At 46.1% G+C, this 120,656-nt stretch overlaps 1 protein-coding gene and 2 non-coding genes across 4 annotated transcripts; 2 read left to right on the top strand and 1 right to left on the bottom strand.

Moving 5' to 3' along the window:
• The first annotated feature begins 13,894 nt into the window (after positions 1-13,894).
• On the top strand, positions 13,895-13,965 carry TRNAG-GCC (transfer RNA glycine (anticodon GCC)). The gene has a single exon. It is a non-coding gene; the product is annotated as a tRNA-Gly (tRNA).
• A 12,811-nt stretch (positions 13,966-26,776) lies between these two features.
• LOC142579931 (syntaxin-7-like) lies at positions 26,777-71,498 on the bottom strand. Of its 2 annotated transcripts, XM_075690608.1 has the most exons (10): positions 71,275-71,495; positions 70,696-70,944; positions 69,588-69,656; positions 61,457-61,526; positions 60,959-61,049; positions 56,004-56,078; positions 54,239-54,460; positions 52,193-52,307; positions 40,438-40,520; positions 26,777-29,179 (listed from the first exon to the last, which is right to left on the bottom strand). In XM_075690608.1, the coding sequence occupies exons 2-10, from the start codon at positions 70,796-70,798 to the stop codon at positions 29,087-29,089; spliced, it is 921 nt and encodes a 306-aa protein (XP_075546723.1). In that variant the 5' UTR covers positions 70,799-70,944; positions 71,275-71,495; the 3' UTR covers positions 26,777-29,086. The 2 variants fall into 2 exon arrangements, with proteins under 2 accessions (XP_075546723.1, XP_075546724.1); XM_075690609.1 differs by lacking the exon at positions 26,777-29,179 and adding an exon at positions 35,919-35,960 and having other exon boundaries at positions 70,696-71,498.
• A 677-nt stretch (positions 71,499-72,175) lies between these two features.
• TRNAG-GCC (transfer RNA glycine (anticodon GCC)) lies at positions 72,176-72,246 on the top strand. The gene has a single exon. It is a non-coding gene; the product is annotated as a tRNA-Gly (tRNA).
• Positions 72,247-120,656: the final 48,410 nt, after the last annotated feature.

The raw sequence follows: 120,656 nt of genomic DNA, 5'->3' as shown, positions 1-120,656 counted from the left end.
CTGGTTCGGCAGAACCAGAATGTTGCGCACGCTGCTTGGCGCACTCGTTTCGTCGTAGTTGAAACCGCTGCTGGGCTCAGACACGAAAGTTGCGCTTCATATGTTAGTTCGACCCGCCGTTCAGTGACGCATATTGCATACTGAAGTGACGCGCATTGCTAGACGTATGTATATTCCTTTCTTCTTTAGTTGGAATCTGATCCCCGAGACTAAAACGGCGGTTGTCATCGTTCGAGCCCCCGCTATTCATGCTACTCGCGGTGCAGGTCTAGCTTATATGTAGCTCGCATTGGTGCAAATATTTGTATTTGTGGGGTTGTTACCAAAATCGGCAGCCACTGTGCCTAGGCACAGTAACGGCAGCGATATCTTGAGTATGCCATATCTGCGGCAAAATAAATCGCAATGCATACATCTCCTAGACACAGCCGAAATTATACTAGGTTCAAAGATGTGCAAATCTAAGCTGGTTGAAACATTTCTTCTTTTTTTTAACACGGATAGGTCGGGTAAAAGAAAGCTCTGACGACGGGGCGCGCAATGACCCAGACCATTTTGAACGTTCGACGTCGATAAAATTGTTATGGCCACGCACACGGTGGGCGGACATATCAACAGTTATTTTCAGAATTATTTGTGAAATACCGCGGTGGTATTCCGTGCCTAGTATCATTCTTCAAAAACTTATCTCATACCAGATCTTAGTTGTTGCTTTTTTTCATCTTGTTGTGAATATCTGCTCCGGTATGTTTTTGTCCTTAGGCAACCAGCTCGAGCCTCAAATCCCAGGCTATCTTTACCATGTTCATTTATCGTGATTTGTTTTATAGTCGTTCGTAGACCGTCCCTGAGACACTGCCTGTGTCAGCACTGCATATTTCCGCATTGCCGCGTTACCTGTCGATGGCGCTGATTGTCCCTGTTAATTACTATAAGGTTATGTTATCGCACAGATCCAGCACTAGAGAATCGTTGTGATCAGTATATCCGTCTAAATCCTCTATGCGCACATTCACATCGCCTCATATCTCATGATGATGATGATGATGATTTATTGGCATCCCCTGGGAAATGGGCGGTGACGTATAGTCAACTGCTCATCAAGTTAATTACGACGGCTTTACATGCATTTCATTCTAGCATTTTTGTATACATCTCCTTAATCTTTATTATTTTCCTCAAAACTGCTCTATCTACAGACTTGACACACCATAAACTAAAGTGAAAAAAAAAATATCGGACGAAAGCGAGAAGCATACAGGACAGAACGCTTCTTGCTGTCGTCCGATGTCTTTTTCGCGCTAGGTAATGATATCTCAAGTGTGTAATAAGCAACAACTAGCCCAACTGTCTTCTCTAATTGTGCTATTCTCTATCTACCTCGTACCGCTACCTATGCCTGTAACGGATCCAGTCATGTCAATCTCCTTCCTGTTTTTTTCCCCCAACAATGATATAAACTTATCATGCTTATCTAGACTGCTTACCGATTGATACTTCCGTCCGCTTTAAATCCAAGCGCTTCTCGAAGGAAGGAAGGAAGGAAGGAAGGAAGGAAGGAAGGAAGGAAGGAAGGAAGGAAAAAGTGGAGAAGGAAAGGCAGGGAGGTTAACCAGTTTAGCTTAACCGGTTTGCTACCCTGCACATGGGAGCCGGATGGAGGGATGAAAGATGGGGAGAAGAGATAGAGAGAGCACATAACACGAAGGTGAACTCTACACCTGTACGTCTCGCTGGGGGAATTCGCATTTCATTAGTATGTGCTAAGTGATCGTCGGATTTTCTGCTGTGGCATAGACATGCCTCATCTTGTTGCGAGTATTTGCTCCAGTACGTTTTTAAGAAGTCATTGACAAGTCAAGGGTGTTTTTTTGCCGAGCCATCTTGAGTTCTCTAAAGTGAAAGGACGCTTTTACATACTGAACACGTGACACGCATTCCAGCGTCTTGCCGGAGCCACGCGTTTTTGCGACGCCTGGTTCTTCAACTTCGACCGGCGTTACTATTGGGTAGCGTGGCGTTGTCAACGGGCTGCAGGCGTCCGGTAGACCATGGCAACCAGGCAAGGACGAGACGATTTCTAGTGCGAAACTTGCACTGTTTATTCAATGGTTCGTGAAGGATAATAAGAAGAGAATGAATGATGATCAAAAGTACATTGCGGGGTACCTTAAATAGGCCTACTAAAATCGTAGGCGGGATCTTGTTCACGTCAACGTTACGTGACATGCACTGAGTCTCCCTCGTTGCTGTTCGGATGCTCCCACTTTCCTGGGCTATGTTTACCAGAGCTTGCCTCCGCTGGAACCAACCCGCGGGTCTGGTCGGGGATGGGTGGCTGATCCATTCTCCCAGGTGATGTTTTCACGAGCGTGCTTCCACTGGCGGCAACCCGGGGGTCCTGTCTGGTTCGCGGAAAGCGTTATCCCCTAGAGTTGGACAGTTCGCGTAAAGTTCTCCCCTTAGTCGCACACACACAAGGGGGCCTGACATCACTACGGGGCGCCTGCCAGACCGGCAACCACTCGAGACAACCATAGCAAATTAGGAATCCGTCCTCCGTTTCGGCTAGGCATGGTCTCTTTGAACATCCTTTTTGCCAGGGGTGTTACACGCCAACCGTAACAGCATCTCTGGCGGCGCAGGAAGATACCGACTCGTAGGGGCCAGCAGAATCTGGGCGAGGGATCGGCGTTTCAGCAACAGAATTTCCCTCTGGGGTACCGAACCCTTGGTTCGTAGCTGGTTGATTCCTGGGAGTCGTTCGTCAGTCCTCGTGGCGCTCTTGTGCGCCTTTAGTCTACTGGTGCGGTCCGGTGAAACAGGACTTGCAAACCGGTCTCGCAAGTTTTCGTCTCCTGTTTGCCCAAGCAATCTCTCCAGGACAGTGCCGGACCCACAACCACAGAGTAAGCGAGCACGAGGTCACCATCCCCCAAGACACGCCAGGCTTTACAAAAACAAAAAAGAAAAAGAATACCCGCTACTGCCTTCTCATCTCTTTCGCGCGTCCTCCCCCCCAAGACTAAAAGCAGCCATTTCTTGAAAGCGTTAAGACGTGGTTTCTAAAATCAGCTAACAATCAACAACTTCGCGATAAAAAAAACGTATGAAAAAAATACAAACGTAAAAATGCCAGGGAAACCAGAGTGAGCATGAGGCTTTCGCTACTCTAGGGTGTTGCGTACTCCAGGGTAGCGTACCGTACTGCTGCCGAGAAGTAGCGGCGCCTGCCTATAGAAGCTCGACCGACATTACTTATTGGGTAGCTTGGCGTTGTCGGCGGGCTGCAGGCATCCGGTAGACCATGGCGACCGAGCAAGGGCGAGACGATTTGCTAGTGCAAAACTTGCACGGTTTATTCAAAGGTACTTGAAAGAAAATTAGAAAAGCATGAAGTATCTCAAAGTACATTTCGGAGCCCCTTATATAGGCGCTCTACAAGTGTGGGCGTGATCTTGCTTCCGTCGATGTCACGTGACAGGCACAGAGAGAGGGCCCCTCCGCCTGCATTACCGAGCACGGGAGGAGAAGTCAACCCTCATTTCGACGAATCCTGGTAGAAGGCCCTTTGTGCGCAAGCTGACTGACGTTGAAGGTCGGGTGAACGACCTGTCGCCCGTGGTGTCCGGCCTAGTGGAAGGTAGGGGGACGACCTGTCGCCCGTGGTGTCCGGCCTGGTAGAAGGTAGGGGGAACGACCTGTCGCCCGTGGTGTCCGACGCCAAACCTAACAAGGGGCAACGACTCAAACCGTCGGCATTGCCGTTAAGTTTACCCTTCTTGTAGCGAATATCGAAGGTGTACTGTTGAAGAGCCAAGCTACAGCGCAAAAGCCGGCCGTTTTTCGTAGACATGGACTGCAGCCATGTGAGGGGACAGTGGCCAGTCTCTACGGTGAACCTTGAACCAGCGATATAGCAAGCTAGCTTCTGCACTGCCCATACTACGCAGGCGCATTCATTTTCTGATGCACTGTATGCTTCCTCACGAACTGAAAGCTTTCTACTGGCGTACAGTATGGGGTGTTCGTTTTCGTCATCTCTCTTTTGACAAAGCACCACCCTCATACCCTTGTCGCTGGCATCACTGTGAAGAATGAATGGCTTAGAGTAGTCGGGCGCGTTCAACACTGGCTGATTCGTTAGTACTTTCTTCAGCATACTAAAAGCCTTTTCTTTCTCGTCATCCCACTTTACCATTTGCAGTTTTGTTTTTCGGAGAGCATCGGTTAAAGAACTTGCAATCTCGGAATAACGCGGGATATATCTTTGGTAATAACCTGCTAAACCAAGGAATGACCTGATGTCCCGCTTGGTGCGTGGAAGCGGGAAGTTGTCTATTGCGGCCAGTTTAACCTCTGAAGGCCCACGATGGCCTTGCCCTATTACATGACCTAGATAAGCTACCTCCGCGCCCCCCAATTGGCATTTGGGAGCCTTGACACTTAAGTTGGCCTCTCGTGCACGACAAAACACAGTTCGCAAGTGTTGCATATGGTCCGTCCATGATGAAGAAAAGATTGTCATGTCATCGGTATACGAAAGTGCAAAGCCCTCCATTCACCGTAGTACTTGGTCCATAAGGCTAGAGAAACAATAGGGATCATTCTTGAATCCAAAGCCCAGGACTTTCGGTCGAAAAGTTCTCATCGGGGAAATAAACGCCGCAAGCCTGTTTGCCCTCTCGGTCAACGGAACCTGCCAGTACACTCTGACTAAATCGAGCGTAGACATGAAGTTAGCACTTATCACTCTCTCAAGCCTTTCCTCGATATGCGGTATTGGGTAGGTCTGGTCCTTCGTGATTAAGTTGAGCCGGCGGTAGTCGATACATGGTCGCAGCTCCTTTCCTGGGACCTCAAGCAAGATAAGAGGCGAGGTATAATCACTCCCTCCTGGCTCGATTACACATAGTTCTAACATCTTGTTTACTTCACGGCGGCCGCATTTCGATGGGGGCGAAATGCGAAAACACCCGTGTACTTAGATTTAGGTGCACGGTAAAGAACCCCAGGTGGTCAAAATTTACGGAGTCCTCCACTACGGCGTGCCTCATAATCAGAAAGTGGTTTTGGCACGTAAAACCCCATAATTTAATTTTAAATCTTGTTTACTTCAGCGGCCATAACTTGGCGTTGACGAGGTGATAGGCGATAAGCTTGCGAACGAACTGGGTCCGATGAGGTTAACTCGATATCGTGAACGATCGCAGTGGTCCTGCCAGGTGTATCCGAAAATATGTCTTTAAATTCAAACACGAGTTCCCTCAGTTCGGCCCTTTGATTGGGATTCAATTCCGCCTGCTCTACTAGCTTGTCAATGGTCTCGTGAGTGACTTTTGCCCCCATTACTGACGTTAACTCCGGAAAGTTGACCGGCATCTCGTCAGGTTGGTTAAGGGACATACAATGGCCTCACTCTGGCGGTAGGGTTTAAGTATATTGCTGTAGTACACTTGTGGTGTCCGTTTTCCCGGTAGCGTGATTACGTAGTTTGCTTCAGATAATTTCTGAATTATGTCAACCTGTCCTTCCCATTGAATCTGTAGTTTTCTTTTTCAATTAGGGTTTCAGGATCATTGCCTTTTCCCCAACTTCAAAGCGTCGCGTTCGAGCCGTCCTGTCCTAGTAATGCTAAGCATTGGCTTATGCCTTGCGCATTGCCTGCCCTGCTAATTCTTGAGACCTGGGCAGTCGGTCTAACAGCTCTAGCACGTATGCCACAACCGAAGGGTCGTCCGCCGGCCTTCCCAGGCTTCTCGAACAATGCGAAGAGAGGACCGAAGGCAGCGACCGTAAACGAGCTCTGAAGGTGAAAAACCTGTTGACTCGTGCGGTGCAGTTCGAAGCGCGAACATTGCTGCAGGCAAGCAAACCTCCCAATCGATCGGCTTTGTGCTCATAACAAAGGGCTCGGAAAACCCGTTTCATGACTGAGTGGACTTTCTCTACCTATGAATCATTTCGATACCGCAAGTTTCCAGAAGCGTCGAGTTCAGTGCGCTCGTAAAGACTAATCCTTGATCTGACTGAATTTCTGCGGGAAACCCTACTCGTGCGAAGATAGACAAAAACGCGTTGACGATCTCCACCGAGCTTAGTTCTTTGAGGGCACCGCCTCTGGGAATTTTGTTGCGGGGCATAGTACAGTGAGCACATGCCGATAGCCATACTGCGTTGCAGGAAGTGGTACCACTGTCTTTTATGAGCCTGAGAAACGCCTCCGTGATGATGGGAAGAAGTTTTATTGGCGCTTTAGGCTTACCTCCTGGCTTGCCTATGTGTTGACATGTGTCGCACCTTCCCACGAATGCTTCCACTTCCCGAATGCAGCCGGCCCAGTAAAATTCCTGCAATAAGCAGTCCTTTGTTTTCCGAATGCCCAGATGTCCTGTCCAAAAGCCCCCGTGGACTAGGTACAGGAGCTGCTCACGATAGGGATGTGGCACCACGAGTTTGTCGCATTGCACTCCCTCTCGACTGGCGTACTTTCTATAGGTGACGCCTGCCCTCTTCAGGAACTTTACGTTCTGTTTTGCCACACCTTCTTTCGCGTCTGGCCTTAGGTTACGCAGGGTGGAATCTTTTTCCTGTTCGGTGGCAGGGCTTACGTCCAATAACTTTTTCCTGCATTCTGCCTCTCGAGACATTTCAGGCTCCGGCGCTTGACTGGCCTCTTCCTTAGCTAGTGTACTTTCCGCAATATCCCCTATAGGGCTGTCCTGTTTGGTGCTGGTTGACCAATCCTCCGTCAAACCTGTTTCCTCCACCACTAGACATTCGCACACTGCCTTGGCCGCGAGCTCCCCTGCCTTGGAACGAGGTAAGGCTTTTACTATTCCCTCATTTAACCAGGTTCCCCTGCGTCACAGCAAATCCTCGGATTTGTTAGAAAACAAATGTGCATACTGCGGCGGGAGATGTTCCGAGACGGCGGCTTCAGTGTTCAGTACTCCAAAAGGGCCTTCGATACGAATCTTTGCCACAGGGAGACAAACACTGGAGGTCTCTACGGTTTGCCTTACCCAAGCACATTCTCCCATGAACTGCCCTTCCTCTACGCATGACGGATGCACCACATCAATTGCGGCTGCCGAGTCGCGAAGCACCCGACACGGTTTGCCGTTCACCACGAGGTCTCGCATATACGGTTCTAGCAATTTCAGATTTTCCTCGTTACTAGATAGTGACATCAACACTAGTTTGGGATTTTTGCACGCCGTGGAGATATGCCCTGTTTGCTGACAGTTGTAGCAAACTACTGGTTTCTTTGACTCGAAAGCTTTTTTTTTTCTTTTGCTTTTCTGCCCTCTGTTCGGGTGACTCCTCATTTCCCTTGCTATTCTCGTCACTATTTTTCACCGAATCTGACCTTTCCTTTGATTTATACTGACTCTACTTTCACCGTCGCTCTGGCTTGTCGGGTCCTGTATTTATTCATCTCCTTCTTGCCTTCGAACCCACGGCGTGTTACGTACTCCTCAGCGAGATCGGCCGCTCTCGTGATAGTGTCCACGCCTGGCCTATATCCTGAACCCAATACTTGATGTTTTCGGGCAGTCGGCGGTAGAAATGTTCTAATATAACGCACTGCATTGTCTTTTCGGCGTCGCCGAGTGCACCCTCTTCTCTGAGCCATTCTTTCAGGTTTACCTCCAAGGTGTATGCGAAATCTGAGTATGGCGGCCTTTGGTCTTCACGACCTCCCTGAATTTTCGCCTGAATGCTTCCGCTAATAATCTGTACTTTTTAATCAGATTCGCCTTGACTTTATCGAAGTCCTCTGCTTCTTCTTTCCCCATGCGGGGAATGATATCAGCTGCCTCACGTGGCAGCAACGTAAGCAAGCGTTGCGGCTACGTGTTAAAGGTGCCAGATTTGAACCGGCGAAGGTGCGTGCTTCAGAACGCGCTCCATTCGTGGCGCTAATTGCGCTATAAAGGGTTTCATATGCCCTATCAAAGCAACTATACCTATCAACATCACTATCCCCTCACTTTGTTCCGTAGCATGCTGGCAACTTCCGCGCTCGCAACATTGACCGTGTTGCCCCCCTCCCCCTAATTCGTTGAGGCTTCCCTGGATCATCTGTGGCAATGCCTTCGAAATTCGACACTTTTTCTAAGTAACTGTCTTCACAATGGCTAGAAGTGTATGGCTTGGAGACATCAAGTGAGAAAAATTAGCCAAATTCACTTCTCACTTGTACATTCCTTAATGAACAAAGGACAATTTTCTTTTCGTAGAATCGCAGACAAGGGCTTGCTTCTTGATTATTGAAATTTCAGAGTTACAGTTTGAATAGTTTTGCAGATCCTTCGGTAATGCGTGACCAAGTACAGCCATAAATTGCCAATTTTAAATAATAAGAACTCATGAACTGTTCATCAGAGCACAAAACAACTTCACAAAGATGATAAGTGCATTGTAGCCTAGAAAACCACTAAATATTATTGTTCTGCGTTGAAAAGGGGGAAAAGATACGAATTCATGAACTTTTATTGTTTTGCCCATCTTCATGAGCGCCTACATAAATTTATAATTGCTTTACACGCAATATTTTTTCATAGAAACACTGTATAAGAGTTGATTTAAAGATACAGCAAACATCATTTTGTTATGTTCAACAGTTTTGCCGGAAACGCAGTACAAGGGAGGCTCGCACAGAAAAAATGTCGTTTTTTGTTCACGCTGTTTTCATTGCCGTCAGGTAACACTTCAGGCTAGGCGATAATACTAGGTGATCTTGCAAAGCGCAAACAGCAGGCTTTCTAATGCAGTGTAATTTATATCCGTCAAATGAGCGTAGAAATCACAGTGCGTCCGCACACAATGACTAAAATGCAAAGCGTGTGGCGCTGGAATGGGAACGCCACCTTTAAAGAGACCCTGAAACGATTTTGATGATTTTATACAAACGTACTGAGTCGTTAGAGTAGGGCCTTCTGATCATTAATTGACGCATCTAAGTACACCGCATAAAGCGTGTAATTTATTATTAGGTTTTAAAACTGTACATCGCTGCCAATCGCAGCATACTGCTAGGCGGAATTTTCAGCCGCCCCTGCCCATATGACGTAAATCACGCAATTGAGGTCAGTAGGGCGAGCTATCCGATTGGCTACACAGGGCGCGTCATTGATAATTTTTCTGCCTTTATGGTGAACAAATGATGTTCGTAATAGTTGAAATGTTAGTTAATTTGTTTCTATAAAAAGAAAGTAACAGAAATATAATTCACAAGAACAATTTCTCACTACACTTAAGCACTTCCGGCACACAGCAAGCGTCGTCTGCTTGTGTTACAACGTGCTCCATTTTGATGAGAGCTCCGCAGTAAGAGTCGGTCTCAGTCTTTTCGTGAGCACTATGATTCGACTTTGTTGCGTTTTGGACTGCAAACGTAGCGACTGGCAATATGTCAAGCTGCGACATCGTGTCCCTCTGCAAGGCAGCCGACGAAAGGACTCGCTGCAGCGCATCGGACTGCCGCTATGCGATAGGCGCAAGGATTTGCGCGTCTGCGGCCGTCACTTTACGCCGGAAGATTACTAACGCTGTAAGGATTGGGGTCAGGCATGAAATAGGTGGTAGCTGGCCCATGCCGTCGTCCAACTCATCCACGCTGAGGACGCTGTTGAAAGGAGGGACTTGTTCTCATCGAGAACGAGGAATATGGGATTTATTTACAATATCTACATGAAGGGTGAAGAACGTTACAGTTCATCAGTCTAGCATGACTGAAAGAGGATGCACACCCAGCAGCCGCGTAACGGCTCCTTAAAAACCCTGTGTCCTCCCCAGATCCCTAGGTGAGGGAAAACGGCCGTTCTACCTTCGACCAATGGGAGCGTCCAAAGTAATCGTAGCCGACCCGCCTTTGAGGGGGAGGGTTTGCACACTCACTTCCGCACAGGTTTCACTGAACACACCGAGGTGAGAGGGTTCTTGCAGACAGGGGTCTTGCCCCGAGCAGGCGCCTCTTGATCTCAGAGTTGACCACGCAGTCAGTGGCCGTCGCGTCTGTCCAATGACTGTGACGACTTCTGGAGCCTGTGAGACCACACCGCAAAACATCCCCTTCCAGGAATTCCCCCGTTCCAATCAAACCCTGAAGGCGACGGCGTATACACTAACAATACTTGGTCCGCCGACCACGTCTGGACATGCCGGCGCCGACGGGCTATTGACGAGGCGCATTGTCTTCCTTACAAAGCGAGTCGCCGCAGCGGGCTGGTATGGTTTCCAAGGTCGCTTTTCCGACTATCGCCAAACCCGCAGCTGCGGCGAGTTGGGAAAATTTTGTAGGTCGGTACCCCTGCAGGCCGATCGTAACAACGCAATAACGTTTCGCGAGTCCAGTATTAGGGTAAACGCAAGCGCAAGGGAACAGGGCCTGGCCATTTGATCGTGTCCTTTCACGGGATGGGCAGAAGCGCAAATGTGAATGGGCTGCACGGTGCAGCCACCTGGTGGCACAGAGCTCAACTACATACAGTAGCAGAAATGAAATCTATTCTTCTTTGCTACTGGTGTAAAATTTTTGCAGGAGTGTAATCGTTAACACGTTGTTTTTATAAATGTTTAAAATGTTTTACACTCGGTTAGAGCAGTATTAGCTCTTTGTTTGGCTGGTTAAGCTCTGTGCCAACGGGTGGCTGCACCGTGCAGACCGATCAGGCAGCTCACGTGCGTCTACGCTAATGTTCCTTCATCAGCTTGAGTTTAAGCCTCCACTATTCTGTCGAAACGTCCAGCTAGTCTGTGGTTATCGGAATACCCCACACGTTCGGCGCTGCGACAGAATGCTCGCAACGCACGCTGCTTCGATAGCTCTCGCTTGGGGTCGACTACAAAGTGGCTGGCGGAGAGTTTAGAGAGGCTTCGCATGCTCGCTCCTAGAGAACCAGAAGTCTACGACACGACGTGCCATCATGACGCAGAGCCAGTGAAGGCGAAGCTTAGCCCCGATCACTCGGCGAACGAGTTGAGGAGAAAATGCATGACAATAGAGGAGGGTAACTTGTAATCGTCCGTAGCTCTCTTAATATGAGACGTTTCACACGAATTGTGGTGCGATTAACTTTAGCTGTACCCTACGCGCCTACAAAATTTGTCCGAACCGTTTCAGGGGCCCTTTAAAGGGCCCCTCATCAGGTTCCATAGCAAATTTTGGTTATACGCTGGAAGTTACGTGTCCCCTAGGGACACATAACGTGTCCCTGCCGCAAAAATTTTTTTTCACATCGGCTCATTAATAGCTGAGATAGAAATATTTCAGTACCACGAACTCATGCTTTCAGCAGGTGGGCTCCACTGCCAAGCAGGACGCTCTCTCCACTCGGCCTTCGCAAGCGAAATTCCTTCCCTGCGTTCTCCCATACCAAACCTCCAGGATCGCGTGACGACACATTGACGCATTTCTTTTCCTTCTCGCCTTTTTTTTCCTCGGTGCTACGCACTTCCGCTGATGGCGCCACGCGCGAGCTGTTGTCTCGTTCGCGCAGCGCACGATTTTGCGCTCTGTGCACAAGGAAACATGACTAGCAGTATAATTCAGTGCTACATGAATACTGAGGCAGAACAAGCGGATCGCAGAGCATGATCATGCGCTGGAGCACGTTAGAAAATAGCATAGCTTCGGTACCTATGCTCGTGACCGCACGACCGTGGGAACAAGCAGACGAAGCGGAAGTACTCTCTCTTGCTTCGCTGCGAAGTAAAGCACAAAACACACAGACATTCCGTTTGTATGTAGCTTTATTATTTCTCTAAACTTCAATTCGTTAATTCAAGCAATATATCGCACAGATAACAGATGTTGTCTTGAATAATTCTCGAAGTTACGTGTCACCACGAGCGACGTCACCCTGCGGACTCGAGTACCTAGGCGCAAGGACTCGACTACGTTATCCTCTGGCTTGGAGCGAGGCGGCCGCGAGGAGAAGGAAAAACGACGTTCGGTATGAAATTTTAGATCGTTCCGCGGCGCGTAGCGGTGTAATACTTTGCAGATGTGATCGTTATCGCTCAATGTATGCTCTGCGCTTGTCAGCTCAAAATGGCCAAACCTGGTGAGGGGCCCTTTAAGAGGCAGCATTAGCTCGGGCCCAACTCCGACGCGGCCTATTCAAATACGTGTAAAACGCAAAAACACTTTTCTGGGATAATCCCTGGACCGACTTTAACGAAATTTGTTGCATTTGAGAGAGAAAGTGAAATTCTAGTGACTGTTGGAAGCGGAGTTTCTATTTAGGGCCTGAATTCTGTGGTAGAAAATTCGAAAATTCGAAGAAATAGACGCACGAAGTTTATAAATTAATAGCTCTGCATGAAGAACAGATATTGCGGTTCTGTAAATGCCATCCATTAAATCATTCAAAGCGGAAAAATTCAATATGGCAATTTATATCTCACGTGAATTTGTTACGTTGTGTATAAGGGTTCTGCAAAAGCTGTATTTACACATTAGTAATTTTTTTTAGATTCATGTGTAACATATCAATTGTGTCCGATTTAGATGTACTATGAGATGTAATTCAGAGAATTGTGATATTTCTTTCTTGCTCAGTTAGGGAGTTGTACTTGTTTTCTGAAAATTTTAAAGTTTTGCCATATTTTAATAAAGAATTGACGACATAAATAAAAAAATTCGAAACTTAGAGTCACTAGATTTTGAGTGTTTCTTTTAAATGCAGCAAATCTCGTCAAAATTGATGCAGTGGTAGCCGTGAAAATCGAATCCCTCTTTTACATATATTGATAGGTCAACTGCACCTCCGCCGCAGGTCTGCCCGGCATTGCACTATCTTCGGGATCGGCTCACGTATGGGGAGTCTTGTGTTGCACACAAAAGCCCTTGTCAGCTTCGCTGTAAGAAATATAGGATGTTTGGTAGCGCATACAATAGCTCTAGATGCCGACTGTTGCAGCGTATGTTGCAGCGCCACCACCGCTCTCGAGCTCTCTCGATGCTCGTCGTGACCGCGCGCGCCGAATGTAGAATGATCTGAAGATATTTGAAATACTAGGTCCCTCGACCCAAAGTACAAAAGCTCTGGTCGATCGACTTGATCGCCCTTATGACGGCCGTCGGCAGGCTGTCAGCTACCAGCTAAGGCCCCTTCCTCGTCGTTCCCGCTCGCGCCTCTCTGGACGCGTTGCGTTCGAACAAAGGTAAGGCCAGTGCCTACTTGGGGACTTGGTAAAGCACTTTACCCAGTCGCACACTTTCCCCTGGAGGCTTTTACCGTCTCATTTGCGACCAATGCGCAAATCGACACGGCAATTAAGCGTTTCTTTATTTCGATGTCGATCACAGCCACAGTGTCGATGTAATCGACATTGCCATAGTGCAGGTGTTCTCTTATAGTATTTCACAGAGAAGGCAGCGACTACCCGGACTGCTGGAAGTTCCGCGTCAGAATGAAACAGATATGGCTTTGATGTACTTACGTATTCAAAATAGTGCCCCCGCAACAGTGCATCCTCCGAAATGTGGTTCGCCAATCGCTGTTTATGCTGATTTCCGATAACTCCGCATTACATTACCACTGTTGATCATGCCACATGAACCAATTAGTCTGCCAACAAGATATCATGAAGTTCACCAAACCACGTCGTTTGCTACAATAAGCGCCCGTTCCATTTAAAAGCATTTTTTAAAGCACTTCGCGGACACGCCATTGTATCTCTGAGGCCATGCAAACAGACATCAAGTAGTGACACCGGTTGTCGAGTTTCAGGAGCACAGTAGAAGTAGCACGCTCGCTACAATGTCAACTTAAGGACTTTCCGAAGAAATGCAACCAGATCAAAAATACATTTCAAAATGTAAGCAAGCTTGGAGGCAATATATTACTTAGGCATAAACTATTCGGCTGAGCGGGTATCGGCGTCGGTGGTTCAGTGGTAGAATACTCGCCTGCCACGCGGGTGGCCCGGGTTCGATTCCCGGCCGACGCATTATTTTTTCTTTTTAGTAATATTTTTTTTTTTCAGTTTGCGTATTTTTGACAATGCTCCTAGCACAGCATACATATATACACGTAAAAGCCACTCAGTTGTCTTCAAAACAATACACTTGTCCAACTTTTTCTCCCACTGTTCGAAACAACACTGAAGCTCGATCCTCAAGCTTAATCCTGTTGACTGCCTCCTGGGAAGTTGAGTGCCCCCTGGGAAATTGCCTTCACCTTGTGTGCAGTGATAAATACCCTTCATTTATTAAACATTAAATTGTCAATGTCAAAAAATTAAATGTCAATGCATCTTTCGCATCAAAAGTTAATGAGAACTTTATACCCATAAAGTTTCCGAATTCAAATCCATGCGCTCCCTAGCTTCCGCGGCTTCCGCGAGATGTCGCGACGAGCCCGCTAGCCATCAAAACGCCCTTGAAACTTAGAGCTCGAATAGGGCTCCTTGTGTTATGTGACTCCTGCTGCGTGGGCGCTGTCGCGAAATTCAGCCCGAGTTCGCAATGTTCGCGCTAAAACGTCTTTTCGAGCGTGAAAAGGACATTCTAGACAAAATCCAGAATGATTTCCGGCGCCGGGGGCTGTTTTGGTCGGCGGCGCATGACAGCGCGCAAAAGTTTGGGGGGGGGGGGCGCTGAAGCTCCATAAGCCCTCCCCCGCCCTGGCTACGCCCCTGGTCACTTATAGACTTAACTGAGAACCGCAAGAGACGTAACAATTATTTTTGATTGGGAGGGGGGTGGGCGGTTAAGGGTTTTCCTTGGGTGTGAGAAAGCGGGCTCTTTCCTTTGGTGTTTCTTTGTGTAAGTAAGCGTATGTGAGTGTGTTTTCTTGCGCTATGAAGCTGTTACCGAGATTTGCTGTTCATGTTCATTCAAACTACGCTTTTACTTATACTCGACACTATACTTTCTTTCTCCCATTAGTCTTCCCCAATGCTTAGTAGCCGGTCAGCACGTCGACCGACCAGCTAGTCTCCGCTTTTTTATCGATTATTATAAGCGTCTTTCTCTGCGTCTCAGCTCTCAATGGTTCTCTTACAAAAATATTAATTGGTGCAACGACCTTCCGTGTTGTAATAAATACAATCGCTAGCAGCTAAATTCAATAACCGTCGGAATACAGAAACTGTAATTTATTTGAGCACGAACACACAAGCGATAGGCAGCGTCATTGAAAGTTTCCGCTCTTCCTGCTTCGTTGGACGTTGCATGCCGTTTGAGTTACTAGGGCTATTTTTTTTTTACCTACACTCGCTACATGAGTATAGTTAGTGTAGCAAGTCGCCATTTGTTTTTACTTGGTGTAGAAAAGTGCAGCTCCGCCCACCTACAGGAAACCATTTTTATAGCTGTAGTTTAGCATGAAAACTACACTTTCTACGCTGTGGTTTCGATGAGTGTAGGCAACGGACGACAAACAAGCAGGCTGGCGTTGCAAACGCGTGGCGCCATTTTGTGTGTGCCTGTCGGCGCTGATATAGCGAAATTAGTGAATATTCACTGCAAAGACGGTAGCGAAGTGCTGGCGTTATCATGTGTCACAGAGGAAGGTGAGCTAATCTTCCAAGAAGATAAAATTATTTTACTCACAGATGGTGCGAGCTGTTTCAGACTCCGCGCTTTATAACCCAAGAAGCACGCAGCTAGCTAGTAGACGTCTACCTTCCAGCTTGATCTGGCTAAAGCCACAGCTAGTAGTCATCTTTCGTAAGCTGTACTCTAGACCTAGACCTCCACAAGCCAGCTGGTAGCTCAGCTATGGCTCCCTCCACTAACGGCTAGTAGCCACCTTGGGAAGCACTACTGTAGCTGCGGTGTAGACATTCAATATCCAGGCCTGTTTCAACTTCGCAGGTGCTATAATTGGCTCTACTTACCATGTTTACGATCCTGGAATGTTGAATTCTTATTTTACATGTCACTACAAAAGCGCAAGAAAGGCAACGACCACAGTAAAATTTTCACTTTGATTGTGGTCACTGTCTTTCCTGTGTTAGGGTAATTCCCAACCAGATGAGTTGTTGTCAAGCCCTTGGTTTCATGCCACTGTAACATTGCACAAATATCAAACTGATAATCGTTTTTTTAATGCGAGGGTTAATGCCTCAATGCATACAGGGGTATGTGATGCGGGTGAATAATGATGATTAAATGAATGAATGAAGTGGCCACACTTTCGCCAGTTATAGCCCCGCCCTGGGTGTCCAGTCGGCGAGTTACGCAATGCGGAAGCCGACATCCACCACCTGCTGGAGGTTCGCCCTGGGTTGAAACCGACGAGGCTCCGGCACCTCGCAGCAGCGGGACTTTCGCCGCATAATCCGAGCCATTATACTGCTTGGACGCAGGGACCAAATTTTCGATCCCTCCTGGACTTTATTAGGTCTGCAAATCTTTTATTGCGAAGCAATACTGCTCGCACTTTCGGCCCATCGGTGGTCGTGGCGCCTCCTTACACAGCTGCGCGTCACGTGACCATGTGACGTCACGCCAGACCGAGAGACGAGGCCCCAGCTCGCGGCATCGATGGTGGAGGCGAAGCCTTGCGCGCCGCTGCTGCGGCGCTACCGAGAGAGGGCGCTCGCTGGTGTGACGTCATGCTAGGAGGATAAATGGGGCTACAGCTCGGCTCCTCGCAGTGGTCGGCGCGCTGCCTTGCGTTATGTCGCATGATGTATAGCCATAAGTTTAACAAAAGGCAACCATGTCCACACCATCAGCCGAACCAAGGCGCAGCCAAGGGTATTGCTTTCGCAATCTGCCAGGCTTAACCAAGCTAAGCCTTCAGCCAATTTTTTGTGCTCTTTGAGAAGCTGGGGAACAAACATCGCAGCGACACATCTCATGCCTAATTCAACTCTCAAAATCCACTCACCATGAGCTCCAATTTGCGCCAGCAGCTTCTGAAATCTTGACAATCGTGTGGCGACAACTGTCGTCATTTTTTTGTTGAACTTCCTCAACAATCTCGTAGGTATGACAGGTTGATAGAATGACCAGACAGAATGAGGACAGACTATCACGCTAATTTCTCCTCATGGAACCACCCAAGCCACTGAAAAACTTGTGTATGCCTCAGTGCCTCCTCCACAAACATCGTTTGATACATTTCAAGTGTTTCTATGGTTTTTCTAAGCCAGAATCAGAGTCTCGAGGAGATTCACTCTTGGTTACAAACAGACATCACGATTTCGCAAGAGTAGCGGTAGAATAGTTGGGGCAATTCTCACTACAAAGCCATACCACATCCTAAGGTGATGTCAGCTTGGCTATACTAACTTGTGAAGTGCCCACCTACACCCACACAGCAGGAGAACACAGCAATAGAATTACAAGGTTTTCTATGGAGCCAGTCTCGCCTTGTATGTGTTCTCATATCTTTGCATTATATAATCCAAAGTTATGTTTATGGCTCACATGTGAATTGCACTTTCCATATTATCTATGCAATTTACTTTGAAAACATCATTTAGTTAAATACGCCACTTGTGCCTTGTGGAAGGCCTGGAATAAAAAGTACAGTGCACTACTGCGCACGCACGTGTACAGGCACATATACCCGTCCTTGCTGTGGGGGTGTACTGCGCCTTGCATCCATCACATAGCGTGTGCTTGTGAATGTACTACTCTAGTAAAGGGTAATACTAAAGGTAATACTCTAGTATTGATGAAGCAGATGCTCTGCTAAAGGCGGTTACATCTTTTGTGTTCGAATGAACACTAATACCCTGGAACAAGCGTGCTAGATAGGTGACGGGAAGGTTGGCGAAGACGAAGCTAAGAGCCTATAATGAATGGAACAATAATGTTCATAACTATGAGAATTTGAAGCCATGTTCTCAAATATTCTGCATGCTCGGTACTGGAACCTCTTTCAACTTGCACTAAAATCAATGTACCCAGGTGCCTTTTACCTCTCCTCCTCGGAATGCTGCTGCGACGACAAGGCATAAAACAGTTGAACCACGATAACGATCCCAGATATACTAATGAATTATCATACATATAGTGAAGTGAATATAAAATGTTACACTGATAGTGTGACATGTAACATATGTTGGATATTACGAGGATATTTCCGTGCCAGATGCAACTTCGTTATAAGGAGATTCAGCAAATAAGTATTCAGCAGCACATCACAAGATTCAGGCCAGGAACGTCTCTTGCATCTTATTCAGATCAATGTATTCACATCCATATTCTTTCATACTTTCATGATATAGTTTCACGGCCACCAGGAGTACATGCAATACCGCAAATATATATCAGGATAGCTTGCACCATGCTCCTTGCACATAATCATCAGACACCTGCATACTCATTTGCTAACTACATTTATACAGGGGCTCAGTTTGGAGGTTTGGGCATAAGAAAATATTTAGGGCAACTTTATTTGCTTAATGTTAATAGTCTGGTGTGTATACCCATGTCAAATCCTACACACAGGATGTCCATCAATGTACAAAATCTAAGGTAGTCAGAAGTTCTGAACAGATGGAAACCAGCCAGCTGCTGTAGTCAGATGAGAAAAGTTGGTCTTGTTTTAATATGTATTAAGAAACTAAGCTCAGGCAAGACACTGTAATTATCGCTGTTCTCTTACACGTACGACACCACTAATATGTAGTGCATAAACACCACATTTTAAACAAGCACTGTTTTTTGTCATCGCCACTGTTTAGATTAGGACAATGTAATTTTGTTTTCAATGTTAAGAGCTTAATTCAAACGCAAGACGGCATCACGGAGGGACGACTTTCTATAGACCACAGCATTTACTCGCATCTTATGTTTACTTAGTTCATATGTTTGCCCTTCCATGCTTAATGTGCAAGCTTCATTGTGAATACAAGGTAGACTGCTGGCTACGTCGTCCACAAGTCTATAAGTGGGTAGCATAATGTGATGTGTTTTGTTTAGTACCACATTTAGAAGCAGAGCTTGCCCTTACTGTTTCTCTCAAAACAATGTAATGGTGGCGCCATCTGTCGCAAAACATTTATGCAATGTGCTTCATCCTAACAATAGCAGATGTTGCCACCATTCCTTTAATTAAGCTGCATTGATTGTCAATTCTGCATAACCATGCATGGCACCTACTTGTTAATTTTTGAAGAAACATGGAAGGTAGTGAAACGAAGCATGGTGTTAAACAAAATAATACACTGTAAAATGCTACCCCGGCCTACATGAAGTAATTACTGTGGATGAGCTATAGTAATGTAGGCAGAAGAGCCTTACTTGAAATACACTCAGTATTTCACAAACAAACATCATAGACAATATTCTAACTCCATGCAGAAAAATTGCATTACAGTCGAATCTCGTTAACCTGTTCATGCTTACTTCAAACTTTCGGTTTATTCGAACTGACTTTGTGGTCCCGTCAAAGTTATGTGTATTCCAATGGACGAAAACGCCCAGCAAGTCAAACGCGCGCGCATTTCCGACGGTTAATTCGAACATACTGCGCTCCGACAATGCTCTCAGCAGTGCGCCAAATCACGCGGCAGCGCCTCCGACCAGCATTCCTCTGACCCCGCCATAGAGGAAGAGCTTAAGACTTCTCAATGCTGCGCGCGATGAAAAAAAAAAAAAAAAAAACACGGGGGAAATTTGTGCGTAGGCGTATGCAGGCCCACGTCAGCGATTGCATCTGTTAATGACGGGTGTCCCATGCAGTCAACGAGCGATTTTCCGGACTCCCAATTTTTCGGGTATGCCCGGTAATTCGGACGCCTTCACGGCCCCGTCTTATTTGTACCTCATAAAATTAGTGTAAAGAACGTCTGAAATTTAGGACGCAGCGAACCTACGCCGCCCGATTTTCCGGACTTTTTTCCTGAACGCAGGTTCGAAACGGCATTAATCGAAACTACCACCACCGCCATTTCGATTATCTCGCCGCCTCGAGCCGGAGCTCTCGCACGTATAGATCCGCCGGTAGCTGCAGTACAGTATAGCCACACTGCGGCAACGCTAGGCCTAGCTACTTCGACGTTTGCTGCCAAGCTTCTTGCTGTTCACTGCCGTGTTTTTATCTGAAATAATTCGCCGCTGTTAGCAATGGCACTGACTCCACCTTTGTAATGCTCGCCAATGGCTTTGAAGCGCGTAAAGCATGGCGCGTTGCACAACGCCGGTTTCCGAAATTCAGCTTCGCCCCAATACGGCAGTGTGAGATAGTGAAGCATAACAAACGTTAGAAAGGGCAATTGTCACGAGACGTGGCATTTTTCCTTTAATTATACACGCGTGCACCCGCCGTCTTCGATCACAGTACCAGCACGATACGCCTAATAAGGGTATTGACAGGTCTTTTGAGCTATTTCGTACGTGCCTGTGGCGATTTGAGCCCTCGGGGACACAGCGCTGGATTAGGGGGGGAGGGGGGGAGCTGCATCCCAGGGCCTCACCTCGGACAGTAGGAGAAAGGAGCCCATTTATTCTAACCTGCTTAGTATATGGAACCATGGGTAACGGAACTTCGAGCGACATGTATGAAGCGAGAAAACCAGAACGAGCATACGGGGCCCCCCGCCTAACGTAACAGCATGCGTTCAGCCTGATCAAAATTTGGGGAGAGCTTGTCGGGCTGCAAAAATATGAATCCCCCGCCACCCCGGCGGGGCCCTCTTTCTTACAAAGCGAGGTGCGTTTGCTTGGAAGAGTTTTCGTGGTTTCCTGTCAGTCCGTCTGTCCAACGCTGTCTGGAGAGGATCGGCGTAAGGGGGAAACACCTAAATCATGTAATGTGGGATGAGGACCTAAATCTCCCTTGCTCCTCGCCACCACCACGCCACCCCTCCACCTCACAAATAGTTCCGCCGCTGTCCTCATCGAAAGGATGTGCTGCAGTACCCAACAGTGCCTCCCATTCGACTTTTCTTTACTGTGACGGTAATTTGGGCGGGGAGGATGAGTCCGATAGCAGATGATGAGACTGGTGCCAGAGTCTATAGGCAGGGAAGCAAAGAAGACGTCACACGTGCTTTTGTCCGCGTGCCGTGGGGCATGGAATGTTCACTGTTCGGGCTACGGTTGTGGAAGAGTGAAGGGGGAAGTTGGAGAGCTGGACACAAAGGCCTGTCTCCAGGGCCCATTCCTGCCTAGTGGCTGCGCACCCTCGCGCGCGCTCGGCGGAAAAAGTAGGTCAGACTGGCCGCCGAACTTTCCAGAAATAAGTAGAAAAAAATGATTCAGAGGCGAAGGAGGGCCCGTAACTTCGCCCGGGCTAGGAGTCGCCCTCTACCCTTCGTTCTCGCGCTCGGGATCGACGGGGCGAAAGAAAAATCAAGAACCTCCCAGAACATATAATTGCTCCTAGCCAATAGGAAGACGATACCGGAACGGGAGAAGGAGTGAGTGTGTACGGAGAAGGAGGGTATTTGTACAAGGATTTCTATGCGTAAGTGAACACCCGCTTTGACGCTAGTGACAGACGCGGTGCGCGTCTATAAAAGGAAGTTGATCGCGGGCTGCGATTCAGCCCCGAACCGCTGGTTAAGCTTGCATGAGCGCGCCCGCTGGGGAGCTCCCGGGGGACGCACCACTCTTGGCCAGCCACGGACCATCCGGGCAGCGGGCGCTAGTCATCGGGACGGCCACCTTTGGACACCTGCAGTCGCGTCGGACTGACGAAGTGCCCGGTGAACAATTAGCACCCATTCATGCGAAAATGCTCGGTCAGAGGCATCAAAGTAGTGCGTCGAAACGAAAGGCGAAGTTAGAAAGAGAAGAGTGTGAAAAGAAGCTACCAAAGATGACAAAGTACCTACCGAATGCAGCTTCCGCGGAGCAGTAGCTACCCAGAGTCCGTGTCAAACTCCCAATAGTACCGACTGTGCTTCTGTGGAGGACTTGCCAACTCCATCACCACGGTTTCCTGGCAAGAAGCAAAGTTTGACTCATCTTGGTTGACTGGATCCTGTGAAAACGGTGCTAACCTCGGTCGTCCATATTTCTGAGCAACCGACACTAACCGAGCCCTGTCCTGTTCCTGAGTCAGCAATGTCTATGCTACTCGGCCGAGCCCCTGCCACGGAGCTCTATGTGTCCGGTTCGCCACGCCTGATTTCTACTACTGCTGATCAACAGGTGCCAAACCTCCCTGATGAGTCTCCTTCTACTGACGAGCGCCGGGAAACAACACTCCAAGAACCGACTCACTTGTTTCCTGTTAGTTTGGCTTCAAATAATCATGTTCCCACCCACAAAGTGTGCCTCGAAAGGACGAATGAGATGGCTTCTCGTTGTGGCAACAGAGAAGTACAGACACCCCCGCAGCAAGAGGTATGTTGCGCGATTCTCCGAAGTGACCCTGCTAAGTGGCAGGACATTATTACTGACAGCTCTCGGAGTGTATGCTTTGAGAAAGGGCCATTGTATTTTCAAAATCGGGCAGAAAATTTTCCGTCTTCTAAAAGGCAATATAAAACTCAGAAACGCTATATGTCACCTCTTCTTTTCGTGCGAAAGGCTGTAAATGGGGAGGCGTACGAGCGACACTGGTTAATGTACTCAGAGTCCAAAGGTTCCGTTGACTGTTTCATGTGCAAACTATTTTCGATTTCAAGCAAGCCCAGTGCTTTCACCGCACGCGGCTTTTCTGATTGGAAAAGAGAAGAAGAAAGGGTTTACGCGCATGAAAATAGCGTCGAGCACCCGAACTACGTGGCAGCATGGCTTGCCCGCTCTAACTCGAGCAGTACAAGTGACAAGGAGCTGGTTAAGTATCTTGTCACTGAGACTGCTTACTGGACAGAGTTGTTGAAGCATGTAGTCATTGTAGTTAAGCTTCTAGTTGAGCGCAACCTAGCATTTAGGCGCAGTGAGGAGATTTTTGCTTCACTGAGAAATGGCAATTATATGGGAGTGCTTGAGGCCACTGCCAAGTTTGATCCCTTTCTAGAGGAGCGCATCAAACGCTACGGGAACAAAGGAAAAGGTCACCCATCGTATCTGTCAAAAACCATTTGTGATGAATTTATCGAGCATATGGCAAAGGCTGTCAAGGAACGTCTCGTTGACGAAGTGAAACATACAAAATACTTCTCTTTAATTGCTGATTCGACTCCAGACCTTACTCACGTTGATCAGCTGTCAGTTGTTTTACGATACTACTTAAATGGGAAAGTGCACAAACAATTTCTTTTATTTGTTCCAATTGAATTGCATACCGGCTTGTATCTTTTCGATACCGTGATGTCCCTCTTGACGACCAATGGCATCTCAATTGATGATTGTAGGGGCCAAGCTTATGATAATGCGAGTAATATGTCAGGAAAATACACGGGACTGCAAGCTCAAATCAAACACCTGAACGAATTGGCAGTCTTTGTCCCGTGTGCTGGTCATTCACTGAACTTAGTTGGCGCGTGTAGTGTGTGTAGGCAGTTGCTTTGAGGCAGTCAAATTTTTCACTGTAATTCAGAGACTGCACATGTTCTTTGCTGCCTCACCCAAGCGATGGAGGTATCTTTTGGACAGCATGGGCGGAACTGGCCAGCAGCTTGTTTTTAAAGGTCTCTCTCAGACCAGGTGGTGAAGACATGCGGAATCATGTAAGGCCATTCTGAAAAATTGCAATGCAGTCTTGCGTTGCCTTGAAGCTATATCAAAGAACAAGGGGGAAAACGGTGACACTAGGAATGAAGCGCACTCTCTCTTCAAGAAAATGACAAAACCATAGACTGCATTCAAGGCGATTTTCTGGAGTGAAATCTTGGAGCGCTTTGACAAAACGAGCGTAGCACTTCAGAAACCAGGCCTAGAAATTTCAACTGCTGCAGACCTGCTGAGCTCTCTAGAAGGCTTTGTTAATTCTTTGCGACCTCTCTTTGGTGCCTTCGAAGAGAGAGCCCGCACGCTAAGTACCAATCAATGTTATCAGGATGAGGGCAAACGCATCGTTTTGAGTAAGCACCCGGATGGAAAAAGCGATAGTGCGCTACAAGGTAGAAAAAAGTTTATCGTAGAGACCTACAATGTTGTACTTGACAGTCCAGGCTCTGCTTTGCGAGTGCGAAAGGCTTGCCTACACTAAACTCTGCGAAAGGCTCGGATTCTTAAAATTGCTGACAGAAGTTGGTGAAAACCTAGAAAAATGATTTGGAGCCAGCATTTTTTGCTGAAATCGTCCAGTTTGCAAACTTTCTGCACAACTCTGTGTGCCAGAACATGAGTCCCCTGGGAATAATGAAGTTGCTGCACGAAAGAAAGCTTATTGATGTGCTTCCGAACCTTTCTATTGCTTTGCGAATGTACTTGGCAAACCGTGGCAAACTGCGAGACCGAATCATCGCTTTCCAGGTTGTCGCTGATAAAAAATCGCCTTTGGTCAAGCCTCCTTGACGACAAGGCGAACTCGCTTGCTGTCATGTCCATTGAAAGTGACCTCCTCCGCGATCTATCCTTTCAACAGACTATATCAGACTTCGCCAAAGCGAAGGCGCAAAAGATGCCATTTTAAAAGAGGACTGTTTGCACTATACATGAAGAGTTCCAATAAGTTCGTTGTGTTGCCTTCCAGCCTCCACGTTGTCAATGAAACTCTGAGCAGTGTAATTCAAGATATGCTAATCTTCGTTGTTCGTCTCTTGTTTGTTCTTCTTGTGATATTTAGCATGCTTATAAAGAACTGTATTTTTGTTGTTTTTGATAGTGCCACGTTTATTTGGTGTCGTCCCTGCTTGGTCTTACCTTTAACGAAAATAATAAAACACTTTTTTTAATTACATTTGGTAATTTTCATCTGTATTCTAGTGCATTTTTGCGGTGTTTGTATTGCCTTAACTATCGTATATATCTATTGCATATTTATAGAGTAACGTGTGTAACAATTACTGCAGTCTGATGCTTGAATTTTAATAATATTTTGGACACAATCATGCGTCTCCTCATGCGATTAAACTTAGTGATGCAAACAAAGCCAAGCTTCAGAAGGATCGACATCTGGGCTGTGCTGTCTTTTCTACGTTCTTGTTTGTCTTGAGTGCACTAAACTTTTCCTTAAAGCCTAGCTTTTGCTGAGAACAGAATGCAGATTAATCACGAAGTCAACATATGTGTTAGTGTTTACAACAGCACGTGTTTCAAGCAAGTTTCCTTTTCCTTATAATAATAACAATAATAATAATCCCGTTGATCGCACTTCGTTTTTTAATTTGGTGGAATTAAAATGAAACAGGGCATATTTCCAGTAGCATAGCAGGTGACGGGGGGGAGGAGGTCAGTATAGGGAAAGGGGGCCTACATGCGCATTAACCCAGGGCCCCCAGTTTTCTTAATCCTGCCCTGCGGGGACAGCAAAGGCATGCATTAATATTTTCGGACGTTTTCGCGGCCCCTTAGGAAGTCTGAAAAGCCGAACATTGACTGTGATTTGTGAACATGTGCAGCTAAATCTTCTGGAGCTTCCACCTCATGCTTTAGCTCAGTCCACGTGCACCACTGCAGCTAAGTCCTCCATTCAATAAGCTTTCTTTAATTCGAACAAATTTTCGGGCCCCTTCGAGTTAGGATTATCGAGATTCGACTGTACAATCAAATCTCTCTACTTGAAGTTTTATGAGCTTCTCACTGCTGTGCACGCACTTTAATACGGAACTATCCCAAGCAGAGTGGCATTAGACTACACTCGGTGTGAAATGTGAAGCAGGAAAACCACACTTGACAGCCCTGCACAGCGTACACAGCGACACTTTGCTTTTCTTTGTGTGAACCCGTACAGGCAAAGATCACTGGAAAGGCCAGTCGACAAGGTGGCGGAATATCCTCGGGACTGTGGTTGCATCACATGACCGTAACAGAAAGATGAGGCAGTAGCCAACAGGCATCATCAGAAACTTACCGTTATCGTGTCGTCCCTATAGAGTCCAGCTTGGTTTCAGTGCACTGTTTTACAAGCTTCCAAAGTGTTGAAGTACACATCCCACGTTACTATGGCCCTTTTCAGCGGAGCACGGGCTGTGGGATTTAAGGGTTGCAATGACACCTCTCCCACTCCTATCCTTCCCTGGAGGGTCCTCCTCTTAAAGGTCGCAACGATTTCCATGCCAGAATTCCCCCTTCCTATAGAAATTCTGGGAGTGCTAATGGCTCTTTCAGAGCATTATTGCTTTTAACAAAATACCACTTAATTATGAAACATTTCGTTTTCTGTGGTGAATCTTTTTCTGCCCCATTTTAGCTTTGCTCAACTGGGACTTTGCGAAGTGCACCCATAGCACAAGCGTTTTTGCACGCCACCCCGATCAGAATTCAGTTGCTGCAGCGAGGAACCAAACCCTCAACCTCTTGCGTGGCAGCAACACACCGCAGCCACTCAACTGCTACAGCGGGTCTTTGCTGACTTTGGGCAACAACGCGAGTCGCTGCTGGCAAAGCTGACAAACAGCAGGAAACAAGACTAGTCAGCATTTAGTAGCAAACACAACATACAAGCAATCCTTTATTATACAGCATGCAACGCATACAAAACAACAGGTTCAAGTAATATACATGTACTATATTTAAAAAAAAAAGAAAAAGAAGGTGGACGGTAAATCCACATGCCCATTTTTGTGAAACGATTTTAAGGCATGTGTAACAAAGGCCTGGCCAGCGGTTAGATGAGGGAAAGGAAAAAAAAAAGTAGGGAGGCAAAATTTAGCTATACCAAAGACTCGACAAGCTTCTTGGAGGAGGCCATAGAAAAGTAGCGCACGTTGAATGCAGTTTTGTTCAGCATCAGAGAAAGCAAGTCTACCCAGTCCAATGAGTGAACGGCCGCATATCACTGATCAGTTTTTTAAAAAAAATAACAGCTGGTAGAGGAACTGGAACTAATACTGAGCATTTTTACCTTCATGTTGTACACATTACAGTCAGAAGAAAAACAGCAGGAAACCCAGTTTCACATTTCTGCTTCAAAGACCACTCAGCATGGTGTCCACTCTGCTCCGTACAGAAAAAAAACTTTACAGGAGTGTTTGCTACTAACAAATCGGATACCACACTGCTTGCTTTCTTTCTTGAAGCTGCTTTGGTTCTCTTGCGATAGTGACTGCACAGAGCTTCATGCTGTTTCACTAGAGACGCAGTTGTTTGAACAATGTGGAAGTTATGGGTAGCCCAAACTTTTTCAATGATCTGGCTCAGTCAAGAAAAGAAAGCGCTTTGCAGGTTCTATTACTGCTCTTTGTGGTTCCATTAAGTGGTTTCCTAAAAATTTCCTTAGAGCATAGCCGAGCCTCACTACAACAAACACAAGTGACAAATTATTGGGTATAACAAACCAAATTCAAAATATGCTTGGTCATGCCTTATTTCAGTGAGTCCTGGTTTATGGAACCCAAACATGCGGAATCCAACACAGTATCAGTATACTGAAGCAAAACATTGTTTCCATGTGGCTTAAAATATGTATTCTTGTGGCAAAAATGTCAAATATCTCAGCAAGAGTAACTTGAAATGGCCCATTGTAAACTTGTGAGCACTTATTGGCTACTTAAGGGGTAAGCTCAGCTTGGGTACTGATGTCCGACTATACTATACAAATGGTTTTGTTTTCCAAATGTACGACTGTTTTAAAAGAGTCGTACGATCGAAGTTAACAGCTAAGTGAGGCAAATCATTGCTATACCAAGAATGTGTAACGACAAATTAACTTCAACATGGTCAATGAAAGCCAGAAGGACGATGTTTAAACAAATACACATACCAACCATTTTTCCAGTGCTGCCTTAGCAGATCTCCCTCTAGTAGTATTAGTATTAAACTCTATGCTTCAAATGTCAGTTTAAATGCCTTGCAGTTCTCTTTATTTGATCTCTCTTTATGAGCCCGTTGCCGCACTTGGAGCAAAGAAGATATCGTGTTTGCCTGTCATTTGTTTGACCTGCGTTGATGCATCGTCCAGGTTTTCCCTCTCACTTGCGCAATTTGCAACCATGCATGGAGAACAACCAAGAAGGAGAGAACATGCAAGACTTTACCTCCCTTTGCTGCCATCTTTTATCATATATCATATAAGCTGTTTGTCGTGACCTAAAACCTTCCGAGTCGTGACAACCAGTTTTGAGCCCGAATGCTTTGCTCAATATGGCACTTGCATCCTGCATCCTGCACATCTTCCCTTTAAGCATCCAGGAAACAGTGCAATCATTGAAAGTAGTGGTCAGTCACATCCAAACACTAAGTAGACCTATAAAGAAAAGTTGATTGATTGGTTAAAATGACTCGGCTCCTGATTGGCTGCAAGTTTGAGTGACGCTTGAGTGGGAAAATGTGCAGCTCTGCACAACGAAAACGATCACTCCAATAACATGAAGAAGCGTCACTGAACTGCGTAACAAAACCTTGGTCCCGCAAGTCTGAACAGGTAAGGAGGAAGCCTGTCCTCGATAGCCTCAAGGCATAAAGGACCAATATGTCAGGGTATCAAGCACAGTACTGTTGTCATGGCAATTAAATAAGTACTACACCTACAGTAGCACAGTGCTCAAAGAACCTGTTTATCAAGGCTTATTAAAAGGTGGATGCCGCATGTGTGCCTTCAGCATCGGGCTAACATGTGCTGGCGAGTCCAGCAAAGGACCTTCCATATCTTAAGGCCTCCAGAAGTCAGAAGTGCCAATGGCGTGAATTTCAGCTCCAGCCCAGCCCAATGCTAGAAGTAGGCTTTCCACAGACTGTGTGAACATCATTTGCAGTCACTGAAATGATCTGCGAGCCAAAGTGTGTAGGATCCCAAATGGCATGTCAGTGGCTCTTGTTAATAGTAGTACTCAGCGATGTCAACAAACAGCGAGAAACTTTTCCCTGGCTATAGTCTTTGGGTTTTGCTGTAAAAGGTGAACATTTAACTGCTACATCACCCTCTGGTTAACAGAACTCGAGATGCCCGCGACGACTTGAGCCGCGTATAGGGGGCACATGACAAAGGTTTTCTGTCTGTCTTTCTTAAACAAATGCACACATGAAACATAGACCTCGCGATTTTCATCGAGAAGGCATCCATAGCGTATGTTTCGCTCCGATTACCACCGGTAACATTTGAAAAACGTCATGTGCGTGCACAGTGCAGGCAATAGTGGAGGCTGGCCATAGTTGGTGCTGGTGGGACTACTTGATGGAGAAGTAGATGACCAGGGCCACTACAGCAGCCACCACCACCACGAGAACGAGCAGACAGCAGGTCTTTCGCCGGTACTTCCTCTGTCGGAAGAAGAAAAGCGAACTGTCACTTTGGCACTGTCGACAGATAGCACCTATGGATAGGGCTTCCCAACACTCCCATCACTTTGAATCACAGAAATAGTTTAGTTGCCTCCTGCATTCTTAACTGCGCTAAACTATTAAAATATGGGGTTAACATCCTGAAGCTGCGCATTGGGCTATGAGGGACATTATAGTGGAGCGCTCCAAATGAATTTGGACTACCATGGGTTACTGAATGTGCATGTAAGTCTAGTAGATAAATGTTTTGCATTTCACCACGATCAAAATGTGGCCACGGCAGCCGAGATTAAAACTTGTGACCTCAGGTCCTCCTGCATTCTTAAAGGACCCCTCACCAGGTTTGGGCATTGCAAGCTGACACGTTATGTAGATCACCAGGTGGCAATCACATTTTCAAAATATAAAACCGCTGCACCTCATGAAAACAGCTGAAATTTCAAATAGAGGTCCTCATGCCCTTCCTCTCGAGGGAGCCCCACTTCCAGCCATAGAGCTAAGGTCGCATGGACAAATGAGTCTATGAAAAACGGACCACCTGCAATGTCACCAACTGGGGCATGTGACTGTGGTATATCAACCGATGCAGAAACTGCAATATGTACTTTGACCGGGAGTGCATCACGCAACAAAAAAGAGGGAAAGAAAAGGAGGCAAGGCTGGCAACATAACGTGATGTGATCCCTTGGCTGCGGTGCTGGAGGAGGCAGGGAGCGAATGCCGGTTGTGGTTGTTGTACCCGTGCCACACGGGCACAGAAGATGACATTAACTGGCTAATGCCTTAAACTTTAATGTCATTCGTGGGGTGCCACATGGACATGCTTGATGGCATTAACGCTTAATGCCATTCACGATGCAGTGCGTTCTCGTAACTCACTTTGCCGTCAAATGCGTACTCTCGTTCCCAATGTCTCCAAATTCTGGCGTGACTAAACAAATTATTAGTGAAGAACAATTAATATATTTTTCACTTATTTAAAAGGAGCTCTTTATTTTCGTACAGATCAGCAGGCAATCTTGCTGCTACTCATGGCTAGAGCACTAATCATGGGTGCATTAGCCAGGAGAAGCTGTTGTTGGCCTCATACTGATTTCTCGACGATGCTTGACTCGAAGAAGCACATACGCCAGAACAAACTGGAGCACACGGTCAAATTCTTCAGGATCGCTGCTTGAGAGCTTTGAAGCTGTGAGCACTATTTTTCCAATTTCAATGCTTTGGCTACGCTATGGATTCGCCGTCGAGCTAGCTTTGGCTTCAAACAGTTTACGGCTGGGTGCAACAATGACATTCCTGAATTAAACTACATACAATACGTCGATTAATGTTTCTCGTGCCATTTCTCAAACATCTGCTCTCTAGATAACTGTTCTTTATTGTATTACGGTTGGCAAGCAAACTTAGCCGCTTCACTGCTGCTATCACCATCGCAACGCTTAATGTCATTAAGTATGCACATGTAGCAGCGATTGAAATATAATGGCATTAAGAAACTTAAGGTCTTAAACTTTTAGTGACATTAACCTCGCCCGTGTGGCACAGGTATTAGTTGAGACGAAGGAAAGAGTGTCTATACTGGTAGCGAAGCTCACCTCCTGGCAGCATGGCAATGTCCCAATTCAATTTCTACTATCTCCTCTAACAATGAACTAAATTGAAAAATTCTTGTAGTAAGACAATCTCTAGATGGCACTCTAAAGCTTCCAGTGTATTGTCACCAAAATTTACAATTTGGACTAACAAGGAGCCTTTTGAAATGCCATCCAACTTTATGCAGCGATGGTGAGGGGGCGGACAGTTTATTCGTCATGGACTGTACAAAGAACCTATTCCCTTTACATATTGCATCTAAATTTCTACATAAAGCCAGGATAATGCTTCAGAATCACAAGCACTTACGAAGATATTAAACTTTGCATTGAATGGCATACCACCTCAAAGCACAAATGATTAGACCTGCTCTGAAAAATCAACTGCCACACGCGAAATGCGTAAGAGTATTGACTACAAACCACTAAAGAATAATCGCTAAAATAAAGCACTAGCATTTCAATACATCTGCTGAGATATGCTGCTGGGATACTTATTGGTTAGCTCAATTGTTTAATGCCATGAGGTTTTAGAGTGCTGTAACATACGGGCATGCTAGAGTGTGCTTGGTAGGTAGTCTTCAGCCTCACCGTGAGACAAGACGACAGACAGGCTGATGTAATCGTTTTCACTGCACCTATGGTTACATCATAAGATATTCTGTGGCCAGCATCTTGTGAAGCGTTATCCATGCTGTGAAGCGCATCTTTTAAAAATCCTGCGTTAATGTGCCGGTGCTCCAGCATAGCACGTCATGTTCAAGAGAGGAAGGCTGTGAGCATTATATGTGGAACGCCTGTTCTGCATTCTCTTTCATTGCCCAATGCATGCAGCAGGTGGCCATAACATGATGCTGACACCACATGTGTGGCCAAAGTGTCTGAATAATTGCTATCGTAATCAAACTGGCATGTCTAGGTTCCAAGCTTTCTGCTCAGTGTTCTGGCTTGTCGCCTTCCTTGGCTCCTTGTTCTGGACCGACATGGTGGGCGGTTGTCACGTGGACAACCCTATCTCATGGTTATCCTGGCTCCTATGAAAAATACACGATTGTCTTGAAGCTGCGGATCCCTAACAAGTCATCGCAGAGCCCTTCCATGGCCGTCCAATTATTGACCGCGAACTGCACGAGTTGGCATGCACTTGCTTCATACTTCCTAGTCCTTCATACTTCCCCAAAGAATCTGCTCGCTGTACCACGTCTCAGTGGTTCGTGAGGCCATCCATTAAATGAGGACCCTACACCGTCCCAGGGGGAGCAAGTGTGGGGCACCCCTAGACAAGCACTGTGTGAAGAAAAAAAAAAAAAATTCACCGACGACTTCAATACTCCCTAATGCGAAACTTGATTGCAGCTCTATAAGTGTTTTTATCTCGCGATATATTGGCTGGCGCGGACAACCTGTCTCATGCGGCATGTTGCAAACAGAGCGAAGTATGGCGCAACTGCCTCGCTAATTGGGAGATCACAAGAGGCAGCGCATGGCTGACACATGGGCGCGATCCACAGCAGCCACCGCAGACAGACCCCTGCTCATGCAGCGCTTTGTTTCCATACAAACAACACATGCTGTTCTGGTGCCATCTCATAGCCATCGATGCCGCAAAGGCCGTCCTGCATGGCACTATGCTTTTCTTCTCATGCTTTCGCTATACCCCCCCACCCTCCTTCACTTTCGCCTCATGGTGCTGCTGCACCCTCCTGCTCCGCTTTCCCCCTTTGCGCTCTATTCGCTATCGTCGTCTTTCATCTCCCGCTGTGCTCCGCGTTCGCTTTCATCTTTCGCTATGCTCGTTCGCTTGGTTACGCCAAGGGACAACGCCAACGCTTGCTGCAGGAGTGGGCATCTAAGAGCTCTAAAAGACTGTGTGGCGCAAGTGAGCTTACTTAATCTCTTGCAGTAAGCAGAGGACACACACTGAGAAAACCGGCATTGTCGAGAACGGTAGAGGCATATTCAACACCAGCAACAAGTCTACCACCTCACTGCTGCAAGACGAGCACACCACGTGACAATGACATGATGCCTTTGTCAGGTGGTGCAGCGCCGTGAATCTCCCTGCGGGGACGGGGAACGTTTCTTACTATGCTACAAACATTTACAGACAGCCGGAGAAGGAGAACTGCTCAGCCTTCGTGTGCGCGTCTGCTCGGTGGCAGCGATCGACTTGCACCTCATGGGGGAGAGGGAAGAGGCTTGCCAGAAACGACACCATGGGCGACTCCTCCCCTTATCCCTTGGAGAAGTCCCCCATGTGAACAGCCCTTAAAGTATATGTTTCTTCTCCTGGTCTTGATGTTTTTCTTGGTGGTGGAGTTCGGGAACCCAAGTCCCCACAATGTCGATGCTGAGCAACGCAACGCCACATGATGCCAGTAGAAAGTAGAAATGCTTAATGTGGGTTGCCCTTTAACAATGATTTCACGGGTTTGCAGCTACAATCGGATACAATAACGTTTCTCCTTGCTCTTTCCTTATCTGCATGATGCTGTCATACGCACCGTCCAATCGTGCACTTTCCTCTCTCCTCCTCTATACATTGTCACCCTCTCCATTTATTAGGGGTGTGCGAATAGTAATTTTTGAGAATGAATCGACTACAATTTGACTAGTGCCAAAAGCAAAGTGAATGGAATATCACACACTTTTCTAAAAGTTTCTACTAACGAAAAGCTATTCTCACCATCGATGCTCACATCTTGGCATATTCAAGCAAGATTAAAAGCACGAAGGCAGCATTAGGCATAAACGAGCAGTCCATTCACATACTCAGAACTTATTGGCAAGTGAAAAATAGAGGTTTAGCTGGAAAAATGTGACTCCCTGAGGGACATATAGTATGCTCCACCACGTAACTTACTGTGTTATGTGCGCTATAGCTGCCAGAATGAACTTTATCATGCTGTTGGGGATTTTAAGTATACGAAAGGTATTTCGTACATACAAACAGTGAGACATTCGATTTGAAGACTGAATCAAATAGGGCCATATTCAGTCCATTATTCAAAAATCTCAAATATTCACACACACCTATCGTCTACAGAGCCAGGGCCATCAGCCATCCAAAATGGGTGAAGAAGCGTTGAGAGTCACATGTCTGGCTGAGGGGCACCAAGTATATATTGTATTGTGTATCAAGCTCCATATTGTTTTTCTGCCTTAAGCTGCATGAGACCCTGAAAACCTTACCCACCAATGTACAAACTAAGTTCGGCTTTGATGGCACCAAATCAACTCTGAACGATGTGAAAAAACTACTAATCTGAGTAAAGTAAGCTAAGCAAAATAAATGTGATAATCACACGACACCTCTTTTTATTTACGGCGCAACAGTGACAGTGAAATGCATTGTAGCACCCGAGCAGTTGTTATACTATATATAACATTGGTTAAGTGCTTGAATGTATTTCACTATCGCTGTTTCAAGGAGTCCGCATACACACACACACATATCACCAAATTGTTGTACATTTTAACGCTGTGTAACCATACTAGTAGAGAGCATTAGTTCTATGGCGTTGACAGTGGCACCGGGAGAAATTCAAATAATCGAGCAGGTCTGACAATTTAGTCAGCGACTTATTTTCCTCTATGTTGAATTTTTTTTTTTACAGTTTTACTTTGCCTGCTCTATGCAAAAACTATGGGTCCTCACACATTAACCTTTCAATGTTTGTAAATTTAAACGGATGCAAACTACTCAGTCTCATGCTTCGATCATCAGATACGTGCAGTATTTTGGTCATGTTTCGCATAATGTGGAGCCTTTGAAAAATGTTCTTTTGGTTATAGTATGGTAATGCCTACAGTGGGGTGGATATCTGTGGCTCCGGCGACTTACACTATAAGCAGTCTATGCTGTGTATGAATTTGTTAGAAAAAAAAAAAGAGGAAAGGAAGCATCTACCAAAGTGGTTTAGAAGGGTTATATGTCAAATGTTTTTTTTTTGTTTTGATTTATTATTTGGCGAGTATCACAATGTTTGCATCTTTTCAAACCAATGTGCAGCCACAGCAATAACATGCTCCTTTACTTCAACGAACACAGCACTACAGGTGCACCTGCTGATGAGCAGTTCCCTTGTTTCACTACTTGCATTGTTGTGATGCTACAGATAATTGAAAGCAGTTGTTATTTATTTACAAGTTCCTCAATTGTCTGGATGTCCAACAGTGAAACATACACGAGCCTCACTTGTATCACCAAACAAGCTCTGTGCAAAACTTCATATTTCACTTTGTTCAAAAGTAAGAAAACATTCTATTCGATCTATACTTGGAGGTTGTTTTTCTCAAATTATACATATTCAATTAAATTTGGGAATTTCGCTATTCAAATGCCCATAGTAATGACTCATATATGTGAAAATTGTCTAATTGTGTTATAAGCGCATTTTTGGTTGCTGTTATTTTGATGTTTCGTAAGAGTTTTTGTTCTCAGTTGCTGTACTTGTATTTCTTTTCAATCGTTTTATTTTTTTTTTCACACACGCAGGTGATTGTGTATTTTGCATACTTGTTTTTATACTAATGCTTTGTTTGACTTTGTATTTGTGCTTCGTGACAGAGGTGCCGTCGCATGCCACTGCTTACCTGCTGTACGGGGGGTGGGAACTTAGTCAAGCGTCAATCACTTTTATTCCCATCCCCTCCATCAATGTAATGGTGATGGAAATAAATCATTATATTATTATATTATTATTATATTGAGCGTTAGTCTGTCAGCGTGTCAAGATGTTTCTTGAAGAAGGTTTTGCCACATCTTGTTGCTGTTGGATGGCACATGTAGTGAAACCCTGTGAATAGTATGAAGATAGTGATTTTCAAAATAAAGTGTCCGAAGTTGGCACCAGGTATGCCCAGTTCATTTCTTGCTTACTCGTGTCCAGTAATGTGCCACATTTACTGCTGCTGTTATTGTCTCTGCAATTTGTATCATCTACTTCCTGCACCGCGTTCTGCTCCATTCCCTTTCTTTTCTGCCTCCTCTATACTGCGCACATGCTGCCTAGACACTGGAACTGCCCAAACATTAGGCAAAAAAAAAACAAAAGGCACAAAATGCTGCTTTTCACCTAAAAGCATCGGCAAGGTTATTGTAGTTGAACACTCACAACGAGAAGGTCTTCAGTGAGCACTTATTGGATGCTGCATCCGCTTGTCCACTAGCGACGATGAACAGCGTTGAAGCAGCATTGTTTTTAAAGAAAACATTAACACAGCGGTGAGAGGGCTCTTTTTACAATCAATAAAGTGCAACACAAATTGCCTGGGCCAGACTCGCAAAACGACCCTTTTATATACCGTGTCTGTACAACATCAGCACAGCTTATATTCACTGCAGGATGATGACTCCTTCAAGTGATCTTCATAAACCCCTATCTTGTGCCAGCTAATTTCACCTTATTCCTGTTATTTTTCTTATTTAATCACATGGCCCCTGCATCCTTTACTGCACTTCCTTCCTTTCCCTTGGCACCCATTCTGCAAGTCTAATAGACCACCGGTTATCTGCCCGTGCATTACATGGCATACCCAATTCTATTTCTTCTTCTTACTGCCAACTAAAATATCAGCCAACCACAATTGCTCTTTAATCCACACTGCTGTCTTCCTGTCTCTCAATGTTATCATTACCATTTTTTTCATTCTGTGGCTTACTGCACGGTCCTTAGCTACTCATATACTGCACAGATATCATCATCATCATCATCATCATAATCATTAGCCTGGTTACGCCCACTGCAGAGCAAAGGCCTCTCCCATACTTCTCCAACTACCCCGGTCATGTACTAATTGTGGCCATGTTGTCCCTGCAAACTTTTTAATCTCATCCCCCACCTAACTTTCTGCCGCCCTCTGCTACGCTTCCCGTCCTGTGGAATCCAGTCCGTAACCCTTAATGACCATCGGTTATCTTCCCTACTCACTACATGTCCTGCCCATGCCCATTTATTTTTCTTGATTTCAACTAAGATATCATTAACTCGTGTTTGTTCCCTCACCCAATCAGATTTTTTTTTATCTCTTAACGTTACACCATCATTCTTCTTTCCATAGCTCGTTGCGTCGTCCTCAATTTGAGTAGAACCCTTTTTATAAGCCTCCAGGTTTCTGCCCCGTACATGAGTACTGGTAAGACACAGCTGTTACACACTTTTCTCTTCAGGGATAATGGCAACCTGCAGTTCATGATCTGAGAATGCCTGCCAAACGCACCCCAGCCCGTTCTTATTCTTCTGATTATTTCAGTCTCATGATCCGGATCCGCAGTCACTACCTGTCCTAAGTAGATGTATTCCCTTACGAGTTACAGTGCCTCGATACCTATCGTAAACTGCTGTTCTCTTCCGAGACTGTTAAACATTACTTTAGTTTTGTGTAGATTCATTTTTGGACCCACTCTTCTGCTTTGCCTGTCCAGGTCAGTGAGCATGCATTGCAATTGGTCCCCTGAGTTACTAAGCAAGGCAATATCATCAGCGAATCGCAATTTACTAAGGTATTCTCCATTAACACTTATCCCCAATTCTTCCCAATCGAGGTCTCCGAATACCTCCTGTAAACACGCTGTGAATAGCATTGGAGAGATCGTATCTCCCTGCCTGACGCCTTTCTTTATTGGGATTTTGTTGCTTTCGTTATGGAGGACTACAGTGGCTGTAGAGCCGCTATAGATATCTTTCAGTATTTTTACATACGGCTCGTCTACACCCTGATTCCGTAATGCCTCCATGACTGCCGAGGTTTCGACTGAATCAAACGCTTTCTCGTAATCAATGAAAGCTATATATAAGGGTTGGTTATATTCCACACATTTCTCTATCACACAAAGATATCACACAGATATCACACACTGCACAGATATAAATACAGTTATTTCTAAGCCTCAAATATGAAATTCAAAAATGCACCTCACACTATAATCACTATCATGCGAATAAAATACAACATTTTTTTTCTCAATGCACTGGGGTTGACCACTGTCTGGCTCAACTGTAAAGAAAAAATATATAGTGAAACTTAAGCACTTGCCGAGAGTTTCCATGCACCAGTTGGCTGAATATAGGCAAGACGCTTCTGAAGAGCTGCCATGACTCAACATGTTTGCACATTCTGAAACTAAACATCCGCTGGCACTGATGATGCAGTGTTCCAAGAAACAAGCTCATTCCTTAATATGCTCGCTGTGGCCACATTTTTCGGAGTCTTCATTCCTGTGCATCGTCACCTGCCGGTGGATCACACGTCATATCTCTCAGGTACATCGCGATTGTGGCAGCGGGGGTCATGGACCTTTCAAACTTTCTCACGCTCCAGTGTGATGGCGTATCCAATCAGAAGTGACAATAATTTTAACCCACCATTGATCTTTAGCAGTGATGTCACTTGTGCACAACAGGAAAGCTCAGTGCATAGCTGCACAGAAAGAATAGCTATCTTTCTGCTCTCTCCTTTTCCTTTCTCTAGCAGCTGTTAATAGCACTAAATGCACGTTCCACTGTACCGGCAGCAAAGCAAGAATAACTTACGCACGAGCAGCAACGGTGCCTGTCGACCAGTTAGACTGTGCCTACAATAGAAAACCCGATGGCCATACCGTGAAAGGCATGTAATCGCAGTGCATCATCTCATTACGCGTGGCTGGGGAATAATGCAATGAGCCTAGTGTGGCACTGAGAGCTTGTAGCATTGTCAGCGTTGCAAGGGGGACATCTGTGCAGTGCTCCGTGGCTGTTGCTGTGGGTAACACTAAATTACAGTGCCGCCTATGTGTTGCTCCTTGAGGCTTGAGTGAGCAGGACAGCAGTTGGAGTACCTGATATAGTTGCTGACCATCCCGAATTTAGCAGGACAGTCCAGACTTTCCAGTAAATTTCCAGAGTCCCAAGTTGACCCAATCGGCAGGGCCAAATGTCTCAGCTTTTGCTTTTTTTAAAGCGAAGCTTGCTTTGTGAACCACCCCGAATTTTCCCAACTGTGGCTGCTGGGGGGGTGCTGCTTTGTTGTAGAATATCACAGTTAAAAAAAAAGAAATAAAAATAATTTGAAAAAATGAAATGCGTGCTCGACAGTGGAATGGAACCTTGGTCCTCAGCACAGCAGCCTGATGCCCTAACTATTAAGCCACACGCACGTACATAGTACTACTACCATACCAATGCTACCTAAATCTTTGTGTTGAGATGATTGCTGCGTGGCAGTTTCCTGTATGCCAAAGGTGCAGGAATGAAACGGGCAAATTTATAGCATTTCACTAATCGCTTCACGAAAGCTCCGTATCACATAGGTTCCAAGATGTGCGTTGGATCTGCATAACTTTTTGTTTTTCTACTGGATAACAATAAATAGACAAGATTTCCCTTTTGTAACACTTGACTGGTTGTTTGAACATTTTTCTCTTTTTCTTTCTGGTGCATTGGCATAAACAGGAAGGTGGTCTGATTTTTGTCTTGGTTCTAGCTATGTTGTGTGTTCTAACCATTCAGAACGCCTCTATCTGAATCGGTAGCTGTGTTAGCCAAGTAACTATTACTGCACCTGTCTTGTTGTAAATCACAACACAACAGGACTAAATGCTTGCTAAACTTTGTTACACATACAAATTGGTGGTTCGTGGAACCGACAGGGTCGGACGTCGCCAGCCGCCCTCTTCTCGAACCACCCCCTCATCCACTCAAAGAGTTGCAAACCTACTGGCTTATCAGGGGAGAGTTGACCCTCCTGTCTATCGTATCTCATGGTCTGCATGTGGACAAAGAGATACAAATGACCTGTCTTTCTGGAGACTACGATGTTCAAAACGTACGGTACAGTCTACTGGTAAAAGAGGAACACAACATAAATATTTTGGGAGCAATTAAGTCTCAGTTTTGATGCGAAGACCTTGGAAATACTGTACACACTCTGGACGAGATGCAACCCTTACACGAGGGTGGGCCACATCCGTCAAATTTTTTTCCATTGTAAGCAATCCTGGCGATCTCTTTGCACAAAACGAGCAAACGCAAATGTTTCCATAATGCATTTATTAGCTCACACAGGCACATTGTGCGCTTGGTGCCTGTCTAATCCTCGCAACTGTCACTTTCGCCGCTGCTCAGGCTCGGTTTGGCAGCACACTCGTGGATGCAATCGGTCCCCCGTGCCCTCCATGGTGTTAGATATGTGTCTGCTGCTTCAAAGCGTATCACAACGTCTAAAGAGATTGCGCACCATGCACCCAGAATCAAAGAGCAGACAAGCTGCAGCAATGGTCTCTATTTTTGTTGTTTCAAACATTGTAATTTTTTTTCTTGTTTATGTTTTTTGAGGGACGGGGTGTAGCCAAGTTAGGGGTGTGAATTTCACATGTGAAGTGCAGGCCCAACTCAAGTGTATACAGTCATATTGTATCAGTATAAGTATACATAAAGCGTCACATCAAGCACATTTGTCCCATAAGGTTGTTGACATGTTGAAATTATGTCGGTTTGAATACCAACAGTGTCAGCCTGTGCTGTTTAAGAGTGTACTGTGCTGTACCGTACAAGTAACGCAATATCAGAAGTGAAAAGTGCATTACGGGAAAAATCTGACAGCAGCAGCCATACAAAGCAGAGAAGTGCGGGGCAACATGCTTAATGTTTGGCAGGAGATTACCTGATAGTTGGCCGCACTACGTAGTTGATCCACGGCTTGTGCAGTGTTTTGCTGGGTGTTCTCAATGTTGCCCTCGATGGTGTCTGCAAGAGTGACCATTGTCTAGCATTAGTTATAGCTGTTACGACAACCAGAACTGAGCCATCGGTGAAGGAACTTGAAGATTAATGTTCACATCCAATATGTCAGTGTCCCTGACAAAGTTCTGCCTGCAACAAAACATGTCTCTCTTGGACGTACATATCCTTTTGATGCATGTCTTTCTTGAATGTACATATCCTTTTTCTGCATTAGACTTTGTACAGTAGAACCACATTCATACTTTTTGGAAAGAAATGCAATAAAAACATATTATCTGAGGTAACGTACAATCCGAACTAACTGGTACAATTCGACACCCTCAACTGTAGTTGGCATATACATAAAGTGAAGCATTGCGAAAATCGTTGTGCACGAACCAGAACGCATGTACTTTTTGTTATCTTCCAATTGCATACTGTTTTGATACGGCGATAAGAAACCGAAATGAAATCAAGCTGGTGGGCGACGCTGGATGCGCTGAAGCAAAACGGGATGCTCACATTGCAACCGCTTGCAGCAATGCGTTTGGATTATCGCCTACTAAAAGGGTGCAGTACGCTACCAATGACCCTGCACCCCACGCACTGTAAAACAGATAGACAAAGATGCTTATCGCAATAGGTTTGGTAGGCGATAGCTGTGAATGGGGCGTGCCACAAGATTTGCTGGTAGCGGAATAAGCCACTGCGTGCATGCCGGCATTTTTATGTGAGATGGGCGGGTGACTATTACGGGGAAGCTGATGTGGCGGGTGGCTACTGTACTCAATTACAAGCGCTTCGCGCCCTTTCTTGTTTACATGGGATTTAGAACCGCAAAACGTATACGATTGTAGTGTGCAGCATGGAACAGTGACGTATTTGAGCTACCGCCTATTAACAGCGTGCAGTAAGCTTCCAAGAGTGCCACATGCTGTGAAGCAGATATGCAAAGATGCTTATCGGAATAGGTTTGATGGCGACAGCAATAAATGCGGCGTGGGACGACCCCAGAGATGATTTGCTGGTACCAGAATAAGAAACTGAGTGCACGCCGGTGTTTTTACACCAAGTAAAGCAATGAAGGGGGCTAGTTGGTGAACGTTCATGGTTATACTGCGCTCAGTTTTACAAACACGATACTAAGGAAGGACAGGACGTGGACGGACGAAGCGCTTCGTCCGTCCACGTCCTGTCCTTCCTTAGTATCGTGTTTGTAAAACTGAGCGCAGTATAACCATGATTTTTACACCAAGCGGGTGGGCGAGTATCGGGGCGAAGCTGCCATGGCAGGTGGCTATATACTGTTCCCGATCATGCGCGCCTCGTGCATTTTCTTTTTCACATGGAATCTAGCATCCGGAAAACATATCATACGATTGCACTTTGGCAATGTACTGAACGTTGGTGTCGAACAATCGTGCTTTCCAAGAACATATGAGCTCGTAAAAAACAAGCGTAACTCTATTGAGTCATTTTTTGCATTCACAATCCCGAACGTTGGCACTGGGAAATCGTATGTAATGCGATCGTATCAACGAGGTTCTACTGTACATGCATTTTTAAAATCTAGATGTATAGCCCATGTGCATATATATTATTTTGCTTTCTCTAGTAAGTTTCGAAGCAAAGCTTTCGTTGCTTCTTACCTCCCACTTGGTCCCTAGGTGGGTTTCAATGGGCATGTTTCATGAGTAGACAACTGGGGTCACTGGTCTCGTGCCAATGTGAGACAAGAAGTATACAAGCGGTGTGCAAATATTCGAAGTTTTGAATAGAAATTGAATAGTTCTCTATATTAGATTTAATTCGAGAGTTCACTATTAGAACTTGTCGAACATTCGTTTTGTTCAAATACTAAGGGGCAGAAAGACTGCTGACCGTGGTTGTTGCGCAGACACACAAGTTTGTGAGCGAACGCGTGGAGGAAATTGTTTGTGCACACCAATTTCCAGTTAACACAAATTGGCTTGCCTTAAGCTGCCTATGAATTTTCTCTCTAGATTTAAGCAAATCTACCTATTATTTGCCATGTCACCATGTTTGGATCCACTTAAAATGGCATGTGGTACTGTATCGTAATGCGCTTTGACCTTTCAATGAGCACTACAGTTCTATGTGCACTTTTCGATGCACCTTTCCTTTTCTTTGATTATTGTCTCGTATGTCTTCTATATTTTTCGATTTCTTTCCTCTTTTGCTCCTCCTTCTTTGTGTAATGGCAGCTTCTGTTTGCTTTAGTTTCCCACTACTGCTATTACGATACCCAATATTAACAACAGACATGTTGTTCTTTGTTGCACTCACTTCGTATTTCTTTGTTTGAAAAATGGCTGCCATGCTGTGGGTTACTGCATTTGCTTCATGACATGTCCTTTTTGTTATTCTTGTCCTGCCTTTATGTAATGCCATGTAAACGGCCCTTAAGGGTCATATAAATTATGATGATGAATTACTGTCATTGTCATAATATGCCCAAAACTAGTCAGTCTAACACAGTACATTCCCCACAAGCCCATACCGTGACTTTTCGACAATCATTTTTTTTCTGCGCGCAACACAAGACTGGAATGGCCTGTCCACCGAAGTTGCCGCTATCATCGACCCACTTGCATTCAAGCGGCTCATTGAAAATATCCCATTGCAACTTGTAGCATTTTTGTTTGCCATTACCCACCCATTCCCTCATGCAATGTCTCAACAAGAGACTTTCGAAAAAATAAATAAATAAATAAATAAATTGCCTATGTTCTAATTTAAATGTTTTTCAAATGAGCTAATGTCCAGTTTGTAAGGGCACTAAATGTATCAAGTAAAGTAAATAATCCTTTCTGTTGCCAGACAGACTGCATTTTGCTTTCATTAGAAGTGATAAAATATTTTGTATTCAATTCGAATGACCATTTATTTTTATTATTCGCGTTCGATCTGATTTTAAAATTTCTCTGTTTGCACACCCCTAGTATTTAGACAAACATCATACTTTTAGGAGGCATGCACCGGCTTACAAGATAACTCCTTACTCTTCACGACACAGACAGCCAACAGTGAGAGGCAGTGAGCCCGTGAGCATTTCACCAGCTTCTCCTGCTACTTTGCTAGTGTAAACAAGCTTCATGTTGTTTAGATTTTAACATTGTGTTGAATTTGCATGCTTACTTTTCTGTTTATAGAAATTTTCTCTGCTGTGATTTCACTGCGTCTACCTTTGTGTTGTACGACGTCTGTCCCAAAAGCTCACGCAGCGAGTCAGCAAAAAAGTAAGAGAGGGTGTAGAGGCACCCCGCTCTCTCTGTTCACTCACCCACTTGACCTCTAGTACAAGATTGATTGCTTTATGACACGGCAGAATGTCATGCCTACACTTCTTGTGCTTCATTTTTAGCCTGTCAGAATGGAAATTGACAAACGGGCGAGAAAAAGAAAAAGGCTGGATATCAAAGTTCTTGTGAAATTCGGCAAGAATGGTACAGCAATTTATCAAATGTCACAAAAGGCCTATGGAAAGGATGCCCTAAAGGAAAGAAGTGTTTTGCAAAAGGTCCAGCCTTTCTGAGAAGGCCGTGAACACCCCGAAGACAATGCAACAACAGGGAGCCCATCAACGTCGTGCAAAAACGAAAACATCGATTGCATGTGTTCTCTTGCGTTCAGTGGCCACCGAATGAGTGTTGGAATGACAGCAGAAGGGCTTGGTTTAGGAAAATCGTACGTTCGCCGGATTCCGACACAAAATTAGGAAATTAAGAAGTTTGCATCAGTGCTGAAACTGCCAACTCCCGAGCAAAAGCTACGACGAAAACAATGTTGTACTGATTAGAAAACTTCAGATGACAGCGATGAATTCTTCTAAAAGGTTGTCTTGGTTGATGAAACTGCGATTTATTAATACCAAATTGAACTGAAGTTGCAGACCAAGGAGTGGTAAAGAAAAAGAAAGAAAGAAAGTGTGGAAGAACAAAGCCAAAATCTAAATCGTGCTTATGCATTTTTTTACTGCCATGAAATACGAGATATTCAAAATGTCAAGTGTCACCTATCGACTTGCAGCAAAGCACGATCCGCCATCTTGCCGAAGGTACAGCAACACGAAACTGCTCACTTGACAGCACAGCTATACCAATAGCTGCTGGTTTCACCCTTCTCTTTTTTTTTTTTGGTGCCCTCCTATTACAGTCGAACATGGATATATCAAAGTCAAAGGAGATCCCGAAATAGTTTGATATATGAATAATCCAATATACAAAACTGTGCCAATATAAGCTCCTAATAAAACCTGTGCATGTTTCTGAGATTTGCCTACAGTTACAACAAACGGGAGCTTGCCGACTGGCGCTTCCAAAAGCAGCAAAGTTGACAAGCACACTACAGTGATGAATACTTCTGGCGCCCAGCCAGAAAATTCATTATGCTCGTCTCTATTTTGTTCAGGTTGTCCACGTGTAGAATACTAGTGCCTTCAATTTTGACACAACAGCCACGAATCAAAGCAAAAGCCGAAGCGAGCTCAGCAGCTGTGCATGAAGGCGCCATGTCTTGTTCACTAGCATCTTCACTGCAACTTGACTCAGCATCAATGGTGGAACACTCGGCTCCAGCTGTTAAATCTGCCGTGAAGTCTGCCTCACTCAGCACCACCACAGCTTGCACCTCGTCGTCAATGCTTACGCAGTCTCGTGCAGTCACCTCAACCGGCACAGCACTTCAGAAAGCTGACAGCTGGCGCAAAGCATCATTCAGGGCCTCGCCACCTTTGTCCTCTGGAACTTCAGCATAGTCTTCCTTTGGGGTGATCACAAAGCCCGCTTTACAGATGCAGTTAGCCATTGTTTCCTGCTTGACTTCGGACCAGGCACTGGAAATTATCTGGATTGCTCCCTACAGGTGAACCTTGAGCTCAAGGCTTATGCAAAGCTTAACGAGGAGTTGCTGAACAAGATGTCTTCTGTAGTTAATCTTAAATGCCTCGATAATTCCTTGGCCAAGAGGCTGAAGTACTGCTTTTGTATTCATTAGAAGAAATCTGGCTTCGATATTTGTCAGCTGGCAGGTGGTGTGATTCACCGAGCAATTATCGAGCAGAAGGCACAGTCGGCGGTCAGACTTGCCTACCTTGACGTCCCAGTCCTGGAGGCATTTTTAAGAAAAGCTTACGGGTCATCCATGCTTTTCTGCTGAAGTCATAGCGCACTGGGAGGCTCCTGCAGTTCTTCATGCACCGTGGTGACTTAAACATGCCAGCCACGAATGGCTCGAGTCTGCATGATCTGTCCACATTCACCACTAACAGGATGGCAACGCGCACTTTACTCATCTTCCCACCGTGGCATGTGATGCTGCGTAGATCGAAGGTCTTGTCTGGCAGCATCTGTCAGAAAAGTAGTTTTGTTGGCATTAAATACGCCCGAAGGAGACAACTTCACATAGATTTCCGGTCACTCCTTGGAAAGCCATTCTTCTATGTCGTGGCCGCTGACGGCCTCACTTTCCCCTGAAACCACTTTTCCGACAATGTTGCAGCAGTTCTTGACACACTGGAGCCAACAACTTCTGCCACAAGGTTGTCTGTCATTAATTGTCATCTTCCATTAATTCCCAGCATACAATGCTTATATCACAATAGACGCCGTAATAAAATGTGGCCAGTAACTAAAGGGGAGGCAAAGGGGGTGGTTCAAGGCAATTAACAATATACATTTGCAAAAATCTGTGGAAGACTCAAGCCTGCTGTTTTGAAGAAATGACAGAAGTGTGTAGAGGAACACACCAAGCAAATTTTCAGCTCAAGAAACTCCGTAGAAAATACAGCGTGCATTTTGCAGAACACATTGAATGAGCAGGGAACTGCTAGGCATTTCTTGGTGCGGTATAAGTCGGCAAAATGAACGGAACTCATTCAGGCTCACTCATAAAGTACATATTTTGCTTGGGGCTCATTCTGGCTCAGATTGACTAATATTCTACTTATGTGGGCTCACTCACTGAGGCTCACCAAAATTCTGCTCAGCCACTCAGACTAGAGATTTATGGGTTGTTTTTTTGTCTATTAATACTGTTAACCCCCGAAGGGTCATTGCAGGAAATGGAGATACAGTAAAACCTTGTTTATTCGGCCCCCGTTAATTCGGCAATTCCGTCTGGTTCCATCAAATTTGCATATAACCATATGGCCCGAAACGCTTGTTAATTCGGATATATTTGGTTGCACTTCGGTTAATTTGGACAGTTCGCAGAGCTCAGAGGCATATGAGGCATATAAGATCAGGTGGCACTAGGGGGAGTCCAAATCGAACCTCCTACGAAGGCGTGTCTGAGTAGCATGTGCTGATCTCAAAGGCCATGCTTACATGTGCTGGAAGTGCCAAAAGGCCGGAAATACGTCAAGGCCGCCATGTTTATTCATTATTATAACAGACAAACCTGACCAAAAAAAACATGGCGGCTATGACGTACTTCTGACTTTGCAATTGCTTCTGGCGTTGGGCACTACCTCTGCATCACTATGGTTGCACGGTAGTTATTGGTCTATGCTAGTTACCCAACTATACACGCTTCTTTTTACATCATTCCTTCATGTTTATTTCACTGTGTTACCGTCCACCCATCTGCCATTTTCGACGTTGCCTTTTGCATGTGCGGTTGTGTTGTTGCAGAGCTGTGCAGTTTTTTTTTGTTGGCATTTTTATCGTGTTCATCACTTTACGTCAAGTACATTATGAGGATTACAAAACTTCTTTCTTTTTTTTGTGTGTCTGCATGCTAAATTTTGTTTACGCTTTTTTTTTTCATTAATACCTTGTCTTTTGTTGACATCATGTGTGTAACTGTTGCTTTGCTGCCGTACCGTGCGAGCGAAGTACGAGGTGAAGGATTTGTCAGAGGAGGCAGAAATACTGAAAGCCGTGAAGGCAGGGGTGCAGCGGCTAATCATAATGAATGAGTTCAACATGAAGAGAAGCACGCTCAGCACGTACGTGAGGAATGAAGCTCAGATTGTACAGGCGTACGACAGCGACAAGTTCACTGACAACAGGAAACAGCTGAGAACTGCAGCGGACACGAAACTTGAAGAACTGTTGTTACGATGGATTACTGATTCACGTGGTGCACAGCTGCCTTTGAGTGGCCCCCTGATCTGTGCGCCCCAGGCAGAGACGTATGCACTGAAGCTCAGCATCGAAGCCTTGAAGGCATCAGAAGGCTGGGTCAACCGATTCAAGAAAAGACACGGTCTGGTCTTTCAAAGCGTATGCGGCGAGAAAGGACCTGTCAGTGAAGGTGTTGTCGAAGATTGGAAGGCCGGATTACCCGATTATGATGCCTGTGACATTTTTAACGCAGACGAGACAGCCTTCTTCTAGAAAGCCCTGTTAGATAAAACAATCACATTTAAGGGGGACCGTTGCGTTGGAGGTAAATGAAGCAAAGACAGGATAACTGTTTTGCTCGTTGCCAACATGACTGGCACGGGGTGGCTGCCACTGATGATAATCGCCAAAGCCAAAAAGCCGAGATGCTTCAAAAGTATCAAGAAGCTTCTGGTAGACTATCACTCCAATCAAAAGGCGTGGATGACTTCAGAAATATTTCAAGCCTGGCTGTGCGAATTGGACCACCGCTTTTCTGCAAAAGCACGCAAGGCGCTAATTGTTTTACATAACTGCAGCATAAATAACAATGTGTCGGTGCTGACAAAAAAAAGAGCTGCTTCTTTTGCCTCCAAACACAACGGCTTCCCTGCAGCCTCTGGATCAGGGGATTATGCAATATGTAAAAAGCCGATACCGGAGACAAGTGCTTGAGTACATGCTGCTTTGTATGGAGGCATGGAAAAAATACACTGTGACTCTACTCAGCGCAGTGCAGATGGTGGCGCATGTGTGGACCAACACACCACCCACAGTAATAGCGAACTGCTTCCGACGCAGCGGCTCTGTCCGTGACGCTGAAGCCTTTGAAGCCGGGGACGCGGATCTTGAGGAAAATGGCGAAGAAGACTACATTGTTTTGAACAGACTCCTGCCTCCAGAGGTCCCGCTGGGCAAATACATCCAGATAGACAGTAATGTTGCCACTGCCAGTCACCTCAATGACGACGAAACACTTGATGCACTCGGCGACGAAGATCCCGACTTTGATGGTGAAAATGTGCCTATCATGGATGCATGTGAAGTTCCGCACTGCATTGCTAAAGAGGCCAATGATGCGCTTAAAGTTTTGGAGGAAAACTGTGCTTTCTCCCGACAGTCTGTACAGACTGCACCACCTACAAGAACTCCAAAAAATTGTGCTTTCCGTGCAAATTTCTCACTCTAAACAAACAAGAATAACCAGTTATTTGACAAAAGTAAAGGTATGTTGATGTTTTAGGCATTTTTTGAGTTACTATTGTCTTCACCTCGTTAATTCGAAGTTCGGTTAATTTGGACATTTTCTTCGGTCCCGTGAAATCCGAATTAACGGGGTTTTACATTACAAGCAACATCAAAGACAATGATAGTAATAAATATAAAAGCACTGCTTATTTCCCATATATTCACAAATTAAAAAAGAAGTTATGGGGTTTCAAATGCCAAAACCCCAATCTGATTATGAGGCACACCATAGTGGGAAACTTTGGAAATTTGGACCACCAGAGGTTCTTTACCGTGCATCTAAATCCAAGCACGCAGCGTTTTCGCATTTCGCCTCTATCCAAATGCGGCCGCTGCAGCTGGGATTCGATCCTGCGACCGCATGCTTAGCAGCCCAACACCACAGACACTAAGCAACTGCGGTGGGTGACATACATTCACAGCAGTAATAATCTGAACACAAATGCCGAGTCTGTCTGAGTGAGTTGACTCATAAGTGAGTTTGTAGTAAGCAATACAGTCGACTCCCGATAATTCGAAGCCGCTTAATTGGAATTTTCGGTTAATTAGAAGTGAAGTGCTGGTCCCGTCAGTTTTGCACGTAATCCTATAGAAGAAATCGCTCGATAATTCGAAGTCCTCATCCAGTAATATTGTTTAATTGGAAGTTAATTTTCAGCTGGGATCCTCGAGGTGACCGTCATTCTTTGGTAGAATGTGCAATTTTTCAAGTGTTGCAACAGTTCCGTGCTCCGCGTTGGTGTCATCGCCACCGCAGCCGCCCGCAACGCCATCCTTCTTGGAGCGGCGCGATTATTTATTGCTACGGCTGCCGTGGCCTCCGCGATCAACTCCGGCGGGAGGCGAAGCGGCTCCCGCCGGAGGCCACGCGCGGCTGCCGCGCGTGGCCGGAGCTGATCGCGGAGGCCACGCGGGTGCCATAGGTGCACGCAGCGCTGCATACTGGCAGTGGCGAGATTGTGCGAGATTAGTCTTGCAGCGTGCACAGCGTATGCTCGTAGGCTAGGTTGTTCCACGAGTGATTCGGAATTGACTGTACCTAGTCGCGCAGTTTATAGCCATGGCAAACCATGGCTCTTATCGCACGCTCGACCTGGCAACGAAAGTCGAGGTTTTGAAGGAAGTTGAGAAGGGAGGTGCCGCCAAACAAGACATAGCGCGGAAGTACGGGATCAAGCCGAACGCGCGCTCTCTAACTACATCAAGAACAAGCGCATAGGATTTGAGAACGACAAGTTCAAGACTTCTCGGAAGCGAATGCGCACCGGCGCTTACCCAGAGTTGGAGAAGGCTCTGCTGGTTTGGATTAGGGAGGCCAGGAGCAACAAACTTCCTCTCAGCGGAGACATTGTTGCGATGAAAGCCCGAACGCTTGCAGCAATGTTGGGAATCAATGACTTCGTTTCGTCAGATGGATGGCTGACGCGCTTTAAAGATCGCCATGACCTGGTTTTCAAGAGTGTGTGTGGTGAAAAGGCGTCCGTTAACCAGGAAACATGCGCCACGTGAAAGGACGGAAAACTGCGTGAATATCTCGCCGAATACAGACCGGAAGACATCTTCAATGCAGATGAGACTGCACTCTTCTATCAGCTTCTACCAGAGAAGACCCTGACATTCAAGGACGACGACTGTGCTGGGGGCAAACGCAGCAAGGAGAGAGTGTCGGTGCTGATCGCGGCAAACATGACTGGCACGGAACGATGTCGGTTACTTGTGATCGGGAAAGCCGCAAAGCCGAGATGTTTTAAAGGCGTGAAGACGCTGCCTGTGGACTATGAGGCGAACAAAAAAGCGTGGATGACGGCCGAAATCTTCAAGAGCTGGATAAGCAAATTGGACCGCAAGTTTGCTGCTTCGAACCGCAAGGTGTTGTTCCTTGTCGATCACTGCAGTGCTCACGTGAATGTGCCAGCCTTGAGTGCAATACGCCTCGCATTTTTGCCTGCAAACACAACGGCTGTTTTGCAGCTAATGGACCAAGGCATCATCAAGAATGTTAAAGTCCTGTACAGGCGGCACCTCCTCGAGTGCATGATTTTGTGTATGAATAGCTCCACAAAGTACGAGGTGAGCCTGCTTAGTGCCATCCACATGTTGGCGCGAGCATGGGATCGTGTGAAGCAAGAAACAATCGCAAACTGCTTCAGGGCTTGCGGTTTTGTGGCAGCTTCTTCGGAGGATGCCTCTGAAATTTCAGTGGAGGAAGCGTCAACAAGCGAGCTTGACGGCACTGATTTTGGTGATGCTCTCGGGGACGTCAATTTTGAAGATTACGTCGCCGTAGACAAGACGGTCGAAACGTGCGGTGCGCTGACGGATAGCGAAATTGTAGAGATTATTCGGCCCCAGGAAGCGACCCAGGAAAGAGACGATGACGTTGAAGGCGAGCCGCAACCTAAGGCTGCCGATGTAGCTGTGGGCCTTGCTCTTGCGGAGCGCTTCTTTGCCGCTGAAGGTAACGCGGAAGAAGCGTTCCGCCACCTCTACAGCCTGCAGAACTTGCTTTTAGCAGCGCGATTCGGCAAGAAGAAGCAAAGCAAGATGACCGACTATTTTTCTTAGAGAAAATACTCGATTTCGCCACAAATAAAGTGCCGTTTTTTGTGTTTAATTGGAAGTTCGTTTAATTCGAAGTTTTTTGCGTTCCCCGTGAACTTCGTATTAATGGGAGTCGACTGTACTGTAGTAAGCAATAAGTTTGAAGTTAGCAATACTATAGGAGGGTCCCAACGTTCAAAGACTGTTAGAAACACGGACACCTTAATATAGAAATATTATGTGCTGTCATGCTACAATATGCAGCATCAGTTCAAAGTAACGACATATCCGTAGAAATTGAATGACAAAAAGAAAAAAAGGAACTGTTAATGTGCTTCATACACACTCTGTTCGATAAGCTTTAAAATATATTGGTTGAAACAAGATCAATTCAAATGGAAAGAAAAGAAGTAATATATGTGTAATATCAGATAATACCAAAACAAATAAAATAATTATAACAAGCAGAAAAAATGCAGAAATCTAAAGTGCAGAATATGACAAAATTGAAACATAATTTGAGCATAACAATTTCCCTGCAACACTAATTACATAGATAAATGTCTTTTTTAATAAGATACATATGCAGGTGTGGAAAGCAGGTGAGGTGCAAAGATACATTTCGGCTGGTGCTGGCGTGGCCAGCAGTATTTTGGGCCTAACTGTAACAGATGAGAAGACAATGACAATGTGTGGTGTTTAATGGTGCCAGGAGCACGTCTAGCCAAAGAGCACCACGCAAGATGAGATGAGAAGAAAATTGCAAGGATCGTACGCTACCAATGACATCCCCTTGTTCGTGCACTATGTTCGCCAGGTCTTTGAAGATCTGGTTGCAGTCCAGCATGTCCGCTTCAATCCGCCGAATGCGCTGCTCCCGCTCCACCAGCATCGCCTGCAACCAAGGAAGCAGCGCACGATGACTAAACCCCGGCACTCGTTATGCAGGGCAGGCGAATGAAGTGTACACGAGTTTGCTGTTGCAGGGAACATTTAATTAGCATTACACCAACAATTGGGGCTAATTTATACCTCAGGGGCCTGTAGCTAACTTTTCTTCATTTCTTTATTTGAACATACTGCTAGCCTCAGATTTGAGGCTGTTGCAGGAAAGGGGCAGGATACATGTTCAAGAGAACACAGTTCAAGTAGGCGCGGACATAGATAAGCTTAGGCATGGAAGCATGGATGTCTGCCGAACAATTTCTGTCAGTCAATTTTTTCGCAAAATAATAGGCAAGTCTAGTCATAGCCTAGAGTCCAGGCCCGTGCTTTTGAATATGTAAAGCGAGGCCTAGATGGCCTGAAAACTAGATTTACAGTCACACCGAGGGTCCATTACAGTGTCCTCTGGCCACAGTTGGCTTTCAAGACGGGCTAAATTATTGGTCAACCTTTGTCAATATTCCATGAAGTGAGGACAGTCTCACATGCGCACATGCTTAATAGCCTGTTGGTATGCGTTTTGTGTCTTCCCTCTGCACTCCCCGTCACCCAACTTGTTCCTCTTTCTTCCCCTTCCCCCGGCGCACAGTCGGTGGCTCGAACAATGTGCCTCAGGCTGACGTCACCATCTTTCTTCTCCCTTTGCGAAATCATAAAAAAAAAAGGTATTGTCGTTATACCAATACATTTGTTATTCAATATGCGTTGCCTTTAAGTGTTTAAATGCTAACTGCTTCAATGCTAATCGCACTGATGCTGACATTCATCGTGAGGTGGTTTTGCTTCAATTTTGGTAATGCGACACTAGAGAGAAAAATAATTTGAGCAGTATTAGTGATTTGCTTATTTTACCATACCAAAAAAGCCACTCTTTCGGTGAAGAGGATGCGTGATAAGTCACGAAAGATACGAGGACGAGAGATGGGTGGTGACACTGCGAAGAAGTTCCTGCATCAGCTCACCATGACATTGTGGATTTTGACAGCATTTGCTTGGGCCTATTTAGTTTTTTTTTTTTTTTATCGATGAAGCTGACTTACACTGTACTGTAAAGGAGCCAAAGACTGAATGTCGCATGTTTCAAGAACTTGCATTGCACCACAACAACCCAACTCAGTCAGCAACTACAGTTGCCAACCGAATTTTCAGACCTGGCAGGGACCGAGAGATTAGTCTGGAAAACTGGAACAGCCCGAGAAACTCCTTGAGCTGAAAAAAAAAAATGAAGTTTATGGGCTTAGGGCGTCTTAACGAAAAGCTAACGATACCCTGCGTTATGCTACGCTCGGACGCAATCATACTTGCTCATATTTGCACGTACTGCATATTCATTGTAGTTTGGAAATTCGAGTTTAAAGTGGTTTACGGGCCCTTTATGCAAGCCCCGGTCTCAATAAAAGCGATGCTTTACTCAAGTACGTTTGAGCAACAGTTTGTAATTTTAGTAAAATTTGGTTGCTGATATAACTCGGTTTCCTGGAAAAAAAAAGAAACGCATATCCCAAGGAAGTGCCACTCAATTATTCGTAGTGCTGCCATACCATATCGCACCGGGAATGTGTCACATACAGAACATGACATTTTTAAATAAGAGATTAAATCGTGGTGTTCAACGAACCGAAACTGCATAGCGGGTTACGAGAGAGGCTGCAATGGAGGGCTCCGGATTAATTTCGACCCCCTGGAGTTCTTTAACGTGCATCCAAGGCGCAGTGCACGGCTGTTTTTGCATTCAGGCCCGGTCAGAATGCAGCGGCAACAACTTGGAATCGATTCTGCGGCCTTGTGCTCGGCAGCAGAATGCCACATCCACCGAACCACTGCAGCTGGCAATGTGATGCAAGTTCTAATGAAAACCAAATAAATCACACACACACACACCTGCTCATAGTCCATGTCCTGCCTTAAGTACTGCTGCTGCTGCTGCTGCTGTTGCGTCGGTGATTGGGGGCTACCTGCGTCGTCTAGCAGTGCAGTCGTTTCCTCGGAACGTGGTTGTTGGCCGTCGAACCAGCCACCACTCTGCGAGCCTCCGCCACCAGAGGGTTTAGCTGGGACACTTGGTCGCGCATACATTGTGTACTTCTGCCGGGTGGCCACAGTCTACCCGTACGAGGCGTGCGAGAGAGAAACACGAGAGAAGCAAATGAGAGAGGTTCGATAAGCGTGATAATTAGCCCCCTACTTACTTGAATTCTTTTAATTTACACTTTTAACCACCCAAAAAATTGTCTCTTAACAAGAGGGTGGCAGAAAATCACTCAACTGGCATGCAGTGTTGCCATTCTAGCGGATTTCCCAATAAATTTAATGACCTATTTCTATAGCAGAGGTAGCAGACTTTATTGCTTGCTTGGCAACGAAAATTCGTCTTTATCGCATATTAAATTTTTTGGGTGAACTGACCCCCAATTTTTCTTTGTGTAACTATAGTGAATTCCCCCCCAAAATATATGGGTCTACTTGGTTTCTCAAACAAACAAGGTGACTGCCCACTCATATGTGTGGTTGACGATTGCTACAGAAACAGTATAAGCAGTCACAAAGATGTGTCAAAGTACATGGCAATGACTGGCAATGAACTCTCAAATTAAAATTAATTACATTCTGAAATTTCAGATGCCAAAGACACAATATGATTATGAGGCACGCCGTAGTGGCGGAGTCCGGATTAATTTTGACAACCTGGGGTTTCTTGATGGGTGATGAACTCTCGTGTGCCTTCACCAGTTCTTGCGGTAAACACAGAGACAAAGCCGCACCAGTTTGTAACACACCGCTGAACCATGTGAACCAGCATTACATTTCAGCTCGGAAACTCTCACAAGCTTTTTTGCCATGTTTCTTCCGGATGCAGTCGTGCTCAAACATCACGCACACTGTGGAAGCACAGATTAAAGTTCAGCCATGCGATACCTGCATGATTTCACCAGCAAACATACACTGCCGTCTAGATACATTGAAGTGAAGCTTTCCTTGCAAAACCCTTCTGCACTTTACTGACTATAGCTGCTGATGCTGCTGTCTTGTCAAATAGCCCACATACAGGATAGCACTTGTAACAAATTCATCGAACACATATCTGCCAGCATAGAAATAGAGAAGTAGCAATACTAGATGTAGTTATCCTGGTAGAGCGGTTGGCCAAGAGGATGATGAATTGAGGAAGAGTGAAGCAGACATGGGCAACTGCAATAGGTGCTTACTCACACTATGGAAATTTCGAAGAGGTAAAGATTGAGTTGGAAATTTAAAATGGAATAATTTAGTTTATTCCCACAACGCCGAAATAACATTCCACAGCAAAGAAAATTAAAACTTGTTCACCTCTATTTCTGGCCTTGAAAAATACTTCATAAAGAAACCAACTAATAAACAAAAATAAAATTGAAAAGTTATTTGTGTTCTAAATTAGTTAGTATATTCATTTAATTAGTTTTCTGAGTCATCCACAACTGAAACTTTGCTTCAGTGTGTCAGAACACTACTATAGGTTTTGTATAAACTATTGAGTTTCCTGTGCTAAAATCAGCATTTTGAGGTACTAAACTCAACGTATCAAAAAAATTATACATTGGACATAATGGGGTTGATAAACAAAAACTCTGTACACATTGCCCTGAACCAGTTGCCAGGAGGTGCATACCTTCTGCAGGTTGCTGTAACGCTTGACAACTTCCTGAAATTCATTGCGAAGCCGGCTTGACTGCAGTTTTTGTTGCTGAAAAAGAGAATGCCAGGCTCACAATGAAACTGCAATGCTTTAAACCTGCATTAAGACGCTCACAGATTTACTTCTTATGTTTCTGCAGTTATTATTCAGCAATATTTGGTTACATGTTTCCATAAAGCTCGAGGATATGAGCAAGAAGAAATGAAGCACACAAATGCAGAACAATATTAACCTGTTTTTGTTGGTTACACAGTACAACCTCTTTAAAACTAAGTTGCAATAAAGACGAAAACACTTTCATTATATACAACATCCACTTACACATTTATATCACCGAAAAGTTTTTCAAATTTAGTTGATCACACCTGTGCTCTTTATAGCAAGTTTCAACTGAACCAAACTTTCACATTGTGTTAATGAAAACAGAATGATTAAAACACTAAGACTGGAACTAGTCTTAAGGGCTGCATATTTACTACAGCCATGCCTCAGCTTAGTTTTTGTCAGTTGCAAGGGCACAGAAAATAAAGATCTCAGCTGCATTTCAAGGTGTCGCTGATGCCAGTTACCAAGGTGAAAAAGCAAGCTAGTCACTGCGTGTAACTTGTTTTCAAGTCACAGAAGCTTTGCGACCGGCTTGGCATTTCATTAGGCCTACAAACGCATTCAATATCCGACCTTGAAAATGACAACATTGAGAAACAAAAAGAAGGTGTGTTTCAATTAACACAGTGGAGGTAAGTTAAAACAAAAAAAGCAGCGCACTTCAGCAACTCTTACAGCTGTGAACTTATTTGCACAGGCAGCGAGTTCTTACGGGGGAGACATTCTCAAAAATTCGTCCAGTACAGTATTGCCTGCTTTGGCCTCTTGCGTACAGTAAATCCGGTAGTATACCAAAAGTCTCATCAAACATAAAAATAACCTTTGTTATGTCCAATACTTGCTATAAACATGTTTTGTGCACACTGAAATCAGCAAGAACATTATTTTATTTCGTGATATATTTGTGTTCGTTATATTGAGGTATTGACATGCACAAACACTGCCGCTCGCACAGTCTATGTTGCGTACAAAAGCCTTCGCAAATTACCAAGCGCAAGTAATCCACTGCAGCTTTGCCACCTGGGCAGGAGTTCAAATCCCAACGGCCATTGTGCTTTTTCTTTGCCCTATGATGAGGATGATGAAGTGGCACAGAACGGCAACGTGATGACAAGGATCGACAGATGGACATACTAATCTCAGCTATGAGCTTCTAACTAACGTCACAGCAAGGCAAAACCCATCATGCAAATTGCTTTTTTTTTCTTGGCAAATGCATCATGTAAGAATGCTGACACATTTGCCGCAATGTGGGTGGCTCTCACGTCAAGGTGTGGCACCATGTTTGCTCAACGCCACTACAGAGCGTGCAATGAACACTTACACGCAAGCCGACATACAATGTCCGAGTGCCAAGGCACAATTCTTTAGGGGGCATCCTTAGGTTGGGCGCTCATATTTCAAGACTGTTTATTATAATGAAGCAGCCAGTGCAAATCTTAATAACAACAAAAAGTTTTTCCCCTGTGATTTCATAAAGAGGGTTTCCCCCCTTGATGGACAAGTTATACAGAAGAAAAGAAAATAAATGCTTCAAATCTGAGTAGGTGTGGTCAGGCGCTAGCACCTCAAAACTTTGCAGCAAAAATTCTGAACAGCAGCTGTAACTAATTCTTGGATTGCTCTGGCGTTTAACTGTTCATAGTTCCTTCGGCTCTGCACTAAATTACCGAGACAACATGCTCTCACACTGGATACTGCAACATTCTCAATAACAACTGCGATGAAGACAACACTGAATTTGTCCATTAAATTTGTCCGTTAAAGCAATATTGCGCTGTAGTCCCCACACTGGTTTGGAACACCAAAGCAAGGAAAAGCCACTGAGTTCTTCTTCTCTTTTTAACTGCAAAAAGCAACAAAGAGGCTCACAACAATGCACAAGGCTTCAAGGCTGCTCAACGACTAAAGAAAAAAACAAGTATGCAACAGCGCTCTCATGATAATATGCTAATTATTTGCGTGACCTCACGGAAAGCAACAATGAGAAAGTAAACTTGCACTTGCAGTTCCCCTGATAAGTGATATGATAGCAGGCATACTCTTATCTTCAGATAAGAGTGCCTCTGACATGTTTGTGCTAAAGCAGGGAGGCATGCTCTTCTAAACTAGGATGGCCTACAGGCTACATTTTAAACAAAATACTGGAAGAGGTTAACACATCATTGTTTAAAAAAAATATATGAAATATTTCCAGCAGCAGCTGTGCGATTGTTTGGGCACAGAATCAAACAACATTTTATTTGTTTTCAATTATGAGGTTAAAATATTTTTACACACTCATAGTAGAAAAACAGCCAGCTATTATAGATCACTGCTCCTGGAGAAAGTTTTCGGATTTGTCTGTGAACCCTGGATGTTTCTGTAGCTGTTAATCAGTACGTTATTAACATGAACTGACATTTTTCACTCAAACAGCACAAACATTTAATCCTTTCGGCCCTGGTGTCCCATAAAAAGGGCACAAAGAGCAATTTTTTTTAAATCGTTACACAAATGCTTAGCAAACTCAAGAAAGAATTTCAACCATTCTCCATACACCTCCACCAGCATACATGACAGTTTCTTCATCCTTGTCTACCTCAGAAAGGCCTAGTGGTAAAAAGAAAATGGCGGAAGGCAAGAAAGATGAATTCAGCAGTATCCACGTCTTTTGATAATATTTTTCTAATACCTACTGTTTGAATGGCGATTATAATTTTATTTGTTGTTTCTGATATGCTTCGAGGTGTATTTATATTAGGTGTATTTATATCTCATTAGCGCATAACCCACAGCACGCCATGATCTACGTGTCCTAAATATAGGACGCCAGGGCCCATGGTTGTCAATGGACCTACATGTGTTGAATGCAGAGTGAGGGAGCTGTTGCTTGTGACAGCTTCCCATTTCTTGTTTTAATATTCGAGAGGTGATAAATCAGCCTGAACGGGATGGATGTTATGAGCATCCCCTTTAGAACGGGGTGGTGGGTTGTGCCACCAAGCTCCCGCTATTTTGTTGCCCAATGTCCTACCTAGGTTAAAAAAGCAAAAAAGAAAAGAAAAAAAAACACGATGAATTCCCTAACCAAAGTTTCTGAACCCCTATTGTTAACTATGTTTTGCTCTTGAAAAGACAGCTCCCTCTATCGTTGAATGGCATTCTCGGTACATAAAATCGAACAAAATGCCATCATATTCTGGAGCAACCACATTTACTCGTGTAAAACCCACTCTCATGCAAGACCCATAGCCCTTACTTTTGAGGTCAAAAGTCAGAATTAAAAAAAAGTTTTACCAATGATTGAATTTCGCACACACTGCGTTTGTTTTCAAACCGAATCAAATATGAATCAAATAGTGCCAGAAGTGAATTGAACATATCAAAGATTTGCTTAACTGTGTCCGAATAATGAACAGCTGTTCTCACAATTAATGTTCACAGTTAATATTCTTAACGATAGCATGTTTCCGTCATTACATGTCATCAAGTGTTTAGCTGCCGTGGTGGCGTAGTGGCTTTGCTGTTGCACTGTTAAGCCAGAGGGTGCAGGATCGAATCCTGGCTGCGCTGGCCGCATTTTAGTGGGGGCAAAACGGAAAAATACCCCTGTACCGTGCATTGAGTGCTTGCTAAAAAACCCCAGGTGGTCAAAACTAATCTGGAGTCCCCCACTATGGCGTGCCTCATGATCATATTATGGTTTTGGCATGCATTAAAGTTTTTGTTCTTGCCAGAACAATTAATGAGTGGAATAGGTTTGATTTACAAGTTTTGACAGATTGCCAATCAGCCAACTCTCTTCAGCAACTGCTGGAAACACTTTTTACATAAGTACTGCATAAGGTTGTGCGTAATATATTGAATTGCACTTTATATGTTCTTCTGTATATTTTTGCAGTATTTTAGCACTCCTGTAACAGCCCGACAAGGCTTACAGATTGTAAATAAAATAGAAAAATAAGAAAATAATACCCCAGAACTTATTTGAATTAGCTACGAAGTGTTGTTCTTTAAGAGCATGAATGAAGCATTAGGAACAAGCAAGTAGTTTCTTCGCATGTGCAAGACTGTTCACAGAGTACAAATGACTGCCTGTAAAGTACGGTTACGTAAGTGGCGCAGCCTGCTTGTTTCTATGTTCTCATGTTTTTTTTGTCTATACTATGCACGCGGGGTGAAAATTTACCTTACTTTTGCTCCAAATTTGTTTAATTGGGGGCAGTTGATGTTTTAAAATATTTTAAATGTATTAAATGAATATTTGCATTTACGAATGATAACTATATTCGATTCGAAGACCGACTCGAATAGTTTCCTATTTGTTATTTGAAAGTTTTGAGTATTCTAACACCCTTATTCGTTATCAATTAGTACTGTTGCTAAACATATTAACGTCTACTGATTACATAATAACATGAATGGCACCAAGGATTACAATTCTGGGGCATGTGCTGATGAGGCAGAGAGCTCCAGCAACATCGAGAGCGACAAAGGATGAAGCAGAACTTGATTAGCAGTGCTGAACCTTGCATAGATGTGTGTGTAGTGCGTAACTGCTGTCTGCATTATTTTGCACATCATTTGGCACAACATTCACAGTTATACAGGGTAGTCATGTGCCGTGCCCAACTCATGCGAGAGATGTACCCTGGTAAATTCTCCTACCTCCCAAAAATACAAGGTGTGGGTCTTACACAAGTAAATGCGGTATTAAGTCAAACTGGCCAATCAGGTTGAGAATGAAGGGTCACACTCAACTTCTATCATACATTACAGCGGCCACGTCAACCACAAAACAACACATTGAAGGTCTGAAGGCAAATATGTGACATATGTACCTTGTCTCCCTGGGCCACCAGTGTTGCCAGGTCCTGCAGAGCAGTCGTGGTGCTCTTGATGGTCAGGTTGGCATTTTGCTGTGTCATGTGGCTGCAGAGTTTGGCATGTACATTGTAAGGCAAAAAATGTTAGATGCATTGAAGCTAGCACTATATAATGACATGCTGGTGCATCTGCAGCTGTTTTGTTCCTTGCCCCATCTGCTGAAACCAACTCCTAAGGGCACGAAATAACTGTGTTTGTTGTCAGTGCGTGGCGAAGAACTATGGCTTACTTTCCCATCCATGTTATTTTCATGCCGGGTAGTTGGCAAATAGTGTGTTGGATGGACGAGAAGTGCAGCTCCACAGAGCGCCATTCGCTACATTCAGTCATCATGTTGAATGTTGGACTAGTTGGAAGTGAAAGTGTAGTTGTGAGCGACTGTTCTCGAGTGCAGTTTTGACTTGCTGCAGTTAAGATCAATTAGCAGAATTAGCAAGCAAAGCGTAACTCACAGCTTCTCTCTGAAGGCGTCAGTGTCCGCCTGCGTACCGAGCTGTCTTGCAGCGCGATCGAGAGTGGCAGCTGCAGGGAAGAAAAGAAAGTATCATGGCTGGGTATTTAAAAAAAATTTTTTTTTAACAATCACAGATGTTATGATCACTTCTGAAACAGCGTAAAAGGGTTAAAAACATGAAAAGAAGCATCTAGGACAGGGGCCAACTGACAATTGACATTTTCTTAGGAAAAATGAAAATAGGAATATTATTTGGAATAAATAAGAAAAGGTCAACCGTGCAAGTATACGCTCGAGCGGTGACATCTTCGTGCAAGTGGAATTCATTGTCAAACAAGCAATTAGAGGCAACTGATATGCAAATATCAGATGATCTTCTAATGTATAATGAGTGCACAACTTAACGTACCCTCTGACTGTCATGCCTAGATATCACAGATGTGTGCCAAAAGAAGGACTGCAACCATACAGCCTACAATGTTATGGGTTTTTTCAGCTGTCATCGCATCATCACCAAACAAGCCACCTTGCAACCTTCATAGTTGCTTCAAGTATTCACACGGAGGTTGCCTAAATGTTTCACGAACGCGTGTCACAGTTGCAAACTATACTAACTATACTGAATGAAAAATTAAGTACGAGAGTGTTTTCTTTTTACCGAATATAGCCATTGCCACAAAGCTGAGCCCTTATGTCTGACAGCATGAGTAGTATTTATCATAGTAAAATTGATACTGAAGGGGGCACTCACAGGTAAATTAATCCATCCAGAAAACAATGCAACTATAGTGGCGAACCAGACAGGCACATTAACATCCAACATATACATGCACTGTTTGAAGCCAGTTTGGAAAATAAAAGATTAAGGAGGCCAACTGAAGCAACACCTTGGTTCCATCATTAAGGGGAGATGCTATTCGGAAGAGCTTTTTCTTTCAATACCGTATTTATTCTAATCTAAGCCGATAATTTTTTTACAAATAATCATATACCAAACTCTAGGGTCGGCTTGGATTTGAGGATTTTAAAAAATGCGCCAGTTTGTAATTGAATATAATAAATATGGTGCATAGCTAGCGCCACCTAGAAAAGTCAGTATCGCAGCTGCTATTAGCCCCGTGAATGAACTACAGGGGCACTGCGAGTGCCGCTCGAGTGACGTCAGGGCACGGAGTCACGCGTGTTGCCTGCTGCGGTTAGGGCGGTGTCCGGGTGCCTTCTGCAGCGTTTTCGTTTGTTCACCTTTGTTCCATCTGCTTGTATACTTATAGCGGTCGTCTCAAATATATTTTTACGACATCTTCGTTCACGAAAATTTATTCAAAGAGCTTATTTCTTAGACGACAATAGAGCTTCCAAAAGTGACGCTACAGTGCCAGCCGAAGGAGGGCAGACCAGCCCAGTTCGGATTTTTCATGTGTGGATCGACACCCGCAAAAACATAGCATATAAGAATCCATTTATGACACCATACCTGCCACGGTGCAACAAGTATGTCACAAACGCTGGCTATATACGACTTCAACAGTTACCTTGATTTTAATCCACTAAAACAGGTTTGCTCATGACGAATAGTTCATGGTATAATATCGAATCATTGCATTTCTTCACAGAAACACTCAGCAATAACACGAGGATTTAACGCTGCAGTTTACATTCTACCAGCACTACTTGCTTATTTAACTGCTTCTGAACATTAGGCGGTTCTTTACGTGTTTATCTTATGTGGCGGTAACTTGAAGTAAAGCTAAGTGAGGCTTACAGCGGTTCGCGGAATACAAAAAGGAATGTACCAATATATATCCCCTTTTCTGTGCTACACGTCTAACTCAATTGAGCTATTTACTGGTGCTTGTTGCTTGAGGAATATACATGATGAATCTGTTTGACGGACTGATACAGGCTGTTCGGCCCAAATTTTTTAGTGAAATATGCCTTTTGGACCATATGGCTGCAGCCAGAAAGAAGCCGACATGTCAATCATTAGTAGTGTGGGACATATTGAAGTTATCATAATTCCCCACTGGAGGGTCAAAAATCAAATGAAATATGTAAGGCTTGTGTTGTCTTCGTTATGAAGGTTTCCGAGGTTCTCTTTTATGTACCGACGAAGTGAATAGTTTTCCGTTTGTATAATTAAACAATGCTGGATCGAGACCTGGCGTGGCAGAAGGTGCTTGAATTTTGCTTTTCTAGGCAGCCTAAGCTGCGCTGTATAGTACTGGAAGTATACTTTATGCGTTGCAATTGGCGCAGTAAGAAACTGCTTCACGGTTCCAATTTGAAGTTATAGTGAACTGATGGTTTCCCTAGCAATGGGTGCCTTGCCATACCGACAGTCGGCTGCTATACTGTTGCGTGAGGGGTGTGCCATACTGTCGATGAAGGCTACTGAGGGCCACCTTGAATCATTTCATCGCTTGCAATTGATTGGCTCTCAATCTTAACCCCGAAATATTTCTTTCAGGCAATTGCTACTATGGTATTTGTGAATTAACTATGTAAATACTCTACATGACACACCGTCGTGTTAGCAGCCACGAGCAATTCGCTTTCATGGAGGCCTGTTTCAGGGCGGTGAAAGTAGCAGCAAACTTTTTCATATGAAATGCACACCTAACTTTCTTTTATGCATTAATAAAGTGGCCACATTTGACTAGAACAACTCACCAGAGTAATAAGAATCATGATGACAGCTTTGCTGGGCAGTGTCTTTCTAACATGGATAACATGTTGGCACCAATTACGAAGATTTTTCTTCCAGGTAAAATGCAACGTCGCTCATAGCTAAGTACTAAGGGAAGTGTTTAGCAAAGCATCATGCAAAACTTCGCGTGTTGAATTTGCAGACATTGTTTTTATGCAACATTTATGGACAGACACGGTGCATATATGCATTGCAAAGCCAGTGGACCCCTTCAACGTTATGTAGCTTGCAATATCCAAGTCACCAATTTTGTCGACTCACATGCTTTTGAACAAGAAAATGTGGTTCAAGCATGGCAGCAGAAAGAAGCCGACACACAGTTCAATAAGTACCGCTCAAGCCACCTATACCCCAAGCATACACGAAGGGAATGAGCTCGTGCAACAGCTGAGCGAGCCGGAGCGAACAGTGTTCTGACCATGACATCACTTGCAAGAGTCCGCCACTCTAAATTCTCGCCACTAATTAGCTGCGCGAGTAGCCAACCAAAGTACATGAGCGACGTCGCTATTTTGACCTGTGTCGTATCGGCATGTGGCATCTGTATGCTTGTGGCATGGCCCATAGCGTGGCATTATCATAATGACACCAAACAGGCGATGCCACTATAGTGCCACTTTCAAACGAAAAGTTGTGCTAGCTGGGGAGGCATTGTCAAATATTCAAGCCAGGAGGGACTTCAGCATCGATGAGAAAAACGTCCGTCGTTGGAGGGGGCAATGGGGGATGCTTTTTCTGTGTACTGCAATGAGGGGATGACAGCAATAAGGAAACTAAGTGCACGATAACAGAAAGGAGCTGTTCACTGAGATCGTGGCGCGTTTCGATGAGTGCAAGCCGTGCCGCACTTTCTGCGTTTGCGGACGTGAGCTAGCACGCGTCCGCAAGCGTGCATGTGGTCTGGGCTAGGAGCGATGATAATGTAGAGTGAGCTCGGCATGTTCATATTAAATAAATGCTGCTTTTATTTTGTGAACGCTGTCATCACTTTCCAGGCAAATTTTTTGTGGCTTCAGACATTTGGGGGTCGGCTTGGAATTGAGGCCAGTTTAGATTGGAGTAAATACAGTATTTGCGACAGCTCAATAAAACTTTCACCAATTATAGAGTTCGAACTATTCTTTAAAATCTGCTTTAATTTTTTACAGTTCATTTGGCTACGCTTTTGCACACCAAGCATTTGCAAAAACAATGCAGTTCTATTTAACCTTAGGCGATAACAGTTACTATGGTAACTGTAACTGCTGCAAGGTAATGTAATCACACCAACAAGTACTAGAAAATAGCCATAAAGGTAAATTGTTGCAAAAAGCAAGCAATGGACCAACTTCGGTAGCTGTTCACATTTTTCTTTAAAGCAAAACTTTCTTTGCCTCTACAGTGTACTACAGTCAAACTCGCTTATATCGAACTCGCAAAAAAAAAGCCTATCAGTTCGATATAGGGCATAATTCGCTATAAGCCTGCTAAAGAATTGGACGTCACAAAAGGAGATAGCATTTATGAAAGCACTTTATTGATGAAACTAGCTTCCTTCCGAATGAAATAGTCCTGTATTCTGCTTGGGAAAATTTGCTGCCGCGACAGCACACATTTCTCCACATTGTCTAAAGAGTCGGAGGAGCTGAGGCCGCAACCTTCCACATTCATGCAGAAGCACTGGACTAGTGCTAGTGCACCAATCACCTCGGAGGATGTGAGCAAAGGATCGTTGTTGCATTCGTCATTGTGCCCACTTCTACTTGTGCTCGGTACAATGTCAGCAATGTAGTCTTCCTTTTTGGGTTCTCTCTCCCATGGTCGCAACACCATCACAGAAGTGTCGATTTGACATGCGACTGCTTTTGTAGTGTCGCCGGACCCTGTGGCTCTGCTTCTGGATGCCCCGCCTAAGTTGTCCACTTGACATATTTGCATGGTGTTTATTTTTCAGACATAGCAGAAACGTACTGTACCTTACCATTAACTTAAGTTTATTGAGTTTCTCTGCAACCGCTGTCGTGTTATAGTGGTAGCATTTCCTTGCCATCTCACATCACCTTTACCGTAACCCCCCCCCCCCCCCACGATTAAGGAAACTGCCTCATCTCCCCCCTTCTCTGTACAGTTCTATCTACGTCCCCTATGGACTCACACGTCAGTAGAAATGTAAGCAATGCAGTTTCTGCAGTGCTTACCTTTCTCATTACAAACTCATTTGGACACCGTGGCAGGTTCAAATGAGTTTCTCGCATGGCCTTTCCATGTTTGCCTCGCTCCTGTCATGTATACACGCAATCTAAACCACTACCCGACGCAATGTGCCAGACAGCAGCAGCAACAGCAGCAATGGGGAAAGTCGAGAGAAGAGGCAGCACCCACACTGGGTAAGCGATGGATGCCACGCTGTAGATTTGAGCTGAAAGAATTCCTAATGTAACAAGCTTTGACCACGATGGTGACACACCTCAAAGGTGTGCAACTTGGGGAAGCAGTCAGATTCCAGTCAGGTTTTGGCGCTTGGGCCAACTCGCCTCACATGTGGAATCACGTCACCCGCAGAGACCACTCGCAGCACACGGATGTCCTCAGCTAGTCACACTGAGCTCAGAGAGTAGGCTCGTCGTGGCACCCCGCAGCAGCCGCGGTATCTACCTACCAGCAGACGCAGCTACAAGCAACTGTGCGCAATGCTTGCTATGCGCACAACAGGGCTGGAGTGTCTGCTCGTGCTCACATGGTCATGTCTGGCCGTGCTATGTAGTGTGGACCAGCTTTGTCCTGCGCCAGCATGACCGACGGATAGTGGCCACATCCAACATGCGCATCTTGAAGCACTGTCAATAGCTCAGTACAAAGTGATGTCTGCCAAGGCGTCTGGACAGGAGCGCCAAGGAGTGAGCGTACACTGGCAAGCACACGTGTGGTCTGACCTTTAAATTCGTGAGTTTGAGGCTAGCCGAGTGTTCGAAACTAATCGAAATTAGCGAGACTTGACGGCTTTGACACCACGGCTGCGCATGAGCAGATGATAGCCGGCTTCTTCTGGAAGTACGTAATTCTTATCTAAATTTGAAACAAATTTTTGCTTCCATAGGCCTATTTATTACCTAGCCAATAAATGTAAACAGAAATAGTTGGAAGAAGCACACTGATGCAAACACCTGATTGATGTCAGCTATCAGCCAATAGCAGTCGTCTATGGGAATCTTGCATATGATGACATATGCAAGCTGCCGGCAGCTTCGGAATGGGTCAGGTGAAGGCCTTGTTTGAAAATGGAGTGTTTCGCGCACTGCTCGTGAGCTCTATGCACTGCACATGACTGCGCAATTTCGCTGAGATGCTCACAGCAACATATGCTATCTGTGGACTGTGTTTTTTTCGCCAAGCCTAAGGGGTGGCTCAGGCCCCCGCTTAAGAGGGAGGTTTGGCTCAGGCCAACTCCGACTTCTGTATTCAAATAATACAAGGAAAATGCAGAAATGCCTTTACATATATGAGACAATTGCAGGATCAATTTTAAAGAAATTTACAGAATTTAAAAGAGAAAGCTAGATTGTAGTACTCTAGGAAACAAAATTTTGATGTGGGGCCTGGAATCTTTCAAAGGGGCCCTGAACCACTTTTTATCCAAGTGGAGAAAGGCATTTCAAATGAAAATAGGCTATTTCAGAAATACTTTGCCATGAAATCACTTCAATGGGTTCAGCAGAAGCAGAGCTATTGGCAATCAAACATGGCCTCCGCTATGCTCCTGTTCCTTCTTCAATGCCTTGCACTGCGGAAGCTATGCCGCAGTGGGCTGTGCCCACAACGCTCCGCCTTCCAATTGTCATCGTGGTGTGGGGTTCAAATTTCATTTTGGATGTTAAAGTAGATGGCATGACTTGCGATTTTGGTGCCTAGGCTGCGCTAAACATAAGCCATATGCGGTTGTCCTCAGCGAGCCACACTGCACTTAGCTGACCCCAGCTACCAATAGCAGTCGCGTATGGGAATCTGCTTTATTACGAAATAAAGTGTAAGCCTGCTTCCTTAAGAGCATAAAAAGCCAGGCTTCTGTTGAAAAGAAAGCATTTGAGAGAAAGGTGACGGCGATCAGCTTGTGAGCTCCACGCACATTGTACAACGGCAGAACTTGGCTGATATGTTCACAGCAGCGTAAGCTATTCGAGGACTATGTTATTTCACCAAGCCCAAGGGGTGGTTCAGGGCCCCTTTAAAAAAATTCCTAAAAATTTTTCAAAAAAATTAAAGCACGAAGTATGCAAATCTGCAACTGCGCACCAGAAAGATATTGCAGTTCTGTACTGATCATCCATTTGGTTAAAAAAAACTTAACCACACAATCCAATACACAATAATCTGACTTGGAATATAGGAAAGACAAGTGTTGCTTTAAATTAAATGGAGACTCCAAAGCCAAATTATGCGGTTTAATGTCCCAAGGCAACATGCAAGCTACGAGCGGCATGCGTGGGTGGCGACTCCAGAGCAATCTTGACCGCCTCAGTTTCTCTATAACATGTAGCTCAATTTAATACACAAACATTTTTGCATTTTGTCCCCATTACGATGCAGTAGCATGGCTGGGAGTCCAACCCGCAACCTTGTGTTCGGCAATGGGATGCTGTAGTAACTGAGCTATCACAGTAGGCAAAGGAACATATCACACAAATAAAATGCAGATTTCACCAACACATTCCTTCCCCGCTGCCCTTTCTCCCGTCTTTCTGCAGAGTACAGTTGGAAACAATATGAAAGGACTTCAGTGCACAATCAATTCCAGCTATTTGGGCTTCAATGTCTCCGAGACAGCATACTAAATCAATATAGGCATGTGCTCCTTTTTAACATTGTTAAGTTTAACCAGGATGTTCAACTAGTACCAACTTGCCCTAATGTCGATTCTTCTCCGACACTGTTTGTATGATTTCTTATTCAACAGCAGTGAAAATCCCATTAAAAGTTACATACATGCAGCGATAGTGAGGCGACTAGAAAGGAGGAGACCACCTAGTGCAAGCACTGAAGTCGAATCATAAAGTTGGCTTCATCTTCTAGGTCACTCTGCGTGTGCAGGTTACATTGTTGTGGTGCAATTTTTCAAGTGCTCATACAGGGAAGGCAGGAAACTCATTAAACGATAGCAACATCAGAAAAAATAAGAAGGCCGGCCTCTGCCGGCCGAAAATGGGACAAGTTGCAATGCTAGTCACATATGGGCTTTTGTGTACATTAAACAGAGCTAATTCATTCATGCCTCATGACAAGTGATGGCTGGCAGCAACCCGAAAAATGCCACGTGCAGTACTAATGAAAATTGTCTTCATTCAATACGCTATTTATGCTGGTATTACTGTCAGTAGTACAGTGTGGGAAGTTTCAACATTGGTTCCCTACTGCCTTTGGAAAGCGCGTAATTTTTTAATTTACTCACAGTCATTGTTGATGGCAAATATGCTGGAGCTGATGTTGTCGCAGAGTTGGTGGTACCGCTGAGACGTATCTGGTGGGTAAAAATGAAAGCAGCAGGTTTTGGGGTCGGTGGCAAAGTTGACAGCATCATTTTCAGGCACCAGTTGAAACACACAGAATCACGAGGCACATGTATCTATACCTCCAACAATAAACTTAAACAGTAGGCACTCTCACCAGCAGAACTTCTAAATGCGACAAGACTGTCACTGGCGAACAATAGCCATTTCTCCTGGCAAGCGATAAGATAAAGTGCTGTATATTGCAACACAGCAATCTCTTTTTAATCACACCTGCAAATGGACAGTGCCTGAGACAAAGAGGAAAGGTATGAGGGGTTGATATTTAAACAGTGAAATCAAAGAGCAACGCCACATTGGATGACGGTGACACCATAAGAATAACAACATCCATTTCCTTGCATGTTACAATTATAAAAGAAACGCGACAAGTTTACAGGCGCAAATGATTTGTATTCTCATACACTGACTGTTTCAAATATCTTGTACTGTTCTACTAGAGATCGATGTAACTGTCTTTGCTCTTATTTACTAAACAAGTGGCCATTCTTCAGCTCTCAATATTGCAAGTTACATTAAAAGCTTCGATCGACCTGCCCAACTGTTACACATGAAACATGTGCTGCCTTCAAAGAAGAACATAAGGTGCCTTTGACTCTAGTAGAAGAGGTTTCTTCCCCAATATCTTTAACTGATGATGCGAGGAATGGGCTGCACTGCTTCGGCTAAATTTAATAGACCAGACAGGTAAACATTGCAATCTGTGGCCGGGTAAACGTAGCTAGCAGTGTGTCGTGCTTGCATCCGAACATTTCAAATGTAGTCGCTCATAACTCGCGTTTTCTAGAATGCGCCACGATGACTGCGATATGCAGGTAATGTCGCCGATAACAAGTGCTATCGACAAGATCGCGTGCGCCGTGTAATGAAAACGCGACTACACCGCTGACCATTTCGGCAACGATATACAATTTCCACGTTCACAGTTGCCTTGCTCGTTTGCTAAAGCGTGCCCGCTAGCGAGAGCGCACCCGAGGTAAATTAACCTACCGATTGAAGCTCGTGATGGGCTTTCCATGCCGCCGAACCCTCGCTGCGTGCTGCCGTAGTTCTGGGCGGTGCGACCGCCGCCAGGACTGTTCCACAGAGACATCGCGCTGCCGGAGGGAGTGCCTTGTCACAAACAGCTGCCGGAACGGGCACACCCACCAATCAGCACCGGCAAGACCGATGAGGCGGTCGCGACACCGGTATCACCGCTGTCGCAGCGGTGACAATCAATGTCACACCGTTCAAACGCTGCACGGCGAAATGAGAAAACAATGTCACTATGCTATGGAACACACACACGCTCACCACCCCGCGAGCGGTAATTCTCAACAGCTGTTAGCGGGACTGACGGACGAACGGATTCCGTACGTGGGGTTGACACACGGGCAGTTCTATTGGTTTCAGGTTTGGTGATCAGCTGGTACTAGTCATTTACCGAAAGCGCAAACCACTTAGCCGTCTTCTAGAAGTAAATTCTGTCCGCACTACGCACAGCCGCCGACAGCGGCATGGACTACGAAGAGAAGCAGAGAAAGATTGTTCCGGAATAGAGATTAGGCGATACTGATATGATTGTACCCGGCAAAGAAAGAGATAGGCGATCTTGTAGGCAGATTAAGTATTGGCGGTAGAGGCCAAGGCCCCTACGAGGAAACACACAAAGCACTGCCGTGAGTTAATGGACAATTGTGAACTCAATACGCGCAGTGACAAGCCCATAGCGAACAGCAGCAGCAGAACACGAAAGCGACATAGCACGCAAAACATCTTTCTACAGCAGACGAGTGGAGGAATAAGAGCGTTACGGAGTGTAGTGGGCGGAAGAATCGCGGTAACGTGCGCAACTCTCTGGAGCAATGTCTAGCGCTTCTTTCTTTCTATCATAGATGACGCCACATGGTAGGCGAAAAATGAAAGCGAGTAAGCGTGGTTGTTTTAAACAATTCTCTTTGTGGTAGTCATGCGACGCCAGGGCTTAGTCGGATACAAATTGTTGCTGGTGTGGACCGAGACACGCACCTGTTCTCGTGGTGTCATCGTCTGGGGAGAGTGTTTGCCGCAGCAAGTGACTGCAGCGTGAAGGAGTGGCACGCCGTCCTTTGAACAGCGTAGGCATCCCGCAGTCACCCGCCCCTTCTCATTTTAATGTGTTTGTATATGTAGCGTTCCTCGGGACCGCGATTCCATGTGAGTGTCTAACCGTTATCGTGGGCCAATCACAAAGATAGTGCAGTTCTGGTGCTTCCTTTTGCAGCATTTCATCCTGGCTGGCTCCCTTTGGGATGAAATTCCAACGTTTTCTGAAAAATACTTCAAGCATTCTTCATTTTCAGCTGCCATGGCAGCGACGTAGCCGGATATCGTTTGGCAACATTTCGTGATGGTCCGTTCGTGGATTAAACTCAACGCAATATAATACATATTGTGCAAGCGATTCCAATAAATTATTAATAGGTCGCGGTCCACTAGAATTTCCAAGGCGTCGGTGGTTCAGTGGTAGAATACTCGCCTGCCACGCGGGTGGCCCGGGTTCGATTCCCGGCCGACGCAGTTTTTTTTTTCTTTTTGCGCAACCTTATCAGCTTTTTTAAAGGGCCCCTGAAACGGTTCGGACAAATTTTGTAGACGCGTAGGGTACAGCTTAAGTAGAACATTCGCACCACAATTTAAGTGAAGCGTTACGTATTAATGGAGCTACAAGCGATTAGAAGTTACCCTCCTCCCTAGCCATGCTTTTCCTCCTCAACTCGTTCGCCGAGCGAGCGGGACTAAGCTCCGCCTTCACTGGTTCAGCGTCACGATGCGACGTCACATCGTCCACTTCCGGTTGTTTTGGAGCCCGCCCGCGCGAGACCTCTCCGCTAGCCGCTTGGCCGTCGACCCCAAGCGAGAGCTATCGAAGCAGCGTGCGCTGCAAGCATTCTGTCGTAGCACCGAACGTGTTTTGTATTCCGGTAACCACAGGCAAGCTGGTCATTTCGGCAAATGACTGGAGGCATAAACTCAAGCTGATGAAGGAACATTAGCGTAGACGTACGTGAGCGGCCTGATCGGTCTTCGCGGTCCATACACTTGTTGGCGCAGCGCTTAACCAGCCAAACAAAGCGCTAATATTGCTCTAACCAAGTGTAAAACAATTTAAACATTTATAAAAACACGTGTTGATGATTACACTCCTGCGAAAAATACACACCAGCAGCAAAGAAGAATACACTTCGTTGCTGCTACTGTGTATGGTTGAGCTTTGTGCCACCAGGTGGCTGCACTTAGCGGCAGTCTGATGCGCAGCAGGCAGTTCGCTCGTACGCTGCCTTGCAGAGGGACACGATGTCGCAGCTTGACATATTGGCAGTCGCTACGTTTGCAGTCCACAAGGCAACAAAGTCGAATCATAGTGCTCGCGAAAAGACTGAGACCGACTCTGACCGCGGAGCTCTCTTCAAAATGGAGTACGTTGTAACACAAGCAGACGACACACGCTGTGTGCCGGAAGTGCTTAAGTGTACTGAAAAATTGTTCTTGTGCATTCTCTTTATGTTACTTTCTTTTCATAAAAACAAATTAACTAACATTCCAGCTATTACGAAGGTAATTTGTTTACCGTAAAGTTGGAAAAATTATCGATCACGCGCCCTTGTCAGCCAATCGGATAGCTCGCCCCAATGACGTCGTATGGGAGATTTCGGTCATATGGGTAGGGGCAGCTTAAAATTCCGCCGAGCAGTGCGCTGCGATCGGCAGCGATGTGCATATTTAAAACCTTATAATAAATTACACGCTTTACGCGGAGCACTTAGATGTGTCAATTAATGATCAGAAGGACCTACTCTAACGACTCAATACGTTTGTAGAAAATCGTCAAAAGCGTTTCAGGGTCCCTTTAATGAATAAATTTTTTTTTTATTAAGAAAAGGGAGGACAGAAGGTTGCTGGTGGGGGAGGACGGACGTACAATGAAGAGGTAGTAGACACCCACTAAATCGTCCTAGCCAGGGCGCTTGCAATAACGCCAAAGTGGGCTAACTTTACTAGGTGATCGGGGTTTTGGAGAATGTCGTTCTGTAACGCTTCAATATGGCAATGTAGCAAAATATTGCTGTCGTCTCGCTAATTACTGAATGTGGGACAGTGTAAAATGAGATGCTGCAAGTTGGCTTCGCGTACGGATTGGCAGAAGGTGCATATTCGGGGGGCAGAGGCCTTTCTTTCGGTGAGCCAACGTCTGCCATTTATGAATTATGTCAAGGGTAGTGGATGTGTTGTCAAGTACTTTATTTATCAATGTTTCCTGGGATTGGCAGAGGGCGAGGCCCTTAAAGGAGTGAGATGATTGAGTCTTTCCCTATTAGTGTACTCGAGGAAGCGGCGTATTCATGCCATATGGGTAGTCACCAAGATTCCAATCGGCGGTGTTTGAGGCCGCGCAGCATTCTATATGACACTAAAACTGTTTCTTCTATCACTAAAGTTTCTCTTTATCTTATGTTCTCTACAAACTTATTCCTAGGAATTTTGATGACAGCCGGCAAACAAATGTGATGAAACAAAACACCGACAGCGCATACCTTTTATGTTAAAACTTCTGAGACTGAAATATTAAAAGGGCGAAACAATAACAAAAGATCGGCAAACGCAAGAGGCAGCGTTTCTATCAGAGAGCTCGCCTTCGTACATAGCGTTTTGCATAGACGCCGCTGTGCTCACTGTTCATGTTCGCGGCGTCTCTTTGGATGTCTAGCACTTGCGCTTTCCCTGTGGCATTGGCAGGCTGGCACTCTTCCTTCCTCCTGGACCCATGCACGTGGCTCATTCATCCCCAAACCTAGCAAATCTATTGCCCTTGAAGACCTCCGCCACCCCATCTCTCTCACCTCCTGTCTCGGCACGTCATATCCTGGCCCACCTCCAGACCTATCTGGATGATCATGGCGTGTATCCGGACTCCATGTTCGGTTTTTGCCCCCAGTTGTTCACCCAGGACGTCATGCCCCAACTTTCCGAGGATATCCTACACCCCTCCCACCACAAACGCACTCGAGCTATCCTGGCGCTGGACCTTACCAAGGCATTCGACAATGTAATGTACACCACACAGCCATTCTGGACGCTCTCTCCCTATGTCGGAGCCCGTGTACGTGCTTACGTCACCGCTTTCCTCGCCCACGGTACAGCCGAAATCTCATACGGCCCACTTTGTTCTCCTTCTTCTCCCTTGGCAACAAGGGTCCCTGTTTTCTCCCCTCTTCTTTTCGACATCACCCTAGGTGGTGTTGGCTCTACGCGCTATCCCAGCTGTCTCGTACTTTCTACGCTGACCACATCACCTTCTTGGTGACCACCGGTAATCTTGGCGACATGGAGACCACTCTACAGGCAGGTGTGGACGCGGTGGCGACTCACGCTCAGGATATCGGGTTGAGCTGCTCCCCGACCAAACCGAAGCTTTTGTTCCTTCTGCCTCGGCGGATGGCTCACCTGTCGCCTTCTCCACTCACCGTACGTGTCCCTTGCCGGCACACCCCTTCCTCTCGTCTCTACCCCCCGCATCCTCGGATTCTTTCTTCATTCCAATGGAAAGCACGCCACCCTCATCACTCGACTCACAAACACTGTACACCACACCATCCGCCTCATAAGGCGCATTGCAAATCGTCACCACGGCATGCGCGAACACGACCTCCGCCGCCTGGTCCAGGCCTTTGTTCTCAGCCGCTTCATCTATTCTCTTCCACGTGCCTTCCTTTCTCGTTCCGAGGAAGACAAAGTCAACAGCCTCATTCGCCAGGCCTATGAGTAGGCCCTATTCCCACATCTACCTCGACGGCTCGGTTACCGTCGGTGGGCGTCCACAACTCTCTTACAGAGCTGACGGAGGCCCATCGCACGGCCCAGCTCCGTCTCTCCCGCACTCACCCGCGTCGTGCACTTCTCTCCACTCTTTAACTCTCTACTCTTATTCCTCTTCCCACATCCCTGCCCATCCCTTCCCAAGTCTCCTCCCTCCTAACCGTTAATCCCCTACCTAAAGATATGCATCCAGAACACCACCCCTCCCGTAAAGCAGCGCTAGCCTCCGCGTTCTGGCGTCAGTACGAATGGCAGGCCGCCGTGGCTCATGTGAGTGCCGCCCCGTACCACCACTATAGCCAGCACATGCCCTTGCATTCACTGACAATTCACTCCGACCCCCTCTTACTGCCTCAGTCTACACTTCGAGCTCTGTCAAAGCCTAGAAGGCAGCTGTTGCCCTTGCCATCACGCAAACCTCCGCGACGTACATTTTCAGCGACTCCAAATCTGCGGTCTACAACTACGCGGTTGGCACACCCGGCCATCGGAATCTTGCTTTCCAATACCGTTTCCTCTCGCCCTATCCAAATCACCTGGGTGCCCGCTCATGCTCCCCATCCTGGCAACGAGGCGGCCAATTCCATCGCTCAAGATTCGACTGACCGAGCGAGCCCGCCTCCGCCGGGAATGGATATGCGTGATGCGCTCCTCACGAACCGCGATATCACCTTGCACTAGCGCCTTTCTCGTCAGCCTAACCTTCCGCCCCTCCGCACAGATCCCTTTCCTAACACTACCAACCCTTGTGGCGCCACCTTCAGGCCCACACTTTACTCCCGCACATCTTGCCCTCCTCCACCCTGGGATAATTTTACAATTGCTAGTAGCAGAGTCTTTCAATGATTCATTGGGACTCTTCTAGTAGGTGCAGCGGGGCGTGACGTTTCTCGCCGCGCGCTACGTTTCTGTGCAGACGCGAGCATGAGCGGGGGCGAGAGAGAAAATCTGGGGGCCTTTGCTCCTTGAATATGTGACTCTGCCTAGGCACTACGGTGAAGTTTCTTTGCGCGTGTTGTATGCGTTTGCCCATAAGCGGGCCGAGGCGCCGTCGATGTCATTTCCGCCCAAAGGCTTCCCCCGCATCGAGGAACCCACAACAATCGCGGAAAGAAAGAAAAGGAGCCCGCGGTATACTCTTTTCGCGACACTACAGTATATAATATAGTATAGCAGTATAGGAGTATAGCGATAGTAAAGACTGAGCTGCACGGAATCCCGGTGACTGCCCGACTGCTGGCTGAGCGCGGCAGGAGCAGCGGCTTCCTGCACGGGGTGGTTGGGGTGCCCGCGGACACGTACCTGCTGGAAGCCATGGAGTCGAGCGTTCCTGTGCTGTCGGCAATGAGGGACGCGAGCACCGTCACCATCCCGTTCGCTGCCCCACCGGCCCAGACTACTGTGGATCAGCTGGTAGCAAACCTGCTGCTTACCATCAAACAGTCAGCACCATGCTGCCAGTTGACCACCCGCTCCGGACCATCTGCCTGTAGGCAGTGGCATGCCATCACCCTGCCAATCACCATGGCTGATCGGCCAACAGCAAGGAAGGGTCGCCGCCGCCCAAGTGTTCTCCAGTGGAATACGAACTCTTTGCGGCGGCGACATGCGGACCTCTTCCTGCATCTCCTGCAGAGCGAGTATGACGTGCTTGCTCTGCAGGAGATGCACGCTGTGGCCGAGGACGTGCAGCTCCCGGGATAGACCGCATACTCAGGCGCTACCAACTGCACGACACGCTGCTGCACTTATGCACCGTGCCTGGCCGACGCCCACCAGCCCGGCAGGCCTCGGACAGCCATCTACGTCCGGAGCAACCTCGCGCACGCTGTGGTTCCAGTGGTCGTCGTCGTAGGAGGTGCCCTGGAGTGTTGTGCTGTCAAGGTGCGTCTCCACAGCCAAGACACGACCGTGGCGAGAATATACATCAGTTCAGGGAAGCCATGGTACTCCTCCATCCTTGTCCAGCTGGCTCTACGCCCTCAGCAGGCAGGCAGTCCTGTGTGGCGATTTCAACGCCCACCACACAGACTGGGGAAGCAGCAGCTCCTCCCGCCGAGGCCGAAGCCTCAACGACGCCATCTGCAGAGCTAGACTGGTGATTCTGAACAGCGGAGGGCTCACCTACGTTTGCTGAGGGGGGAACACATCCGTCGACCTCTCCCTCACTACAGAACAGTGCTGCTACTCCTGGGACACAACTACGGACACATGGGGTCCTGACCACTTCCCCATCGTGATCACCCCTATGCACGGAAGGAAGCCAATGGACCAGAACTTTCCATGTCACAGACTGGTCTCTGTTAGGAAGCACTGTAGTGAGGTGACCGATGGCTGCGAGTTGCTGGACGCCATCGCGGAGTGCGTCCAGGCGGCTACCGTTCAGTGCTCTGCCCCACCGGACACCCCTGCCCCCGGATCTCCGCGTGCTCAGTCTTCATGCCTCCAGGCGCCGCACGGAGCGCAGAGCAATTCGGACGGCGAAGGCAGAGCACTGGACAGTATACAGATGAGTGGGCGCCTGCTGTAGAAGACAGGCCCGGCGCAGGAGAAACCAGAGCTGGGTGAGCCTGTGCTCCAGCATCAAGGACCGATCAACAGGCCCTCTGGCCTGGCGACTACTCAAGTCGCTCACCGGCAAGAGGACGAGCCGTCAACCCGCCCTTGCTGTGGCCATTTCGCTAAGAACCAGCGAAGAGGCCCTCGCGGAACTCCTGGCGGACCGGTTCGCCCCTCCCGTGCCACAGAATGCATCCATCCTGCCGGTCGGACTGTCCCCTGCCTAGCTGCCCACCTGCCTCCGCAACCTCCACCGTGCTTGGACGTCAAGCCAAGTCGTTGCCCTCTGCCAGGAGCCGCTTGCCCTGCATGAGCTCCAAGCGGCTCTCAGGCGAGGAAAACGCCGTAGCGCACCAGGGGCAGACGGAGTAACGCCTCAGATACTCGGTAACCTGGCCTCTACCGAGCAGCAGCACCTGCTCGACTGCTTCAATGACATCTGGCAGTCAGGGCAGGTGCCAGAGGCATGGCGCATAGCCATTGTGGCGTCCATCCTCAAGGCCAGAAAGCCGGCTGGGGAGCTATCATCCTACCGACCAGTCTCCCTCACCTCTGCTGCCTGCAAGGTGATGGATGCCATGGCCCCGGCCCGACTTGATTGGGTGGCGTGTGCTCGCAGCTTCCTGGCTGACCAACAGACAGGCTTCGGGTGGCGGCGGTGCACTGCGGACTCCATCGCGGACGTGGTGTCCACCCTGCAGGACGCCAAGGCCGGCGGGGACTTCGTGATGCTCCTGCTGATTGATGTGCTAGGCACCTTCGATAGCCTTCCTCACGCAGTCGCCCAGCAGGCCTTGGACCTCCTCGGCATCTGTGGGAACCCTGCGGGAGTTCCTCTAGTCGTTCCTCAACAACCGTACCCTCAGGGTACGTGTGGGTCAATCGAAGAGCTCCCCCCGTCCAGTCACTGCAGGCGTGCCACAGGGGTCAGTGGTGAGCCCCTTCCTCTTCAACCTGGCCTTGCGCACGGCTGCCTGCTGCCCTGCTGATCGACCCTCGCTTCCCCGTGCCGTCTTCAATCTACGCGGATGACATCGCCCTATGGGTAAGAGGACCACCGCAGTACTTCCACAAGGCACGTGTGGCCCTACGGAGAGCCCTGGACACTGATGCTGCCTACTTGTGCAGCATCGGCCTTACCATCTCGGCGAGGAAGGCCGAGGCCTTGCTGCTGCACCTCAGAGCAGTAGCCCGTCGCTCAGCAGCCCGACTGCGCCTGGAGGGCGTCCAGGTCTCATGGAGCATGGCAGTCAGCTACCTAGCTGGGGCTGCGTATTGACCATCGGCTGACCTGACTGCCAGCTGCCAAAGCCCTGTACGCTCAGACACTTCGGGTTCTCAAGGTGATCTCACAGCTTCTTGCCCGTGGACATGGCTGTACCACCAGGTGGGTCCTACAGCTCTTTGAAGCTGCAGCCACTTCACGGCTGCTGTATGCCCTCCCTCCGGTGGCGCTGCCCCTACCCCTCCTGCGGAAGCTGGAGCTGCAGCACCGGTCAGCAGTCCGGTTCTGCCTTGGCGTTTCTCGAACTTCTCAAGTGGCCGCCGCTCTTGCTTAGACAGGAACCTGGCCCCTGTCACTACTCTTCCTGCAACAGTAGTGACGACACATTGATCGCCTGCACCATGCAGCTCAAGCCCTCCTGACGCGCCTACGCTCCCGGCCAGCATCACGCATAGGATGGCTGTATGGCCTCTATTAGGAAATCATAAGGGACACGCCAGCAAACGCCGTACAGCCTCCCCCACCACAGCGACCACCAGTCCCTATCACGACGGAGCTGACAGGTGTCTGCAAGAGCCGTTCCCCAACATGTGCCCTACAGCAGACGGCAGCCTCGTCGTTCGCTTGAGATGTAATGGTAGCCGCTCATCGGTGACATCAATTAATGTCAGAACATATCAAAACAGGCAGCTTTGCATCACTCTCAATCGCGCTGATATGAGCGACCGCACATCTTCGAAAACAGCGAGCGGGCGACCGTATATATTACTGGAGCGTTGTTATGCTGCCTACTTATCATTCTTCGTATTCTCTTCATGCACAAAATATGTTCTGTAAAGTGGACATAGATGAATACTTTGCGCGCGTGATCGTTCATTTAGAGAACGAGTAGTTTTTTCGCGGAAACGCCGATGCCAGTATAGACACCGTTGGCAGCTGAACGAGGAGGTTGTTTACGCTTCTGTATCGAGGGGCCTACACTTGATGCCCATTTGGGATACGAGGCAAAATAATGGGTGTGCTAAATAATGGGTGTGCATGACTGACGTAAAAATACACCCATGTACGAAGTCACATTTAATTTAGGCAAGTGCCGGTGAGTGCGGCGGGCAGCTTTCCGTCGAAAACGGCAACGCACCGATGTTGATACTGCTCCGTGTCGTCGCTTCTCGCTTTTTGTGTGCCCACTGTACGAAATGAGGAATAGTTCATTTCAAATTCGTATGCTCAAAACTGAACTACAGAAGGAGTTTTCGTCATCCTGATGGCTTAATTAGCTTCAGGTCAGTCGCTCAGATCTGCCAGCAGCAGACGCATGAACTACGCGACTGTGACATATACGTAGGCTTTACCTCGGCTTAACGCGAGCGGCATCGGCTCAAGCAGTGTGTGCGGATGGCGAGGGCTGAAGTTCGGGCAGGCAACAACGCAACGCCACTTGCCTCTCATCTCTTGCACGTCTACGGGGAACGCAGCTTCTCGCGACAGCAACTTCTCACGCGATGCATGATATCCTTTTGACATCATTGGCCCAGAAATACTCTCTGATTGCTCACTTGTTGCGTAACCAGCTCACGATCGTCGACTCCTTGATGCTCTCGTCGCTGTCGTCTGCATGATCTCGGCATGATCTGCATGGAACACTCCTCACGTCATACACAATGTGGCATGCACTAAGGAGGAGGCAAGGTAGGGTGTTGGGGGTAATTAATTAAATTCATTTGTAAAAAAAAGTGCGCAACTCTCAAACGTGCTTTTTTGAGGACATGACGGAAGTGTTCAGAAGAAAGTGCCCCGCGAATTTAATCGGCATCCGTTGACATCGAAAAATCGCCATAGTTGCCCTTTAAGCGCATATATGTGGAATCACCTCATTTCGTGTATATGAAAAATAAAAATTTACGCGATACTTTGACTAAGTCACCTCTAAACTCTAGCCGTGCACAGGCTGTACGCCTTGAAGAAAATTAGCTTGCCATGTATGTCCTCAACATGAGAACTACACAGAAAGCAATCAGTACCGCGTCCAACTCCTCTGTTCAAATTAGAGGAACCTTTACATGTGACACCGCCAATGTGGTCTACCACAAGATTGGCTGTACTACTTGTAATCACCAGTATATTGGTGAGAGAGAGACACCTTTCAGGTTATCATTCAGTAACCACAGGTCACGCGCAAAAGCTCCTTTGAAGCATCCCGCATCTAACCATGTGAACCTTCCTGGCCACTTTTTCAATGACGAAAAGGTACAATATTGGAATCAGGCTTTCGCTCACACCACGGGAGTTCTACGTGAGTGATTTCGTGAGTGCTACGTTATTCGTGACTATATGCATGATTCAACGCTTTTTTGAGTACTAGAGTTCGTGAGTCCTACCGCCACCTCGGGTGTTATTGAAAGCACCGGGAAAGTCACGTGATTGCCTTCTGGAGCTCTATTATAGTGACCTACTATTTTATAGGCCGCTCTAGCCATGGAGGAAGGAAAAAGGTATAGGAGAGAGCATTACGTCACGCAGCCAGCCTTGGCAAGCGAAGGCTCCGTGAAGCCCATACTTTTGCTCAGTAGTGGCCCAGCATGTGACCTCTAGTGTCGAGATCACGGAGAAAGAATTGAGATTTGCGGAGATGTTTGGTTCCCAGTAGCTGAACAAGTCTTTATTCGGTGCGCGCTTGTTCTGCTGCCCTGCCGTGGCTCTGCCTGCAGAGTGGGAACATTTTTAAAGCTAACCTCGTACTTTGACACGCGATCACTTGTTGGGCCGACAGGTTTGGCTTCAACCGCGTTGCACGATGCTCCTCCTTAACTTTTTCCTTCCTCCATGGCTCTAGTTAGAGTGTATTAAAAAAAACAACAACGTTGAGTGTACTAGCTTCTAGTAGTGGGGGCGAGCTCCACCACTGGAAAAGCTGGCGCCACCGTCGGCGTGGCGTGTATGAGGCGTGTACGAGGACACAGCGGCCGCGTCAGCTGCTTCGGAAGCGCTGAAGCGAGCCGAAAACGAAAGTTTAAAGTCCCACCTGCCCTACGGTCCCGATTAAGTGGGGATGTCTTCCCGCTTCGGGTGCGTGCTTGACAGCACTTCAAAACACTATAATAGGTAGTGGCTGCCTTAGAAGGCGCCCAACGTGGGCTCCGTGTCGGACATACGCAATGGAGCCCGGTGTCAGCCTTCACACGTACCCACAGGACAAGAAGCTGCGTGAAACTTGGATCGAAAAATTTAGAACCGGCAAGCAACCATCGGCAACAACTCGGGTGTGCAGCAAGCACTTCAGTGAGGAAGATTTCTGCTACGGCGTCAGGGGTGCGATGTTCGGTGTGTAGCAGAAAGCGCACAATGTGGCGCTCGCCCTTGCGCACTGTCCGGATAATGGCATGCTTGATGCTAGATAATGGCAAGCTCACTAAATTGGAGAGAAAATGCTAAGAAGCACATTACAAAGAAGGCGTGGCATAAGCTCATTTGTTTGTCACCAAATAATGAAGGTATTGGATTGAGAAAAAGAAGCAGCGGGAATTGCTCGCTGAGAAGACGGATAAGCGTACAGTGTGACGTAACTTGAAAAACAATGATATTGAAAAGTGAAATATTTACAAAAAGAAAGATTGAATCGTCGTAACGGCACATTACAAGTCGCCGCCGTAGGCGTCGAAATAACTAGCTATAACGAAATTATTTTTGAACAGTTCTGATAGCGTCCTGGCAACAATGGTTGCTTGTGTACTGTCGAATGCTCATATGCTGCGCCCTAAAGCTCACGACACGGTGCGAAAACGCGCCCGCAGCGAAAGCTAAACATTGTGCGCGGACAGGCATGCAGACGCGCAATTTAGTGATCGCGAACCCGTGCGATCGCTGTCTTTAGGCTTCATTCTGCCATGCTCCATTTGGTTATACAGACAGCCAAATATAAGAAAATAATTCAAATAGTTCGCTCTCAGCGACTGCCGACCTTTCACGCGAGAAGCCGGTTCGGGAGACTCGATCGCAGCGACCGCGCACAGTGTGGATTCACTGCACGTGCTCGATAAAGCCATTGTGTGCTTTCTGTTTGCCAAGAATATTATTTTGACAGTACAAAACTTCATTCGTTTCGAGAGTACTCGCAGAAATGTGCAGGAAGACTCCCGAGTGGTGTATTTATTGAGCGCCGACAGCCTAACCTGTGAGGAGCGCGCCGCGTTATACCTCATATATTACGCAAGGGAGGCGCTTCCGACAGATGGCGACTCCGTAAGTCCTCGCCCCCAATATGGTCTATTCGACCAAGCCAGCTGAGAGAACCGTCATAGACTACACCCAAATACTTCACCGACTCCACGTGGGGTATAGTCTCGAGATGGTAGTATAACGTATGTTAACAGGATGATTAGGCGGAAAAACCAGTATCGAGCACTTTCTAACGCTACGTGAAAGACGAATTTTGTTTAACGAGGTTTCTGTGTTAGTTCTGTAATCGATAATAGAGGCCTCACGTCGAAGTTCGTTTTCTTTACTTTTTTCCGTGTGCTCCAATCCTCGCGTGAGAATTTTAACTGATTCCCTTCGTGAATCCTTTGCTGTGGGTGCATATCACATCCCTGGAAGGTTGGGAAGAAGAAGATCTTGGCACTTGGTTTAATCGAGGAGCTCGAAATACGGCGGAAAATGTCAACTGAAGGTAAGGTGCACTAGAAACAATCGCAACAATTTCTTTTTCGGAATACACGCCAACTGCACATTGTTCACTTTTTTTTTTCATGCACAGGTAGCACCGACGTGCAGTAAGTATTCGCACAGTCATGTATCGAACAAACTGTATTGCACACTGAAGGCGTGTGTTCGCAACCTGCTGGAATAGGGGAACCACTTAATTAATTATTCGTAGAGTGTGTGGCAGCAGACTAGCAATTCATGAGAAAGAAATGAAAATGCATAAGGATCGCGACTCGTGAGAATCACGTGAACAAATTTGTAGAAGATTAAAAATGGGTGGCAGCGCCTACGACAGGCATTGCCCAGTCATGACAGTCAGCTTACTTCTAACCTCGAAAAAAAAAGAGTGCGCAATCGTTCGATTTTACTGGTACATATGGACCAGAAATATTGAGGCTAGCGAACTAGCTCAGACGAAGTTACCGACAGCACAACGAGTGACGGAACGAAACATGATAAGCGTGAAGTTAAGATATAGAAAGGCAGTGATGCGGATTGGAGTTCGGCAAGCCATGTAATGCGTAGGGCAGATGACTGGTGGTATGTGTCAGTTACCGAATGGTATCCCCAAGCCGGCACGGCCGTTCTTGAGCGCGGGTTTATATTTGGAATACGGCATTTGCAATGGTAAAATTGTGTTCAGAATTTTTTTATTTACAATAGGTACAAAAATAATCATAATGAGCGTAGGTATGTGTACTTGACATCGTGCACAGATAATACTTTTGTACAAACTGTAAATAGGCACTATACAGGAACGAGTATTAATAACATTATAATACAGCAAAGCGACAGTGTAAAGAATACTGGAACAGTACCAGAGAGCGACGTTAATCGACACTCTATGCGAAAGACCAGATGAACTGTTCGCTCTGTACAGCTTGACAGACGCTGGTGTGAATCACGACTCTGCCGTTTGCGCGCGGATTGCCGAAATACGCTGGACGCTGGCACGTCCTTGCTCCCAGATGGCGCTCGCCTTCGCGCATCCGCGGTAGTGGTGGCGCCGGCCGTGCGGGGGAAAGAAAAAAAAGAGCAACAACCAGAATGCTCGCCTTCGTGCATAGCGTTCGCCGCAAGCGTTTCCCTGTAAAGATTGCATAAGCTGCAGTTGCCGGGAAGCGGAACACAAATCAATGAAATCTGTTGCGAGGTGGGTTCTTCTTTTGCATATAAAAGTGTAGTTACGTCACTCCTTACTTCGTATGCTACACCTCGCAACGATGCTACAACAGCAACGTCAATATGCAAAACGGCGTCGGGCTCAGGCTGGGTATATAGGACGCAGCGGTTCCTGCCCAAAGTAAGCCACGCACGGTTAGGAGGCCTGAAGAGCAGCGCGAATGTGATGAGCCACGAATGCAACAGCAATGCCGACATGCACAGCGGCGTCGTGCTCAGGATCGGCATGGCCCACTTCGAGGCTACGTAACATTGATCTGTCCGATCAGGTGGTACCACAGCGTCGCTTATCAACCGCCTTCACAGCGTGGATTGGAGCTTGTTTTTTTACATACCTGTGTGCTACTCACAGCATGGGTTGGTTTTGCGGAAAACTTTCCTTTAATGCTTGTTTCATGGTTTGGGACTTTTATGCTTGCACCATGCATAAATTGTTGCCTGTTGCATCCCGTTCTGTTGTGCACATAGATATGTTGCGGTGGCGTCCTATTCCACGAGTTTCTCTCAGCGGTGAGCGCAAACGCATCCGGAAAGAAGTTTGTTGTCTGCTACGATTTTCATCAGCCGGTCGCACGCAGTCGCAACTTAAGAGAAGAAAACTACAGAAAATACTACAGGTAAAGGTGACTTGTGCCCGGCGCTGTTACGACGATTGTTCCTGGATACCCCCATCTCACGAGGTACCATCTGTTGCGAAGCCCCGGAAATAACCAGCTATAACAAGACCACTTCCAGCTGGGGCAGCAACACGGCGGCGTCTAAAAAAGTTCGATAAATTTGTTCCGGGTAGTATGCAATGCACAAAGGCGCCAGAAGCACAAGCGATGCGAATGAACACCCGTCGAAGCTGGCCGCATTTCCAGCACTTGTTGTCGCACAGAGTATAGCAACCATGACTTGTCTGTGCCCCCAACTTGTCCATGCTGTAACGAAAACAAGGAAACAGTCGAAGTCGATAGCCGCATTAACAGCGAGGTCCACAAAAATATTAAATTATCGGGTTTTACGTGCCAAAACCACTTTCTGATTATGAAGCATGCCGTAGTGGGGGACTCCAGAAATTTTGACCACCTGGGGTTCTTCAACGTGCACCTAAATCTACGCACACGGGTGTTTTCGCATTTAGCCCCCATCGAAATGCGGCCGCCATGGCTGGGATTCGATCCCGCGACCTCGTGCTTAGCAGCCCAACACCATAGCCACTAAGCAGCCACGGCGGGTAGCACGGTCCATACATGAAGTAAACAACATGCAACATAAGGCTGTGGAGGCGTTTCTCAAGCAACAAAGCGGGGTTGGCAAGCCAACTGCATTTATTGTGAACCAGTTTGAAAACCACAGCAACAAGACTGTCTACGTGTCACATCGCAAAATGTACTTGGACATCATCATCACAGATCAGTTTGTGCGGGCCTTGCTTGTCAACGTAACGAAGATATTGAACGCAACAACAAGAAATGATCATCAATCGTAACGGTGTTCCGTAACTGCCCAAGACTTTAGAGTTCGTTGTTGTTCATGTAATAGTGCCCTTTGCTACCGTGTTGCCAGTGGGGCCAGGAGTGCCATTTTTCTTGCCGAATAAGAGCATTGTTGAAGACTGTTTCTCTCACACTCCAATGATTTTTTTTGTGTGTATGTGCATGCTGAAGCACAGAAAAGCCCACGGCAGCAAATTCAGGTATATGTATGCGGTGAATCGAAATGATGCCACCGCCTGTTTCAAATACTTGCAAAAAAAAGTAAACGTTCCATCGAGGACATACGTATGCCGTACCTATTGTCTTTTTTATTCACTAAATGAAGCCCGAAGGAAATAATGCGCGCCAACGCACGTTGATGGCTTATTCTAGCATGCCGCTCCCGTGTTGTTAGAGCGGCAGGCACGGTCACGTCTGTCTAATCTGTCTTAATCTGTCTTCGCAATCAGTGCCCCCAGCGACAAAATGGACGGCGTGGTCAAACAGCCCATTACACAGGCCGTATTCCAGAAGCGAGACGCACGCTGCAGACCGGCGGTGCCAAGGGAAGGGAAGTGCAGGCCAGTGTGTCAGAGAACTAGGCGGTTTGATGAAATGAGGAAATTTGCGGGGATCAGATGGTGTCAGCTGGTGCGAGGCAGTGGTAATCGGATGTTTTTTGCCTATTTATAATCAATGCACCAAAATGGGGAGGGGGGGGGGGCTTGCGACACGAGATCGATGGCCTTCGTACTGCAGTGAATGTAATTGAGAGAGGCTGACAATGATGACAAGTTGTCTTAGTTGCATGAGATAAGTGCATCTAGAATAGTTTGACCTGCTAGCACGTGTATTGATTTCTAAATATACAAATTAGTTTTATTTTTAAGAGGATTACGCTTTGACCTAAATGCTGGGTAACGAGTTGCATGGCAATGAAGGGCTCAACCGTTTAACAGTTGTGTGGTTAGGCCGGCTACCAGGGCGAAGCCCCACAAGGATAAGATGACTCGTCTGGCGCCGGTTTTTGACAGGAGATGTTAACTTTTTGATAGTGAATGTACGGCCACGGTTCTGTTTTGCGTATTTTCGAGGCACGTTGACGATATGACGTCTTTCATTTTGACTACCGGTTAGTTTCAGTCGTTTAGACACGTTGGCCAAGTGCTATGGGCCGATGAGTACCATTCTTTGTCGTGGTCATTCAGCCTTTTTTTAGATGGCATAGGTTGTAGTTTCTCTTGCTTATTGTTTCGTCATGTCGGCAGCATGTATGCTTCATAAAGGTGTTGAAAGAAAGGGAAGGAGCATTCTATTGTGCTCATAAAAGAAAAGGAAACTAGCGTTATATTACTTAAAACTTATGCGAGGTGACAGGCACGTTGTATCTTGACGTTTCGGTAGTGTGACAAATGCGTTGCGGTATAGCCGCCTTTACGCGAACTTGATGTTGCTGTTACAGCGTTACTGTTACTGTGTTACTGTTACGGCGTTACTCTTGGTCTATTTCCGCTGCCATGCCAAACAATCTATGCAAAGTGAGGGCTTTACCGCACATTTGCCGTCGGCGGCGGCAGTATTGGTAAAGGTAGGATGGTAACACGACGCTAAAGTATATATGCCATTACTGTATCACGTTTCTTACGGAGTCACGGCAACCATTCGCGGCACTTTTTGCATGTGGTGCGTCAAAACAGTGCCGAGCCCACCCTCGCGCTACTGTATCCCACATAAGCTAGAAGTTGCAAATCCAGAGAGTGCACTTTAATGCCGATTAGTGCAGAGCCGTTCGCCTAGAATCTTCTCCGCTTTCCCCTGTCTTATTGATGTGTTGTGCCATGGTTTACATGAGTCGAGTGAGTCGAATTCCTCAACTATAGATGGCTCGAATTACTTCGGATAACATTCGTGGGATGTGTAAAAAAATGAATAAGTAACAAACGTGATTGACTAACGAGAAACGTGGCCGAAGCCAAAGACGCCAGTGATATTGTATTATCAGCCTCGCCGCGAGTTAAAATGTGCGCGAAGATGAATACCGAAGGAAAAGGTTCACAGAGAGGGTCGCGAGTAGTAAATTGATCGATTTAACAAAAAATCTACAGCTTCATTATTGTTAGTGTCGTGTTAATAAGCTAGATTTCATTCACAATTCACCAGTCTATAGTAACACAAGAACGTCATTATTCGTTTCTTGAGATAGTATTTGGCTACTATTACAGTATTTTCTGTCCTCTTGGCTTGACACTGTGCCGATGGGGTGTTAATTGGGTTGACTGGCTATTCGAGTCCTCGCGTCTCGGTATATCTTGATAAATTTTGTACGCTACAGGTGCGTGGCGTGTGCACAACGCTCTTGTGTTTTCCTGTTCGCGCAGAGTGCAGGTGAAGGAGGGCGAGAAGAACCCGTGCTTCGTGTGCATGGGCGTCTGCTTCCTGCTGATCGTCCTCTTGGTCGTGTTCGCCGCGTTCATCGTGCACTACGTCAGGCCTAGTAAGTGCGCGCGCAAGGAGAACCCTGCACCGATGCCAGCGGTTTACGGTCATCGGTGCTAACAGCCTATAACACATACATCATAGGTAACACGCAGCCTGTAGCGGGCGAAGGATACGGTTTTTTAGTAGCCCTCGCTGTGATTTCAAGCCGGCAAATCCCTCGTTGAACTTGAAGCACATGTGCCCAGTTCCTGACCGTACTGGACAACGGCGTGCTAGAATGTAGGAGCGTATGCGCTACTGGCAATATATACATACATAGCCATGAACAGAGCTTGACTCGGTGCATCGGGCTAAAGGCGAACGTTGACTCAGGAGCGCTTCTGTTATTGTTCAGAATGTCGTGCCATTTTCGTTAATTCTGTACGCCATGAGCGTTAGCATACTTCAGTGGCGCACTCGAACTGCCGTAGCACATCCTGGATAGCTCGCGTCCCCCTTGGAGGGCAGAAGCACCATATGTATATACTGGATCTTGACATGGAATGAATAATCATGACGTTTCGGAGCTGACAGCGATTATAAGCATTCAGTTGCGCCATCAAAACTTCTAAATGGGAGTGACAGGCCCAAACCAGATTTCAAGGTGAAAACTTAAGTGAAAGATCTTCTTGTACCAGCAAAGAAAAGTTAAACTTGGACAGGGACTGCGGCTACGCTGACATAAAAATAGCAATGGGCTTATTAATGAACAGCTATGTTGACAGTAGATACGGAGGTCGCGGGCATGTGACACTCGGTTCGAAAAACCTGGGATGTACTGACATCATATCGTACAGAGATCTTCGAACCTAATGACACATTCACGAGTCCGTCCGCAACTTACAGACACGGTGTCGCGACCCAACTAGCATCCGGCGGTGCTGGTGTCGATGGATGGACGGATCGGTGAATAATTTTCTTGAGGTCCGTCGGTGCGCGCGATTAGTGCGCAGTGGGTCGCGAGAAAGTAATTGCTGAGCGCAGATATGCCTTCTTGAATACGACGAGCTCAACAGAAGTTATGCCGGAGCCCACCACTACGCCCTCTCTCGATTATGTAGCCCGTCTGTTGCTTTCGAAGTTTAAGCCCAGTAATTTGATTACATTTGATTTTGACAATAGCGTCACATTTTTTCCGTGGTAATGTTGCTATGAAACTGTGGTGCAGCAATATGGCTATCTAGGAGGTATTTGCAGACTACCGGAAAGACGAGTGATGAGGTGAGACGAGAGCTGGAATTCATAGGTGGGGTTGGCGAGAAAGTTCGCTGGTATGCATAATATTAAGGACGATCGCTCGCATGCACGATGTGCTCGGTCCGTATAGCTTTGAAAAGGGCAGCGTATTTACAACGACGACAGAAATTAATTATTTAATTACGTCGTTTTGCTTGCCAAAACCACGATCAGGTTATAAGGCATGCCGTAGTGGGGGATTTCGGAAAGTTGGACTACCGGGGGTTCTTTAACGTGCACCTAAATCTAAGTACACAGGTGTCTTCGCATTTCGCCCCCATCGAAATGCGCCGCCGTGGCTGGGATCCGATCCCGCGACGTCGTGCTTAGCAGCCCAACACCATAGCCACTATACAATCATGGCTGGTGACGGCAGGAATGGCAGCTTCGGCGATAAAAAAAATGGCGGCTATACTTTCGCGACAAGTCCTTAAATTCATGTTGATAGGCCACGCGTGTAAACGCTTTGCCTAATCTCGTGAAACGCATATGAGCGATCGAGCTCATTTTATTAAGCGCTTTTGAGGGCTATACTTTGTTATTAAAACATCACAGTGATATTAAATAACTGCCACTGCTATCTCTACAAGCTTAAGTAAAGGTTCTTTTCTTTCTGTCTCTATTGCATCTTGCAGATCTCTCTATGAAGGGCACTGCTGAGGGTAAGTATAGTAAAAGAACGAATAACGACAGTAATGACCATAACAACATAAAGAAAAGAACGTCGTGCGACAATGATAACATATGTGTTATTTGAATAAGCGAACAAACTTATTTCGCAGACAGTTTTCTTCGTCCCGTTTTCCAATAAAGAGAACCGGGCAACATTCGCCAGAAACAGTTCTCCATCTACATGGGCTATATCAAAGGCCTATCTTCCCCGTCCGGGAAGTGTGCGGTGAGCTTCGCGTGAACGGAATGTTGCAGGGATTCATGCTCATCATGTTCATGCTCATCACGTATTTTATTGTATAATCTCCCATCACTCAATGCTCCGACCGGAGCCTGTGATGTACCTTTAAATAAATAAATAAAATAAGCTTTAACCGCTTTGCGCATCCTACGAAACTTGCCAAGGTTGAGGACTGGGCGTATTGGTATAACATATTAGAGGCTTGATTGCGCAAAATTTGGACGACACACAGAAGAGAAACACACACCACAGAGCGCCACTTGCAACTATCGTTTTATTCCCGTGTCAATGTTATAAATACTGGAAGATACTCGGGGGGGGGGGGGGGGCAGGCTTTTATTATGAGCTTTATTGCGCTTCAGATGCTATAGAGTTGGCTGCACTTTGTGACATATTTCTTGCTGCAAGTTGCCACATGCCGTGCACTGTGTTAGCCAATTACGGCTGTGTTACCCAATTATGAATAAAGCCGGAATATTTTGCCATTCAGTAGTGATTACTGCGATGACGTCTCGTTCACACTGTTTCGCCAGCGCGCGTGTGCGCGGATGGGTGTGTGTTCGACGTGTCGACATATCGAGGTTTCTTATTGTAGTTTTGGAACCACAATACTTTCGCTTACACGTGTCAATACTATAATCAGGGGAGTGAGGTAGCGCCTTGCAGTCCCGTTTCTCATCTCATTGCAGCTGTAGTAAGAAAGAAAAAAATATACGCATCAAGTAGGAGAGCGAAAAAATGAGACACATCTTCGTGAACTCTCCCATACCTACACCAATCCGCAAAACGCACTCTCGGGATGCAGGTTCCAGCACGTGTCACATGCAGTCGCACGAGGGGTGACGTGGCACATGTGAGCGATAGCGCATAATCCGTGATTCTTTCGAAACTACCATACGCTAATAGCGTGCTTTAGAACGGCGTTATCCTTCTCGTGCAGTCAGCGTTGTCGCCGTCGGCCGAAAATGCACGTGGAAACCCCTAGCATGCACAGATTGGAGCGCGCGGCAATGGCAACGGGTGGACCGTAACCTTTTGCTAAAGTGCTGTAATGTGGCGCTCATGTAAGCGCGACTCTATGACAATGCATTTCACGCATTACCGAAAGGCCCAACGCACGTGACATAGATCTTGAATTTTTCTTACATTCTTCCAATTTCGCCTTTTCTCCTTTTTCAAGGGCAACGGCACGCACGTCTTATTTCTCTCTTCAAGGACTAAAACATTTTTCAGCTCTCCGACAGATCGTTTCTTCCGTCCATTTGTGGGGAAAAAAATGATCGAGTAGACTGTATCGGGGACGTACGCCAGCCGCAGTGGAGAAAGTGAAACGTCTTGTGCTTGCTGCTGAGGGTGTATGGGCACTAGGGTACAGAAATGACGCAACCAAATACACAAGTAGCATTTATTCAAGAATTTCGAGGCTCACATGCTGAACTTATGATACAGCTATAGTGGGAATCATGCTCTGCAATCGTGTAATCGTGCTCGCTCCCTGTTAGGTAGGCCCGCCGTGGTCGAAATCGGTGGGCGCGAAGTGGCATCCCTCTTTGTTGTTGCCCGAGTCTCCTGACGCCATTTCTGGACTCTACGTATCGAATGCGGAGGCCTCATAGCCCAGCAGTCGTTAAATTTCTGCAAAATATCCACGTGTGTAGGTTTTAGTACTACCGATGAGCACAGGATTGAGTTTGATGGAATATACCTGCTATGTCTGTGTGACCTCCTTCAAACGCGACCACTCCCGCTAGTATCGACAAAAGTATACTGTTGAGCTATACCGCTCTGAACATCGAGTGAGAGGCTAAATTTAGCCCCGATTGCATCATGCTTGGCCCGACAATGGCGCCAATGGCGCTGTTGTCTTTATTCTATCATTACTCTGTGCATGCATGGGTCACGTTCATGTGAGACGAAACTACGGTTGAATTCATGGACCAAACCGGATTAACAAATTCTCAACGCTTAGCGTTATGTCCGACTTCTCAAAAAGCATTACAACAAGCTAGATCTTCTGCGGTTCTGTTGTAAATCGTGGATAAGTGGCATTACGTATAGGCCTGCAGCTTCCTTGTGCACAATTCAAGCAGGGAAAACTCTTGTTTACGAGGCAAGCCTTCATTTAGCACAGCGCTAGAAAGAAGGACCCTGATCTGTTCCGAAATGCTAACGATGCACATGCGTCACATAAACAAAAACGTGCGCGCGCCGCCCGCACGCACGCATGCACAAGCAAAGAAGAACTTGTATTCTTTAAAAATTCCTTTTGCACATTTTATCCATAGGCGAAATAAACATAGAACGGTCAAGGTCGAGCGTCATACTTATTCGGTTCTTACAAGACTCGTGACGAACAATAAATAAGAAATTTTCTTTGTTTTTATTAAATGCACTTGAGGAGAGGTTGGTGCTAATGTGTGGAGCCGATTATTTCTGTTCTCTTATACTTATCGTCGGAAAGTTGTCAACAATCACAAACCTGGACTGGTAAACACATGAAAGAGCATTCACGTACTAAGTGTCAGTACTGCAATATAAATAAGTGTTCGCGCCAAAGGAACAGTTCACACAGCATAAATGTTCACAAAACCAAGATGTTCGCACAGAAGACGTTGGGCTCTTCAATACAGCACTCTAAATACAACAAATACAAATGCTACATGAACACAAAGACACAATGAACATGTAATTAAGGGTGCCTATTAATAATAACAATGCGAGCAATAACTGTTTTATGACTTTGTACTTTTGTGATTTTTTTTATTTTTCCAAAAATTGTACTAAGGCGCGCGCAGTGGTGTTTTGAAGTTTTTCTGTTGGCCATGGACCTAAAATTTTGGCCGTCTATCGACGCCATGTAGTTTTTCCGGAATAGTCTTGCTTGGAGCATCATTATTTTTACAGCGCAGAAGAAGGTGCCTATGAACTGTTGTTTCAACAGACCAACTAATTTTAAACGGAATAGTGAATTCTATTCCAGGATCTATATTATATAGTTGAGAGTTCTGCGCATCGTTTATGAACCAAGTTTCCTTGGACAATATATCGCATATAGCTTGTTCAATAGACATCGCGCATCACTCTGCTGCTAGAGGAAGTAGTGATAATTAATTCTCTTGACGTGCTGCACGTGCCATCTGATCAGCTGTTACATTTCCTATGATTTCACAGTGATTTGAAATCCACTGGAAAGTTATGTCGTGTTGTAGGTCTTTTGCTATGGCGCATGTCTTCTGTATCTCGTATGTCAATGTGCTGTTTGCTTTTTTTAAGCTTATTTCATTTAAGCGCAGCAATGTGTGAGTCACTCACAATTACCCAGTGAAGTGGTTGTGACTGCTTACAAATTTAACGTAAAGCAGAAAGTATTTCGCAAGCTTCTGAAGTTGTGGACGCTGTAAATTGGAAAAGCTTATACCTTCTTTTCTCTTGGTATGCAGGAGTATAAAACTCGGATGTAGAACTTTGTTAGCAGCATGATCCACCGGTATACACATGAGTGCAATCCACGTACTTAGTGTAAAGATATGATAAAGTTAATTGCTTTATGGCGACTAAGGGGATATCACATTTGCGATATACTCCAGCAGTTGAAGTGACTATTTATGGAATTGCTAGACCCCATGGTGGTTGAGTTGCGCAGGTAGGCCAGTATTTGTAAGCAGGCAGTAAGCTTTCGCACCATCGTATTTATTCATGTATGCGTGCCGCAGTTATGTCCTGAAGGTGTTGGCATAGTGGGTGATTAGCGTGTTGTGTTGCCAAACGAAAAAAAGTCACGACAAGTTTCCGTAAATTTTAGTGCGTGAAAAGCTGATTCGCGGGACTCGGCAATTACCAAAGCAATCGCAGATACACGCGGAACGCCAAGACATACGCGAAGGCTTTTGGCCAGCATTCTTTAAATTGTTTCCTCTATAATTTCTTCCTCTTATGAATTACATGATATTCCATGTAGCACAGGATCAGAGTATCCTATTCTTTGTCTAATGATCGCCGAGTGAACGCGTAATAAGGGAAAGGTTGAACTACCCCATCTCACTCCAGCAAATCGACGGAGAATGTTGATTAGGGAGTAGGCTTTTTCCTCTAATGCTTTTATTTGGGAAGCCCGTGATAGCCGTCTGTCTATGATAATACCCAAGAACTTGTGTTGCCGCACAAGTTGAAGATGCTGAGTCTAGCACGAGCTGGAATATCTTGAGGCATTTTCTTGTAAATGGAAGTATAGCAGTCTTTTCATGTGAAATAATCTTACCTCTGCAATTCAAAAAATTAATTCTTACTTTTCGGCCAGCTTGTAGCTATTGCTGAACGGCTTGAATACTCGACTCAGATGCCCATATGCACAAGTCGTCTGCATATGGTGTCTAATTGAAGGTAGCGGGCAGAATATGGAGTAATTCGGCCATAACACAGTTATACAGAATGGACTGATTAGACTACCTCGTGGAAAGCCTTTATTCACTTTATGCTCTGTGATTTTGCCATCAGCAGTTTCAATAGAGATTTTCCTGTCTCAAGAAATCCGCAATTCATCCCAGTGTTCGTTCCAGTTGAGCCTAACTGAATTAACCCTTGTAGTGCGTGAGTGTGACTGGCTGTGTCAAATGCACAATTTATGTCTAGAAACACTGCAATTGTGATTCTTCCATAGCTCCTCTCATGATCTAGGTATGTAACGAGATCTAAAATAGCGTCCATCGTACACCGGCGATTTCGGAAGCCCGCCATATATTCGGGTAGTGTGTTGGTGCATTCTGCCCATCACTGAAGTCTAGCGTCTATCACCTTTTCCATACGTTTACATAACTGGTGAGACTGGCAGGGCGGTAAGAATCTAGCGATCAAGGAGTTTTACCCGGTTTTAGTTTCGGAGCCACTCGTGCAATTTTCCAAGAAGGAAGAATACATTGCGATATCCATGCATCATTTAGTAATTTTAACAAAGTTTTTGTGGCCACAGGACCCAGGTGTTCAGGGAAGCATCTGTGACCCCGTCAGGTCCAGCCGCTGTCCTCTGGCGGCACGATACAAGTGCGTTCTTTAATGCTAATGAAAACGGCTGATATAGGTCATGATGATGGCGATTGATAGAAAAATTGATCGATGCTTTGACTTCTTCGACAGAGTTACTCTATTCAGGTGTGTTTAATGCTGCACTTGGGCATGTAATAAGCTGGCAGAACTCCTTTGCAACGGTCCTTTCCGGTACTTTCTGGGCTAAAGCTAGAGCTCTGAATGGTTGTTGGTGCGTTACTGGTCCACTCAAAGAGCGCATAATTTTGATTCAGGTGTAAGGATAGTAAGTGAAGTGCAGAATTCCTGCCAGCGCTTTGTACCTAGGCACACCAGTGGCCGACCCATACGATCATACATCTTTTGACATTCTCGGTAATATTCAATAAGGCCTGTGCGTCAGTATTTTCTTTCAGCTCTGTGGCCTATAGCTCTGAGCATTTCGTATTCAGGGTGTACACCAGCGTAACCTTCAGTAAACTCAACAAACTTTGAGCGAAGGTTTAATTTGTCTTTTATAAGCGATAACAGACTGCCCGTATCACTGACCGCATTAGCTTGACAATTGATGTGATATCGAAATGCCTGCCAGTTATCTTTGCAGAGCGCCGATAAATCCAAAATCGTAGTCTAGAATGTTATGTTAGAATAGGAAATTGATCACTGCCCCTTGTTAGAATGTCTGCTCTCCATGTTGCTCCACATGCAACATCGTTTGAACTGGAGTAATTAAAACCACGTAGCAACGTCACTGAGCTGTCATTCAAGAAACGCAGACTGCTCTTACGAATTGCCTTTTTTAGCTCATTTGCACGACGGTCACGGTAGGTGCTTCCCCACGTCACATGGTGCGCATTGAAATATCCGCAAAATATTACATATTTTGTGTATTTCTGAGAGTCCCGTAAACTTGGAAAGTTAAATATTTGTAGTAGGTTGTAGATAAACACTGACTATTGTGATAATTACTCAGCCAAACGAAACTTCACATACTACGTATTCTGGGCTGTCTGTTGCTGCGGCACTTAATAACGCTGACGGCAGGCCTCTTCGAACGCCAGATCATTGCGCTGCTCAGTACTGAAGATCGAGAAGACTTATAAACAACGTAGTTAGCTATAGTCTAAAAGCGTTGTCTACACCGAACTCTGTCATACATAACACTGGAAAGGAGAATTGAGCCACCAGTTTTCCAAATTCTGTACACTTAGAGTGAAGACTATTTACTTTCCCCTGGAATATGGTGACATAATGTCATGCTGACATTGAAGAGAGGCCACGTTGTTCTGCGGGCATCCAGAAAATGATGTATCCCGTTGCAATTCGCGCACTTAGGTTGTCTTATAGACTTGCAGCCTTTCTGATGATGGTCTTCTGCACATATTTTGCAGCACCTTGTTCCTCAGCAGTTTTTCGCTAAATGACCGAATCTCTGGAATTGTAGAAGCATCGGACCGGCCCCAGATATTCCTCGACTGGATGACTAGTGAGGCCAAGATACACTCACTCTTGGATTGGTTGTTCATAGCGGAATTGAAAAATTACACTTCTCACAGGGCACGATTACACGGTGTCATCTTCTTGACGTATGTAATGGGTCTGGCGTCTAGCTGATTCCACTCCTGCCTCTCTTAAATGTTCTGTTAATGGTTCTTCTGCATATTCTAGAGGTACATTTCTGATTTTGCCGAAATTTTGTATGCATGACTCCAGAATAAATGGCTTCATTAGTAAGCCCAGTCACATGCACACATTCCAACAAACTCTTTGCTGAGGCGAGTGAACTCACAATGACTGAGAAACTTCCGTCTTTGTTCACTCAGAAAGAACCTACTTTCTCTTTTGCTAGCGCAATAATTTCTGAGGCTACAACATTTGGGTTTACTTTCCAGAACGTCTTCAATTCTTTAGTTGGTCGGCATACTACAGGAATACCCTCGAACCTTCTTTTTTTATATGTCACAAGAGTGAAGGAACCTGCCTCCTCATTACATTCAATCTCTTCTTCGCTAAGGGAGTACGTCGATGTTTTCTCATTCATGTGGTCGATTTGATTTTCTCCTCTCCCCTATTTCTCACAGCTTGCTTCGTCCGACATGCTCTCAGCTTTCCTCGTCGCTTCCAAGACGAATGATGGTGGCCGAATGTAGGGGACCCTGGTGACTCCAGGCTGACTCACAGGCTCGTCGGTTCCGAAGCCATGCTGCGGTAATGGCGGCCCTTGCCGCGCTTGCACATCGCCGTTGCTGCCTTGCCCCTCTGCCACGGTGGCAGTTTAACGACACCTGTTGGGGCCATCGCGCCGCCCACCGGTATCAGTGATCGCTGCTGATGTCGTCCGCGAAGCCGTGAGAAGTTTCCACGATAGCCGCTCTTGTGCCTGATTAGCCTCTGCAGCATTTTTTTTGTATACTAATGACTCTCGGTCATACTCTCTTCGACATTATTAGCGTTTGCAATCCCTCTGCATTTCCTTTATATTAGCCTGGTATGAAGGTATTTTCTCGATTGATATGTTCAAGAGCAAGTCTGAGTGCGTGAGATCAGTGGGCAAGAAAAACCTTCCGGAGTCTGACTAAGTCCGACTGAACCCAGCAAGGTAGATTTTTGCTGAGTTTGAGTACGAGTAATCCCGGCTGGGTAGCATTTTCATGATTTTGAATCCGAGTGACCATGGCCGAGTATATTTCTGAAGAGTCTGACTCGTAGTTATGCCGGTTGAATCTGAGCCCGAGTGAGCTCTAAGCAAAAAATATAATTTGTGAGTGAGTCTCAGTGGTCTCCGTTTTCTTTGCTGACCTATGGTTAAGCGATTAAAAACAAAGCAGTGTGGCATGCTTTGACAATAGGGATGACACTAAAAAATCAGTGTTGTAAACAGAGCTCGCGGGTCGAGCAAATTGTTTATTTGAAATTGCGGAAAACGGAAGGCAACAGATGGATGGTAGCCTTTTAAGCATAAGAGTGAGAGAGGGCGTATAAAGCTTTTTGTGCTGAGGGCGAGGGAGGTCGGCTAATTTTTGTATAGGTGAGGACGATGGGGAGGGAGGGCAGTCAAATTGCTTAACGTGAGGTTGAGGTGAGAATGGTACTTGCGTAATGAGGGTGAGGGAAGAAAATGATAAAGAAACGGTGGCATTTGCCCAGCTCTGTTGATAAGTATATATTCCACATTTATGGAAACATGTATTAGAAGAAGAAAATAAACTTCATTAAAAAGAATGGTCCGGCAGTTTTGTAGTTAGTCCCTGGACTCGGGCGGCATCTTCGGCTTGCCGGACGGCCCAGAGTTGGTCTTCCATCTCCGAACTTTTGAGCGACGCCTCGCAGCGGCGGCGACGCCGACGGAGAACGTCCTCGGCAGCCCCCGCAGCTGGGGCGGCGTCGGGAAGAAGCGAGCTCGAGGCATGCTGTACGCTGATAGAGGCCGCGGTTATGGACGCGTCGCGAACGGCGGCGGTTTCAGTACCTTTGTTGTCGGCACATTCTCAGAGCTTGTGTCGCAGCGTTGCTCTCTGTCCGCACGCTTTACACGCATCAATTGGGTATAAACTCGAGTAGCAGTGATGTAAGACAGCCGGGTTAGGGTAGGTGTGTGCTTGGACTAAGCGTAAGGTTACGGCCTCGTTCATGCTTAATTTATCGTGCGGTTGCGGGAATGTGCGTCTTTCGAGTCTGTAGTGTTGGGTGAGGTCTCTCAACGTGGTCAGGCGATGGCCCCACGCCCATTGTGATTCTTGTTGCTGCATATCTGTCGTAATGTCCCAATGCGGCATATCCGATGGCGGGGGCTGAGGCGGCGGCCACATAATCTCCGTACTGCGCGGCGTCCCCGTACACCGCCTCGTTGCTGTTGCCAAACTTCTTCTGAAGGTTGCTTGCTCGTTTGTTGCGTCTCCCGACGTGGTGCGTCGGATCGTGTCATCTACCGAACGACGAAGTCTTCGCACCGTCTCTCCGTTATGGCCATTTGGCTGCAGGTGTAAGCCCAGGATTCTAATTTTGTCTACGTGGGGTATTGGGGTACCGTCTGCCGATGTGATGAGTATTTTGGTGTATCTTTTTCTGAAGCAGGCACGGCGCAGCGAAGACGATTATAATTTCAAGAGTGCGCCACGCGGTGCCGTGCGTTTTCGTCTGGCAGCAGTATTATCTGCTATTTATCCCATGCACTCGTTTGAAAGTGCATGGGGTAAAGTGCATGGGTAATCATTTGCAAGATCGAAACTCGAGTATGTATCTCCCATCTGGAATGCGCATCAGATTTGTATCATAAATGCACTTGAGGCTGTGCAAAAGTGTGCTACTAGGTTTATTCGATCTTCATATTCGTACGATATCAGCATTTCATCGATGAAAGCGGAATCTGGCTTGGAAACGCTTTCTTTCCGTCGACAGGTTGCCACCCTCTCTCTCTTCCGTTCATTTTCTGTCAGCTCCCTAAATCACCCACCGTACATCACGCCCCCTTCATACATATCTCATCGCACCGGTCATCCGCTTCAAGTTGCACGTGCACGTGCCCGGACCACTACTTTTCAAGCATAATTTTTTATTCGAGCATCAAGGGACTGGAACGGCCTTCCACACGCCATCGCAGCCATCACAAGCCCATCTGCCTTTACCGAAGCTGTTATCACCCATATCTCATAATGAACGCCTGTTTCTAATGTTTATTTTATTAACCACCCCTTATGTAATACCCCTCCAATGGGGTTTTTAAGGTAATAAAGTGAGGTCAAGGGAAGTCCTGTGTTTTTATCGACGAGTTGGAGTTTGTGAATCCTGAATTATTTACTATGAATGTCTCGGGCCGTCGGGAAGTTTCATGATTCTACCGATCCGGTTTTCGCAGCCGAGCTAAAGTGCAAGGCGGCGCTCGAGTTGACAGCCTGCAACACGGAGACGGAGCAGTACTTCTTCTACCACGACTCGGACAAACAGGTCTGCTTGGTGCGGTGGCAGCTGGACCCTAGCTGCCTCGAGGGAAAGAACCGCTTCGCCAGCGCTTCCGAATGCCGGGAGCGTTGCGTCGGGAACTCTTCGGAGGAAGGAGCAAGGCAGAGTGAGCCATTCTCTAAAGCGAATAGCTTTGCTTGTTTCTTTGGACCCGTTTTTGTGGCAGTCGGCGGCCGGACTTTCTTCGCCAATGAAAAGGCACGCGCTCTCGTGCAAACTGGATGCGGGAGGGATTCACTGCCGAACGCCGCCTACATATGGGATGTTTTCGTTAGACCATACGGGATTTTTGAAAACTGCCTGTCGCCGATAGAGTAATTTTCATCCTTGAGCTCTATTACTCAAAGCGGTGGACATTACTCGCATGAGACATCGAAATGCGTAATGAAGTAATTAAAAAAAGTACCAGTAAACTTTCAAATTGGTCAAGTTACGGCACGTATTGCAATTTACGAATTGTAACTGGCGAGTTTGCAAGGCACATCCACCTGGAACGACTGCTCAGGATTGCACGGGTTTGGAGATAGGCGCCATAAAATTTGAGGTAAAAATGCGCTATTGTTTCACTTACATTTTTAAGAAGTCCGTTTTATGCATTGAAGCACAAAAGTAACTGGGACATTTATGTATTTCATCGAACGCTTTGGGAATTATTATTTTGAAACTTCAGTCATCCTGAAAATTCGTTCCAAGTGATATCCCTTGCGAATTCACCCGCGACAATTCTCAAACTGCAATGTTTACTGAAATTTAATTGTATTAAGAATTCATTTGCGAATTTGCGTTAGTCTATTGCTCATTTCGATTTCTCATGCCAGTAATGTCGGCCTCTTTGAGTATTCACTTCAGTGACTACCACAGGTGATTTCCAAAAATTCTGTATGGTCTAAAAACAACAACACAAAAGTTTTAGTGGTCGTTGAGACGCACGTGTAGCCACGCGAGAGCTCGGTGACGTCTGAAGGTTTAGCTTGCGTGGTCGACGGTGGCGCTGCGTCGCATTTCACCGCCGTTCGTGCTGACCGCTGCGGGCGCGCGATAGTCGACGAAGTCCACAGCGTGTCTCTTGCTTTTTAGTAGCTTCATCTTTTTCTTTTTTTAGCTGTTCACGCTGCATTTTAAGTCGAGATGCGCCGTTTCGCCTTGGCGCAATTCATGGGATCTGCACGATATTCAAGCGACCAGGTGGAGTGGCCTCCGGGAATAGAGTAAGTGACCGGAGAAGAAAGCTGTTGTGCGTACACTCTAAGAAAAATCCCAGGGGAAACGGGAGTACGTAACTGGGCCTTTAGTGCTAAAAAGGGCGCTTTCGTCCCTTAAAGGACTAACTGCATGTATGTGCGCACCGTGTGCAACTTTTGGAAAGTAAGTGTTTAGTCCCTGGTCGGAAAGAGAGCAACGGGAGGACGAACGGCAACAGTTACTCCCTATGCACTTCGCTGTTTTCGTCTGTGTCATGGAGCGATGCGGCGAAAACGGTATTGTCTATAAATCGTGAGTAGTTCTAAGTTCGTGCGGTGTCTATTGAACTACACGCAAAGCAGCACTGTGCCCCTTCGTGAGAAAATTGCGTGAAATTTAAAAGCTGGAATGTGGAGAGCCATGCCCTTGCACACCATAAGTGAGCGACACACATTAAACGCGCAAGTCATTGACAGACGGCTAGATTTTCTTGTTCAATAGTACTTAAGTTCCTTCCGTTCCAAGGAGGTTACGAACTTATCTGAAGCGATGTGTAGCTCAAACGGCACACGCTAAGCGACAGAGAAATTGCCCTTCTCTGTCGTCTTGGGTGCCCCGTTTGAGCTCGCTACACGTATACGTCGCGTAGCGCCTCAGTTTAAATCGCCCTAAGAAAACTCGGGCTAATTACTTTTCGCAGTCGCTTATGGTTGTAAGTACACTCAACGTTAGAGTATCCATGCATAGCATACACAAAATGCCGAGTCGCTTTTATATTGCCGCACTTGCGTTCCGATGCTTAACCTTGTCTCAATATCCAGTCCGGTCAACCGCCCACCGTGGTGAAGTGATTAAAGTACCTGACTTGTGAGCGAGAGGACTCCAGTTCGAGTCCTACTTCGAGCACGGTTGTTTTTCTGCTAAGTAATTTATTTATCGGGGTATGAATGTCTAATTTCATTATTGCCACCTTTGCGTAGCATTGGAAAGAATTACCGTTACTCCCTTGAGGAACATCGGAAAAGGGCAACTGTTATTCCTCGAAGGAGCATGGGGAGTAACAGTTCATCCTAGGTCACTTAGTCCCCAAAAGGACTAACCTCCCTACCCCTTTTAGTCCTTTGTTTGTTAGAGTGTAGCCGTTTCTTTCCGCAAACCTTAGCCGTCACATCAGATCTTCATCATTGTTATTCCACAGACGTCACACTGTCGTGTCGCCATAATTTGTGCCGCCATCATCCAACACCGTTATCGACCCCAGCCAACGCCTGCTAGAGAGCGCAAGGCCAGTACATTTCGATCGATGACGTCATGCTACTTTGCCTGACTACCGTAGAATCTATTGGGGATGCTCCTGAGTAAGTCGCGGTGATTTTGACGTCACCGCTTTCGTCATGCCGGGCTTGGCAACGTACATTTTATTCCAAGTAACGTGACATCATACAGCAGAATGCACAGGCCTGATATCAGGTCGCGTTGACCCAACAGTCTCCTTCGAACGCAGTGCTAGCTATATAGTCCGTGTGATGTCTGCAGTCCGCATAAGCTATTTGCTTACTTTGACAATCATATGTAAGGGTTTCTGCGAATTTTTTATTAATGAGGTCAATAACTTTGTTCGTTCAGCGACACTAGTTCTCGATTCGCTCGTGTTATTATCCACAGCACGCACAAACACTGTGGTCACTTGTGAATTTTAACACGGCCAGCCTGTGCGCTGTTTATTTGATCCATTTGTATTAACTGAAACAAATAACTTAAATCAATGGCTCTTTCCACGAATACACAACTCCATTATTCGAGTTATTTCGTGCGCTCGTTCAGCAGTAAGAGGAGAAGGAGTCGCTGTATTCGTGAAAAATTCTTAGTGTGTTGTACAGCTCAACTTTTCCTCATTCTCGCAAGTTAAATTTGTCGCTTTGGGCTTCAATATGGCTTTCATTCCTTGTGCGGTGGTATCAATACGTCCTGTATGCTGTAACGTGCGCCTGTTTTTAGTCGAAATCGATTCTGTTATGTATAATCTTCGAAGACTGAAAAGCACGCGTGTTTATTGGGTGGTTTAAATTGTATACAAGCTATCTGCCTGCACAACAGTTTGTTTCTGATTATCTTGACGTATCAAAGTCGAGGCGTAAAAAAAGTTAAACCCACTTAAAGCATTATTGGGACGCGTAACTCCTCATTTCTTATGCTGAGTACATGAATGTCTAGCTCACAGTCTTGAGAAGCCGTATGCAGACCTGATAAACTTGGTGAGCTTTATTTTGTTTGTTGTTATTTGACACTGCTGTGTAGAGGTCCGACTGTAAAAAGTTGTAAAAAGAAGCATTCTGCTGCATGTACCAAGATAATTCCTAAACTGGCGTAGCAATGTAACTGTATACTCAATCCCATCAAGCACTGCATCGTTTTCAGATATGGACGATAGTTACGTTGAAATTTTTATTAAGTTGAAGAGGGTGGCAAAGCGTAGGCTAAACATTAGGCAAACGGAGAAGAGGAATGGATGACAATCGAAATACTTGCAGTGATTACAGAAAATTGCATCTTTAATGGCGTTTTTCGCTGGGGGATCCGGAGCAGGATTTCTTACTCCGCGGCAACGAATCCGAATTTCACTGGTCTATCTGGAACGGGTTCGCGCGTTCCACTGGTCGTTTCAGATCAACTTGCTCCGCGCCGGATCGCTCTCACTTGCTCCGCCGCCGAGGCGCGGATTCGGGCGGAAGTAGATCGCGTCACTTCCGTCTTCAAGCGAAATCGGTACCCTGTTGGTACGCACAACATTGTGCTACTTCGCAAAATGGCTGCGTTCGGTGCTGCTACAGAGCTCGCGTTCAGCGATTACGAGGTGGCGCAGGTGCTGTACGAAGCCTTCTATGCACGTTGTCCATGCGCGGTCCTTGCGGGCGCGACATGGAAATGACGGACTCTGCGACTACCACGGTCGAGTTACGCATGGGGGCGGCGAGTTTGGTTGCCGTGGAAACGTACAGAGCGGAAGTCGGACATGGCTTCCGAAACCACCTTGTGCGACGTGCACGCAGACATCCTGTGTGATCCCCCGCGGAGCGTTTTTGCGCTCCGCTGGCCGATTTGGATTTGTGAAACCCGAGCGCACGCTAGAGCTAAGCGCGCATGTGCTTGTGCGGAGTAACAGCATCAGATTAAACGAAGCAGAAATTGAGTGACTGCAAATGGTTCGGCGCCCAGCAAACGCTTCTTCTTTAGAAAAAAAAAGCTTTATTTAAATTTCATACGTTCATGCCGACGAAAACGGTCTTTATTTGAATAAACAAACAAGCGCGACAAATGAGATTACATATGACCAGTTTTGCTTGCGACAGTATCACTAAAAAAGTTCACTTTTTCCCCAGCAACTCTTTCAAGGACATTGTGAGGGCACGCACAGGCCTGACTACATTACAACACATAGTCTATAATTTTGCGTATCTTCCCTACATAATTGAAAACTAACTTGTGGGTATTCTTTGTAACCTGAAGTGAAATAATACTGCTGTCGTTGACGGCGATTTCCATGTTTCTAGGAAGTCGCGGAAGTATTTCAATAAAGCTGTCAGTACAATTTTGTAGATTTTTCGTTGGAAGAAGTAGCCGTCATGTCGAACTTTACATAGGCAATGTTGCGTGCGCTGCACCTGTTGCAAATCGGCAACGCTTTGCATGGCGGATGGCATGATCCATTGCTTATGCAACTAGCTACGCTAGGCTTTCGTGGTGCATTTTAACATTATCAATATCTTTTTGCAAAATGTGTGACAGCTTGTGTCGATTGGCCAATGTGGCGGTGACCTTTTGGTTTCGCTTCCCAAGTCTTTTCCAAAGGTTATGTCTTTTGTTACATTCGTTACATTTGTTAATGATTCCTGTGATTCTTCAGCTCCTGTGCTTTAGTATGCGGATGACGCTGTTATAGTGTACTGTTGCCATACTCTATGTGAAGGCGATTGGCATCCTCCAGGACGCGTCCGTGCAAAAGACGTGGCAAGGTTTGTTAACACGCACATCTTATATATTTTTATAGTCATTAAGCTGCCTCAAACCGTCCATTATGTCTGCACATACAATACTGCTTTTCCTGTAACTGCTGCAGTCCAGGGACACCTCTTAGGTAAAGCATGATGGGCTGACTTTGGAGAGTGACTATGTGAAGGACTCGATCACGCCTCGTTAGTTTCTACAGGTTTTTCTCACTCAAGTTAATCAAAATACCAGTCAATTTATTCCAAGCACCATTCAAATCAATCAGACTGCCTGATATTTCAATCCAGGCGCCAATGAAGTTAATCCGAAAACCACTGTATTTAAACCAAACGCCAACCAGATTAATCTAAACACCAGCGAATTTAATCGAAACAGAGCGTTCTTCAAGAACATTCGAATTTCATGGCAACCGAAAATTTTCTAAAATATTAAGGTTTGTTATTTTTTATTCAAAATAAAAGATCAAGGTGGGGGACCAATAACATTCTCCCACATGACTTACGAATCCTTTGGACCCTTTTCTTCTTTGCGTTTTGAGGGTGACTCTGAAAATAAATTCTCGCAGACAAGTCAGACAATTCTCGCAGACAATCTCAGATTTGGATCGTTAACAGAGTTAGTGATGCAGGTGCGATGCAGTCTTGGGTATCAACTGAAACACCAAACAGTGACTCAATGATGATCACTAGGCTGGTAGGCCTTGGTTACATTGCAAGTGAATACGAATCACTTGTTCTGCTACCGCTATCGGTAGCTTTCAATCAAATACGTCGCCATCGACACCATTGAAATGCTCACAAAATTAAGAATTAAGTGCACGATATACCTGACAGGGTCAAGTCACTAGTGAGCACAGGTTGTTTACTATGCTCAATTCAGTGTTATCGCTGTTATAAATGTGATAACGTCATAGATGTCATATGAAGTGACATAAAACGAGTGATACAACCAGGCCTATTAGAAGCTGGTGTGCTTAAGTCACTAGTGATAATGGATCGCTTATTTTCTCTGAGAGTGGCAGCTTTCATTCATGCGTGCCGTCAATGGTATCATATCAATGTGTCATAAAATGAGCATTTTTGGTAGCATTGCCAAATGATAACGCCAAGTCATTAGTGATGCGCTCGATAGGGTTCTCTCCTACTTTTATGTAGCATAGCTTCATGGATACAAAACGAAAAGTTATTTAAATGACGATTAATTTATGATAATAAAAGACGCTCGGATTGAGTCACTAGTGATCATGAATCACTATCTTTAGAATGACAATGATAGCTTTCATCTGCGGATGTCCGCATCGGTACCAACCAGTCATAAAACGAGCATTTTCGGTATTATTATTAAATGATAACGTCGAGTCGTTAGGAATCACAAATGATGCGCTCAGTCCGGTGTTATTGTACTTTTATGCAGCATAGCATCATGAATGTCAAATAAAAACTCGTTTTTTTTGAAGCCGAGAAGTAGTGAAGTCATGTTCGCTTAGCAGAAATCGTAAGACTAGCACAACTATCGATATATCCGGCTTTAAAGTGTGCAACAAAATTTATTGGTGTTCCTGCTAACAGTTTCCAAAAAGCCTGTATTAGGCACTTTCGCGATCCCCTTTGTCAGGCCAATGCAATTTCTTAGCAGAACTTCGGGCCTATTTATTTAAACGGGTGTATCTTAGCCACCATGCAGTTCTTATTCTTAGCAGTTACGAGTATTTAGCTGTTCATATTTAAAATTATTTAAGAAGTACCAGTTAATTAGGATACCAGTTGTAAATAAATCGCGCGGTTAGCTCAGGAGCAAGCAATTATCAGGAAAACTTGGTTTCAAACATGTCAGGACCATTGAGCACCGACCACTTACAACGAGTAAGTCGGCAAACGCCACGCCCTGGAGTAATTAATCCTATGACCGCCATGATCGTGACTTGCATTCCTCCTGCACGCAGATCCGTCGCCGGAATGCATGGAGCCCGTCAGGGCCGCGCCTTGCAAGAACGAGGAGATAAAGCGGCGCGACCATCCGTACTTCTTCGAGGGCGGCAACTGCACCTTACAGATGGGCCCCAAGTGCTTGTACGGCCCTAATCGGTTCGTCTCCGCCCAGGAATGCCACGAATTCTGTCTGAACACGGGTACGACGAAGAGGTTTATTGATATCGCTCTCTCTCTTTACGAGAACGTCTGCAAATGGCTCTTCTACACCGGTTTTTAACATCGTCACAGTCGTGTCCACGGCACCCTAGCTAATATCTGAAGCCATGTTCCCACTGTATTGCCGTGGCAGTAAGGGGGCACAGGCAGAAGCACCATTGATACTTGCACAGTTGTTGCGCATGGGTTCGTGCGATTCTAGGGCGGATGCCTTTCTTTAAGTCACCTTATGCCATTCCGTGCTTGTAGCTGAACTTAGGCTTGACGAACGAACACGATCGGCCCATTCCTTAACCCATAAGTCGTGTTCTAATGGAGGACACGTTTGGAAATAATTCGTTGCACTAGTAGGCCCAACAATATGAAGTCTGCAGACAATGAAGCCAAGAAAACCAGAGGAAAAATTACGCGTGGCGTTTAGAAACGCAGAAATGATGACGTAAATAGGAATCAATGTGAGCGAAACGACAATTTGCCGCTGGTGGGAGTGGAACCCACGCATCTTGTATAACGCGCGCGATGCTCGAATTGAGCTATGGCGGCGGACAGCTATGGCAGTTCCTGCGGACAGCTAACTACGATTTTGTGCGTGCGTTCCAGATCTGGGCCGGGGTGTGTCATTACGTAATGGTTTTGTTGCCGGATAAACAATACTGGGGTTTTAAAGCAATGTGCCCTACTACGGTGTAAGTGGATTTAATGTTTGTGTGTGGTCTCCTTTTAATCTTCTCCTGGTAGACCCCCACATTGAACCGCGTGTCCTTGATCCGCAGAGGAGCCGGCGTGCCGCGTGCCCCGGTTCCAGGGTGCTTGCCGGATCAGTGAGAAGCGCTTCGTCTACTATTACGACAGCTCGATGAAGGCTTGCGTCTCCTGGCGCACTCCCTGTCTGGCGGGACCCAACCGCCATGAATCACTCGCCGCCTGCGCGGAGACCTGCGGTCGGAACATCTTCAAGACGCTGATGCTTGTGGGATGATGCCGCGCGCTGAACTACGTGTCGCTTTTCTGTTGAAACGAATGAAACGCCAATGATTACAGTGGCTATATAGTAACACGCCTATATCGCAACGCGTCGTTATTCCGCTTTTTGCTGGTGTTTGTATTCACCGAAATCTCGCAGTTGCAAGTTGTCGCTCAGAGCAAGACGCGCCTTCTCGATCTAAAATTTCCTTGATCTTTGTCGCCAATTCTCAAGCTCTGGAGGCCTGTCTCGCAACATTTCGCGCGATTCGCGAATAGCGCTGCCCTAGGCTAGCCGAATAAAACATGAACTTGCTCATAATTCAGGCGCACAAAGAGAAATTGACGAGCGCACCGGAAAGTTCACAATCCTAAGTGCTCACTCAAGTTCTCGATTTCAAGTTACATTCATACGCGGAGAAGAAAAGAGGCTTTATCGCGGAATCGATGGCCTGTATACTTTGCTCGGGGAGTATATGTGCAATCTCGACTGTAAGCGAGCAACAGTGATTACTCTGGAACGTACTGCCAGGAATGTATAAACAGCGGACGTATTTGAACCAGAGTGTTCGACATGATTCAGCGACTACGCTAACAGCTTTTGCCGTGATTTGAGTTTAGATTTTCTCTCAGGACAGAAATTCGCCCAACAAAGAGTTACGCTCTCAACTCCCACTTTTGGCAGTGTTTGGTTGGAGCTGTCCTCACGTTACTGGAGTCATACGGTGGAGCTGTCTTCATATTAGCTGCCAAAAAAGAAAATAATAATCCGCTCCCTGGAGGTTGATGTTAACGCCAGCTAAATTGAGTCCGTGTGGGCTGAATCGAGACTGGATAATAGGGAATCGCCTATGGTATGTTCGTTTTCGTACCTCCTGGCAGTTCGGTTGAAGCACTCCTAGATCTTTTGGATGCTATCGAAACAGTTAACCCAGGTTGTTCGTTTTTTTTTTGGTGGTTCTTTCAGGCTGCCTATAATTGATTTTTTTAAGCAAAAACATAGCCTCTGGTGTGAGCTACAAGTTCAATAATGAAATTTTAAACATATGCACATCTTTTTATTTTATCAACGCTTACCACATCCTAATAGTGGGAGCAGCATAACAGATTTAGTGCTCACTAATATGCCGTCGGCTATTCAACCTATTTTTGTAGTACCTGGGTTAAGCTATCATAGTGCTCTCCCACGTGAAACAATATAAGTTATGTAAAATTACCAAGTAGTGGTCGCAGTCTAATGCACATTTATTCAGAAGCCCGCGTACGTGACCCCGCTCTTAAACTTGATGATTTATGTTTGTGTTTGCATGCAGTGAGGCCAACTATGACGCAGTACCTAGCTTTGGTAAACTATGCCCCGCATGCATGAATGAAATAAGATTTGAGCAGCGGGGAATGGAATCACCTTTAAAAGACCTAGATGTACACAAGGCAGCAGTACCAGACAACTTGTCCCCTCCACAATATGACCAAAAAAGGGAGTCCGTATTCGAGATAAGTAGCGCCACTTCGATATACGTGTATTTCTTTTTGTTACGAAAGTAAGTGGTACACGGTCATGCCCTGCTAAACAGAGATGTGCCTTGACAACTATGCGGGATTTTATTGTAGACCGTAATCTGAACATAATGATTTGAATTGTAGATATTTGTAAAATCTCTGCGAATTGAATGACTGATGCCTGACCTACTAGGGAAAATGACAATCGTGTGTCACGTGTATAGCAGTGTTTTGATTATACAGCATACATGAACGATTACTGAACACGGCTGCCGATGACTCTCTTTTCCTTGTTTATTTCGCTGTTCTTTTATTTGCCGTTATTTTTGGTAGACTTTGTATGTTTGTGTGCTTGTGATATGCGTGTATGCGTATTTCTTAACTGTGGATTGGGATAGCCGACTTTAATGTAAGCTACCCTCCCGTCGGTGTGCACTTAATAAAGAAACAACAAACCAAAATCTCACCTGCCATGTTTTCTTCGTGCATCCGTTCAATTTGCAGGTATATTGTATGTTATGTTTCAAAAATCACTTGACGAAAGTGCTGCCTAACGACTGAAAATTGGCCAATGTTGTTTCCGTGTACAAGTCGGGACCCCTCAATATATATTTCAAATTGCAGGCTGATTTTGCTCGCTAATATTGCATGTACACTAGTTGAGCATGTTTTCGGCACTACCCATATGGCACATTTAAATGCTCACGCTTTGCTGTTTCCGCAACGTAGTGGTTCACTCAGCAGCCGCTTTTGTGTAAACCCACTTACAGGACTAACGCATGAACTAAGAAATGCAAAAGATAAGTGTTCCTAAGCTACTGCAATTTTTATTGATTTCACAAGTGCCTCTCACCTTATTCCTCACTTTTTATTACTCAACGATCAGCCTGCTATAGTATAAAGAGGTCAGGTATTACATAAACTAATGAATACTTAGCTGCCACAAGTCGGAGTGTATTTGCTCACGACGTGCATACGAATGATGTTAGCGGGACGTCAGGAGTAAAAATACAGGGTTCTGTGTTGGGTCCACTTTTATACTTTAACTTCGTGAATGGCAACTGCCAATAGTCTGCCGTTTTCTGTGCGCTCATTCGCAGACGATTGTATTTTATACGGAGTAATGCGTTACCCAATCGACCGTGGTTCCTTACAAGAGGACCTAGAGATAAAGTAGTTCTTCGATGACACAATTGAAATGTGCACATAAATTTTGAAACGATTGTAAGTATGTCATTTACCCGAATGAAACTTACTACTCATGAGTTTAATTATAATACACATACTAATGACATCACTCAGATAAGCGAAGGGACACGTTGCTGGGCTAGTTGGGTGCTTACTTAATGACATGAAGTAGCGCAAGGGCGCAACCACAAGGACGAGACACACAGAACGTACCAGAGGTGCTTGACGTCAGCGCGTGTGACTTGTGCTGTCTCTTTCTCGTGGTTGTGGCCTTGCGCTAGATCATGTTTGTTAAGCGGGTTAAATACTGAAGTGTTTTTAACCAGGAATTTATCATCCCACCGCCATATCCGTTAAGTCAGCCAAAGTGGGTAGACTATTAAATTTTTGTTTTTTTTACACAAAGAAGGCAGTTTCTATGTCAATATAATGTCCGGCCCACACTTTAGTAGGCGTGTACTTGCGGTTAAAAAATAGCTGTGTCTTGCAATGTGTCCGCAAGAGAAAGGCTAGAAATGTATATGAAAAAGAAATGTAATTTATTTATTTTTTCAGGAACAGGCATACAAAGAGACTACGTATTCAAACGGTACAACGTCTTTCCACGTGTAGATCATACTAACAAAGTTAGGAAACGCAAGTGCAGGACTGACTAAAAATTCTTTTTTCTGCACGCACAGTTTCAAAATGAAACCGTTTAACGGACAACATTGCTACCACAAATTTTGGCGCTGCCTTGTACTCCCTACTATAACTCTTTTTCGTATCTTGTATTTGATGCGTGGTATAATGATTGTGTTATGAGGTTTTCTTTTTTGAAATTTTTGAATTTGATGGCTATATATTATTGTAACATAAGAGGCTTCTTTTCTCTCGTATCCGTACTTGATAAATGTCATTTAACATTATACGAAATGTTTTTTTAATTCACTATTGCATGAGTTCTTTTTCGAATCTTGTATTGATGCTTGCAACTGATTTTCATGTGCTAACTGCACATTTCCAATGATTTGAAATTGCGCACTATGTAACCGACCCTCTACAATACCATGCCAGCGCTAAGGACACCGGGGGAAATAAATATAAATAAAATTTAAGTAAACATAAAACACTCGTCTAGAAGTGCGAGAAGGGGTTAACCGAGGGGCCCGATCTTTATTAATATCGTGAGAAGCCAACAAACAAAGACACCAAGGAAAACATAGGGGAAATTACTTGTACTTACTAATTGAATTTAAAAATTGATAACTTAATGGCAATGAAAGTGGCTGAAAAAACAACTTGCCGCAGGTGGTGAATGATCCCACGTCTTCGAATTACGCGTGCGATGCTCTACCAATTGAGCTACCGTGGCGTAGTTTCCCCATCCACTTTCTTGGGTATTGATGTGTTACTACTAGAACTAACCTTGGGAGCGTTAGCCAGCGCCACCACTCACAAACCTTGGCGGCGGATGTGGAACATTCTTTCTGCCGCAGGCGTCACGAGTACGTGATCTTTCTGGGTGAAGGCAACTGGTCAATAAACCCACACAGGATACCTGAAGGCATCAATGTTGCCGCATTCGAGACCCTCGTTATGCAAGAACGAGAAGAAAGGGTGGTTAACCGAGGGGTCCGAGGGACCCGCCTGGTGCACAGGCGAGAAATTATTTGACACATACGTAAGTGAACAGTGATGCGACACGTTCATTAGTATGTCGTAGCGCTTCAACTGCTCAAGGAGGCTTGCTCGATTTACATACTGTTTTAGAGAAATTATGGAGCTGGCCATGCAAAGGTAATCATTGCTGCGACCATATGAAAAGCAAGAAAAACTTGCTTGTAGTCATTGGTGCCCTCAAGCGAGTCACACATGAATGTCTGGCTTTACGCATGAGTTTTGAAGGCTGAACGATTTCGCGCGTGTGTGCAGTGGTTGGGTGCGTTGCGCGCAGAGTTAGGACGGATAAATTAGCCAACGACATATGCACCAATTTTTCGATATACACCTGTATGTTATCTCGGAAACTGAATTGTTTCAAGACCCGTTAGCTGAAGCACCTTCATCCCGAAGTGAAAATCATTTCGATGTCATCAAGGGCCGAAACACTTGAGCTCGGGTGCACTGGTCACTCGTGGATTTCCTAGACGTGCCATTAGAAGACTGCTTTTACGCACGACGTACAGCGTGCCTTCAAAAGATAAACTCTCTACATTTGCATCACTGAAGACTAAAAAGAACTAGAGTGCACGCTGGCTGTGCTTTATGGAGAAAAATAAAGCTTTGAAGGCGTATCACACTACTTATGCAATTGCCGTGGATCTCGCCCTACGGCTGGCAGGTATGTTGATTTATTGCTTGTTCACCAACATGGGCCCTCTCAGTGGAGCGACGATGTGGTTCTTGCAGGTTTCACACGCAACCTGCCCAAGCGCGTTTCGTTTTCTGCCGGCGCAGTGGTAGATTACCGAACGTCGCGAGACGTGCTTTACGTAATGTGGCAGACAATGTGCCTCGGGGTCCCGCCGAGGGCAGCCCAGGAACAGGCAGGATGGTCTCAGCGCACGTGCTAAGGAGAGTCATTCCTCGATAAACTGTAGTATCGTCTACCTTATGCACCTATCTGGTAACAACGGACTTCAATGTGCGTGAATGCCAAGATATGGCGCATGATTTTCAGCTTCCAAACTTCTCGCGGTGATGGAGGGATGATGTCAGGATAATCAAAATTAAAACCAGCCTACCGTACCGAGTTTTTCCGGAAAGGTTGGCCTACCTTTATTATCACTATTCTGATTAAAGAGTGGCCACAGTGACCACAGTAGAGTTGAAGATTAATACGCAGAAGACAAAGATAATGATCAACAGCCTGGCAAGAGAACAAGCGTTCAGAATCGACGGTCATCCTCTAGAGTCTGTGAAAGAGTACGTTTATTTAGGTCAATTACTCACAGGTGACCCTGAGGTAGTGACCGAGTGAGTGAGTGAATAAACTTTATTGCAGGTCCGGCGAGAACGCGAACTCGTCGCGCACCCGGCTAGTCCCACGTCGGGACCGGCAGGTCTAGCCCACCGGCCCGGTCGCGGGCACGCCGGACAGCCGGGATTTGCTTTTCTAAAGCGGGGCTACGTAGAAGCGAGTCCCACTCCTCCTTGATAAACTTGGGGTATGTCGACCCGCACTCCCAGAGCATGTGAGCTAGAGTGGAAGTCTGGCCGCAGGACGGGCAGGCGTCGTCGCGATACACGTCAGGGTAAGCCTCGTGGAGAGCAGACAGACACGGATATGTGCTGGTCTGTAGAAGCCTAAGCGAAACGGCTTGCGCCCTATTTAACTTGGGGTGAGGGCGTCGAAAGACCCTTCTGGACGTGTAGAAATATTTAATAATCTCAGCGGGAGCGTCCCTGTGACCGTAGAGAGGAGGGGAGTCAGTGCTCCTTATAGAGGAAGCGCGGTCAGTGAGGTCACGCGCTGCCTCGTGAGCAGACTCATTAAGGTTCGGGGGAGCACCCTCGACTGACCCTATAGGTGAGCGGCAAACCAGTGAATTGAATGGTTTGTGAGAGCATATGGACTCGAGCCGCTAAGAAGACGAACAGCTTCCTTGGCCATGCAATCCTTCTGAAAAGCCCTAAGTGCCGTTTTGGACAGCTTAAAGTTGGTCTCGAGTATGTAGTGGTCGCTGCCGAGCTCCATGGCGGTGTTCTCCCAACCCACGTCCTCGACGTTCCTCACGAAGGCGAGGTCGGGTGTCGAGACCCGGGTGACGGAGTTGCCGATGCGCGTAGGAAAATTCTTGTCAGTGACCAGAGTGAGGTCCATCTCGTTGGCGTCTTGCCACAGCTTGCGCCCCTTGGTAGTGTCGTAGACGTAACCCCAGATGCCATATGGTGCGTTGAATTCGCCGACGACGACCAAGGGTCGAGGGCCGGCCAAGTCGGTCGTCTTCTTGAGAATCGTCTTGAACTGCTGGCGCGAGTCTCTGGGGTTGCTATATACATTGAGGACGAACACGCTGTTTCTGCGCTGATTGCGCTGCGGAACGTCGAGCAGGATGTCAACCATGACATATTCGATTCTACGACTTGCCAGCTTGAGGTCGTGGGTGATATGAGTTAGCAGTTTATCGATCAAGGTGCAAATCCCGCGCCCCCAGGGCCGTCCCGACACGGCCCTGTAGCCCTGGAGCGAGGCGGCGGAGATTAATGTTTCCTGGAGAGCAACCTGAGGTTTCGCAGCGAAAGACCTGAAAAACTGACGCAGATGGGCTTTTTTGTTAGAACACCCTCTGCAGTTGCATTGCCAAATGCGAAAACTCTCTGTGGATCTATCCATTATGGCTGACCTGACGGACTACCACCTAACGGGGCAGTTAGGCCTGCGCAAAGACTGGGACCTCCTGTCGCCGCGCTGGTGGGATAATGAAGTCTAGCTCCCTTTAGTATGGCGGGAGCGGTTAGCGGCTGTACGATGGAGGCGGATGAAGCCATTCGCGCCTCAATGGCGTCGATGCGATCTGCGAGAGCTCCGAGGCCCCTGTTGGAGTTCCCAGAGCGCAACCTGAATTTAGCGAACGTTATCACTGAGGCAAGTGACGCTAGCGGTGACCTGTTTGAGGCCGTCTGCCAGTCCAATGAGACTTTGCTCACTCTCGTTGACTTCTGCAGAAAACGCTCCCAATTCACTTGTTTGTTTTAATACTGGCCTGCGTTTGGAGGACGTCGCAGTACCGTCCAGCGGAGCTAAGATTGGAGTCTCGGTGGCCGTGACTGACACACCTTTACCCGACACATTCGAAACGAGTTTCCTGACCTCTGCCATTTCGTTACCTAGCCTCTTGATCGTGTTCTTGAGGTCGTCGTTTTCTTTTCGTAAGCGAATGACTTCCGCGTCTCTAGCTTGCTCTATGGACAGGTTGCTACGAGATGTCGGATCAGCCTCGGTATTGGCGCCGGGCTTGGGACGTGCCAGATCGGCCCAAACGAGGACCGGCTGCTTCCCGCAAAGTGTGGAGGCGGGCTGAGGCCCGGATGCTGGCTGGTTTCTGGAACCCGGGCAGCCCCTGGAACCGTATCTGAACCTGGCTCTGGATCGCACCCGGGATCTTGACCTCGACCTGGCCCTGGAGACGGAGCGGCTCCTGGTGCGACCCCTGGAGTGGCGACGAGACCTGGATCTCCCCCTGGAGCGGGAGCGGCTGCGACCATATCGGTGTTGAGGCGATGCTTGCCGGGCTTGATTCGCACCGTCCATGGGCGGGAAATGTTCGGCGTTGAGGGCGCGGGAGCATTCCCCCCGTCTTCGCCTTACGAGATACGGCGTCTGAAATCTCCGCTTGTACTCCTTGGCGGCGGTAAGGTGGTCGCCTCCGCACAGCTTGCGTTTGGAAGTGCACCTATGCTGAGCGTCGGGATTTGCTTCTCCGGATCCTCTGCAGATGGCGTCGTTGGGCGGCGTTGGGCGCGGCGAGACATCGCTCGCCCGTCTCTCATGATAAGGTGACCCTGATCATGAGAAGGAAACTTACAGAAGAATAAAAATGAGTTGGAGTGCATACGGCACACATTGTCAGATCCTGACTGGAACCTTACCACTATAATTGGAAAAAAGAACGTGTACAATCAATGTATTTTAACGGTGCTAGGACATGGAGCAGAAACTTGGAAATTGACAAGGAGGCTCGATAACAAGTCAAGGACCGCGGAAAGAACGATGACACGAAGAAAGTTAGGCGTAACGTTAAAAGACAGGAAGATAGCCGTGTGGATCAGAGAGCAAACAGGGATAGCCGATATTCTGATTGACACTAAGAGAATAAAATGAAGCTGGGCAGGCTATGTAATGCGCAAGTTAGACAACCAATAGACTATTAGGGTTGCGGAATGGATGCCAAGAGAAGAGAAGCACAGTCGAGGATGACAGAAGACCAGGTGGGGTGATGAAATTAAGAAAGTCGCAGGTGCAAGTCGGAGTCGGTTGGCGCAGGACAGAGGTAATTGGAGATCGGAGGGAGAGGCCCTCGTCCTGCAGTGCACATAAGATAGGCTGATGATGATGACCGAAATAAGCAGAAAATGACTTGCCATTCCTGAACCGTTTCGCTGCGGAACTGCACACACAGCGAAGAACAATTCGGCCATTTCAAAGGCGTCACAATAGGTGGCTTAATTTTAATGCGAAACATTCTTTGGCTCATTCCAGGCACATTGGGGTAGGTAGGCAGGTTCCTGTCTTACAAAGTTTCGGGCTTCTTCAATAAAAAAAGAGATCACGTGTTTGATGGTGGGCTCGAGCCTTGGCCTCCTAACACAACATCACGCGCTCGTTTTTATTGTCTTCTGTTTCCAGGTCGATGACACGTTGCTCTTTACTGCCTGCGTAGGCAATATTTACGGCACGCGCGGTCCTGCAGCTTTTTATTGTTACTGATAGCAGTATGAACTGTAGTCGTTCAGTTGTAAATATTTATAACTGTGCCTACCACTGTCAATCGAGGCGGGGCACACTATTGGAAAGATGTATTAGAACTGCACAGAACGCTTCAGGAAATTTAAACCACGTTGCTTAAACCGTTGCTCTTCCTTGCAACAAAAGGGCTTTTTTTGTTCACTGTGCATGTGTAACATTGATCCTTCGCCGGAAGAAATTAATAGGTGAGAAACCGGAGATAAACAAACTAAACGGAAGTAAAACAAATAACAGTTTGCAGAAGAGTTCTGTCAGTGACCTGAATGGCCAGGTGCATCATGTATTTTATTCTCTATATCTAAAACAATTTGTAGAAGTGAGTTCGTCATGGCACAAAGCTGCGTCAACCTACTACGTTTCAGCGAGGCTGACTTAAAAAGCACTTCGCCTGTGCTCCACCCCATTCCAAGTAAAATGACCCTAGTACTGTTTATCAGCGTAGCCTTGGCGGCGCCTCTTTGTGGGACCCCGGCCTTCATCGATAACAATCCGAAACTGGGATCCTACCAACACTATCGAGTGGTGAAACTTGTCTTAGTATTAAAAAAAATTGAACGAAATGAAATCTCTCAGATTGCCTGCCATTTCTTTAGAAGCGTGCCTAGGCATTATGAAATGGAAGACCTAGTGTAGGTGCTGTTTCGTGTTCACTTCAAAAAAAAAAAAAAAAAACCGCACGACTTACTTTATGCAGAGGCAGGCAAGCATTACGAGAAGTTGTTGCTTGCGATAACGCTGGGTGTCTTAGACGTGCGTTCTCAACAGTGGCCCTTTTCAATGTCTATGTGAGTGCCAAACTGCGCTCTCAAAAGAAGGCTTTAGCTTAGTACAAGAATAAAACTGTCTCCCTACGTTTCCTAACAAAACGACCAAATCGCTGTCGTCGACTCTGCAAAAAGTTCCGTTTGATTGGTGTCTGGTGCGTTCGTGCGCTAGCATGAAATAGTTCATTAGGGCGTGGAACATGTGTAACGCTCAGTCGCTGCTAAACGCATCGTATGTTAGCGGAGTGGACTGATGAAACATCGAAGTAAATTCCGTCCACCATGGCATCGCAATGCCTCCTGAACGCTGTAAAAGCACAATCGTTACTTTTGCTGACTCGTGTATGCTAACAGTCTCTCATTTTTATGACAGAATATAGTGAGTCTAATTTATGAAGAACAAGCTATACATCACATTCCCGTTAAAATGAACCAGGTTAAGCCGATTAATCAGATACGATGAATGTGTGAGTCTTTTATTACTTTTCTGGACCCATATAAAAAAAAATTCGCTTGGAGCCGCTAATTTGGTTAAGCCGAACTTTCGCTGCAGCCACTTCGGAGTTAGACTCTTAGTATGTCAGGGTGCCCTCTTTTTCATATCTGTTACATTCCACGCTGTTCATTACTAACTAAAACCGCTACTTCGTCAAAAGTTACATCAGTAGATCGAATGTTTCTTTTTTTTCATGTGGCAACCCTCCCTGACCTACTAGGCTCAGCGAGAGGTCCCGATCAGCAGGCTCAAGGGAAGCGGCTCTGCTAGCTACCCGAGAGCCAATCGGTGTTTCTGTGGATATCAACAACTCTGCCAGCGTTGACGACGACATCAAAAACTGCAGAGCTGACGCCTTAGAAACAATAACTGAAGAAAACCTCGAGCTGCGTCCGCAGGCTATAAGTGTGGCGAGGTCGAGAACCGGCGTTGGTCACACACGATGCAACTGAATGCATTAAGCAGCTTTTTTGAATATGAGAATGAAGAATATTTTAAGCGAGGCAGTAGAAGTGTCGGATTTTGTGACACCCCACAAGTTCGCATAATGGCGGCAAGCAACAATTACTAAGTAGGAATAGAATTCTAAGCGAGTTGAAATCGCAGCGATTTGCACGATTTGCAGCGTCGAAAAGGTGGAGGAAGGGAAACAGTAGGGACTACATGTGCGGTCTCTACTTTT

The sequence above is a fragment of the Dermacentor variabilis genome, chromosome 4 (assembly GCF_050947875.1).
Source record: "Dermacentor variabilis isolate Ectoservices chromosome 4, ASM5094787v1, whole genome shotgun sequence".
NCBI lineage: Eukaryota > Metazoa > Arthropoda > Arachnida > Ixodida > Ixodidae > Dermacentor > Dermacentor variabilis.
This window is presented reverse-complemented; position numbering and strand designations above follow the sequence as displayed.

What these genes read in the sequence shown, in the direction of transcription:
- LOC142579931 (XM_075690608.1), bottom strand. Translation starts at nt 70,798, where the DNA reads ATGTCTCTGTGGAACAGTCCTGGCGGCGGTCGCACCGCCCAGAACTAC. An exon ending in GACGCCTTCAGAGAGAAGCT is followed by an intron (nt 61,050 to 61,456) that starts GTGAGTTACGCT and finishes CAAACTCTGCAG; the next exon opens with CCACATGACACAGCAAAATG. An exon ending in CGAACAAGGGGATGTCATTG is followed by an intron (nt 40,521 to 52,192) that starts GTAGCGTACGAT and finishes TCACTCTTGCAG; the next exon opens with ACACCATCGAGGGCAACATT.